Source organism: Triticum urartu, chromosome 7A, assembly GCF_056163025.1.
Source record: "Triticum urartu cultivar PI428250 chromosome 7A, HENAU_Tu73, whole genome shotgun sequence".
In the NCBI taxonomy this organism is placed as follows: domain Eukaryota; kingdom Viridiplantae; phylum Streptophyta; class Magnoliopsida; order Poales; family Poaceae; genus Triticum; species Triticum urartu.
The window spans coordinates 694,776,727-694,920,905 of record NC_141879.1 but is presented as its reverse complement, the minus strand read 5'-3'; positions in this window follow the sequence as shown (position 1 = coordinate 694,920,905).

Sequence of the window (144,179 nt, the reverse complement as noted above, 5' to 3'; positions counted from 1 at the left end):
TAGTCGAGCGATGTAGGTAGGTATCCATGCCACAGAGACAAACTGCACCTGTCCCCTCTCACGTTCCAGTAGGCCAGCCACTATATCTTTGACGTGGGCACACACAAAATCGATGGCACTCTTTATCGATCACGCGCGCACACACACACATCATCCCTCTCTTCGATTCTATGGACACCTCAAGCCGATGACACCTCCACTCTCTTCTCGTGGATCGCCCCCTCTATATATATGATATATCCAGGACTCTATTTCACACACATTGCATCTGTTACATTTTTTGATTGACCCCCCCCCCCCAAATAAAGTCTCACGAACCCACACACTATATCTCTCTACGTTTGTATCTCTCTCACACAACCCCACGTAGATGGTGTACGTATACAAGAAGAGAATAGGTGCACTGTGCACGTACTCACGCTTCGTGCCCAGCCACGCCCGCGCGGGTACACGCTGGAGCTCATTTCTATACAAAATGGCAGCCCACGTGCTAATTTGAACGCGTGTAGCGGTTGTTTACCTACGGAGGTTGTGTACCACGCGTGCACGAAACAAAGTTTGACTTGATGCGTTGGTGCGTTATTTTTAAATAAAGTTATATCGCTCAATGGCACGTACACATAATATAAAACGATTTTTATGGAGAGGGTACATTGCATTAGTCAAAAGGCGTAAGCGAGCTTTACCTTGTCCGGCAAGCTTCTCCTCGTTCTGCGAGTTGACGGGACACACCAAAAAGTAGTGCTAGTCCATACTCCCTCCTTTCCGGTTAATATGGCTTAATCTTTTTTGCGGGTAAATTAGAGATCTTTATTCATATATTAGCATTCTTAGGACGATCAGCCAAGACACTGGTCACTAGGAAGCGAGGTACCCCGCAAAAAGAAGAAGTAGGAAGCGAGGTGTTTCATCAAGCCAGCTCTCGGCCACATTCAAAGTGCAGCAAGCACGGTTTGCACAAAGATGTGCCGCAAGGTTTGCTGACCTGTTTACATGCCGAATAACAAAAAAGAGGAAATATTACCGAGTGCTCCTATTTGTAACAGGATATGAGCCAAAATTAAGCGAGAATTGTGGCAAGTGTTCCATGCAATCAACTTCCATTATCACATGGAGAACCTCGAAGAGAACCAAATGTGTTGAAGATTGCTTTATCACATTTTAAAAATATAATAAGAGTGCAGACGCTCCTCCATCCAGTTCCTAGTACTAGTATAGTACATACCTCTATAGACTAGTATAGTAGTAGTACTAGTGCTAGTAAACTTTGCGCTTGGCTGTTCGACTCTTCGGGAAGTGATGTCTACTACACAACCTTCTTCTTGTAGATGTTGTTGGGCCTCCAAGTGCAGAGGTTTGTAGGACAGTAGCAAATTTCCCTCAAGTGGATCACCTAAGGTTTATCAATCCGTGGGAGGCGTAGGATGAAGATGGTCTCTCTCAAACAACCCTGCAACCAAATAACAAAGAGTCTCTTGTGTCCCCAACACACCCAATACAATGGTAAATTGTAGGTGCACTAGTTCGGCGAAGAGATGGTGATACAACTGCAATATAGATGGTAGATATAGGTTTTTGTAATCTGAAAGTATAAAAACAGAAAGGTAACAAATGATAAAAGTGAGCACAAACGGTATTGCAATGCGTTGAAACACGGCCTAGGGTTCATACTTTCACTAGTGCAAGTTCTCTCAACAATAACAACATAATTGGATCATATAACTATCCCTCAACATGCAACAAAGAGTCACTCCAAAGTCATTAATAGTTGATAACAAACGAAGAGATTATTGTAGGGTACGAAACCACCTCAAAGTTATTCTTTCTGATCGATCTATTCAAGAGTCTGTAGTAAAATAACACAAAGCTATTATTTCCGTTCAATCTACCATAGAGTTCGTACTAGAATAACACATTAATAGCACCGGTTGCAGCATTGAGTAGATTTATCAGTAGCATCGGCCTACCCGCCACATGCACCCTCCTCGAGATATCCTTAGATGTAGGTGGCCCTTCCTGAGCACGAATCGTACTCGGTGCCGACTGGCTCGCACCCTTGTTATTCTTTCTTTTTTGTCCCTTCTTCTTCTGCTGTAATGGGATCGAGTTCTGCTCAGAGACAACCTTCTTGAGTGTGTTGGGGCTGATAATATTTCGCACCTCGACTATCTGAGGCTCGGTGAAGGCGGCAGCTGGAGGCGTCTCCTGAGAATTGAACGCCAGACAATGCCTGTTGCAATTGGGTTTCTCCACGGTACCAGCTAGATCGCGATCGTCTTTTGCAGGGTTGGGTTCTTGAGAAGGAGGCCCCAAGAATTCGTCACCGTACCCATGTTCGTTGAAGTACTTATTGACCCTGGTAAATGTATCGTCGTCATCGTCCGGATCCTGTGCCATATGCATGTCCGGATCGGCTATATGTTCGTCGTCGTCGTCCGGTAGCGTTGCGGCGGTCTTGCCATGGCTTGGCGCCAGCACGACTGGCGGTGTTGTCTGTGGGGTGGTGTCCCCCGCCCCCAAACGAATCTGGCTCTTCGACCAAAGCATGGACCAGCCTATGCAGGCACTGAGGGTTAGCACATCATCTTCGTCGGCCCCAGGGGGTCGATACGGAGGTAACAAGTCGTCGTAGCCCCACAGCACCCGAACCAGTTGAACCCTATACACGTTGGGTGGCATCGGATTACCGTGGAACAGGCGGTTGTCCGGTTGAACGATTCTGGCCTTAGCGGCATCGATCAAATCGCCGTTCACGAAGTGCAGGAGAGCATGGAACATCGGCGGCGCCCTGCGAAAACATGTAGGGTGTCAGGGATGCCCAGTCAAAGGCAAGGAGATGAAGTCATCGGCCGAGAGGCTTAGTTACTGTGATGGCATCGAGCTCGGCTAATGTTGAGGCACCGCCAACGGCAGGCGTGCAAGTAACGGAGGGGCCACTTGCTGCCGAGGTGCCGGCCGGTATATTCTTCCCACAACCGGGTGCATTAAGCTCCAATGCCGGCTGTCGGTGTCAAAACCGACGGATCTCGGGTAGGGGGTCCCGAACTGTGCGTCTAAGGCGGATGGTAACAGGAGGCAGGGGACACGATGTTTTACCCAGGTTCAGGCCCTCTTGATGGAGGTAAAACCCTACGTCCTGCTTGATTTATTCTTCATGATATGAGTATTACAAGAGTTGATCTACCACAAGATTGGAGAGGCTAAACCCTAGAAGCTAGCCTATGGTATGATTGTGTGTTGTCCTACGGACTAAAACCCTCCGGTTTATATAGACACTGGAGGGGGCTAGGGTTACACAAGGTCGGTTACAAAGGAGGAGATATACATATCCGTATTGCCTAGCCTGCCTTCCACGCCAAGTAGAGTCCCATACGGACACGGGACGAAGTCTTCAATCTTGTATCTTCATGGTCCATCAGTCCGACCAAAGGATATAGTCCGGCTATCCGGATACCCCCTAATCCAGGACTCCCTCAGTAACCCCCAAACTAGGCTTCAATGACTATGAGTCCGGCGCGCAGTGTTGTCTTCGGCATTGCAGGGCGGGTTCTTCTCCAAATTTCGAACGTCTGTTAAGCACTGTCCGGGCCCATAAATGTTGAACCTCTTGGCTTCCGTGCCCAATAAGGGCTATCTTCCACGCGTCGAATGAATGCGAGGCTCCAGGGCGTTTTTACATTCGCCCCCTAGCCAGATAAATAAATTGTCTATTAAAGGGATGGGGATTCTTAGATCCAATCCATACCATCCTCCCCCAGCGAGAATTCATCGGAGCGTGCTTCGGAAAGATCCACTCCAGCATGGCCGACCTCCGCAGCTCCTCCTCTCGCCCCCGTAGCCCTAAGCCCGGCGATTGGGAGAGGTGTTCAGTCCCACACAGTCGATTAGTCGAACTGCAAACTAAAGGATTTCTCCCTCCAGCATACATGGTGCCCGTCCGAGCCGGGCTCGCCATCTACAATGGCAGGGAGCAAGCGGAGAGCTTCCCCAGCCCCTCTACGGGGGAGCGGGTATGCCTTGTCCCTTATTTATTGAGGGGACTCGGATTTCCGATTCATCCGTTCCTCCGCGGGCTCCTGGATTTTTACGGCCTCCAACTGCATAATTTCACCCCTGCTTCTATTTTACACATTGCCGGATATGTTGCCCTCTGCGAGTTATTCCTGGGCTGCGAGGCTCATTTCGAGCTGTGGAAAAGGTTATTTTGCCTCGTCCTTCGCACATAGGAGGGGTCACTTTATCAAGTGGGCGGAGCCGAAATATGGCGCATCGCAGAAACCGGATACCTGTCCGGTACTCCGAAGAAGACGTCCGAAGACTGGCCTTCGGAATGGTTTTATATGGAGGACGTCCCCCTTCCGGACCCTGTTCGGTGGGGTCTTCCTGAGTTCATCAATGCTCCTCTGAAGAAATGTCGAAGTTTGCACCCACGGAGCCCCCAGGAGGAAGACAACGGGGAAGTCCTTTACCTGATGAACCGGATTAAAGCGCTGGCTCAATCAGGATTGATAGTAATTGAGGTTATGTCAATATGTATAATGCGGGGAGTGCAACCACTTCAATATCGAGGGCACCCCTTGTGGTGTTTTAACGGGGAAGATGACACCACCCGTTGCAGGCGTAAGGGTCCGAGCAATGCTGCCGCTTTGGCAAAAATTCTGTCTGAATTATTCAGAGGAGAGGAAGAGGAGTTCATCCGCATCAAGCCACGGGATGGATTCTCCATGTACAACCCGCCGAGCTAGGTGAGTTATATCTCCTTACTTCCATTCTTCCCGCATCCTTTGTCGTAGGTACTCACCTTGCCATTTTGCGGCAGGAACTGCGAAAAGCCATAAGGGAGGTTAGCAGCCCATCTCCACAGCCAGAGGACCCTGACCAGGCCCTCGGTCCCGGACTCAAAGAAGATCCGGACATATTCGTGGAGCTGATAGACCGACAGTTCTATCAATTAAGCTGCGATGATGCCATGGTGGCCATTACGGCCGACTATCCCGGACTGCTTCCTGCATCGCAAGTAAGAAAAACCCAAAAATGCCAACTCCAAAAACTAGGATCCCCATTTAGACACTTCACCTACCATATGCATATGGTGTTTTTACAGGGAAGGCATTCGGGACGCCATACCGAACCCGCAGCAACTCGCCAACAAGAAGCACCGAGGCCGGGCCGGCCAAAAAGGAAGGCGGTCAGGACGGAGACGCCGACGCAAAGGTATAACAGAAACCCCGCTCCGTGGTTGTCGTCTTTCTCGAAATGTAATGACACCCGTGTTTCTCTAACAGAAAAACGCTCGCCGGAATATGTCCGGCGATGTTGCTAATCACGCTTCCACCAGTCGGGCGCCAGGACCAGACATAGAGGCGGAAGCCGATATGGGGCGGGTGCCGGGTAATCCCCCTACAGAGGATGCAGATAGATTATCCGCCACAAATTCAGAAGTGGAAAGCGCCATGAATCATAGGCGCCGCCGGGCCGTACTCCGCGACGCTTGTTTCTCGCTAGAGGCATTTGACGCCTTCAATTCTGGAGAGGCGTACCTCCGTGCTGCTCAAGATGGTTTAGCCAGAGCCACGGATCAGTATGTAAAGGATGTACGGGTAAGTAAATCTAACGATTATATGTATCAGTAGCCCCTGAGACTTGAAACAGTTAGCAGAACTGATTTAAGGATCATTTTATTGTGCAGGTTCTTACAGAGAAGAATAGTCGACTGGCACAGGAGCTGGAGGAATGCAAGACCCAACTTCGGGCCGCTGTTGCCGCATTGAAGGAACCTAAAGAGGCACCTGCTGGTAACATTTCTTTCAAAGAATGACAGGTACCATGTAGCATGCGGCATAGCTGCAGATCTAATAATAGATGTTGCAGATGAATCCAGAGAGAATCCGGACGAGCAGCATGCTGTTCGGCAGCTAAAGGCTGGCGAACGTGTGCTGACTAAGGTTAGGCAGGAGAAAAACAATCTCCAAGACGCCAATACCAAGCTGAGCATGGAACTAAAAGATGTTCGAGCCCAGCTTGCGGACTCTGAGAAGGAGAATAAGCGGCTTTGACGCGGCATTTTCAGTAAGTGCTTGAACGAATCCTTTTGGAGGAGTTCGACAAAGAAGCCGGCTAATAGCGTTATGTCTGTAGGTATGCTGACGGGTCGCCCCGCAGAGGAAATGCCCGGGTCAGCGGGTGATCTTCTATCCGAGCTCTCACAACTGCATGAACAAGTTCGGCAGGTGATGCAAGGTGTTGCCCAGGCCTTGTGGCCATCCGTCTCCCTGCTAGAAGGCGTTGCAGAGCTTGCGGAGAAGCTCAAGGGAGCGCGGTGGTGCTTCCGATTATGGAAGATATCGGCCTGCCGTCAAGGTGCCAGGGAAGCCTGGGCCATGGTGAAGACGCGGTATACCAAGGCTGACCCAAATCACATGGCCGAGGTTGGACCTGTGGGGCCCGACGGAAAAGAGATCCCCGTTAGCTTAGTTTATGGGCATGTAGAATTAGCCGCAAAGTATTCCCAACAGGATTGTAGGCTAGACCGCCTGTTGGATGGTATAGAAGAGGAATTTAGTTAGTCTGCATGACTATGTAATGAAAGTGACATGTATAATGCCTTCTAGCCGGATTGTAGATCATTTGTCATGGCGGACCTTTTCGCTTCAACCTCGGGACCCGATAGTCCGGAGTGTATCCGAATACCCGCTCAGTTATATAAGAACCGGGGTATGCATGGAGACCAGGTGTAGGGGTCATTAGTGCTTGAACAAACAAGTGCCCAACTAGTTATGTTATATTACATGGGTAGTAAGAAACATCTTCCAGGGAGAATAGTTCCGTTAAGGGTTCCTTTCCCTGGGTACGCATGCCCTAAAATGCATGTCCGGGCTGTGATAGGAGACACAGGAAAAACATCTGGGGGCACATATGGAAAATAAATAAAAATCATCTTTTGTTCACCGACCGAATATTCCCTTAAGAATGCTAGCTTTCGGCTTCACCTAGTCTGAGGTACACATCCGGCTGACCCGGTAGTAACAATCGCAGAGGTGCTTCCCTTATGCCCTAGCCGAATTAACAGGAACGTAGGGCATAAATACAAGAGCCAGGCAACCCAGCTTGGCCAAAACTTAAGTCATATCGATGCATATAATGGAGAAAAAAGGTACATGCGGAAGTATAACACATGTGTGGGGCATGAGGCCCAGATAAATAATTAAGCTTCTGTGAAAGAAGCCGCCAGGTAATATGAGCGCGGCTAGCGCATTTATAATGTGCAACTGAGGCACAAGTTGGCCTTTGAAGGCCTAGAGAAAGAATTGAAGAAAGAAAGAAAAACAAGACAGGTAATGTATATGCAAAAAATGGGCAGAGGAAGGAGACGAACATAGAGTCCGGCTCTAGGCGTAGAATCTTCGGAGCCTGGCCGCGTTCCATGGGTTCGGCTCGAGTCGATTATTCGATGCATCCCGCAGACGGTACGCTCCACCGGTCAGAACTTGGTCAATAATGAAGGGACCTTCCCATTTGGGCTCGAGCTTGTTCTTTTTCTTATCCGGCAGGTGTAGGACTAGTTCGCCAACGTTATAAGTTTTGGGCCGTACTTCCCTGCTTTGGTATCTGCGAGCCTGTTGCTGATAAAATGCGGAACAGGCTTTTGCCACGTCGCGCTCCTCCTCTAGGGTGTCCAGACTGTCCTGTCAATCGAGCTCGGCTTCTCTTTCTTCGTACATGCGCACTCGAGGTGAGTCAAGAATTATGTCACAGGGCAAGACTGCCTCTGCGCCGTACACCATAAAGAAGGGTGTATATCCGGTACTGCGATTCGGCGTGGTTCGCAGCCCCCAGAGTACGGAGTCGAGCTCCTCTACCCAGTGCGTGTTAGACTCTGTTAAGGACCGCACTAACCTGGGTTTAATGCCGCTCATTATAAGACTGTTTGCTCGCTCAACTTGGCCATTGGTTTGTGGGTGATAGATTGAAGCATAATCGAGCTTGATGCCCATTTTGCTGCACCAGAGTTTTACCTCATTGGTCGTGAAGTTCGTGTCGTTGTCAGTGATGATGCTATGGGGGACGCCATAACATTGTACGACCCCAGATATAAAGTCTATCACTGGTCCGGATTCAGCTGTTTTAACAGGTTTGGCTTCTATCCATTTGGTGAATTTATCCACCATGACCAGTAAGTATTTTTTCTCGTCGGTTCCCCCTTTAAGGAGTCCAACCATGTCAAGCCCCCAGACCGCGAAGGGCCATGTAATGGGGATTGCTTGGAGGACGGTGGGTGGCATGTGGCTTTGGTTTGCAAAAAGCTGGCAACCGGCGCAGCGTTGGACCAAGTCCCGTGCGTCTGCCCGGGCCGTCGGCCAATAGAATCCTGTATGAAAGGCCTTGCTTACAAGAGCCTGGGCTGCGGCATGGTGGCCGCCGAGCCCGGCGTGAATTTCTGCCAAAAGGTTCCGCCCTTCCTCTTTTGAGATGCACCTTTGAAGGACTCCGGTAGTGCTTTTTTTGTACAGTTCTCCCTCATGGGCCCTGTAGGCCTTAGATCGCCGCACTATGCAGCGTGCCTCATTTTGGTCCTCCGGAAGTTCCTGCCTAGTTAGGTAGGCCAGGAATGGTTTTGTCCACGGGGCTATGATGGCCATTATTATGTGGGCTGAAGGTGTTATTTCGGTGGCAGATCCTCCGATTATGTCAGAGTGTTCGGTATCAAGGGTTGTGGCCAGGTCCGGACTAATATTGCCGGTGTATCCCTCCCATACCACGGATGGCTTAAACAACCTTTCTAAGAAGATGTTGGGGGGACCGCATCACGTTTTGCGCCAATGCGGGCGAGGATATCCGCCGCCTGATTGTTTTCCCGAGCCACATGGTGAAATTCGAGCCCTTCGAACCGAGCTGACATCTTTAGGACGGCGTTGCGATATGCCGCCATCTTCGGATCCTTGGCATCAAAGTATCCATTTATTTGGGATATTGCGAGGTTCGAGTCCCCACGCACCTCCATGCGCTGAATGCCCATGGAAACTGCCATCCGAAGACCATGTAACAGGGCTTCGTATTCGACTGCATTGTTGGAATCTGTATACAGTATCTGCAGTACGTATTGAACTGTATCTCCGGTTGGGGACGTCAGGACGACGCTAGCCCCCAGTCCAGCCAGCATTTTGGAGCCGTCGAAGTGCATAATCCAATTGGAGTACGCGCCATATTCTTTAGGGAGTTCGGATTCCGTCCATTCGGCGACAAAGTCGGCCAGTACTTGTGATTTAATGGCTCGTCGAGGTTTGTATGTTATGTCGAACGGGAGGAGCTCAATGGCCCATTTGGCAATCCGGCCTGTGGCGTCGTGGTTGTTTATGATATCATTGAGTGGCACCTCCGAGGCTACCATAATCGAACACTCTTGAAAGTAGTGTCGAATTTTCTGGGATGCCATGAATACCGCATAGGCTATCTTTTGATAATGTGGGTATCGTGATTTGCATGGAGTGAGGAAAGTGGACACATAATATACCAGCTTTTGAAGAGGGAATTTATGTCCATCCGCTTCTCGTTCGACGACGAGCACTGCGCTTACAACTTGATGAGTTACCGCAATGTACAACAGCATTGGTTCGCCGATGTTTGGCGCAGCCAGAATTGGGTTGGTTGCTAGTATGGCTTTTATTTCGTCCAATCCGGCTGTGGCAGCGTCCGTCCACTCGAAGTGTTCGGTGCGCCGAAGGAGGCGATAAAGCGGTAATGCCTTTTCTCCTAAGCGGGAGATAAAGCGGCTTAAAGCCGCCACACATCCAGTTAGTTTATGGATTTGTTTGAGGTCCGTTGGGGTAGCCAACTGTGACAGAGCTCGGATTTTGGCCGGTTTAGCTTCAATTCCTCTACTGGAGACAATGAAGCCAGGAGCTTTCCGGCTGGTACGCCGAAAACGCATTTTTCTGGATTGAGCTTGATGTCGTATGTTCGGAGGTTGTCAAATGTGAGCCTCAAGTCGTTTATTAGAGAGTTGACGTGTTTGGTTTTAACGACCACATCATCTACGTATGCCTCAACTGTTTTGTCGATTTGTTTCTCCAGACATGTCTGAATCATGCGTTGATATGTTGCACCTGCGTTTTTGAGCCCAAAGGGCATTGTGTTGAAATAGAATGGGCCGTATGGTGTGATGAATGCCGTTGCGGCTTGGTCGGACTCCGCCATCTTGATTTGGTGGTAACCGGAGTATGCATCGAGGAAACACAATGACTCGTGTTCTGCGGTAGCATCGATAATTTGATCAATGCGGGGGAGGGGGAAGGGATCCTTTGGGAAAGCTTTATTGAGGTCCTTGAAATCGACACAAAGGCGCCATGATTTATCCTTCTTTGGTACCATCACCAGGTTTGCTAGCCAGTCCGGGTGTTTTATTTCTCTAATGAATCCGGCCTCCAATAACTTGGCTAGTTCCTCTCCCATGGCCAGTCTCTTAGGTTTGGAGAAACGCCGAAGAGCCTGCTTGACCAGCTTGAATCTCTTTAGGATATTGAGGCTATGCTCGGCCAGCCTGCGTGGGATTCCTGGCATGTCTAAGGGATGCCAGGCGAATAAGTCCCAATTCTCGCGCAGGAACTCTCATAGTGCAGCGTCCACGGCGGGGTTTAACTGTGCCCCGATGGAGGCTGTTTTTGTAGGGTCCGTTGGGTGGACTTGGAATTTGACTATTTCATCCGCTGGTTTGAAAGAGGTGGACTTGGATCTCTTGTCAAGTATCACGTCGTACCTGTCCACTTTGGAACACAGCGTAGTTAATTCCTCGGCCGCAAAGGCTTCGGATAATGCCTCAAGGGCCAATGCGGCTGTTTTGTTTTCGGCGCGGAGTGCTGTGTCCAGATCACTAGCGAGAGTGATGATTCCTTTGGGCCCAGGCATTTTGAGCTTCATGTACCCTTAATGGGGTATGGCTTGGAAGATCGTGAACGCCTCCCGCCCTAAAAGGGCGTGGTATCCGCTACAGAACGGGGCCACTTGGAATGTAATTTCTTCGGACCTATAGTTCTCCAGTGTGCCGAATACCACATCTAGTGTGATTTTCCCAACACAGCGTGCTTCCCGGCTGGGGATGATTCCTCTGAAAGTTGTGCTGCTTCGCTCAATGCGGTTCCAGTCTGTTTCCATTTTTTGAAGAGTTTCCTCGTAGATGAGGTTTAATCCACTGCCGCTGTCCATGAGCACTTTGGTGAGTCGAAATCCATCCACGATTGGACTGAGGACCAGTGCCGCTGGTGCTCGGGCTGTTCGGAATTTAGGTTCGTCGCTGGCATTGAAGGTAATAGCCGTGTCGCTCCAAGGATTTATTGCTGCTACGTGGCAGATTTCGGCAATGCTGCGGAGTGGTCGCTTGCGCCTATTGTTTGATGCAAAGGTCTTAAAGACTGTTAATACCGTATTGTTATCACTGGGATGGTGCTCTATGGCATCTGGGATGAGAAGGTCTTCGCCGCTTTTGGCCACCTGCCGGAGTATCCAACATGCTCTAAGCCTGTGTGTTGGTATTGTATCTATTGTACTATGAATTTTGCAGGGTCCGTTGAGCCATCCCTCCAATACGGTTCCACGCCCTGTAGAGAGTTTTTGCTTCTTTGTAATTAACTCGGGTGTCTTATGATAGTGCACCCTTTTCCTTGGACTGGGTGTATATATGGAGCCGGATTATCCCAGAATTTTGTTTCGGTTTTCCAGGCACTTTCCATCGCACAGTACTTTCGTACTATGGATGCCAAGTCGGCGAAGCGTGATATGTCACGGCGACTTATGGCGTTAAGGATTCCCTTGTCCGTGCAGTTATTGCAGAAAAGTGAGACCGCGTCTTCCTCGCGGCAGTCCTTAACCTTGTTCATCACAAGGAGGAATCTGGCCCAATAATGATGTACTGTTTCATGGGGCTCTTGCCTGATGTGGGAAAGATCATTTATGTCTGGGTGGGTGGGTGGTTTTGAGTCCGAACCCCTACCCAATCTGAGGCCCAGGGGCCGAGGAGTTTCCGATCTTGGATGTTCGGGTTCTGGGGTGTTGCCCGATGAGTCTGGCCCGCTACCTGACTCTAGGTTCAGGGTTTGGGTGATGTCCTCCCATAAACGGGTATCCAGCCCGAAGAGCTCAGGAATCCGGACATAGTTAGGCCTCAAGACAGAGGAAGAATCGCCGCATTGTTCCTCCACCACCACAACATGATGGGTGACCGGTGGAGAGTAAATCTCCCTTTGATCGGGTTTAAGCCCAATCCGATCATAGTCCGTAGCGACTCCCAAGGCGGCGATGCGATCCAAGAGCTTGTTTAGGGAAGAGAGCTCCATTGGATCCATCTGCTCGGCGAATTCCGAGCCGACGTGGAGGCTGTTTTCGATGACCCGAGAAGTCATCGTCGGTGCAGCAGCCGAACAGGTGGTCATGACGAAACTGCCTAGCCGGATAGTTTGGCCGACAGCCAGGGCTCCCCCGGCGGTAATGTTGTTTTTAACAACGAGATGAGGCATCCTTCCTTACGGCGACGTCATAGAGGAACTCTCAATGAAAGCACCAATGTCGGTGTCAAAACCGGCGGATCTCGGTAGGGGGTCCCGAACTGTGCGTCTAAGGCGGATGGTAACAAGAGGCAGGGGACACGATGTTTTACCCAGGTTCGGGCCCTCTTGATGGAGGTAAAATCCTACGTCCTTCTTGATTTATTCTCCATGATATGAGTATTACAAGAGTTGATCTACCACGAGATCGGAGAGGCTAAACCCTAGAAGCTAGCCTATGGTATGATTGTGTGTTGTCCTACGGACTAAAACCCTCCGGTTTATATAGACACCGAAGGGGGCTAGGGTTACACAAGGTCGGTTACAAAGGAGGAGATATACATATCCGTATTGCCTAGCTTGCCTTCCACGCCAAGTAGTCCCATCCGGACACGGGACGAAGTCTTCAATCTTGTATCTTCATAGTCCATCAGTCCGGCCAAAGGATATAGTCCGGCTGTCCGGATACCCCCTAATCCAATACTCCCTCACTGGCACCGATGCCGGAGACACCAATGGCGCCACCGGCACGTTGTGCGAGTTGCTACCCATGAAGCTGGGAATCGGGGGCGGCCCCTGTTGGCCGCCCGCAATCCACGCCTGCAGCCCCTCAAGCAAGGTAGGCATAATGGCGGTGATCGTCGCTCCCAGTTGGTCTTGCAGTTTCTCTTCGACTATCTCCAGAATCCGTGCCACTAGTGCCTTGAGTTCTTGAACCTCGTGCTCCTGGCTTTCCGAGCTGGTCTTTCTCTCCTTTCGCCCAGCGATATAGTATTCCAACCATTTCATGGACAAGCCTTTGCCGGCCACACGACCAGCTAACGTCGGCTTACTGAGCTTATCCTTGTGTTTCATTACGTTCAACGCCTTATATAAAGTGGTGTCCCAAGGGGAGCTCTGAGACGACCCCGCGCTACTGCTTTCAGTTTCCTGCAGAAGGAATGTGAACCATTTAGAAAATTGGCTTCATTATTTAGAATGCAACCATATGGAGCTAATTACGCGGGGGTGTATTCCTTACCAGAACAAGCTCAAGCGCCTTGGTCTTCGGATCCGTGGTAAGCTCCTTGGTTACCGGGTCCACCTTGTACCGGGCCCTGACATAGTTCCTGGTCTGCTTGTCATGGTATTTATTGAAGAGGGGCGGTAGGCCTTGCTCGGCACGCTCCGCGTCCTCCTTATCCCATATAGGTTCCGCCACTCTGTAACCGCCGGGACCGAGTTTGTGGACCCCTAAGTTCAAGTCCCGCATTTATTTCCCCCATTGACTTGATTCCGCGGTTGCGTTGCTCTCGCACTTGATCTTGAACTCCAGGTAGTCAGCTTCGCTGATCGAAGGATTTTTCTCCTTGATCTTCTCATAACTATCACCTTTTTCAATCCTTCTCTTCACCGCGGCTCTCCAAGTAGCCAGGGCCGTGCTCATCTCCGTGAGGGCGGCACTGTTCACTTTATTCCCTGAGAGGTGTGTGTTTGCGAAGTCACCGGGGAACTTGTATCGTTTGTGCAGCTTCGTGAAGAGGAAGTTGCACAAATTCCCTCGGTCACGATGTCTTAGGTTCTCGGTGTTGAACGAGACGGTGCTCCGGAGAGTGCACCCGAGCTGTCCCGCGTACCCCTTGACTAATTCTGGGGGCGCCGTTGAATGCCCACTGGAGGACACTTTAGTAAATTCCTCCTTGACGGTGCCGAGCATGTTCGGGCGCCGGTCCTTTCGTTGCCTCTTCGGTTGGCTGCCATCTGTGGGTGCGCTACCATCATCAGTGGTGGAATCCTCGGCGGCACCATCAGTGGTGTCATCCCCAATGCCACTAGGGGTTGTGTAGTCGGGATAGGTGTCTTCCGCGGCGTCCTCATAGCGGTGAGGTTCTTCCTCCATCTGCTGGGACAACTCCTAGAATGCCTTTCCTGAACCGCCGGCCTCATCGTTGTGGGCCATGTTTCGCTCTAAATAGGAAAAAAATTGGTCAAAAATTTGGTTATTGTCAAGGAACAAGATCTCTAAGTTGACCAAATAACCTAATTCTCAAGGAATGTCTCCAAAAAGTTGGTTATTGTCAAGGAACAATTGAGAGATGTTTGTGATATTGCCTAGGTGTTTTGGGATGGAACCTGTTAGTGTGTTATTGCTAAGGTCCAAGTCCCTTCCTAACCCCCTTCTTCTTGTCTCCTCTCACTATCTCTCTCACACACATGGCAAGCAAGGGTGTCTGAGTGTGTGAAAAAATATTAAACTAATCGAAGGGCTGAAAATTGATCATCTGTTTCAGATTGCAGTTTTCTTTCTTGGGGCTTCGGTGTGCGGTACAAAACTGAATTTTGGAAATCTATAGAATGAACAAGCTAAGGGCTACAAATGCCCACAAGGCTTCAAGGGTGATGACATAATGGCTCAGTGTTATTTAAGGGTTGGTTTGTGAGGAATTATCATGGTCTCATCATTTAGGGTTAGTCGATACCGAGGCATCCTAAAAGCCAAGCTTTTATCATTTAGGGTTTGTCGACGCCGAGGCACCCTAAAAGCCTAAGCTTTCATCATTTAGGTTTTTATCGACACCGAGGCACCCTAAAAGCCAAGGTTTTATCATTTAGGGTTTGTGGACGCTGAGGCACCCTAAATGCTAAGTTAAGTTTTCATCATTTAGGGTTTATCGAAGCCGAGGCACCCTAGGTTGACTGATATATATGGGTATCTTCTAATAATATAACCTATCAAGTATGGCACAATAGTTAAAAAATAGTCAACAGTGACATGCAAGAGTGCTGACAGAAAAGGGAAGGAGAATTCTAAGTTGGGCCTAATCACTTGGCTCTATTGCCGCCTATGGCAGTTGCATATTAGTTGTGCAAATTTTTTTTTAAGAGCAGGCAGTAATGAATAATATTTAATGGGATACCTCAAAAAGCTAATCTAGTATCTCCATTTAATAGTTTTCAACTAGAAAGTGCACAAAGTGCAACAAACAGATTATTTCAACCTCCCAAACAATAATGATAACATTCTTTTCCTGAACTATAAACGACTCATGGTTTTGTCTGTCCACTGATACGTCCATTTTGCATCATGCTTTTATATCGATATTTATTGCATTATGGGCTGTTATTACACATTATGTCACAATACTTATGCCTATTCTCTCTTATTTTACAAGGTTTACATAAAGAGGGAGAATGCCGGCAGCTGGGATTCTGGGCTGGAAAAGGAGCAAATATTAGAGACCTATTCTGCACAGCTCCAAAAGTCCTAAAACTTCACGGAAGACGTTTTCAGAATATATAAAAAAAATATTGAGCGCAAGAAGTTCACCAGGGGGGCCACACCCTGCCCTAGTGGCCCTCCGATGGTCATCTTCTGCTATATGGTGTCTTTCGATGAGGAAAAAAATCATAAGCCATCTTCTCGGATGAAACTCCGCCGCCACGAGGCAGAACCTTGGCGGATCCAATCTAGGGCTCCGGCGGAGCTGTTCTGCCGGGGAAACTTCCCTCTGGGAGGGGGAAATCATCGCCATCGTTGATACATCTCCAACGTATCTATAATTTTTGATTACTCCATGCTATATTATCTACTGTTTTGAATGTTTATGGGCTTTATTATACACTTTTATATTACTTTTGGGACTAACCTATTGACCCAGAGCCCAGTGCCAGTTCCTGTTTTTCCCCTTGTTTTAGGGTTTCGAAGAAAAGGAAAATCAAACGGAGTCCAATTGACCTGAAACTTCACGGAACTCATTTTTGGAAGGAAAGAAGCCTAGAAGACTTGGAGTGCACGTCGGGGGCTCTACGAGGAGGCCACGAGGCATGGGGGCGCGCCCACCCCCCCATGGGCGCGCCCTCCACCCTCGTGAGCCCCTCATGGGCCCCCTGACATACTTCTTCCGCCTATATATCTCCATATACCCTAAAAACATCCGGGAGCACAATAGATCGGGAGTTCTGCCGCCAGAAGCCTCCGTAGCCACCGAAAGCCAATCTAGACCCATTCCGGCACCCTGCCGGAGGGGGCAATCCTTCTTCGGTGGCCATCTTCATCATCCCGGTGCTCTCCATGACGAGGAGGGAGTAGTTCTCCCTCGGGGCTGAGGGTATGTACCAATAGCTATGTGTTTGATCTCTCTCTCTCTCTCTCCCGTGTTCTTGATTTGGCACAATCTTGATGTATCGCGAGCTTTGCTATTATAGTTGGATCTTATGTTTCTCCTCCCCCTCTTCTCTCTTGTAATGGATTGAGTTTCCCCTTTGAAGTTATCTTATCGGATTGAGTCTTTAAAGATTTGAGAACACTTGATGTATGTCTTGCCGTGCATATCTGTGGTGACAATGGGATGCCACGTGATTCACTTGATGTATGTTTTGGTGATCAACTTGCGGGTTCCGCCCATGAACCTATGCATAGGGATTGACACATGTTTTCGTCATGATTCTCTGGTAGAAACTTTGGGGAACTCTTTGAGGTCCTTTGTGTTGGTTGAATAGATGAGTCTGAGATTGTGTGATGCATATCGTATAATCATACCCACGGATACTTGAGGTGGCATTGGAGTATCTAGGTGACATTAGGGTTTTGGTTGATTTGTGTCTTAAGGTGTTATTCTAGTACAAACTCTAGGGCTGTTTGTGACACTTATAGGAATAGCCCAACGGATTGATTGGAAAGAATAACTTTGAGGTGGTTTAGTACCCTTCCATAATCTCTTCGTTCGTTCTCCACTATTAGTGACTTTGGAGTGACTTTTTGTTGCATGTTGAGGGATAGTTATGTGATCCAATTATGATATTATTGTTGAGAGGACTTGCACTAGTGAAAGTATGAACCCTAGGCCTTATTTCCTATCATTGCAATATCATTTACGCTCACTTTTATCATTAGTTACCTTGCTGTTTTTATAATTTCAGATTACAAATACCTTTATCTACTATCCATATTGCACTTGTATCACCATCTCTTCGCTGAACTAGTGCACCTATACAATTTACCATTGTATTGGGTGTGTTGGGGACACAAGAGACTCTTTGTTATTTGGTTGCAGGGTTGCTTGAGAGAGACCATCTTCATCCTACGCCTCCTACGGATTGATAAACCTTAGGTCATCCACTTGAGGGAAATTTGCTACTGTCCTACAAACCTCTGCACTTGGAGGCCCAACAATGTCTACAAGAAGAAGGTTGTGTAGTAGACATCAATCGTCATCACCAATGCTCCTCTCATCGGGAGAGGGCAATCTCCATCAACATCTTCATTAGCACCATCTCCTCTCAAAACCCTAGTTCATCTCTTGTATCCAATTCTTGTCTCCAAGTCCGGGATTGGTACTAGTAGGTTGCTAGTAGTGTTAATTACTCCTTGTAGTTGATGCTAGTTGGTTTATTTCATGTAAGATCATATGTTCAGATCCTATATGCATATTAATACCCCTCTGATTATGAACATGAATATGCTTTTTGAGTAGTTACGTTTGTTCCCGAGGACATGGGAGAAGTCTTGCTATTAGTAGTTATGAAATTTGGTATTCGTTCGATATTTTGATGAGATGTATGTTGTCTAGCCTATAGTGGTGTTATGTGAATGTCGACTACATAACACTTCACCATTATTTGGGCCTAGAGGAAGGCATTGGGGGAATAAGTAGATGATGGGTTGCTAGAGTGACAGAAGCTTAAACCCTAGTTTATGCGTTGCTTCGTAAGGGGCTGATTTGGATCCATATGTTTCATGCTATGGTTAGGTTTACCTTAATACTTTTGTTGTAGTTGCGGATGCTTGCAATAGAGGTTAATCATAAGTGGGATGCTTGTCCAAGTAAGGACAGTACCCAAGCACCGGTCCACCCACATACCAAATTATCAAAGTACCGAACGCGAATCATATGAGCATGATGAAAACTAGCTTGACGATATTCCCATGTGTCCTCGGGAGCGCTTTTCTCTATATAAGAGTTTGTCCAGGCTTGTCCTTTGCTACAAAAAGGATTGGGCCACATTGTTGCACTTTATTTACTTTTGTTACTTGTTGCTCGTTACAAATTATCCTATCACAAAACTATCTGTTACCACTTATTTCAGTACTTGCAGAGAATACCTTGCTGGAAACCGCTTATCATCTCCTTCTGCTCCTCGTTGGGTTCGACACTCTTACTTATCGAAAGGACTACGATAGATCCCCTATACTTGTGGGTCATCAAGACTCTTTTCTGGCGCCGTTGCCGGGGAGTGAAGCGCCTTTGGTAGGTGGAATTTGGTAAGGAAAAATTTAGATAGTGTGCTGAAGTTTACTGTCACTTGTTACTATGGAAAGTAACCCTCTGAGGGGCTTGTTCGGGGTATCTTCACCCCGACCACTAGAGCAAAGAGTTGCTCCTCAACCTACTGAACCTACTGAAAGTGAAAATGTTCCCTTTGAAATTCCTTCGGGTTTGATAGAAAAACTTCTAGCTAATCCTTTTGCAGGAGACGGAACAACGCATCCTAATGAGCACCTAATATATGTGGATGAAGTTTGTGGATTATTTCAGCTTGCAGGTGTACCCGGAGATGTTGTTAAGAAGAAGGTCTTCCCTTTATCTTGGAAGGAAGATGCATTGACATGGTATAGGCTATGTGATGATATGGGATCATGGAACTACAAACGATTGAAATTGGAATTTCATCAGAAGTTTTATCCTTTGCATCTTGTTCATCGTGATCGCAATTATATATATAATTTTTGGTGTCGCGAAGGAGAAAGCATCGCTCAAGCTTGGGGGAGGCTTAAATCAATGTTATATTGATTCCCAATCATGAGCTCTCAAGAGAGATGATTATTCAAAATTTATATGCTCGGCTTTCTGATAACAATCGCACCATGCTCGATACTTCTTGTGCTGGCTCTTTTATGACGAAGACTATTGAATTGAAATGGGATTTATTGGAAAGAATTAAACGCACCTCTGAAGATTGGGACCTCGACGAAGGTAAGGAGTCAGGTATGACACCTAAGTTTGATTGTGTTAAATCTTTTATGGATACCAATGTTTTTTGTAAATTTAGCACTAAATATGGACTTGACTCTGAGATAGTAGCTTCCTTCTGCGAATCTTTTGCTACTTATGTTGATCTCCCCAAGGAGAAGTGGTTTAAAGATCATCCTCCGATAGAAGTAAAAGTAGCTGCACCTATTAAATTTCACGAGAAGACTAACACTTATAATGATCCTATTGTTCCTACTGCTTATGTTGAGAAACCACCTTTTCCTGTTAGGATAAAAGATCATGCTAAAGCTTCAACTGTGGTTCGTAAAAGCAATATTAGAACTTATACACCTCCGGAGCAAGTTAAAGTTGAACCTAATATTGCTATTGTTAAAGTTCTCTTGGCTGATAATATTGATAGGCATGTTATTTACTTCTGTGATGAAACAACTAGAATTGCTAAACCTTATGCTAAAGATGAACCTAGACATGTGGTAGGCATGCCTGTTATTTCTCTTAAAATAGGAGATCATTGTTATCATGGCTTATGTGATATGGGTGCTAGTGCTAGTGCAATACCTATTGATCTATACAGAGAAATTATGCATGATATTGCACCTGTTGAGTTAGAAGAAATTGATGTCACAATTAAACTTGCCAATAGAGATACTATTTCACCAATGGGAATTGTTAGAGATGTTGAAGTCTTGTGTGGGAAAACTAAATATCCGGATGATTTTCTTGTTCTTGGTTCCCCACAAGATAGCTTTTGTCCCATTATATTTGGTAGACCCTTCTTAAACACTGTTAATGCTACCATAGATTGCAAAAGGGATGTTGTTACTATTGGTTTAGATGATATGTCTCATGAATTTAATTTATCCAAATTTAGTAGACAACACCGTGAAGAAGAATTGCCTAATAAGGATGAAATTATTGGTCTTGCTTCTATTGCCGTACCTCCTAGTGATCCTTTGGAACAATATTGGCTAGACCATGAAAATGATATGTTTATGAATGAAAGAAGGGAAATAGATGAAGTATTCTTTAAACAGGAACCTATTCCGAAACACAATTTGCTTGTTGAAATCCTAGGGGATCCTCCTCCACCCAAGGGTGATACCGTGTTTGAGCTTAAACCGTTGCCTGATACTTTTAAATATGCTTATCTTGATGAGAAAAAGATATATCCTGTTATTATTAGCGCTAACCTTTCAGAGCATGAAGAAGAAAGATTGTTGAAAACTCTGAAGAAGCACCGTGTTGTTATTGGGTATACTCTTGATGATCTTAAGGGCATTAGCCCCACTCTATGTCAACATAAAATAAATTTGGAAGAAGATGCTAAACCACTTCGTGATCATCAAGGACGGCTGAATCCTAAAATGAAAGAAGTGGTCAGAAAGGAAATACTAAAGCTCCTTGAGGCAGGTATAATTTATCCCATTGTTGATAGTCAGTGGGTAAGTCCTGTCCACTGTGTCCCTAAGAAGGGAGGTATTACTATCGTTCCCAATGATAAAGATGAATTGATTCCTCAAAGAATTATTACAGGTTATAGGATGGTAATTGATTTCCGCAAATTAAATAAGGCCACTAAAAAAGATCATTGCCCCTTACCTTTTATCGATCAAATGCTGGAAAGATTATCCAAACATACACATTTTTGCTTTCTAGATGGTTATTCTGGTTTCTCTCAAATACCTGTGTCAACTAAGGATCAATCAAAGACTACTTTTACTTGCCCTTTTGGTACTTTTGCTTATAGAGTATGCCTTTTGGTTTATGTAATGCACCTGCTACCTTTCAAAGATGCATGATGGCTATATTCTCCGACTTTTGTGAAAAGATTTGTGAGGTTTTCATGGACGATTTCTCCATCTATGGATCTTCTTTTGATGATTGCTTGAGCAACCTTGATCGAGTTTTGTAGAGATGTGAAGAAACTAATCTTGTCTTGAATTGGGAAAAGTGCCACTTTATGGTTAATGAAGGTATTGTCTTGGGGCATAAAGTTTCTAAAAGAGGTATTGAAGTTGATAAAGCCAAGGTTGATGATATTGAAAAGATGCCATGTCCCAAGGACATCAAAGGTATAAGAAGTTTCCTTGGTCACGCCGGATTTTATAGGAGGTTCATTAAAGACTTCTCAAAAATTTCTCGGCCTCTGACTAATTTATTACAAAAAGATATACCATTTGTCTTTTATGATGATTGTGTAGAAGCATTTGAAATACTTAAGAAAGCATTGATCTCTGCACCTATTGTTCAGCCACCTAATTGGAATTTACCCTTTGAAATTATGTGTGATGCTAGTGATTATGCTGTAGGTGCTGTTCTAGGGAAAAGAATTGATAAGAAATTAAAAATTATTCAATATGCTAGTAAAACTCTAGATAATGCTCAATGAAATTATGCTACTACTGAAAAAAATTCTTAGTAGTTGTTTTTGCTTGTGATAAGTTCAGACCTTATATTGTTGATTCTAAACTAACTATTCACACTGATCATGCTGCTATTAAATATCTTATGGAAAAGAAAGATGCTAAACCTAGACTTATTAGATGGGTTCTCTTGCTACAAGAATTTGATTTGCATATTGTTGATAAAAAGGGAGCTGAGAACCCCGTTGCAGACAACTTGTCTAGGTTAGAAAATGTTCTTGATGACCCACTACCTATTGATGATAGCTTTCCTGATGAGCAATTAAATGTCATAAATGCTTCTCGTAATACTCCATGGTATGCTAATTATGCTAATTACATTGTTGCTAAATTCATACCACCTAGTTTCACATACCAGCAAAAGAAAAGGTTCTTCTATGATTTGAGACATTACTTTTGGGATGACCCACATCTTTATAAAGAAGGAGTATATGGTGTTATTAGACGTTGTGTACCTGAGCATGAACAGGAATAGATCCTACACAAGTGTCACTCCGAAGCTTATGGAGGACACCACGCTAGAGATAGAACTGCACATAAGGTATTGCAATCCGGTTTTTATTGGCCTACTCTCTTCAAGGATGCCCGTAAGTTTGTCTTATCTTGTGATGAATGTCAAAGAATTGGTAATATTAGTAGACGTCAAGAAATGCCTATGAACTATTCACTCGTTATTGAACCGTTTGATGCTTGGGGCTTTGATTATATGGGACCTTTTCCTGCCTCTAATGGTTATACACATATTTTAGTTGCTGTTGATTACGTTACTAAGTGGGTAGAAGCTATTCCAACTAGTAGTTCTGATCATAACACCTCTATTAAGATGCTTAAAGAAGTTATTTTTCTGAGGTTTGGAGTCCCTAGATATTTAATGACTGATGGTGGTTCACATTTTATTCATGGTGCTTTCCGTAAAACACTTACTAAGTATGATGTTAATCATAGAGTTGCATCTCCTTATCACCCACAGTCTAGTGATCAAGTAGAATTGAGTAATAGAGAGCTCAAATTAATTTTGCAAAAGACTGTCAATAGGTCTAGAAAGAATTAGTCCAAGAAACTTGATGATGCATTATGGGCCTATAGAACTGCATATAAAAATCCTATGGGTATGTCTCCGTATAAAATGGTTTATGGAAAAGCATGTCACTTACCTCTCGAACTAGAACATAAGGCATATTGGGCTATTAAAGAGCTCAATTATGATTTCAAACTTGCCAGTGAGAAGAGGTTATTTGATATTAGCTCACTTGATGAATGGAGAGCCCAAGCTTATGAAAATGCCAAGTTGTTTAAAGAAAAAGTTAAAAGATGGCATGATAAAAGGATACAAAAGCGTGAGTTTAATGTAGGTGATTATGTACTGCTATACAACTCTCGTTTAAGATTTTCTGCAGGAAAACTTCTCTCTAAATGGGAAGGCCCCTACGTTATCGAGGAGGTATATCATTCCGATGCCATAAAAATCAACAACTTCGAAGGCACAAATCCGAAGGTGGTGAACTTTCAAAGAATTGAACATTATATCTCAGGTAATCCTATAAATGTTGAATCCCATGTTATTGAAACCATAACACCGGAGGAATACATAAGGGACACTTTCCCGAACATTTCAGACTCCAAAAAGGAATAGGTATGTAGTACGGTAAGTAAACCGACTCCAAAAAAGTTTTTAAGGCATTATTTCTCCGTTTTGGAATGTTTAAAAAAATAGAAAAATAAGAAGAAGTCTGGGAGGGACACGAGGCCTCCACGAGGGTGGAGGGCGCGCCCCCTACCTTGGGCACCTCGTGCGCTCTCCGGACTCTGTTTTCTTGCACAATACGTATTTTGGTCGGTAAAAATTCATTACATAATCTCCCGAAGGTTTTGATTCCTGTATCACGCAAATATCCTCTCTTCTTGTTTCAAGCTGTTTTTCTGACAGATTATCATGACGTCTCCAAGTGCCCCCAAGGACAAGTTCTTCGAGAAGGTCATCAACCCTTACCTTGCGGAGGTGCAGAGACACCCTCAAACCATTGAGATGCGTGATGGGTTGTTGCACATCCGCGATGCTGAGGGACCGAAGGGGACCGGAAGTGTGGAGACGAGGCTCGAAGCAATGGAGCAACAAGTTTTCAAGTGCCAGGGGATGGTGGAACGTGGACTCAACTACAACCACATAATGATCGCGGAGTTTACCAACAAACACAAGCTGGATGCCGACAACATCGGGGAGACCATCTTCAAGCTTCACGAGAAAGTCGAGCACCTTCAAGCCCAAATCCATGACCTGCAAAACCAAAACTATGAGTATGAATATATATTCAAAAGGATGAGTTTGGCTGCAGATTTGAGGATCCTGGAGACTCGATCATCCTTCTAAGATGGTGAGCCTATGCCTTGGAAGATGGACGATAAGCCCGCATCATCAACAACACCTCCATCTTCTTCATCAGCAAAGGAGACATAATCACATGGGTATGGGCACTCCCCTTGGCAACTGCCAAGCTTGGGGGAGGTGCCCCGGTATCGTATCACCATCACTTTTATCTTTACCGTTTTTCTTAGTTCGATCCTTTTGGTAATATCTTGATCTAGTAGAATAAAGTCTATGGCATGATCTAGTTTTGAGCTTTGCTTTATGATCCCTCTATGTAATCGAGTCCGTGAGCTATATATAATAAAGATTAGTGTTGAGTCAAGGGCTTGATTATTTTTCCATGATCTTGAGTGAATAAAAGAAAAGAGAAAAGAATAAAAAGAAATAAAGAGTTCATATTGATCTTAGTGAGAGTAATGAGCTCACATAGAAAAGGTATGATGAATAAAAGTTGTTGAGAGTTGACAAACATAGTTTTGGTCATCGTTGCAGTTAATAGGAAGTAATAAAGAAAGAGAGGTCTTCACATATAAATATACTATCTTGGACATATTTCATGATTGTGAGCACTCATTAAAATATGACTTGCTAAAGAGTTGATGTTGGACAAGGAAGACAACGTAATGGGTTATGTTTTCTAACATCTGAGATAAATTATATTGTCATGGATCCTCCAACATGTTGAGCTTGCCTTTCCCCCTCATGCTAGCCAAATTCATCGCACCAAGTAGAGATACTGCTTGTGCTTCCAAACACCCTTAAGCCAGTTTTGCCATGAGAGTCCACCATACCTACCTATGTATTGAGTAAGATCCTCCAAGTAAGTTGTCATCGGTGCAAGCAATAAAAATTTCTCTCTAAATATGTATGACTTATTAGTGCGGGAGAAAATAAGCTTTATACGATCGTGTGATATGGAAGAAATAGAAGCGACAGACTGCATAATAAAGGTCCATATCACAAGTGGCAATATGAAGTGACGTTCTTTCGCATTAAGATTTTGTGCATCCAACCATAAAAGCGCATGACAACCTTTGCTTCCCTCTGCGAAGGGCCTATCTTTTACTTTTATCTCCTACCTTGCATAAGAGTCATGGTGATCTTCACCCTTCCTTTTTACATTTTATCCTTTGGCAAGCACAATATGTTGGAAAGATCCTGGTATATATGGCCAATTGGATGTGATTTTTCATGAACCACTATTGTTGACATTACCCTTGAGGTAAAACGTTGGGAGGCAAAACTATAAGCCCCTATCTTCCTCTGTGTCCGATTAAAACTCCATACCCATAAGTATTGCATGAGTGTCAGCAATTGTGAAAGACTATATGATAGTTGAGTATGTGGACTTGTTGAAAAGCTCTTATATTGACTCTTTCCTATGTTATGATAAATTGCAATTGCTCCAATGACTGCGATTATAGTTTGTTAGTTTTCAATGAAGTTTATGATTCATACTTGAAATTGTGATTGAATTATGACTCTAGCATAAGAAATCATATGACAAGAATTATATAAGTTGTTGTTCTAAGAATGATCATGATGCCCTCATGTCCGTATTTTACTTTTATCGACACCTGTATCTCTAAACATGTGGACATATTTTTCGTTATCGGCTTTCGCTTGAGGACAAGCGAGGTCTAAGCTTGGGGGAGTTGATACGTCCATTTTTCATCCTGCTTTTATATCGATATTTATTGCATTATGGGATGTTATTACACATTATGTCACAATACTAATGCCTATTCTCTCTTATTTTACAAGGTTTACATAAAGAGGGAGAATGCCGGCAGCTGGGATTCTGGGCTGGAAAAGGAGCAAATATTAGAGACCTATTCTGCACAACTCCAAAAGTCCTGAAACTTCACGGAAGATGTTTTCAGAATATATAAAAAAATACTGAGCGCAAGAAGTTCACCAGGGGGGCCACACCCTGCCCACGAGTGTGGGCGCGCGCCCTATCCCCCTGGGCGTGCCCCCTACCTCGTGGGCCCCCTGGTGGCCCTCCGATGGCCATCTTCTGCTATATGGTGTCTTTCGATGAGGAAAAAATCATAAGCCATCTTCTCGGACGAAACTTCGCCGCCACGAGGCGGAACCTTGGCAGATCCAATCTAGGGCTCCGGCAGAGCTGTTCTGCCGGGGAAACTTCCCTCCGGGAGGGGGAAATCATCGCCATCGTCATCACCAATGCTCCTCTCATCGGGAGAGGGCAATCTCCATCAACATCTTCATCAGCACCACCTCCTCTCAAAACCCTAGTTCATCTCTTGTATCCAATTCTTGTCTCCAAGTCCGGGATTGGTACTAGTAGGTTGCTAGTAGTGTTAATTACTCCTTATAGTTGATGCTAGTTGGTTTATTTGGTGGAAGATCATATGTTCAGATCCTATATGCATATTAATACCCCTCTGATTATGAACATGAATATTGTTTGTCAGTAGTTACGTTTGTTCCTGGGGACATGGGAGAAGTCTTGCTATTAGTAGTCATGTGAATTTGGTATTCGTTCGATATTTTGATGAGATGTATGTTGTCTAGCCTCTAGTGGTGTTATGTGAACGTCGACTACATAACACTTCACCATTATTTGGGCCTAGAGGAAGGCATTGGGGAGTAATAAGTAGATGATGGGTTGCTAGAGTGACATAAGCTTAAACCCTAGTTTATGCGTTGCTTCGTAAGGGGCTGATTTGGATCCATATGTTTCATGCTATGGTTAGGTTTACCTTAATACTTTTGTTGTAGTTGCGGATGCTTGCAATAGAGATTAATCATAAGTGGGATACTTGTCCAAGTAAGGACAGTACCCAAGCACCGGTCCACCCACGTACCAAATTATCAAAGTACCGAACGTGAATCATATGAGCGTGATGAAAACTAGCTTGACAATATTCCCACGTGTCCTCGGGAGCGCTTTTCTCTATATAAGAGTTTGTCCAGGCTTGTCCTTTGCTACAAAAAGGATTGGGCCACCTTGCTGCACTTTATTTACTTTTGTTACTTGTTGCTCGTTACAAATTATCCTATCACAAAACTATCTGTTACCACTTATTTCAGTACTTGCAGAGAATACCTTGCTGGAAACCGCTTATCATTTCCTTCTGCTCCTCATTGGGTTCGACACTCTTACTTATCGAAAGGACTATGATAGATCCCCTATACTTGTGGGTCATCATCCACACATGAATTCAGCATATGTGTTTAATGCAGCAAGAATAAAGGGACACCACATGTCAAAAATCTCGCAACCAAAATTTCACAATTGTCTACATGTCCAAACTGTATTTGTCCAAACTGTATTTGTCAGGCTTAACTAAGTTAACTGTTATCTGCACATCCTAATCTTTTTATCTAATTAACACAAAATAGACATCTCAACACTTGCATTTGCAAATATAACACCATGAGACACTTCAACTAGGTACTCAAATGCCCTTCCTCATCTACAACTAGTTGTCCGCCTCAATCGATATTGGATTTTCTCACATTTTTCTGATTCAAACTAGATTTCGATGGATGTTAGGTTATTCAGCATGTAATCTAATATAAATACAAAAATATCGGCTGATTCTACTATAATGCATTATTAGTCTCAAAACTTCCGGTTATATATGTTTGCAATATTAACAGGAGTACACTACTAGAGTTAACAAATTGGGCATCTTCTAGTTCAAACTATAAATGTTGATTAATTTTGTTTCGGTTGAGAATCGGGCACCTTCTAGGTCAAAAAAATTGCGCATGACCTTTGCTAATTTTCTTGACCTAGGAGTGCCCCATTCTCAACCAAAACGGAAATTAATCAATGTTTGAGGAGAAAGGGGTCATTTCACATCAGAAGTTGAGCAGGTTCAATAGTAGCAGCAACATTACAGTAGAAACAACAGTAGAAACAACTACAGAAAAAAGTAGCAGCAGCATCACAAGTTTGGGATCTACAGTAGCAGCAGCATCACAATATTGGGATCTTGCCACTGCCCAAAAATAGGTGCAGTAGGTAGGATTACATACATAAAATAGAGCACACTCTCTGTAATTCTCTAACCTTATAGCTGCTTCTCCTTGGTCTTCTGGATCTTCAAAACCTTCTTCACAATCTAGTCCTTAGATGAGGTATCTACAACAATTAAAACAAATATTGAGTAGGCCAAATAGCAGTAACAAGTAAATTATGACAACAATGAGTAACTGCAGCAAGACATAGCAGCACATATATAGCAACACATATATGAACTGCAGCAAGACACACACACACACACACTAGCACCCAGGATTATGAATTAACACCATAATTTGCACTGTAGTGATTTCATAAAAAAACACTGTTGTGATAATCGGTATAAGAGCTGTAGAATGGAAAGCAACCAAGAACAGATGCATGTCCAGGCCGCCACCAGAGCACATATGTTCATCTAACATGTAACAGAGAGAACAAATCCAATTTCACAGATCAACACATAATCACTAGACAAACACGAATCTAAACTGAATAATTAATAGGTTGCAAGAATATATAAAATCTAAACATTACACAATTCTGAACAGTACACTTCTCAAATTCATAGAAAATTGAGAGAGAGAGAGGGAGACAACAAGGATTCAGATTCAGAGAAGTGCAGCAGGAGGGAAGTGGAGAGGAGCAGCAGCAGCGGTTTTGAGGTTTGAGAGAAGAGCAGCAGCAAGATGTTGAGAGGAGGAGGAGGAGTAAAGCAAGAGGGAGGAGCAGCAACAAGGCGAGGGAAGAAACACGGCCAGCAGAGAGCGAGCGCGGCCATGGGCGGCAACACGCAAGTGCGTGTGTGTGCAGGCGCGGCCGACTGCAGCGACAACGCAGCGGCGAGGCAACGCAGGAGCTCGGCGACGGCGGATACTGCAACAGACCCGACGGGGGAAGGGGGAAATCGGTCGAGGGCCTCACCGAGGTGCTCGACGATGAGCTCGGGAGGTCGGGGGTGGCCGGGGCGGAGCGATGTGACGAGGTGGATGAGGGCGGCCGAGGTTGGGGAAGACAGCGATGGCGACGATACGGTGCAGCTCTGGTCGATTGAGAGCCCGTAGATGAAGAAGCAGTCGATGGCGATCCTCCTGGACGTCTCCGTGCGGCGCGGGGGGATTGCTGGCAGCGCAGTGGGTGGGGGCGGTGGCAGAGCAGCAGGTCAAGGGCTCAGGGGATTGGAGATTTCGGATCGACGGTGTTTTTTTATCTTTGCCTTTTCTAGGGGGGAGAGGGTTAGCAATGGCGCACCATATAGGGGTGCGCCATAAACACAGTGATAGCAATGGCGCACCTTCCCCCGGTGCGCCAATACTAACTTTTTTTAATTATTTTTAGTTGCATCTAATAATTTTTTAGAAAATGGCGATCAAATTTGAAAACATTTATGAATGTGAAAAAATATCTTGAAATTTGTTATTTGAAAATATTTATGAATATGAAAAAATATCATCAAATTTTTTATTTAAAAATATCATCAAATTTGTTATTTGAAAATATTTGAAAAAATATCATAAAAATTGGTATACCAATGGCGCACCTCCTAGGGGTGCGCCATAAGTACCTTGATAGCAATGGCACACCTTCCCCCGGTGCGCCATTACTAGCTTTTTTTATTTTATTTTTAGTTGCATCTAATAATTTTTTTAGAAAATGACGATCAAATTTGAAAACATTTATGAATGTGAAAAAAATCATCAAATTTTTTATTTGAAAATATTTATGAATATGAAAAAATATCATCAAATTTGTTATTTGAAAATATCATCAAATTTGTTATTTGAAAATATCATCAAATATCATCCAATTTGTTTTTTTGGATTATTAATTGCATTCATTTGTGAATTGGTAAAACATTTATGAATATGAAAAAATATCATCAAATTTGAAAAAAACATTCATGAATTCAAAACGTGCCCATGAAATTTAAAAATATTCATGAGTTCAAAAAATATTAACAAATTCAATACTTTTTGTGAGTTAGAAATACAATACCAAAATATACATAAATAAAAATTGGTATACCAGAATAAACATAAATAAATATTCATGAGGACTAGAACGGAAGAAATATCATTTCAATATGTCGAAATACAATCGAGAAATGAAGACTACAATTTAAATACAACCGATCTTAGTTAGCTATCTTTTCACAATCTTCTTGCCCTTCTTTTTCGCAAATGGAGATCTTCTGTTGAACGGACGTCCTTTAGGTAGGGTGGTCCTGCTTCTTCTTGTGGTGTATGGCACTCTTCAGTCAGAAAACCCCTGGCTATGCTTCCCTCTGGACGTGAACGTATCCTTTGATGACACCATTCATCCTTTCGAACGGCATCATGCTGTGCAGGAACGTCGGCCCGAGTTGGATGATATCCTCCACGATATGTGCCAGCAGATGCACCATAACATCGAAGAATGCGGGCGGGAAGTACATATCAAGCTTGCATAGTATCACCACGATCTCTTCCTGTAGCCTTCTGAGGTGCCTCATGCCAACCGACTTCCGAGAGATGACATCGAAAAAGTTGCATAGGCCAAATAGCATTTCACGGACGTGCGCGTCCATGATCCCACGGATTGCAACTCGAAGTATCTGCATCATCAGCACGTGACAGTCGTGAGACTTCATCCCGCTGAACTTCTACTTCGCTGAGTCTAGGTATCTGCTTATCTCCCCCGCGTAACCGTAAGGAAGTTTTACTCCTATGAGGCAGGTGAAAAACTGCTCGATCTCCTCCTGACTTAGAGTGAAGCATGCGGGAGGGTAGTCATTTCCGATCTTCTTGGCCTTTTTGCCTTTGCGACGACTTTCCGTGTCCTGCTTCGCCTCATCATCATCATCATTAGCGTGAAGCTCCTCCCTGATGCCCATTGATTTCAAGTCTGCCCTTGCTTTCGGCCCATCTTTGGTCCTCTCTGGCATGTTGAGCAGGGTACCAAGCAGACTCTCACACATGTTCTTCGTGATATGCATGACATCAAGGCTGTGAGGCACACGGAGGATCTTCCAGTATGAAAAGTCCCAGAAAACAGACCTTGTTTTCCATACCTTCAGCAGCGGCTCTGGCGCCTTTCGCTTCATTCCCGGCTCTGGCGCCTTTTGCTTCTTTCCCGGCAGTGGGCAATCTTTCCAATTTTTCAACAACTTGTCTATTTCCTCGTTGCTCCTCGTACGCCACATTCGATGTCCATGAGTCATTGATGCGAAGCCACCTTCGATGTCCCATGAACACGGTTTTCGAAGACCCGGGGTCTCTATCTAGCTGGCGATACATTGTGTCATCCATGCACCTTACGCATCCATAAAATCCATGGACCACCTGCCCCGCGACATATCCGTAACCGAGATAGTCGTGCACCGTCGTGAGAAGTGCGACTCTCATAGGGAAATATTCTTTCTCTGCGGCGTCCCACGTATTGGCTGGCATTTTCCACTGCGTGTCTAGCTCCTCTTTCAGGAGCCCTAGATACAGATTGATGTCGTTCCCTGGTAGTTTCGGCCCTTCAATTAGCATACTCATGTGAATGTACTTCCTATTCATGTACAACCAGGGGGAGGTTGTACATCCACACAAACACAGGCCAGGTGCTATCTGTGCTTCTCTGGCTACCAAACGGATTGACTCCATCGGTGCTCGCACCCAGCACGATGTTCCTTGGATCGTCCCAAATTCTGGGTGTTCGAAATTCAACGCTTGCCACTGGCTCGCATCCTTAGAGTGACTCAGCATCTTGTCTTTTTTATTTATCTCCGGATCATTTCCGTCATCTTCTCACTTCTTCTCCTCCCTATCCGCGTGCCAACGCAGGAGCTTTGCTAGCTTAGGGTCCGTGAAATACCGCTGCAGGGAGTGATCGGAAAGTACCACACCACTTTTTGAGGAGCTTTCTTCCTCTTCTTGTATCGAGTGACGCCACACACTGGACATATGGTAGACTCCGCGTGCTCGTCCCGATAAATGATAAAATTGTTCATGCACACATGGTATTTCACGTGCGATAAATCCAGAGGACACACGATTTTCTTCGCCTCCTCGAAACTGGTCGGGCACTTGTTCCCCTTGGGAAGACGTTCGTGCCAGAATGACATGTTCTCGTCGAAGCATGCGTCTGTCATTTTGTGTTTTACCTTCATCTCCAGAGCTATGAGCGTTACTTTCAGGCGGGTATCCTCGGCCCTGCATCCTTCATACAATGGAGTAACCGCATCTATCTCCAGTTGATCCATCTTGGCTTTCTCTCAGGCGGCAACTCTTGCGTTATCCGTCTTCTTGAGAAGAAGCTCTTGAATATGAGGGTCCTGCACCCAGCCCATCGATGGTCCATCATCATTTGCTCCGGCATCTTCATCTTCATGATCACGGCCTTCGTCTGCTCCGGCATCTTCCTCATCATCATGTCCGACATCTTCTACATGATGACTGTGTACTGCATCTACTTCGTGATCATTTCCTGGAGATTCTTCGTCTTCTCGCCCGCCCTTGCCGTGGTTGTCTTGCTGCCCTTCCTCATTTCTTGCCCGGCCCCCATGGACGACTTCATAATCATCTTCATCACCTTGCCACTGATAGCCATCCATGAAACCACGCAAGAGCAGGTGGTCCCACACCTGTACGGAATCCGGGTCCATAAGGCTCTTCAACTTGCATCTTCGACACGAACATCTTATCTCCGTGTCGTTCTTTTGAAGCATCTCGGTCTTCGCGGAGCTCAAAAACCTATTCACGATGCCTTCAGTCATCGTGCGGACCATGGTCGCCTGCGGGGTAGAGCAAAACGATATTTTAGAACCAAATTTTTTTTGGCATGACTTTGCCTAAAAATAGGACCAAAAAGAATGTATAGTGCCAAATTCTTGCCGAAACGGAAATGAATCAATATTCCAGCAAAATATTGGCAACTATCGCATTTCAAATACCGGTACCTGCAAACACAAACATATGCAACACCACAAACATACGTAGATCTAGGCCATAAAAAGTGCATGTGTACGTTGTTGGAGGGAGAAAAAAGTAGATCTACAACATAAAGAAATCTTTCCCCTTACTTACCTATCAAAAAAGGTAATTTAACCACTTAATTTGGGTGAATCTATGGTGTAAATGAGGTGACGAGGAGGAGGCAGCCGAGACAAGCTTGGAGGAGGACGTGGAGAGAATGAAGTGGGGAAAGTGAGTGTGGTAGGTGGCTGTCCAAAATATGTAGCTGCTCTCAGGTTACCAATGGCGCACCACCTAATAATGCGCCATTAGTAACCCTGGTTACTAATGGCGCACCTGTTACGTGGTGCGCCATTACTAGTTTTGCAAAAAAATTGTCAGTAGTGGCGCACCGTGGTTGTGGTGCGCCATTACTAGTTTGAACTAGTAATGGCACACTGTACCCTGGTGCGCCATTACTAGTTCTAAAAAAGTAAAAAAATTGTTAGTAGTGGCGCACAGAGTGTGTGGTGCGCCATTACTAGTTGAAACTAGTAATGGCGCACTGTGCGTTCGTGCCCCATTACTAGTTTTGGAAAAAAATTTGATAGTAATGGCGCACCGTGTGTCTGGTGCGCCATTAGTAATGAGGACACTAATGGCGCACCACATACATGGTGCACCATTAATGTCCATATTAGCTATAGCCCTTTTCCTAGTAGTGGATATCCCATTGTCAACACAGATAAGCACATGCAATACATACATCAAGTGTTCTCAAATCCTTAAAGACTCAATCCGACAAGATAACTTCAAAGGAAAAACTCGATCCATTACAAGAGAGTAGAGGGGGAGAAACATCATAAGATCCAACTATAAAAGCAAAGCTCGCGATACATCAAGATCGTACCACCTCAAGAATACGAGAGAGAGAGAGAGAGATCAAACACATAGCTACTGGTACATACCCTCAGCCCCGAGGGTGGACTACTCCCGCCTCGTCATGGAGAGCGCCGGGATGATGAAGATGGCCACTGGAGAGGGATTCCCCCCTCCGGCAGGGTGCCGGAACAGGTCTAGATTGGTTTTCGGTGGCTACGGAGGCTGATGGTGGCGGAACTCCTGATCTATTCTGCTCTCTGATGTTTTTAGGGTATATGGACATATATAGGCGAAAGAAGTCGGTCAGGGGAGCCACGAGGGGCCCATGAGGGTGGGGGCGTGCCCAGGGGGCAGGCGCGCCTCCCTGCCTCGTGGCCACCTCGAGGCTTCCCTGACGTCTACTCCAAGTCTCCTGGATTGCTTCCGTTCCAAAAATAAGTTCCGTGAAGTTTCAGGTCAATTGGACTCTGTTTCATTTTCCTTTTCTGCGATTCTCAAAAATAAGGAAAAAACAGAAACTGGCACTGGGCTCTAGGTTAATAGGCTAGTCCCAAAAATCATATAAAATAGCATATAAATGCATATAAAACATGCAAGGTTGATAATATAATAGCATGGAACAATAAAAAATTATAGATACATTCGAGTCGTATCAGGAAGTCGAACAATAATTGTACTACTATAGTGTATGCTTCTGGCAATCTGACACTGAATTAACTGTTGCAAGTCCACCGCCTGAGCGAGGGAGAGCTGCATTAGTCAAAAGTTTCTCCTTGTCCTGTGAGCCACCGCGCGCAAGCTTCTCCCGTCCTGCAAGCTTCTCCTCCTTCGGCAAGTTGGCAGGATACAACAAAGTAATGCTAGTCCATACTGCCTCCTCTCCGGTTATTATGGCTTAATTTCAAACGAGATATAAATACACTGCCTGTCACTGTATATTTGTAAAAATACGGTCAGTGGACTTCATAATACGCTCATTGCGCTCAATATATACATTTTCCGGTGTTTATATGGTCACTAGCTCACCCTGGCTGAGTATGTGTGTGCATGCATGTGTAGGTTGAGCACTTGAGCGTGACCATGTGTGTTCCGTCGTGTGCTCGTACATGCATGCATTAGGGCGTCCCGCGCGTTTTTGCGTCCATGTGTACGTGTGACTGTTGCATACACGTAGGGGGAGTACGTGTAGGGGCCACTAAAGGAGCAGTCAAATCATACAGTAAGTTAGTCGGAAGAAGCAACCATCATTTCACTCTTCAATGACACGTACACAATATAAAATGGTTGATATGGAGAGAAAAAGAAAACCAGCAGGAGCCTAAGCTACAATCCTGCTTGATTGGGTTGCTCTCTTCACAAGCATAGAAAGATGGTGGCCACACCGCTGGTCACATATCCGGCCTGATCCCGCAGCTGGGGGAAGGGAACAATATTCTGCATAGATGCGGTCGACATCGGCGAGGGAGAAAATCCACACTCGGTGCATCCAATCGGGGGTCACCACGGTATGGGCCGATGCCACGTCCTAACCACCCTTCTAGCTACAGCCTGACGTCCCAGGTAGTCCATCTTCCTTTTGGAGCCGGCTTGCTCCACTGCCGCAGCTCCCCACGTAGCTCCATCTCCATGTCGATCTTTCTCTACTTCTACCGGCTTCTACTTGTGATGAGTTTATGTCTCATGAACTAGTGCCAGTACTATTATTCTAATCACACTTCTTTAATATCTTTGCCATCAGGGATGCTCGACTCGATTTTAGTGGAACTACACAAAAGCATTGTATGATCCGAGGGTGCCAGCCATCTTTCCTTTGACAGGTTCTACCTGGCCAAGGAATTAAATCCTGATTAGGGTTTAGGGTTTAAGTCGTAGTGACCCCATCAGTAGTTTTTCTTTCGTACACGCTCTCACAACTTTTGTCTTTAGTTGTGAAGTAAATATTGGCTATGATCAGTGAATCATTGAGATGCATCAGCATGCGTGTTAGTTTTCCTTTGTATTTCATGGAATGTTGTAATGGGGCAACCTTGGAGTAGGAATGAAAATGGAGTGGGAAGTTTCTGTTTTTCCGGAGAAAAAAATGGAAACCGAGAGAAACCAACGTTTCATTTCGTTGGATCGCGCCATCGAGCAAAACCAACATTTAAATCACGTCTGTCGTGTTCGTGTCTCACCCTCCTCCACGGCTCGACCCCACATGGTCGCTCGGCATGCCACTCACCGCAAACAGAGTATACGATAACTTTCCCGCCTGCATGTCGACGGATCACGCCATGGAGTACTAGTACTACTTTAAGAGATTGACGAGTTGGGGGAGGACAGCTAGCTGTAGCACGGACTCCCAAGAATTTTTTACATGCATGTTGTGGCCTGCTATTGCGACCATTGAACGCAGAGTAGCCGCGTGCACCAGGAAGCGGCACGGGCGATGCTCTCTTGGCCGGCGCGCCTCTTCAATGCCGGTGCTAGTGAGAGGTCGCGTCCATTCTGGCCAGGCATGAATGCGGCACTGACCGTTTCAAGCGGGAAGCACGCACGTGTGATGAAGAGGGTTCGGGTTGGTCAGGAGAGGCCGTGGCAGCGGTCCGGACGCCCGCAAACAAGAGATGATGTACGTTAATATTGCCGCGTATATAATTAACAACATAAATAATGTGCCAGTTGGACAAATAAGATTGGAGATGGAGATGGAAATGGAATTTTACGTAAACACGGATATGCATGTCTATGTCTATGTGTGTGTGCGCGCGATGACTCTCGCGAGTTGGAAGCGGGGGCGTGTTTTTGATCGAGTTTTCTTTCTTGGTAAAATTGTTCGCCAGTTTTTGGTTCTTTTTTCCGGGAACACGCATATTCTATTTAAAACCACTGCTATGGAGATATTTTTTTACTCCATTATAGCCTCTTGTTTGATAGAGTTTCTCGTGTCTCGCTCTCTCACCCTCTCGATATCAAAACAAGATGACAGTGTCCACACTATCTCTCTCTTCACCGGTGGTAATAGATCCAGCCGAATCCCGTCCACTGCGGGAGGTGAGGAGGTGCAGTGTTGACGTTGTCGCCGTCGGCGATGGAGTAAGCCAATGCGCACCATCCTCTCGGAGCCGGTGCTGGCCCAGACGAAGGTCCTCCGCGCCCTTGTTCGCTGCCGTCGTGTGGGCAGATCCCGCCCGCCTGCCTAAGCGACATTTCGCCCACATGAGGTATAACTTCTTGTACTGATCCAGCTCCCCAGGTTGCTGCATGCAGGTTTTCTTCTATGCGACTAGTCCCCAGCTCCCCATGTATAGTAGCTAGGGTTCGTCGGCTGGTCCAACATCACCTACTATTATAGAGGAAATGCCACTCGAAAAGTTGTCCTGATTTATGCCTCGGTGGAGGTATACATGTTGTTTCGACAAAAAGTACATGGTGGTTGTGTGGTCATTGTCCATATGCTCCTATTGCTGCTGCTAATCTAATACTATCACTAGTTAAATGAAGAAATGTTTTTTTCTCGGGTATCCTGGTTTAGTTCCCATCAAGATAATCATGATGCTTCTATTTCTTGGTGTACTTTTCATAATTCTTATTGACAATTGAGATGTCGTTGTTAATCTTGTTGTTCCGCCTCAATTTTATATTTTTGGAAACAGCGATGCGTATCTCCATACCCGGGCATGTCTTCCTCAATTTTAGTGGAACTGCACAAAATTGGATGGCCATTGTTGTTCCGCCTCAGTGTCCTCTGCCACGTGGTTCTTCCTTCCTTGAGCTTGATTACTGAGAAGAAACAGACCACAATTAGGATTTGTCAAACTTCATAGGTGCCTCACCCAAACTTGATGCCAAATGGATGATGCATCACCACGATGACCTATCGACGCTCATGGTTGCGCCTCATGGTTGCGTCGGCTGGTGAAGCTGATCAATTTTCAATGAAAAAAGTTGTCTTTCATCAGTGCTCTTTGCTTGTTACCCACAAAGATGATATCCTTCGTCAGTTCACCTTGGTTGCCTTGGAGGCGCAGTCGTCTTTCACGTTGGTGCAATATTATCACACAATTGGGTATGAACCAAATGTTTCCTCGAAGAAGGATCGACGTTGGTACTAAGAGCATAAGTTTTGTATTGATTTCTAAGCCTTCTCACAACTTTGTCTCCAGCTCCCCTGTAATTTTATTTGTCTAGCTATTAACTTTGATTAAAAAAATGGTGTGGACTAAAAACCCGGATGGACGTAATATCCCTCCATTTTTATTTACTCCGCATATTAGATTTGACTGAAGTCAAACTTTGTAAAGTTTGACCAAGTTTAGGCCGAACACAACAAACCATAATTATTAGAGAGGGAAAATGGTACATACTCTCAAACATTTCCAATAATTGAAATTGAAATTCTTTATTTGTACACACTCTCACACGTTTCCGATAATTTGGCGCATGTGTGGTTGTTCACTGAAAGTGCGTTATATCGACTAGAGGGGGGTGAATAGGCGATTTTTATGAAATTCTTCACCGAGGAATTTGCCGGTGAGGAAATTCCTTAGCGAAGAACTACTAGCAGCGGAATAAGTACTCAAAAGTAAACATAACAGAATACAAGCATGGTCATCATGATGAAATGAAGACAGGCACAGAGTACAGGTAGCGTAAGCACATGATAACATAGGATGAAGACAAACAGACTGAAGAAATTGAACTGAGGAAATTGAGAAAGTCTTCAGTCAAAGTCTTCAAACACAGATATGAACAAGCACACAACACAGTTATGAGGAAATGAAAGGGTTGAGGAAATAGAACCAATAAGCTTGGTGAAGACAATGATTTGGTGGACCAGTTCCAACTGATGTCTCAGTTGTACGTCTGGTTGGAGTAGCTGAGTATTTAAACTCGAGGACACACAGTCCCGGACACCCAGTCCTGAAAATGCAGCTCAGAACACTAAGTCCTCACCGTATTCTCCTTGAAATAAGGTCACACAGACCTCGTCCAATCACTCGTGGTAAGTGTTCAGGTGACTTTCGAACCTTCACAAACTTGGTCACTCGGCGATCCACAATTCCTCTTGGATGCTCTAGACCATGACGCCTAACCATATGGAAGAAGCACAGTCTTCAAAGGTAACAAGCGTCGGATCCACGCAGGATCAATCTCTTCAGTGATGCTCAATCACTTGGGGTTCGTAGGTGTTTGGGTTTTGGTTTTTGGTTTTTCCTCACTTGATGATTTTCGCTCAAAGTCCTCGGAGGATGGGTTGCTCTCAAATGACAAGTGTCAGTTTCTCTCGGAGCAGCCAACCAGCTAGTGGTTGTAGGGGGCGGCTATTTATAGCCTAGGGAGTAGCCCGACATGATAAGACATAAATGCCCTTCAATGATATGTCCGTTAGGTGGATAGATATTTTGGGACAGCTGGCGCATAGCACAGCAACGTCGGAATTTTGAGTAGCAAAATCCTCAGGGCTATCATGTTCCTCACTGTGTAGGCAATCCGCACTGGCGAATTCCTAACTCCTCAGTCAGAACAAATTCCTCAGTGACCAGAAGAACTTCGTCTCTGTCACTGAAGAATATGACTGAACTGTATGAGATTTCCAATGGCTTCACTCGAAGGGATTGGTAGGTGTAGGATTTTGAGTTGAGCATCACATGGAAATTTTTCCTTAGGATTTCCTCGACCCCCTTTAACAGTACGGTGTTTCCTATGACTCAAGAAAGATAAAATGAAACTACAAAACAAAAGTCTTCACGCTTCATGTTCCTCGAATGAATACCAAGTCTTCACGGTCACACCAATTTCTTCACTTTCAAAATCTTCAGAAAGTCTTCAGAGATCCAAAGTCTTCAGTCGAAGAACTTCATTTTTAGGGGTCGACTTTCTCTGTAAATATCAAACTTCTCATAGACTTATAGACCTGTGTACACTCACGAACGCATTAGTCCCTTAACCTATAAGTCATCAATACACCAAAATCACTAAGGGGCACTAGATGCACTTACAATCTCCCTCTTTTTGGTGATTGACGACAATATAGGTTAAGATTTCAACGGGGATAAACATATGAAGTGTAAATACTGATATTGAGGAATTTGATTGCAAGATATAGAAGAACTCCCCCTGAAGATGTGCATACTGAGGAATTTGCTTTTGAAGCAATGCACGCTTGAAGAGTTGAATCATGGAGATCTCCCCCTATATCTTGTAATTCATACACGCATTTGACATATCACAATGAAGAATCTGAAATGCATGATGAAATATGGTGACTGATGTAATTCAGCATGCGTGCAATAATATTAACGAGGAAAAAGCATGCAGAAAAACATATCAAAAGTATCAGAGCACCATCGGGTTTAAGTTTACAACTCGATCCAATAAAGTCTCAGAAGAACGAGAGTTGTAACTTAACAAAAAAACGCCCATATAGAAAGACCCGCTTGAATACTAACACTTCAAATGACCAAAAGGATCGAATATGAGGACTAATGCCCCTGAAGAATATCAAGTTGATGAAGGAGCGCCAGCGTTGTTGGGGTCGTTTGTCATAGTAGGGCCTGCCGTAGTGTCGTCCAAGTCTTCATTTTCATCAGTGTCGCACGATGAAGAAAATGAGCTGGCCACCAGAGAAGGAACCTTGACCTTCTTGAATTTCTTTGGTGGAGGTGCAGACCAGTCAAAATCTTCTTTGAGACCCATTTTCTTCAAATCGTCTTCACCGTACAGATGTGACCGAAGACTTCATGGAGGTAGTAATGGTTTTTCTTCACTGCATTGTGTGTAGCAGTCATGTTGTGAAGAAATGAACCAAACTGACGCTTAACCCATTTACGATTTTGATCCACCTTCTGGTGAAGACTAAGCAGAAGTTCACGGTCAGTCATCACGCGCGGAGCAGTGGCTTGAGGAGTGGACTTGGGTGCATTGGCAGAGTCATGTGTGGCAGGGTCATCATTGGTGGAATAAGAAGCAGCTTTGCGAAATTGACCATCCAATGGACGAATATCTTCATCTATTACAGCTGGTGCCTTGCCCTTTCCATCAACTGAGGAATAGGTCTGCTTGAGGACTTCAATTGGGGGCAAGTAGCTGAGGTGATTCTGAAAATCAGCTTTGTAGTTGAGTAAAGACCTTGTCGTGAGGAATCTCATAATCCAAGGTGCATAAGGCTTCAGCTCAAACGGAGACAGTGCAACATTTGCCAGAGTCCTCATGAAAAAATCGTGATAATTGACAAGAATTCCATGAACGATGTTGAATACCAGATTCTTCATGATGCCAACAATTTCCTCATCAGATGAGTCGTGGCCTTTGATAGGACTCATTGTCCTCGTAAGAATACGATAGACAGTTCTGGGGACATAAAGCAATTCCTTCACGAGGAATTTGGTTCTTGGTGCCTGACCTGGCTTCAAAGGTTTCATCAGCACCTGCATGTAATGATTTGTAAGATCAGGTTCACTGTAGATGCAACGAGCTTCTTCAAGGGGAGGACTGAGTGGTAAGGCATGAAGCAATTCAGAGGCTAGTGCAGTGTAGTGAGTGTTTTCAGACATCAAGTCCAGCACCCATGAATTCACATCTTCAGAATCTCCTGTGATGTGCAGCGTTGCATAAAATTGAAGAATCAGTTCTTCATTCCAATCGCAGATGTCAGAGCAAAAGTTAAGCAGTCCAGCGTCGTGAAGAACACTGAGGACTGGTGTGAAGCACGACAGAGATTCCATATCCACGTGAGGAATGTGCTCATGGTAGAAGATTTTCTCTTTGTTGAACAACACCGAGGAATAGAAATTGGCTTGACTAGCAGTCCAGAAACGCCTCTTCCTAATGCGAGCAGAGTTATAGGGGTTGTAGTCTTCGAAGAATACATGCTCGCCGAAGAAATCATCAGCCTTGAACTTTTGCTTGCGTGAGAATGGATCCTTTGGCTTGGGCAGAGGAGTGTCAGTGAGTTGCATCACGAGCTCAGGAATCTCAATCGCAGGTTCTTCAGGCTGAGGAATTTCTGGTTCCTCTTCAGTGGCAGTCTGCGTCTTCAGTTGTTCAGCAGTAGCAGTTTCTTCAGCACTAGTGGCTGGAATTTCCTCATGTACAGAAGAAGTGATGTGAGTTTCTTCAGAGCCCATTTGAACAGTTTGTGCGGGGGACTGAGGAATTTGTTGTAGAGGGGTGAAGAGTGGAGAGTTGGGGTGCTGACTTTCCCAAAAGTCATCAGTCATCATTGGTGTGGAGCAGCCAACATCCACATCTTCATCTTCCAGTTCTTCAACGCCAGCCTCTTCAGCTGTGAACTGAGGCGTGGGCGAGGAGATGACAGGTGTTGAAGGGATCTCATCCACTTCAATTTCTTCATCCAACTGCTCAGATGAAGCAGCAGAAGGAGTTTCTTCATCAGATCCGCTGGGGATCACATATTCTTCATCAAAAGGAACAAGGTCCTTTGATGGCCTGGTTGAGATGGGAACAACATCAATGGGATTAGCAAATGAACTTGTCATAGGCTTCATCTTCTTTGGAGCTGAAGAATCTGAAGCAGTTGATGCTTTCTTTTTCTTCACTGCAGCACGCTCTGCAGCCTTGGTCTTCTTCACATCTGATGCAGATGGAAGGATTAGAGTTGAAGTAGGCGCAGGAGCAGCTGAGGTATCTGGTTGATTTTCTTCATTTTCTTCAGACGCACCACTAGTGGGTGCCCTGGCAATTTCTTCGGCGGCTGGAATGCAGTCATCAGCCCTGGAACTCACATTTTCTTCAGCAGCCTGATTGTCATCAGCGGTGCTGGCATGTTCTTCAGTAGGCTGAGCAGATGCTTCAGCCTGAGGAACTTCCTGTTGCGTTGGGGCTGCAACATTTGAGGTGAAGTTATCCGCAAGTTTCACAAAACGAACCTTGGCTCCAAGCCAATCAGTGCGATATGCGTCCAAGTCATCACTGAGTTTCTTGATCTTAGTTTGAATAGTGACAAGTTCTTCAGTTGTCATAGAGACAACGTTTTTCTTCAGATAGCGCTCTTTCTTGTACTGCGCTTTCTTGATCTGCCTGGCCTTCTCAAATTTCCACTTTTCTTCTTGAATGAAGTGGGTCAGCATGTGACTTTGGCTAGGAGTCAGCTTGAAATCAAGCATGGGAGTGTTGGGGTCCTTGTGCCAAACATCAATGTATTCAAGGATCAACTTGGGATCCAAAAGCAGTGGCACCTCTGTTCCCTTGGCTCTAGTGGCCCTGACTTGCCTATCTCTGATGATTTCTGCAAGTTCATCATCATCAGCTTTGTCTTCTTCAGACGATACTTGGAAAGCGACCTGCTTCTTCTGAGGACTTGGTCGAGGACCGCGTCCAGCAGTTGACTTTGTCTTCAGCAGTGAGGGGCCAGCTGAGGAACTAGCTGAGACACCTGAGGCAATGGAGATGCCTGCAGTCCTTTGGCACGAGGCGAGATGCACAGGCGCTGAGGATTTAGTCGGAGCTACCGAAGACTTTGGCGGAGGAGCTGAGGACTTTTGAGGAATAGGAGCAGCATGAGGAATTGGCCGTGAGGGCTTTGAGGATTCTGGCCGTGAGGGCATTGCAGAGGAACTTGGCCTTGAGGGCACTGTTCGTGAAGCACTTGGCTTGCATGCAGGCTTCTTTGACATAGCCTTCTTCGGCTTGACAGCAGAGGCCTCAGCAGAGGCAGCAGCAGCAGCAGTAGCAGAGTCTTCATTGAATTTCCTCACTACTTCTCTGGCTTGCTTAGCCAACTTGGCTTGGCGCTTGGCCAATTCATCAGGATAGTCCTCACCGCGCTTGAGGCTGGTGGGATCTGCTATTTGGCCAGATGCCAATGGAGGTCTTGGGCATGGAGGATTGAGTGCGACTTTCTTCATGTACTTGGGAGTGACATATCTGTACTCCCTCCACTCTCTAGCCCATCTTCTCTCTATCTTCTGAATGCGCACCTTGCGCTCATTCTTGGTTTCCTCAGTAGGTGTGCAGTACCCAGCATATATTTCATCAGGGATCTCAAACGATGTATTGACCTCAGGCCTCTTTCCTCCTTTCTATGGCTTCTTACCATCGGCCATTTTCTTCAGTTGAGGAATTTGAACAATCGAATTCTCTGAAGAAGTATGCAACTTTTCTTCGAGGATTGATGAGAACCTAGTGATTCAGCAGCTGCCATGAGTACCTGTGAACAGAGTATAGTTGCGAGGAATTTGGAGAGGTCATATGCGTTCTCAGAAGGTTTTTCAAAAAGAACAAGTTTGAGGAATTTGACCAGATGAGTCTTGAAGAATTTCACTAAGCGTTCTTTGTCTTAGGTTCCAGAGTTGTATAGATCGAAGATCCACACAATTGAGGAATCTTGAAGAAAAATGATGCTTAGAGAAACGAATCAAGAACAGATGACTTGTGAGGTGTTTAGTGTGTGAAGATATGAAGAAAAACACCTTTGAAGATTTTGTAGACAATCATTTGAATCAATGAGGGTAGTAAAAGTAACTTTTAATTACCCTGAATGAAGAACACGACGAACTGGAGTGAGGAGATGTGAAGTTTGTCTGTGCAGATCTTCCACGCCCTAACTTGGCAGAGGAAGACGGCTACGGCGGCGACGGAGTGAAGATTTCCGCAGTCGGCGCGAGTACGTCGGCGACGAGGTTGAGGCAGTGAAGCTCTTCCTCATTGGCGGCAATGAAGTAGCGGCGGCGCTAGGGTTTGAGAAGCTCGAGCTGGAGAGAGATCGAGCGGAGTAAAAGAAGTGAGGAGCGGAAAGAGGGGTATTTATAGCCACGGTGAAAAAACCGCTCACCCGAAGAAATTGGACGAACATGCCCCTGACCCTTCTCATTCGCATGACATGTGTCACCCACGTAGTGAGTAGTGGAGATCGTGTTAGATCGTGGGTGAGAGGATAAGTATATCGTGGGATGCGAAACGGTTTGAGCGGCAAAGCCGAAAATTTAGATAAAATAGGTTTTAAAGTTCCGTTCGCAATTTCTTCAGCTGACAAGGACACAGTGAAGATTTTGAACGAGTTTCAAATAGAACGCACATGAAGAATTTGTGAACAAATTGGGTTGAGTATAGCATAGAGGGGAAGGGTTCGATCACATTCACTTAGTAGAAAGACCAACTTGAAGAATTAGCAATAAGTGAATACTGTAGAGGACGTAAACTCATATATATATATCCAATGAAGAAAAACGATGGAAACAGTGAAGACAATGCAAAGTTGAAGAATATGAACAATTGAGGAATTTCAACTTTCGGTGGTGGCATGACCCACCATATAAGCATGATGATTTCAGACACCGCGTACAATTATCGTAGGGTTCTGAGAATCAAATTCTTCGTTAATTTCTTCACACTAAGAGTGTTATTCTTCATTGATTGAAGAAAAACATTTCTTCATGTGTTGCACATCTAAGACATCAATTTTGCATAAGTGTTAGGATGAGTGTCCTTTTCAAAGAACATTCGAAGATTCTCGGATATTTAGCTCACACCGCAACTTGCTAAATCTCTTCTCATTCAAGGGCTTTGTGAAGATATCGGCTAGCTGTTCTTCAGTCTTCACGTGCTCAATAGAAATGTCGCCCTTCAACACATGATCACGAAGAAAATGATGACGAATCTGAATGTGCTTTGTCTTCGAGTGCTGAACTGGGTTGTGAGCAATCTTGATGGCACTCTCATTGTCACAATAGAGATGCACATTCTTCATGTTGACGCTGTAGTCCTTGAGAGTTTGCTTCATCCATAGCAATTGAGCACAGCAAGAACCAGCGACAATGTACTCAGCTTCAGCAGTAGATAGTGATACGCAATTCTGTTTCTTCGAGGACCAACAGACCAATGATCGTCCAAGGAAATGACATGTACCAGATGTTGACTTGTGGTCCACACAATCACCAGCATAGTCAGAGTCAGAATATCCAGTGAGATCAAAAGCCGAGCCCTTAGGGTACCACAATCCAAGTGTAGGTGTGTGAGCTAGATATCGTAGAATATGCTTCACAGCCTTATGGTCTGATTCCTTCGGTGTAGCTTGAAATCGGGCACACATGCAAACACTAAGCATTATATCTGGCCTAGATGCACATAGGTACAATAAAGAGCCAATCATGGAGCGGTATACCTTATGATCAAAGTCGATACCATTTTCATCAGTGCACAGATGGCCATTTGTGGGCATAGGAATTTTGTCGCCTTTGCAATCTTGCATGCCGAATTTCCTCAGTACATCCTTGAGGTATTTCTCCTGAGATATGAATATGCCATTGCGTTGTTGACGAATTTGAAGACCTAAGAAGAATTTCAACTCTCCCATCATAGACATTTGATATTCTTCACTCATCATATAGGCAAATTCATTACTATAACGTTGGTCAGTACAGCCAAAGATAATATCATCAACATATATTTGGCACACAAACAATTCACCATCATAAGATTTAGTGAAAAGAGTAGGGTCGAGTGAACCGGGTTTGAAGCCTTTCTTCATGAGGAATTCCTTCAAGGTATCATACCACGCTCGTGGGGCCTGCTTGAGGCCATAGAGGGCCTTGTTGAGTCTGAAGACTTTGTCAGGATTCTTTGGATCTTCAAAACCTGGGGGTTGAGCAACATATACTTCTTCCTCAAGCTTACCATTGAGGAATGCACTTTTCACATCCATTTGATATAAAGTGATATCATGATGGTTAGCATAAGCAAATAATATGCGAATAGCCTCATGTCTAGCAACGGGTGCAAAAGTTTCATCGAAATCAATTCCTTCTACCTGTGTGTAGCCTTGAGCTACAAGCCGTGCCTTATTCCTCACCACAAGTCCATTTTCATCTTGCTTGTTGCGGTAGATCCATTTTGTGCCGATGATATTGTGCTTACGAAGATCTGGACGTTTGACCAGTTCCCAGACATTGTTGAGCTCGAACTGATGTAATTCTTCTTGCATGGCCTGAATCCACTCAGGCTCCAGAAATGCTTCATCTACCGTAGTGGGTTCTGTGATAGAGACAAAAGCATAGTGCCCACAAAAGTTAGATAAATGTGAAGCTTTTGAGCGTGTGAGAGGACCTGGCACTTTGATGTCATTGATGATCTTTTCAACTTGCACTTCTTTTGTAATGCGAGGATGAGCTAGTTGCCGTTGAAGAATTTGATCAACATTTTCTTCAGCACCATTTTCTTCAGTATTTTCTTCAGGTGCATTAGCTCGACGTTCTTCATGTTCTAGAATGAATTCTTCGGCAGTTTCTTCAGTAGGAATGGCATCCTCAGTAGCCTTGAACTTGATAGTTTCCTCAGGTATTGGTTCATCTATCACAGTAGGTAGGTGCTCTCTTTGAGAGCCATTAGTTTCATCGAACCGCACATCTACAGTTTCAACAACCTTGTGAAGAACGTTGTTGAAGACTCTGTAGGTGTGCGAGTCCTTTCCGTAACCAAGCATAAAACCTTCATGTGCTTTTGGTGCAAATTTTGAGTTGTGATGAGGATCTCTAATCCAACATTTAGCACCGAAGACTTTGAAATAACTTACATTGGTTTCTTATCAGTGAGGAGTTCATAGGCAGTCTTCTTGAAGAATTTGTGAAGATATACTCTATTGATAATGTGACACGCAGTGTCAATTGCCTCAATCCAGAATTGACGAGGCGTTTTGTATTCATCATGCATAGTGCGAGCCATCTCAGCAAGAGTCCTGTTCTTGTGCTCCACGACGATATTCTGCTGAGGAGTGTAAGGAGCAGATAACCCATGAGTAATACCAAGTTCATCAAGATAGTCATCGAGACTAGAATTCTTGAACTTAGTGCCATTGTCACTTCTGATGTGCTTGATCTTCACTCCAAAGTTGGTTGAAGCCCTCAAGGAAAATCGTTTGAAGACTTCCTGCACTTCATGTTTGTAAGTAACGATGTGTACCCATGTGTATCGAGAGTAATCATCAACAATAACAAAGCCATATTGAGATGCTTCATTTGAAATAGCAGAATAATGATTAGGACCGAAGAGATCCATGTGAAGCAATTCAAATGGACGAGTAGTGGTCATGATAGTCTTTGCTGGATGCTTGGCCTTGGTCATCTTTCCAGCTTCACAGGCTCCGCATTGGTGATCCTTGAGGAATTTGACATTCTCGATGCCAATGACATGCTTCTTCTTTGCGAGCGTGTGCAAATTCCTCATGCCTGCATGACCAAGTCGTCGATGCCAAAGCCAGCCTTCTGAAGCTTTTGCAAGTAAGCACACGGCTGGTTGTGGTCCTGTAGAGAAATCAACAATATACAAGTCTCCTCTCCTAAAGCCTTCGAAGACTTTGGAATTGTCAGCTTCCATAACCACAACACAACGGTACTTGCCAAAGACAACAACCATATCAAGATCACAAAGCATTGAGACAGACATAATAGATTCTTGTCACCAGTCATGTGATTTATACATCCACTATCGAGGACCCACTCAGTGGCTTTGGGTTGATCATCCTGCAGATGAATTAGTGCAGCTTACCAACTCATATACTTCATCAGTGAAGAATATGACATCAATTCATCAGATCAATTTCATCAAGAAAAAGAATAGATAAAGCAATATGAGGACGTGAGAAATGTAAGTTCATTTCTTCATGATTAGCCTGTGTCCTATCAGGCATACTCAGGTCTCCAGCAAATTCTTCAGACGATTACGTACGTCTGGAGACCTGACCCTGCAGAAGAGATTAGTTCTTTTTCTTCACCACCCACATCTGAAGGGGTGGCAAAGAGTTCATCATTCTGCGAGCTCCATACGAGAAGAATGGCATAGAAGCCAGTCCATTTCGTTTCACATAAGAATGGTTAGAGTAAGCATAAGAGTGTGCAGAGAAATTCTTCGAGGACTTATGGACATAATGATTTGAAGAATAATGCACATATCCATACTCCTTAGATCTTCCCTGTGAAACAGATGGGTTAGCACGATGATCTTCATATGAGGACTTTGATCCTTTTGAGGAATATGATCCATGTGAGGATTTTGGTCCGTATGAGGACTTGGATCCATATGAAGAATTTGATCCATATGAGGAATTTGATTTGGGGTTCCTATTCTTCACAGGTGGCGTCATGATGACATTCACCTGAAGATTTTCAAGGCATCTTTTGGGAACCCAGATTTTCTTCATAGGAGGATCGTTCCTACAGTTAGTGCCAACATATCTAGCAAATACTTCACCATTCTGATTTTTGAACAGTTTATAGTTGGAGTCAAATGACTCATCATCAGAATAAGGAGATTCACATGCAAATCCAGATAAGTTAGATGGATCAACTGGAGGTCCCTTTGCAGCAACCCATGTAGTTTTGGGGTACTGCTCAGGCTTCCAATATGTACCATCAGCATTGAGTTTCCTCTCAAACGCGATACCCTCTTTCCTAGGGTTCCTGTTGAGGATCTGTTTTTTAAGCACATCACAAAGAGTCTGATGCCCTTTGAGGCTTTTGTACATGCCTGTCATGTACAATTCCTTCAACCCTGCATCATCAGTGATACTAGAAATGTCCTTAGATGAGGAATTAGAGATAGCAGAAGCATGTGAAGAATTTAATACATTAGCAGCATTTGAACATTCAGGTGAAGAATTAGCAGATTCACGTTCAATGCACTTCAAGCATGGAGGAACAAATTCTTCCTAAGAAGCGCTGATTTGTTGAGCAAGTAATGAATCGCGCTCCTTCTGAAGATCTTCATAGCTCACTCTTAACTTTTCAAGATCTTGCTTTCTTTGAAGAAATTCATAAGAAAGCTTCTCATGATCAGATAAAAGAGTGTTATGTTGATCTTGAAGGGTGTCATACTTAGTATGAAGTCTCTGAAGATTTTCAGCCAAAGCTTTTGACTGATCCATTTCTTCACCCAACATATCATCGCTCTTATTTAGCATGGAGTAAAATTTTTCCAAAGCTCTTTGTTGTTTAGTGGCAAGGGAAGCAAGTTTGACATAGCTGGGTCCAAATTCATCACCAGATTCATCATCACTAGACTCGGATAGGTAGCATTCAGTTACCTCAGCATCTTTTGCCATAAGGCATGATGCAGAAGATGATGATTCTGGTTCGAATGTCATCACTTTGAGAGATTCCTTGAAGTCCTCAAACCAAGGATCATGATAGGTCTGATGACCTTCATAGACCTCAGAGAGACGGTCCCAGATGAGCTTCGCATGATCGAGATGCATGATATTCCTAAACTGATTTTGAGACAGACAGTGACATCCTTTACCATGAGGTTGAGAAGAGTGTACTTGCTAATGTCATCAGCTTCTGCCATCTTACACAGATCGGTCAGACCAATTTCAGTGACGGTCCACAGCTCGCTGTTCATCGCCATGAGGCGCTTCTTCATCATGGCCTTCCACTTGGGATACTCGTGACCGTCAAAGATGGGGCATGTCACTTTCTTCATACCTGCGATCGACATAACTAAAACTCCAGGCGGTTAAACCAAAATCACACAGAACAAGGGAGTACCTTGCTCTGATACCAATTGAAAGTGCGTTATATTGACTAGAGGGGGGGTGAATGGGCGATTTTTATGAAATTCTTCACTGAGGAATTTGCTGGTGACGAAATTTCTTAGCGAAGAACTACTAGCAGCGGAATAAGTACTCAAAAGTAAACATAACAGAATATAAGCATGGTCATCATTTTGAAATGAAGACAGGCACAGACTACAGGTAGCGTAAGCACAGGATAACACAGGATGAAGACAAACAGACTGAAGAAATTGAACTGAGAAAATTGAGAAAGTCTTCAGTCAAAGTCTTCAAACACAGATATGAACAAGCACACAACACAGTTATGAGGAAATGAAAGAGTTGAGGAAATAGAACTAGTAAGCTTGGTGAAGACAATGATTTGGTGGACCAGTTCCAACTGCTGTCTCAGTTGTACGTCTGGTTGGAGCGGCTGAGTATTTAAACTCGAGGACACACAGTCCCAGACACCCAGTCCTGAACACGCAGCTCAGGACACCAAGTCCTCACCGTATTCTCCTTGAACTAAAGTCACACAGACCTCGTCCAATCACTCGTGGTAAGTCTTCAGGTGACTTCCGAACCTTCACAAACTTGGTCACTCGGCGATCCACAATTCCTCTTGGATGCTCTAGACCATGACGCCTAACCATATGGAAGAAGCACAGTCTTCAAAGGTAACAAGCGTCGGATCCATGCAGGATCAATCTCTTCGGTGATGCTCAATCACTTGGGGTTCGTAGGTGTTTGGGTTTGGGTTTTTGGTTTTTCCTCACTTGATGATTTTCACTCAAAGTCCTTGGAGGATGGGTTGCTCTCAAATGAAAAGTGTTAGTTTCTCTCGGAGCAGCCAACCAACTAGTGGTTGTAGGGGGCGGCTATTTATAGCCTAGGGAGCAGCCCAACATGATAAGACATAAATGTCCTTCAATAATATTACCGTTAGGTGGATAGATATTTTGGGACAGCTGGCGCATAGCACAGCAACGGTCGGAATTTTGAGTAGCAAAATCCTCAGGGCTATCATGTTCCTCACTGTGTAGGCAATCCGCACTGGCGAATTCCTAACTCCTCAGTCAGAACAAATTCCTCAGTGACCAGAAGAACTTCGTCTCTGTCACTGAAGAATATGATTGAACTGTATGAGATTTCCAATGGCTTCACTCGAAGGGATTGGTAGGTGTAGGATTTTGAGTTGACCATCACATGGAAAATTTTCCTTAGTATTTCCTCGACCCCCTTTAATAGTACGGTGTTTCCTATGACTCAAGAAAGAGAAAATGAAACTACGAAAACAAAAGTCTTCACGCTCATGTTCCTCGAATGAATACCAAGTCTTCACGGTCACACCAATTTCTTCACTTTCAAAATCTTCAGAAAGTCTTCAGAGATCCAAAGTCTTCAGTCGAAGAACTTCATTTTTAGGTGTCGACTTTCTCTGTAAATATCAAACTCCTCATAGACTTATAGACCTGTGTACACTCACAAACGCATTAGTCCCTTAACCTATAAGTCTTCAATACACCAAAATCACTAAGGGGCACTAGATGCACTTACATTCACTTAAGGGAGGGTAGTGTACCGCACGTGAAGGACAGGAAGTGCGACCAGGACGCGTGGATCATTAGTTCATCAGAAGTACTCGCTCTGTACCTAAATATTTGTCTTTTAAGTGGTTTGGAATGGACTAACACATACAGATGTATATAGACTTTTTTTACAGTGTAGATTCACTCATTTTGCTCCATATGTAGTCATTTGTTGAAATCTTTAGAAAGACAAATATTTAGGAACAGAGGGAGTAGTAGTTTTCTTCACTGGTACGTTAAATAAAGAGTTTCGTTTTATACTTACACAATTTAAAATTATTGTTATGGAGAGAATAAGAAAACCAATCCACTATATATTAGTCGTATACACGAGTACTATATGGACGCAGCTTCATTGACTTTAGTGCACCCGCCTTTGGGTTTACTAGCAAAAGAGCCCGTGCATTGCAACGGGAGAGAAAACATAACACACGCTCTTAACCCAACAACCATCACTGAAGATCACAATACGTCAATCCCCTTTATTGTAGCGAGGCATCATATTTGTGCTGCCGGTTATCCTCCTTCTCACCCTCGCCGGCGATGGCCTCGGTGTTCACACAAACAAAATAAAAAGTTTTCGAATATGTTTAATCCTAAGGCGTCTCTCTCTTCCTCTCTCTCTCGCATTCTCTCACTCTCGCGATGAGAAAACTGTTGTTTCCCTGCGACATTTTTCAGAGGTATGCATGTGTAGTTATTGATGTTTTCTTTTCCCTATATGGTTATAGTGGGGTGTTTATTTGCAATTTGGATCGCCGCCGGTACGAAAGAAAAAGGATCGTGCGCAATAAATTATAAGTTTGCTTCTAAAACAGTATTTTAAAAATATTTAACAGGTAGAATTAACATCATATTCATATTCCATAGATTTTTCTAATCAAATTTCATATATAACATGTTAAAATCAGAGTTACCGTTTAAAAGAAACGTACTCCCTCTATAAAGAAATATAAGAGCATTTAGATTACTAAAGTAGTATTCTAAATGCTTTTATATTTCTTTACGGAGGGAGTATAATTTAGAAACTCATTTGTTTGACTTAACTATCTTCCAAAATAATATTTAAAAATACTTAACATGTAAAAATAATCTCATATTCATATTCTACGTATTTTCCTAATCAAATTTCATATATAATATGTTCAAATCGGAGTTACGGTTTAAAAGATATGAATAATTTAGAAAAGCATTTGTTTGACTTAAATATGATCCGAGAATGAATTACCTAAAAGATAAGGGAGGTTTTCAAAAAATGTAAAATAACGGTTCGGGTGTGACTTAAAACAGGACTGCGGGTTGAATTATCTGAAATAGAGAGACTTTTCTGAAAAATGACATGACAGACGAGAATAAACCCAATTTGCTTTATTATAGCAAATATGACCGTGCGTTGCAACGGGAGATTATGTAGGTGTGCTAGATATAAAAAAAGTCTAAATCAAATGTCAGGATGAGATAAGGACTTTTAAAGTATCATTTCACATACTATGTCTAAGTGATGTCATGATGAAATAAGGGACTTCTAAAAATTCATTTAAAAAACTAAACATGTGATGGTTTGATCACGATTTGATTTCCTAAGACGCCTGTCGGGGGACTGATCCACGAACACCTATGGGACCGGCGGGCCGAGTCCCTTTCGGTTCGGCGGGGGCGGAGGTCGTGCAAAGAGTAGATCGAGGCGAAACACACGAGCAGTTACCCAGGTTCGGGCCGCACGGATGCGTAAAACCCTACTCCTGCTTTGCGGTTTGTATTGAGTTCTTTCTCGGGAGCGCGGAGTGCTACAGTACGCACCAGCAGCTAACGAGACCGAGCGTCAGTGTTCTGTTTTCCCGAACCCCTCTCTACGTTGCGCATGGGCCTCCTTTTATATGCTCAAGGGGTCACCGACAGGTGGCAACGGAGACAAAGGGTAAAAATGAAAAAGGTGATGCGGTAGGTACAGCTACCTGCTACAGTGTATCATACCTAACCCTGACGGCAGGGGACAAGGGCCTTAAATGCCCGTCTGCGTCGCCTAAACAGTGTAAAAGGGACCGTCAGGGACGCCACCGCACGCCACGATGGCAATCTTGTCAGCGCCGCTTGCCACCGCTCACCGCTGGCTGCACAGCCGCCCGCCACGCATGCCTGGAAGGGTCCCAGAGCGACACGTTGGTGGATGTGCTGGAGCGCGGGCACAGAGTGGTGGCTTGCCGCGGCAAGCGCCTTGCCGCGGTCATTGTCTTGTCGCGTCCGGGAGCTTGTCGCTCACCGGGCCTTGTCGGGACGTGTGGCGCGCCGCGGCAAGTTCCTTGAGATGCCTTGGGTGGCCTTCCCGGCAAGCTCCTCTTGCCGGGGTCTTGAGGTGCCTTGGTTGGCCTTCCCGGCAAGCTCCTCTTGCCGGGGTCTTGACTTGGATACTTTGTTCTTGAATGGCTCCAAAGGAACCATGGAGGACCTTGGCGGTCACCCGGCAAGCCTTGCCGCGGGATGCTGCGACTGCCCGTGCACAAGTTCGGGATACTAGGGTACCCCTAATCTAGTACACCGACAGGAGCCCCCGGGCCTGGGCCATACACGGTGCCGAGCGCTGTTGGGCCAGGCCCAAAACAGGGCACGGGCACGCGCGGCCTAGGTTACGCCGTATCTCTCTCCGCATCCACCGCGCCCTCCCCGAATGGCACGTGTTGAATGCGGCGTCGTGGGAGAGATCGTGGGGGGTTTCTTTATTCGAAAATGCGGAAAGTCCGCCCCCTCCCTCTTTATAAGCAGAGGAAACAGGGGTAGTTCACCCATTTGCCAGTTGCTGCTTCAATCTCGGAAATCTCCGCTGCTCCCTTGTCTTCCCAAAGTCGAAAGAGAGCAGCGCTCCGCCCCCCATCGCCACCAGCACCACCAACGCCGTCGACCTCCTCCACCACTTCCGCCATGGCTCCAAAAGCCAACAAGGGGAAGGTTGTGAAGTCGACCGAGGCGCAGCGGCTTGCGGCGCTGCGAAAGGAGCGGGCGGTCTTCCCCCCCAAGCTCGGCGCGAGGGAGCTGAGGGAGAACTACTACCTCTTCTGGTCGACGGAGACGCGAGCGCATCCGCGCACGAAGGTACTTCCAGCCACCGCTTGGAAGACAGCTCCAAACGGATACCCTTTCTTTGCCTTGTTCTTCTACTGCGGGCTCTGCCCGCCTTTCTCTGAATTCTTCTGCGATATCATGAACACCTACGGGTTCCACCTCCTTGACTTCACCCCCAATGCCATTCTGACCATGGCAGTTTTCGCACATCTTTGCGAAAACTTTGTCGGAGTCCATCCCAATGTAGCCCTCTTTCGCCATTTCTTTATACCCCGAGTAGAGAGAGGAGAGCCTTTATCCGGCGGAATCGCTTGGATCTCAAGGGCCGGCAAGAAGGAAACTTATCTGGAGGGAGAGTTCCACGGCAAGTGGGAGGAATGGAGGGCAGACTGGTGCTGGATTGACGAGGAGAACCCGCAGCTGTTTACCACCCGGCGCCAAACCCCAGTAGCACGCGGCAGCGATTGGAGTGACGTGGCCCCGGAAGACGACAGGCTGAAGATTGCTGTCACCCGGATCCTGCGCCTCAGGCTTGCCGGGCTCACTGTAGGCGCTGTTGGCGCAGATTTCCTTCGCCGCCGTATCGCCCCTCTGCAGGAACGAGGAAGACCCGCCTGGGAGTTCAAGAATGCGGCGGATATCATGAGGCTGCGGCCGGGCCTCAACTTCAACTTCACTGTCCTGGAGCTCAATGCGATGATCCAGGAGCTGTTCAAGTACGACCCCCAACATCCCAAAGTTTTCAGGTTGCCGGGGGGTGTCGTTCCGCTGTGCAACAATTCCTCGCTCGACCGCATCCGGGCAATGATGCCGCAGTGCGACTCGCACGGGATTGTCCCAACTTGGCAAGAGCCTGCGGACGACGTCATGCAGCAATTCTTCGATGGCTTGGTAGAAGTGCCGATCCGTCCCGACGAGAAGGACAGCCTTACCCGCGACACCACCGATGAGGAGATGACACGCATCGCCACCAGGCTGGAAGAGGCGGCGGCAGCCGCAGCCATGGGCGAATTTGGATTCACCGTGGAGGAGGCAGATGCAGCAGAGGCGGGAAGCCGTGCCGAGCGAGAGGAGCGCGTCGGCGAGAAAGAACTTGCCGGGCATGGTGCCGGGTCGAGCGAGCCCGCCAAGGATACGAGCGGCTCGCTGGAGATCAACTTGTCTTCCACCTCATCTTCAGACAGCTCGCCGCAAGCAGAGCCTCCATCTCCACCAAGAAGGCGCCTCCGCAAGGCCGGGGAGGTAGCGGAGCGGCAGATGAGTCAACAGCCGCCGCGCCGCGCGACACGCTCTACCGCGGCAAGCACCGTTGCCGCGGGAGCATCTCACGCTGTAGCGGCAACTGGAGCGGGGTCCTCCCGGACCACCGCTTCTGCTCCTGCCGCTTCTCATGCCGCGACGACAGCTGGAGCGGGGTCGTCGCAGACCACCGCCACTGTTCCCGCCAAGCGGTCAAGGGAAGCCACTCCTCCGCCTCCTCGCGCCGGACGTGAGCCGGACTTCGACTTCTCCGCGTTCAGCTCCGACGAGGAAGAAGAAGAAGAGTAAGATCCTCTTGTTGTACTTGTAGTTCTTCAATTCTTGTTGTTTTGTCTTGTATCTCACTTGCTTTACTCTGAACTTATTCCTTTTCAGGACTCTGGCCCAGAGAGCAGCGAAGAGAGCCAAGGCCCCGGTGATTATCATCGAGGATGAACCCACGGCGACAGCGGGGGGTGCACCCGAGACAACCTTGCCGGACCCGGCAACTTTTCTCCAAAGCAGCCCCCAGCATAAGTATCTGGTTTGCTTTCCGCTGTGAGGCACGCATGGATACTCTGCCTTTGCTGATATCTGACTGCTGGTCTGTGTAGGAGCAGAGCAGCCCCACCGGGAGCCAAGGGAGAGTCCTCCGGCAAGGGAGAGCTTTCCGGTAAGGGAGAAGTCTCCGGCAAGGGAGAGTTCTCCGGCAAGGGACAGCACCAGCGGCCCCCCGACGGCGGAGACCACGACTGGAGAACCCGGTACAGGTAATCCTCTTGCTTCGAAACTTCCCTTGGGTTCTTCTTCTTTTGATCTTCTTCTTGTTGAATATTTGCTTGACTCTTCTCCCTTTTCCGGCCGTCAGACCCATCTGCTGCGGAGCAGATTGAGACCGAAGTTGCCGCCGACGAAGCAGCCGGTGCTGGCGATCCCGCCGGCCCAGAGGCCTCCAAGGCTGCCGCCGCAGCAACTGGCGAGGGGTCTGGCGATCGCACTGACGGCCCTGAGGCCGCAGGAGCGCCGGGCGCTACGTCGACCGCCGACCCGTCCGCCGCTGCCGCAGCGCCAGGCTCCGAAGAGCCCCAGCCAGGCGTCTACTTGAAGGCCGGCGAAGGCGTCTTCATCAACCTCCCCTGGGCGTCAAGCTCCAGGGTGCCGGTTGAAGGGGAGAGCTTCGACGGAAAAGTGCTCGCCTCTGCTGGGCTGACGCTGGTTGACGCGCCGAGCAGCAGCAGCAACGAGCCTGAGGAGGAGCGGCTGCTGCGGAAGCTGGTGTCGCTCTACCGCGCGCGGCAAGCCAAGCTGGAATCCCGCGAGGCGCTTGTCGCGAAGGTGGGGGCAGACATCGAGAAGCGTGCGGAGGAGCTCCGGGGTCTCCACCAGGAAGCTCTCCGGTCCCTGGCAGAGGAGCGAGAGCAACTTGCCGAAGCGCAGAAGGTCTTCTTCCTCGAGAAGGCCGAAGTCGAAGAGCAACAGCGGCTTGCCCCTGTGAAGCTATCCACGGAGGAGGGCGAGCTGGCGCAGCAGAAGGTCAATCTTGACGCCCACGAGGAGGATCTTGCCGTGCGCGAGGAAAAACTCGGCGGAGCCCTCAAGCAAGTAGAGGATGCTGCCGCCGCCGCCGAGGCCGCCAAGAAGGAGCTGGAGACGAAGGTGGCGCAGCTAGAGGCCGATCTCGCCGAGGAGGGCAAAGAGCTTAGCGCCGCCAAGGACTCCAATGCGGATCTTGAGTTGAAGCTGTCCACTTTGACCAAGATGCTGGACGGCGCCAAGGAACAGGAGGCGGCCTTGAAAGAAGAGATCAAGGCTGACAAGGCACTGCTGGAGAGTGTTGCCACCACCCAGAATGCTTTCAGGGAGACTGTGGAGCACTGGACGGAGAGTCTTGTAAATGCTGCCACAGACGTTGACAGGGAGTTGGTGCAGCTGGGGATGGAGGATCTCGGGTATCCCTCCGACGAGATCCTCCAACCCAGCGCCAAGCTCGTCTTGTTCTTCAAAGGCATGGCGACGGCCCTTCAGCGGCTCCGGGAGAAGATCCCAAAGCAGCTGGCCGACGAGTCGCGCAAGATCTGCGCGGGAGCTCTTCAGAAAGTGTTGGTGAAGGTGGCCTTCCGCAATCCGGGCCTCAACCTCACCAACGTCCTCAAGACCCTGCCGCCGGATGCTGATCTGGAGGCGCTCAAGACCCTTGTCGCACCCATTGTGGACAAGGTGAGCGGGATCAAGAGGATCGAAGGCGATCACGTAGACTAGGCCGCCCGTTTCTTCTTTTCTTGTCGCTGTCCGCCATGTTATGAAAACAGTCTGTTAGAGCCGCGACAAGCTATCTTGTAATACAGCTCTATTCTGGGTAATGATTGCAATGTTATTCCCTTTACTTGATTCCTCCCTTTGTATGTTTTTGCCCTACGCTTTTAGGGAACTTGTTGGTGCAGGCACCTTAGCCGCGAGCGCTGAGTGCGGAACGTCAGCAGCCTGCTGGCGGTGCCGTTACCGACAAGAAACCTTGTCGCAACTAGTCGCAGCTCACTTAAGTTGTTGAGCGGACTCGAAACAAAATAAGGGCGCAACTAGCTACGAGTTGGTTCCTCCGCGCACAGGTTTTCCATACAAAGTGCGGTCGTTCAAGGGAGATAACTAAAAAATTAAAAAAATCTGATTGCTCAAACTTTGGCAACTTAGCTTTTCTGTTGTTTGCTTCCCGGCAAGGCGAAACTTTCTTGAATGACGCCTGGTCCATACCATTCTTGAACGACGCCTGGTCCATTCCATTATCTTCTCCTTTCCCCCCCGGCAAACTTGTGGGCGAGGGAACCTTCCTTTCCTTGAGAAAAAAGAAAGAAGAGAAAATAAAGATATGGAGCCTTACGGCTCGTTATTGCTTACCGGGGAGTAGGTGCTGCACAAAGTGTCAGATAACACATGCAAAAAATAGAAAGCATGAAATTGACAAGATGTGCGAAGCACATGAGCTTTACTTATGCACGGGGTCTGCGCCCGGCTTTGTACAAAGGATTACATGCAACAGCGGCAAGACTTGTACAAAAGGTGGTTGCCGGAACAGGTTCCGGCAACCGCACCTTACGGGTAAAACTTACGAAGATGCTCAATATTTCAGGAGTTGCTCACCGGAATGGCATCTTCGGTCTCAAGGCGGACAGCGCCAGGCCTAGTGACTCGTTTCACCCGGTAAGGGCCTTCTCACTTTGGCGTCAACTTGTTGGAATTCTTGGCGGACTGAACATGCCGAAGAACAAGGTCGCCTTCCTCGAAACTTCTGGCATTAACTTTGCGGCTATGGTAGCGGCGCAAAGCTTGCTGGTAGCGAGCAGCTCGTACAGCAGCTTGAAGACGGTCTTCCTCAAGGAGCAGCGCGTCATCTTGTCGCAGCTGCTCTTGCTCAAGCTCATCATAAGCGAGCACTCGAGGTGACCCGTATACGAGTTCTGTGGGGAGAACTGCCTCTGCTCCATATACTAGAGCGAAAGGTGTCTGGCCAGTGGCTCGATTTAGCGTCGTCCTGATCAACCAAAGAGCCACCGGCAGCTCCTCGATCCAGTTTTTTCCGCACTTGTGCAGCCTGTCGAAAGTTCTGGTCTTGAGCCCTCGCAGCACTTCAGCATTTTCCCTCTCCGCTTGACCGTTGCTTCTCGGGTGAGCAAGAGAAGCGAAGCAGACCTTGGCGCTAAGATCTTGGACGTACTGCATGAAGGTGCGGCTCGTGAATTGCGTACCGTTGTCGGTGATTATCCTGTTAGGGATCCCGAAGCGGCAAACAATCGACCTGAAGAACTTGACTGCTGACTGTGCTGTCACCTTCCTCACTGGTTCCACTTCCGGCCACTTTGTGAACTTGTCGATTGCAACGTACAAGTACTCAAAGCCCCCGATTGCTCAGGGAAAGGGGCCGAGGATGTCGAGCCCCCAGACCGAAAATGGCCAGGATAAAGGGATTGTCTGGAGAGCTTGAGCTGGTTGGTGTATCTGCTTGGAATGGAACTGGCACGCTTCACACTTGGTTACTTGTGCAGTTGCATCCTGGAGGGCTGTCGGCCAAAAGAAACCTTGCCGGAATGCTTTGCTGACAAGTGCTCTTGCGCCAATGTGGTGTCCACATATGCCTCCATGTATCTCTGCCAACAGCTTTTGTCCGTCTTCCCTGTGAATACACTTCAATTTCACAACGTTGAGTCTTCTTCTGTACAGTGTCTTGTCGACAAACTGGTACATACTTGACTGCCGGGCTACTCTTTCCGCTTCTTCTTGCTCTTCGGGAAGTTCTCCTGTCTGAAGGAAACGGACAATCTGCTGCGCCCATGCTGGAGCTTGTGGCTCGACAACAAGGACTAAAGGCAAATCTGCTGCTGCGGGAACATCCGCTTCTACGGCGAGAACCTGCGGCTCTGCCGGAGCTTGACGTTCCCCGGCAAGCTTGCCGGAGCAAAACTTGTCGGGAGCTTCTGCTTCAACGGAACAAACCCTAGGGCTTGCCGGAGCAGACTGCTCCTCAGCGCCTTTGGCGTTGATCTTAGGGACCTTCTTGGCGGCGGCTTCGGGAAGCTCTGCCGGAAAATAGTCACCAGAAATCAACTTCCTCTTCTTGCTCTGTCCAGTTGATGGCGTTACGGACGGTTGAGTCAGCTTGAGCACAAAGATCCCTGGTTCCACAGGTAACTTAAGTGCGGCGCACTTTGACAGGCCATCGGCAATGGCGTTTTGAGCTCTTGGAACATGCTCCATCTGTAGGCCGTCAAAGTTCTCTTCTAGCTTTCTCACTTTGTCGACGTAGGCTTCCATCAACGGACTTTGATAGCTCTTGTTCACTTGGCGGACGACAAGCTGCGAGTCACCCCTGACAATGAGCTTCTTGATCCCAAGGTCTGCCGCGATCTTGAGACCGGCAAGCAAGCCTTCATACTCTGCAGTATTGTTTGTTGCTTGCTCCTTGGGAAAGTGCATCTGGACTACGTACTTGAGGTGCTCTCCGGTGGGTGCGATAAGAAGCACACCAGCGCCGGCGCCTTGCAGCGAAAAGGCACCGTCAAAGTACATCAGCCACTCTTTGCTTGCTTCGTCGATGGGGATGCTCGTTTCTGGAATTTCTTCATCTGGTGTTGGCATCCATTCTGCTATGAATTCTGCCAATGCTCTGCTTTGGATAGTTGAAGTACTCTCAAACTTGAGGCCAAAGCTTGACAGTTCCAGTGCCCACTCAACAATCCTGCCTGTCGCTTCTGGATTCTGTAGTATCCTCTTCAGCGGAAAGCGAGTGACAACTGTGATCTCATGTGCCTGGAAGTAATGGCGCAGCTTTCTCGAGGCCATGAGAAGGCCGAAAAGCAATTTCTGCACGCCAGAGTACCTTGACCTAGCCCCCTGCAGAAGGGAACTGACAAAGTAAACTGGGCGCTGCACCATTTTCTTCTGTATCTCCTCACGCGTCTGCGCAGATCCATCCTTGTCGGGACCAGAGCTTGTCGGGGAAGCCCCCTGCTTGTCGCTGGATGTGCCTGCCGTGGTTGCTGGCTCGTCATCTGCCTCCCTCACTGCTACTAACGCAGCACTAACCACTTGATTGGTTGCTGCTATATACAGCAGCAACTTCTCTTGTGGTTTAGGTGCGACAAGTATTGGAAGGGAGGACAGGTATCTCTTCAAGTCTTGCAGCGCAGCCTCCGCTTCCGGAGTCCATTTCACTGGACCTGCCTTTTTCAATAATTTGAAAAATGGCAGGGCGCGCTCATCAGACCTAGAGATAAACCTGCTGAGAGCAGCCACGCAACCGGCAAGTCTTTGTACATCCTTGACGCGCTTTGGTGCTTCAATCTATTCAATGGCCTTGATCTTGTCGGGATTGGCTTCAATTCCCCGCTGAGACACGAAGAATCCGAGAAGCTTGCCAGAGGGGACTCCAAACACACACTTCTCTGGGTTGAGCTTGAGGCTGATCTTGCGCAGATTTGCAAAGGTCCCGTCTAAATCTTGGATCAGAGTTGCCTTGTCCTTGATCTTGACCATTATGTCATCCATATAGGCTTCTACATTTCTGTGTATTTGTGGCTCAAGAGCGACATGGACTACTCTTGCAAATGTTGAACCAGCATTTTTTAAACTGAAAGGCATCCGTATGAAACAGTACGTGCCACATGGAGTAATAAATGCGGTCTTATCCTCATCCTCTTCTGCCATGAAGATCTGATGGTATCCTGAGTATGCGTCAAGAAATGAAAGCAAATCACATCCGGCTGTGGAGTCAAAAATCTGGTCAATGCGCGACAAAGGAAATGGGTCTTTGGGACAAGCTTCGTTAACATCGGTAAAATCGATACAAAGTCTCCATTTCCCGTTCGCCTTGCGCACGACTATAGGATTGGCCAACCACGTAGGATGGAGCACTCCTCTGACAAGGCCTGCTGCTTCCAACTTCTTGATCTCTTCTGCAATGAATTCTTGGCGCTCCACTGCTTGCTTCCTGACCTTCTGCTTGACGGGCCGCGCATGAGGACAAACGGCAAGGTGATGCTCAATTACTTTCCTGGGAACACCGGGGATGTCAGACGGTTGCCACGCAAAGACGTCGACATTCGCCTGCAGGAAAGCAATGAGCGCGCTTTCCTATTTAGGGTCGAGAGTGGCACTGATGGTGAAGGTACCACCAGTGCCGTCCTCCTTGGCGGACACCTTCTTCGTCTCTGGTGGAGCCGCCATTGTCTTCTTACACTTGCCGGTGGAGCTCGATGGTGCGTCCTCGACGGCGGCGCAGCACTCCGAAGAGGTGCGCTTGCCGGAGTGGGCACTAGAGCTTTTGCCGGACTCGGTCTTCTTCTTCCCCCCGGGAGCTTCAACGGCAAGTGCCTTATGGTCTGTTGCGGGTGCCGCTTCCCGGTAGATCTTGTCGGCGTAGATAAGAGCATCCTTCTTGTCGCCGGGGACAGAGATGACGCTTATCGAGCCAGGCATCTTCAGCATGTTGTATGCGTAGTGAGAGGCTGCCATGAACTTGGCGAGTGCTAGACGGCCAAGTATCCCATTGTAAGGCAATGGAATATCGGCAACGTCAAAAGTGACCCTCTCAGTCCTGAAGTTCAGCTCGCTGCCAAATGTTACTGGCAACGTGACCTTCCCCTTCGGCTTGCTCCTTCCCGGGTTAATTCCTTGGAATGTGCCGGTCTCTTCAAGCTCGCTGTCAGGGATCTGGAGTTTCTGGAGTACAGCGGAGGAGATCAGGTTCAAGCCGGCCCCGCCGTCAACTAACATCTTAGTGACCTTGAGGTTGCGGATAGTTGGTGAAACCAACATCGGCAAGCACCCGACCGCAGTTGTGCGGTCAGGGTGGTCCTCAATATCAAAGATGATAGGCGTGCTGGACCATTTCAGAAGCTTGCGTAACTCGACAGGTGGTTCTGCCGCATTGACTTCCCGCACCCACTGCTTGAGTTGGCGGTGCGAAGTATGCAGAGAAGCACCGCCGTCAACGCACAAGACCTCTGTGGCTTTCTGGAACTCCTGTTCGCTGGTCTCAACATCATCCATGTCTTCGTCGTCGTCGTCGTCTTCATCCTTGTCGCGGCCGCGGGGAGGTCTATCTCCTTGCCGCTGCTTGGCCTTGCCGCGGCGTCTTCCCCGGCCGGCGCGCTTCTTGCCAGATTCTCCAGCGCCTCCTTGGGCCCTCTCCTTGTCGCGTCGCTCGTATTCAGCCTTTTGCTGCTGGACAAGCTGCTCGACCTTCTTGCAGCTCTGGAGGTCGTGGCCCTTGGTGCGGTGGATCTTGCAGTACTACTTGTCGGTGCCGTCCTGCTTGTCGGCGACCGCCACAGCCTGGCAGTTGGTGCATGCGGCAATCTCCTTGCCGGAGCTACCAACTTTGGCTTTCTTGGCACCACCTTCGTTGCCGGACTGCTCAACGACTAGCACATCTTTGCCTTTCTTCTTCCTGTTCCGACGCCGGTTTTTCTTTGCCGGGGCAGCATCCTCACTGTCAGATCCTCCTGCTCCTATATTCTCTCCGGGGAGTTTCCTCCCTTCTTCAGCACGTGCACACTTGTCGGCCAGGGCATACAGCTCACTGACGTCTCTGATCTTGCACATCGCCATCTCCTCCCGCATCCTGCGGTTTCGCACGTTCTGATGGAACACGCTGATGACCACGGCAGGGTGGACATCTGGGATGTTGTGCTATACACGGCTGAATCTCTGAATGTACTTGCGCAGGGGCTCTCCTTCCTTCTGGGCGAGCAGATGAAGGTCACTCTCTTGGCCATGAGGTTTGTGGCCGCCTGTAAAGGCGCCGACAAACTGATGGCATAGGTCTGCCCAGGAGGATATGGAGTTGTCCGGCAAGTGCATGAGCCAGGACCTGACGTTGGGCTTGAGCACCAGCGGGAAGTAGTTGGCAAGGATCTTGTCGTCCCGCCCCCCGGCAGCATGCACCGCGATGGTGTAGATGCTGAGGAACTCCGACGGATGCGACTTGCCGTCGTACTTCTCTGGTACGTCTAGATTGAAATTCTTCATGCTGGGCCACTGGACTTGCCGCAGCTCACGAGTAAACGCAGGGCAACCTACCGCGTACGGCAAGTCGCCTGGTTCCCCTGGTGCATGCATGTCAACAGAGGGCCCAGCGCGCTGGTCTGATTGACGTCGCGCTTCTCTTCGGCGCTCGATGCGAGTACGAGCGTCTTCTTGCTGTCGTTCGTGAAGAACTTGGCGCTGATCGCGACGAGCTCGTGGATCTGATGACGCGGTGGAGTCACTGTCGAGGTGGATCCGGTGAGTCGGCGATCTTGGCCTTCGGGGCGGAGAGTGCACAGTGGTTGCACCCCCACCGGTCATGTCGCCACCGGCTCGTGCCTGGCTGACTTGCCGCGGCTGCGACGTGCTCGGCTGCCGCTGAGTGTCGCCGTTGGCGAAGCCGATGAGATTCTGAATGGTGGCCCTCCAGTCGTCGATCTTGTCTGCCATCGGAGGGTAGTCCAGGAGCAGTTGAGCTCGCGCCAAAGCTTCTGCTGTAGTGGCGGGTGGTGGTGACGAACGGTGCGAGGAGCGGGATATGCTCGGACTTCTAACTATGTTAGAAGGAGCAGTATCCCGTCCAGGCGACCGTGTCTCGCTCGCGCCAGCAGGTTGGCGTGCATGGTGGTCTTGAGCACTCCGAGATCCACCAGCTCGATCTTGGTCCAGCAAACGCATGGTACTGTGAGCACCGTGACGCTGCCGGTCCCGCGCCTCATGAGGTGGGCGCGGTGCATGTACGGACGCCGAGGTCTTGGAGTGCGCCCGGTTGTTGTGGGAGCCGGCTACGCCGCCGATGTGCAGCGCGGCCTTGTCCTTGGACCTGGCAGCACCGTGAGCTCCTTCGTCGACGCTCGTTCTTCCACCGACGTCTGCCCCATCAGCCGTTTGCTCCGGCGGTGGTGGGTTCGGCACGGACGGAGCAGCCACCTCCGAAGCCTTCTTCTTCGGCGGCATGTCGATGAAGATGATGAAGATCTAGCTCGCATGAACGCCGGATCTGGTTCACACAACCTCGACGCCCCCTACCTGGCGCGCCAAAGATGTCGGGGGACTGATCCACGAACACCTATGGGACCGGCGGGCCGAGTCCCTTTCGCTTCGGCGGGGGCGGAGGTCGTGCAAAGAGCAGATCGAGGCGAAACACATGAGCAGTTACCCAGGTTCGGGCCGCATGGATGCGTAAAACCCTACTCCTGCTTTGTGGTTTGTATTGAGTTCTTGCTCGGGAGCGCGGAGTGCTACAGTACGCACCAGCAGCTAACGAGACCGAGCGTCAGTGTTCTGTTTTCCCGAACCCCTCTCTACGTTGCGCATGGGCCTCCTTTTATATGCTCAAGGGGTCACCGACAGGTGGCAACGGAGACAAAGGGTAAAAATGAAAAAGGTGATGCGGTAGGTACAGCTACCTGCTACAGTGTATCATACCTAACCCTGACGGCAGGGGACAAGGGCCTTAAATGCCCGTCCCCGTCGCCTAAACAGTGTAAAAGGGACCGTCAGGGACGCCACCGCTCGCCACGATGGCAATCTTGTCACCGCCGCTTGCCACCGCTCACCGCTGGCTGCACAGCCGCCCGCCATGCACGCCTGGAAGGGTCCCAGAGCGACACGTTGGTGGATGTGCTGGAGCGCGGGCACAGAGTGGTGGCTTGCCGCGGCAAGCGCCTTGCCGCGGTCGTTGTCTTGTCGCGTCCGGGAGCTTGTCGCTCACCGGGCCTTGTCGGGACGTGTGGCGCGCCGCGGCAAGTTCCTTGAGATGCCTTGGGTGGCCTTCCCGGCAAGCTCCTCTTGCCAGGGTCTTGAGGTGCCTTGGTTGGCCTTCCCAGCAAGCTCCTCTTGCCGGGGTCTTGACTTGGATACTTTGTTCTTGAATGGCTCCAAAGGAACCACGGAGGACCTTGGCGGTCACCCGGCAAGCCTTGCCGCGGGATACTGCGACTGCCCGTGCACAAGTTTGGGATACTAGGGTACCCCTACTCTAGTACACCGACAGCGTCACAACGAAAAAAAATTGGCTGAGCAAACTGCATTGATAGACCCTGCTTGAGCTAGAGTGATGAATGATGTGCCTCGTCTTGACCTAGCGTAGGGGTGCTTACCATACCAGTAACGTGGTACCAGAATAAACATAGCTGTGTATGAAGGCAAAATAGACATTTATCATTTTTGCATAGCTTACAAGAACTAACCAATGGGAAGCTATGTCTATTTTTTTGGGTCTCAGCGTTGTATGAAACACGAAGACCATTTTTAAACCCGACGCAAAGGGACTAAATAAAATCATAAAACGACCTCCACAGATCCCCTAATAAAACTTCTATGCAAGTGACGGTTCGTTTTGTTAATCATTTATAGATATGTTTCAATTTTTGGGAACATTTTCTACAATTCATGTACATGTTTTTCTATTTCCAAAACATGTTTTAAATACTGGATTATTTTTAAAAAATTATAAGCATTTTTTATTTCATGAACATCTATTTGTGATTTGTGAATATTTTTATAATATGCGACCAATTATACGATTTTCAAAAACAAAATTGAATTCATAAACAGTTTACGATTATTAGTATATTTTTAAAGCTCACAAGTTTTTGAAATTTGGTTCTTTTAAAAATCCCGAATTAATTTAAAGAAGAAAAGTGAAAAAATAAAAATTAAAAATTAAAAAGCAAAACAGGGGGCGCCACCATCCGCACATGGGCCGGCCCGTTAGGGCGTGCGAGAGGAGGAGGCACGTACAGAGGAAAAAGGGTGGGAAGCAGGGATCGAACCTGGGTCGCCTGCGTGGTAGACCATTACCTTAGCCATCAGGTTGTTTCAATTCTTGTGTAACCAGAGTGTATTGCGCTTTTAGAAGCAAACCCGGCGGCGATGTTGAAATAAAACGAATCGTTTTACTTACGGATGGCGCAGTGGGTAATTTTCTGCCAACTTTGGGGGCAATTTAAATGACGTATGGACAGAAACCCAATTCTCTTTATTATTAGGTAAAGATGACATGTTGGCTCAAAATGTGGCTGGCCCACCTGTCATACAGCCAAAAGCAGGTGCAGTTAAGGCATCGGAGCTCAGTCCGTACTACAATATATATATAAGCTGGAGCATCAGCGCTTGTTCGCTATGGTTTGCACTCTCCACACTCTCGCCGCACTACATATATATATACACGCTGGAGGCTCAGCGTTCCTTTGCTAGGGTTTGCATATCTAAACAAGACTATGTTGTGCCCTCTGTCTCTCTCACACCCTCACAGCTGACGAAGGAGGCGTCCGGATCCCGTCGCACTGGGAAGGGGAGGAGGTGCAGCGTTCACTCTATCACCTTCGGCGAGGGAGGCAATCCACTGCCGGCTGCGCTTTTCTCTTTCACCCAACGCCTGTGCAGGAGGGCCACCGACCCCTTCTTCCGCGCTGCCGTACGTAGTGTGGGCTGATACGTCTCCTCATATCTACTTTTCCAAACACTTTTGCCCTTATTTTGGACTCTAACTTGTAGGATTTGAATGGAACTAACCCGGACTAACGCTGTTTTCAGCAGAATTGTCATGGTGTTATTTTTTGTGCAAAAATAAAAGTTCTCGGAATGACCTGAAAACCAACGGAGAATTATTTTGGAATATATAAGAAATACTAGAAGAAGAATCCACGTCAGGGGGGCCTCCACCTGTCCACAAGGGTGGGGGCGCGCCTGCCGCCCTAGGCACGCCCCCTGCCTCGTGGGCCCCCTGACGCTCCACCGACCTTAATTCCAACTCTATATATTCGTGTTCGGGGAGAAAAAACCCAGAGAAAATGATTCATCATGTTTTATGATACAGAGCCGCCGTCAAGCCCTAAACTCTCTCGGGAGGGCTGATCTGGAGTCCGTTCGGGGCTCCGGAGAGGGGAATCTGTCGCCATCGTCATCATCAACCTTCCTCCATCACCAATTTCATGATGCTCACCGTTGTGCGTGAGTAATTCCATCGTAGGCTTGCTGGACGCTGATGGGTTGGATGAGATTTATCATGTAATCGAGTTAGTTTTGTTAGGGTTTGATCCCTAATATCCACTATGTTCTGAGATTGATGTTGCTATGACTTTGCTATGCTTAATGTTTGTCACTAGGGCCCAAGTGCCAAGATTTCAGATCTGAGCCTATTATGTTTTCATCAATATATGAGAGTTCTTGATCCTATCTTGCAAGTTAATAGTCACCTACTATGTGTATGATCGGGCAACCCCGAAGTGACAATAATCGGGACCACTCCCGGTGATGACCGTAGTTTGAGGAGTTCATGTATTCACTATGTGTTAATGCTTTGGTCCGGTACTCTATTAAAAGGAGGCCTTAATATACCTTAGTTTCCAATAGGACCCCGCTGCCACGGGAGGGTAGGACAAAAAATGTCATGCAAGTTCTTTTCCATAAGCACGTATAACTATATTCGGAATACATGCCTACATTACATTGATGAACTGGAGCTAGTTCTGTGTCACCCTAGGTTATGACTGTTACATGATCGATCGCATCCGACATAATTCTCCATCACCGATCCAATGCCTACGAGCTTTCCATATGTTGTTCTTCGCTTATTTAATTACTTTTCCGTTGCTACTGTTACAATCACTATAAAACACCAAAAATATTACTTTTCCTATCGTTACTTTTGCTACCGTTACCACTACTATCATATTACTTTGCTACTAAATACTTTGCTGTAGATATTAAGTTGTCTAGGTGTGGTTGAATTGAAAACTCAGCTGCTAATACTTCAGAATATTCTTTGGCTCCCCTTGTGTCGAATCTATAAATTTGGGTTGAATACTCTACCCTCGAAAACTGTTGCGATCCCCTATACTTGTGGGTTATCAAGACTATTTTATGACGCCGTTGCCGGGGAGCATATCTCTATTCTTTGAGTCACTTCGGATTTATATATGCTTATCATTATGAAGAACTTGAAAGATCCAAGAACCAAGATTTATCCCTCAACTACGAGGGGAGGTAAGGAACTGCCATCTAGCTCTGTACTTGATTCACCTTCTGTTTTGAGTAAGCTTGTGACACCTCAACCTGCTTCTGCTATTAATTCTGATATGTCGCATGTTATTGATGATGCCACTTCTACTTTGCATGATACTTATGATGAAACTACTTCTATGCTTGATACTACTGTGCCACTAGGTGAATTTCTTGATGAACAACTTGCTAGGGCTAGAGAGAATGAAAGTATTGAAACTGATAATATTGATGAAAGTGATGATGAAGATTTTTCCCCTAGATATGAATTGCCTGTTGTTCCTGAGGGTTATGTTATGGATGAAGAGAAGTGATCTTAAGAAATTATTGGCTAAGCTGAAACAAAAATCTCTAAATGCTAGAATGAAATATGATCTTGCTTATGCTACTTCACCTATCTTTGTTACTGATAGGGATTATGATTTCTCTGTTGATCCTGAGTTAATTACTTTGGTTGAATCTGATCCTTTCTATGGCTATGAATCTGAAACTGTTGTGGCACATCTTACTAAATTAAATGATATAGCTACCCTGTTCACTAATGATGAGAAAACTCGCTACTATTATATCCTTAAGTTATTTCCGTTCTCATTAAAGGGTGATGCTAAGATATGGTTTAATTCTCTTGATCCTGGTTGTGTGCGTAGTCCCTAGGATATGATTTATTACTTCTCTGCTAAATATTTCCCCGCTCATAAGAAACAAGCTGCTTTAAGAGAAATATATAATTTTGTGCAAATTGAAGAAGAGAGTCTCCCACAAGCTTGGGGGAGGCTTCTCCAATTACTTAATGCTTTGCTTGATCATCCTCTCAAGAAAAATGAAATACTTGATATCTTTTATAATGGACTAACCGATGCTTCTAGAGATTATCTTGATAGTTGTGTTGGTTGTGTTTTCAGGGAAAGAACTGTTGATCAAGCTGAAATTCTATTGAATAATATGTTGACTAATGAAAATAATTGGACACTTCCTGAACCAACTCGTAAGCCAGCTCTGAAGAAAAGGGGTATTCTATTTCTCAGTCCTGAAGATATGCAAGAGGCAAAGAAATCTATGAAAGAAAAAGGTATTAAAGCTGAAGATATTAAGAATTAACCTCCTATTGAAGAAATACATGGTCTTAATTTGCCTCATGTTGAAGAAATACATGGTCTTGATAACCCGACACAGGTAGTAAAGGTAAATTCTCTCTATAGATTTGATAAAGCTGAAATCCCTCCTACTAAGTTTGCTAGCCAATGTTTGGATGAGTTTGATAACTTTATGGTTAAGCAAGAAGATTTTAATGCTTATGTTGGTAGACAATTGAAACATAATGCTTATATGATTGGACACTTGAGTGATTATATGGCTAATGTTAAAGGTGAACTTAAACTTATTAGTAAACATGCTTCTATGGTTACCACTCAAGTAGAACAAGTACTTAAAGCTCAGAATGATTTGCTCAATGAATTAAATAGTAAGAAAAATGATAATGCTGTTAGAGTTGTGACTAGAGGTGGTAAAATGACTCTGGAACCTTTGTATCCTGAGGGCCATCCTAAGATAATTGAGCAAGATTCTCAGAGAACTAATGTAGATGCACCTAGTCCTTCTAAGAGGAAGAAAAAGAAAAATGATAGGACTTTGCATGCTTCTAGTGAACCTGATGTTGACAAACTTGAGAATCCCAATGATATTTCTATTTCTGATGCTGAAACACAACCTGGTAATGAACATGAACCTAGTGATAATGTTAATGATGATGTTCATGTTGATGCTCAACCTAGTAATAATAATGATGTAGAGATTGAACCTGCTGTTGATCTTGATAACCCACAATCAAAGAATCAATGTTATGATAAGAAAGACTTCGTTGCTAGGAAGCAAGGTAAAGAAAGAGAACCATGGGTTCAGAAACCCATGCCCTTTCCTCCTAAACCATCCAAGAAAAAGGATAATGAGGATTTTGAGTGCTTTGCTGAAATGATTAGACCTATCTTTTTGCTTATGCGTTTGACTGATATGCTTAAAATGAATCCTTATGCTAAGTATGTGAAGGATATTGTTACAAATAAGAGAAAGATACCGGAAGCTGAAATTTTCAGCATGCTTGCTAATTATACTTTTAAGGGTGGAGTAACAAAGAAACCTGGAGATCCAGAAGTACCAACTATACCATGCTCCATTAAAAGAAACTATGTTAAAACTGCTTTATGTGATCTTGGAGTCAGTGTTAGTGTTATCCCTCTCTCTTTATATCGTAGACTTGATTTGAATAAGTTGACACTGTTGGGGAACGTTGCAGAAAACAAAAATTTTCCTACGGTTTCACCAAGATCCATCTATGAGTTCATCTAGCAACGAGTGATCGGATTGCATCTACATACCTTTGTAGATTGCGAGCGGAAACGTTCAAGAGAACGGGGATGAGGGAGTCGTACTCGACGTGATCCAAATCACCGGAGATCCTAGCGCCGAACGGATGGCACCTCCGCGTTCAACACACGTACGGTCAGCGTGACGTCTCCTCCTTCTTGATCCAGCAAGGGGGAAGGAGAGGTTGATGAAGATCCAGCAGCACGACGGCGTGGTGGTGGATGCAGGAGTCACCGCAGTAGGGTTTCGCCGTTCCACTGCAAGAGGGAGAGGTGTAGCAGGGGAGAGGGAGGCGCCAAGAGTCAAGGGTGCGGCTGCCCCTCCCCCCCTTTATATAGGCTCCCCAAGGGGGGGCGGCGGCCCTAGGAGATGGGATCTCCTAGGGGGGGGCGGCGGCCAAGGGTGGAGTGGCCCCCAAGGCAAGTGGGGCGCCCCCCCCCCCCACCCTAGGGTTTCCAACCCTAGGCGCAGGGGGTGGGCCAAGGGGGGCGCACCAGCCCATTATGGGCTGGTTCCCCTCCCCACTTCAGCCCATGGGGCCCTCTGGGATGGGTGGCCCCACCCGGTGGACCCCCGGGACCCATCCGGTGGTCTCGGTACAATACCGGTGACGCCCGAAACTCTCCCGATGGCCGAAATTGCACTATATATAATTCTTCACCTCCGGACCATTCCGAAACTCCTCATGACATCCGGGATCTCATCCGGGACTCCGAACAACTTTCGGGTTACTGCATATTCATATCTCTACAACCCTAGCGTCACCGAACCTTAAGTGTGTAGACCCTACGGGTTCGGGAGACATGTAGACATGACCGAGATGGCTCTCCGGTCAATAACCAACAGCGGGATCTAGATACCCATGTTGACTCCCACATGCTCCTCGATGATCTCATTGGATGAACCACGATGTCGAGGATTCAAGCAACCCCGTATACAATTCCCTTTGTCAATCGGTACGTTACTTGCCCGAGATTCGATCGTCGGTATCCCAATACCTCGTTCAATCTCGTTACTGGCAAGTCACTTTACTCGTACCGTAATGCATGATCCCGTGACTAGACACTTGGTCACTTTGAGCTCATTATGATGATGCATTACCGAGTGGGCCCAGAGATACCTCTCCGACATACGGAGTGACAAATCCCAGTCTTGATCTGTGTCAACCCAACAGATACTTTCGGAGATACCCGTAGTATACCTTTATAGTCACCCAGTTATGTTGTGACGTTTGGTACACCCAAAGCATTCCTACGGTATCCGGAAGTTACACGATCTCATGGTCTAAGGAAAGATACTTGACATTGGAAAAACTCTAGCAAACGAACTATACGATCTTGTGCTATGTTTAGGATTGGGTCTTGTCCATCACATCATTCTCCTAAGGATGTGATCTCGTTATCAATGACATCCAATGTCCATAGTCAGGAAACCATGACTATCTGTTGATCAACGAGCTAGTCAACTAGAGGCTTACTAGGGACATGTTGGTGTCTATTTATTCACACATGTATTACGATTTCCGAATAACACAATTATAGCATGAATAAAATACAATTATCATGAACAAGGAAATATAATAATAATCTTTTTATTATTGCCTCTAGGGCATATTTCCAACAGTCTTCCACTTGCACTAGAGTCAATAATCTAGTTACATTGTGATGAATCGAACACCCATGGAATTCTGGTGTTGATCATGTTTTGCTCTAGGGAGAGGTTTAGTCAGCGGATCTGCTACATTCAGGTCTGTATGTACTTTACAAATATCTATGTCTCCATCTTGAACATTTTCACGAATGGAGTTGAAGCGACACTTGATGTGCCTGGTCTTCTTGTGAAATCTGGGCTCCTTGGCAAGTGCAATAGCTCCAGTGTTGTCACAGAAGAGTTTGATCGGCCCTGACGCATTGGGTATGGCTCCTAGGTCGGTGATGAACTCCTTCACCCAAATTGCTTCATGCGCTGCCTCCGAGGCTGCCATGTACTCCGCTTAACATGTAGATCCCGCCACGACGCTCTGCTTGCAACTGCACCAGCTTACTGCCCCACCATTCAAAATATACACGTATCCGGTTTGTGACTTAGAGTCATCCAGATCTGTGTCGAAGCTAGCGTCGATGTAACCCTTTACGACGAGCTCTTCGTCACCTCCATAAATGAGAAACATTTCCTTAGTCCTTTTCAGGTACTTCAGGATATTCTTGACCGCTGTCCAGTGTTCCTTGCTGGGATTACTTTGGTACCTACCTACCAAACTTACGGCAAGGTTTACATGAGGTCTGGTACACAGCATGGCATACATAATAGAACCTATGGCTGAGGCATAGGGGATGACACTCATCTCTTCTATATCTTCTGCCGTGGTCGGACATTGAGCTGAGCTCAATTTCACACCTTGCAACACAGGCAAGAACCCCTTCTTAGACTGATCCATATTGAACTTCTTCAATATCTTATCAAGGTATGTGCTTTGTGAAAGACCTATGAGGCGTCTTGATCTATCTCTATAGATCTTGATGCCTAATATATAAGCAGCTTCTCCAAGGTCCTTCATTGAAAAACTCTTATTCAAGTAGGCCTTAATGTTGTCCAAAAGCTCTATATCATTTCCCATCAAAAGTATGTCATCTACATATAATATGATAAATGCTACAGAGCTCCCACTCACTTTCCTGTAAACGCAGGCTTCTCCATAAGTCTGCATAAACCCAAACGCTTTGATCATCTCATCAAAGCGAATGTTCCAACTCCGAGATGCTTGCACCAGCCCATAAATCGAGCGTTGGAGCTTGCACACCTTGTCAGCATTCTTAGGATCGACAAAACCTTCCGGCTGCATCATATACAATTCTTCCTTAAGGAAACCATTAAGGAATGCCGTTTTGACGTCCATTTGCCATATCTCATAATCATAGAATGCGGCAATTGCCAACATGATTCGGACGGACTTCAGCTTCGCTACCAGTGAGAAAGTCTCATCATAGTCAACCCCTTGAACTTGTCGATAACTCTTAGCGACAAGCCGAGCTTTATAGATGGTCACATTTCCATCCGCGTCTGTCTTCTTCTTAAAGATCCATTTATTTTCTATGGCTCGCCGCTCAACGGGCAAGTTAGTCAAAGTCCATACTTCGTTTTCATACATGGATCCTATCTCGGATTTCATGGCTTCCAGCCATTTGTCAGAATCCGGGCCCGCCATTGCTTCTTCATAGTTCGAAGGTTCACCGTTGTCTAACAACATGATTTCCAAGACAGGGTTGCCGTACCACTCTGGTGCGGAACGTGTCCTTGTGGACCTATGAAGTTCAGTAGCAACTTGATGTAAAGTTTCATGATCATCATCATTAACTTCCACTCTAGTCGGTGCAGGCACCTCAGGAACATTTTCTTGAGTTGTGCCATTTTCCGGTTCGAGAGGTAATATTTCATCAAGTTCTACATTCCTCCCACTTACTTCTTTCGAGAGAAACTCCTTCTCTAGAAAGGATCCATTCTTGGCAACAAAGATCTTGCCTTCGGATCTGAGGTAGAAGGTATACCCAATAGTTTCTTTAGGGTATCCTATGAAGACGCATTTTTCCGACTTGGGTTCGAGATTTTTAGGTTGAAGTTTCTTGACATAAGCATCGCATCCCCAAACTTTTAGAAACGACAGATTAGGTTTCTTCCCAAACCATAATTCATACGGTGTCGTCTCAACGGATTTCGACGGAGCCCTATTTAAAGTGAATGTGGCAGTCTCTAAAGCATAGCCCCAAAATGATAGCGGTAAATCGGTAAGAGACATCATAGATCGCACCATACCTAATAGAGTGCGATTACGACGTTCGGACACACCATTACGCTGAGGTGTTCTAGGCGGCGTGAGTTGTGAAACTATTCCACATTTTCTTAAGTGTGTGCCAAATTTGTGACTCAAGTATTCTCCCCCATGATCTGATCGCAAGAACTTGATTTTCCTGTCACGTTGATTCTCAACCTCACTCTGAAATTCCTTGAACCTTTCAAAGGTCTCAGACTTGTGTTTCATTAAATAGACATACACATATCTACTGAAGTCATCAGTGAGGGTGAGAACATAACAATAGCCACCGCGAGCTTCAACACTCATTGGACCACACACATCAGTATGTATGATTTCCAATAAGTTGGTTGCTCGCTCCATTGTTCTTGAGAACGGAGTCTTGGTCATTTTACCCATGAGGCATGGTTCGCACGTGTCAAATGATTCGTAATCAAGAGACTCTAAAAGTCCATCTGCATGGAGCTTCTTCATGCGTTTGACACCTATGTGACTAAGGCGGCAGTGCCACAAGTATGTGGGACTATCATTATCAATCTTACATATTTTGGTATTCACACTATGAATATGTGTAGCATTACGCTCGAGATTCATTAAGAATAAACCATTCACCATCGGAGCATGACCATAAAACATATCTCTCATATAAATAGAACAACCATTATTCTCGGATTTAAATGAGTAGCCATCTCGTATTAAACGAGATCCTGATACAATGTTCATGCTCAAACTTGGCACTAAATAACAATTATTGAGGTTCAAAACTAATCCCGTAGGTAAATGTAGAGGTAGCGTGCTGACGTCGATCACATCGACCTTGGAACCATTCCCGACGCGCATCGTCACCTCGTCCTTCGCCAGTCTCCACTTATTCTGCGACTCCTGCTTTGAGTTACAAATGTGAGCAACTGCACGGGTATCAAATACCCAGAAGCTACTACGAGTACTGGTAAGGTACACATCAATTACATGTATATCATATATACCTTTCGTGATGCCGGCCTTCTTGTCCGCTAAGTATTTGGGGCAGTTCCGCTTCCAGTGACCACTTCCCTTGCAATAAAACACTCAGTCTCGGGCTTGGGTCCATTCTTTGGCTTCTTCCCGGCAGCTTGCTTACCGAGCGCGGCAACTCCCTTGCCGTCCTGCTTGAAGTTCTTCTTACCCTTGCCTTTCTTGAACTTAGTGGTTTTATTCACCATCAACACTTGATGTTCCTTTTTGACTTCTACCTCTGCTGATTTCAGCATTGCAAATACTTCAGGAATGGTCTTTTCGATCCCCTGCATATTGAAGTTCATCACAAAGCTCTTGTAGCTCGGTGGAAGCGACTGAAGGATTCTGTCAATGACCGCGTCATCCGGGAGATTAACTCCCAGCTGAGTCAAGCGGTTATGTAACCCAGACATAGTGAGTATGTGCTCACTGACAGAACTGTTTTCCTCCATCTTACAGCTGAAGAACTTGCCGGAGACTTCATATCTCTCGACCCGGGCATGAGCTTGAAAAACCATTTTCAGCTCTTTGAACATCTCATATGCTCCGTGTCTCTCAAAACGCTTTTGGAGCCCCGGTTCTAAGCTGTAAAGCATGCCGCACTGAACGAGGGAGTAATCATCGGAACGTGTCTGCCAAGCGTTCATAACGTCTTGTTCTGCAGGGAGAACAGGTGCTTCACCTAGCGGTGCTTGTAGGACATAATCTTTCTTGGCAGCTATGAGGATGATCCTCAGGTTCCGGACACAGTCCGTATAGTTGCTGCCATCGTCTTTCAGCTTGGTTTTCTCTAGGAACGCGTTGAAGTTGAGGAAAACGTTGGCCATTTGATCTACAAGACATGTTGTAAAGGTTTTAGACTAAGTTCATGATAATTAAGTTCATCTAATCAAATTATTCAAAGAACTCCCACTCAGATAGACATCCCTCCAGTCATCTAAGTATAACATGATCCGAGTTAACTAGGCCGTGTCCGATCATCACGTGAGACGGACTAGTCAACGTCGGTGAACATCTTCATGTTGATCGTATCTTCTATACGACTCATGCTCGACCTTTCGGTCTTCTGTGTTCCGAGGCCATGTCTGTACATGCTAGGCTCGTCAAGTCAACCTAAGTGTTTGCATGTGTAAATCTGTCTTACACCCGTTGTATGTGAACGTTGGAATCTATCACACCCGATCATCACGTGGTGCTTCGAAACAACGAACTGTCGCAACGGTGCACAGTTAGGGGGAACACTTTCTTGAAATTATTATGAGGGATCATCTTATTTACTACTGTCGTTCTAAGTAAACAAGATGTAAAAACATGATAAACATCACATGCAATCAAATAATAATAGTGACATGATATGGCCAATATCACATAGCTCCTTTGATCTCCATCTTGGGGCTCCATGATCATCTTGTCACCGGCATGACACCATGATCTCCATCATCATGATCTCCATCATCGTGTCTCCATGAAGTTGCTCGCCAACTATTACTTCTACTACTATGGCTAACACGTTTAGCAAGAAAGTAAAGTAATTTACATGGCATTTCTCAATGACACACATGTCATACAAAAAATAAAGACAACTCCTATGGCTCCTGCCGGTTGTCATACTCATCGACATGCAAGTCGTGATTCCTATTACAAGAACATGATCTCATACATCACATATATATCATTCATCATTCATCACAACTTTGGCCATATCACATCACAGAACACTTGCTGCAAAAACAAGTTAGACGTCCTCTAATTATTGTTGCAAGTTTTACGTGGCTGCAATAGGGTTCTAGCAAGAATGTTTTCTTACCTACGTGAAAGCCACAACATGATTTGTCAACTTCTATTTACCCTTCATAAGGACCTTTTTCATTGAATCCGCTCCAACTAAAGTGGGAGAGACAGACACCCGCCAGCCACCTTATGCAACTAGTGCATGTTAGTCGGTGGAACCGGTCTCACGTAAGCGTACGTGTAAGGTTGGTCCGGGCCGCTTCATCCCACAATACCGCTGAAGCAAAATAAGACTAGTAGCGGCAAGAAAGTTGACAACATCTACGCCCACAACAAATTGTGTTCTACTCGTGCAAAGAGAACTACGCATAGACCTAGCTCATGATGCCACTGTTGGGGAACGTTGCAGAAAACAAAAATTTTCCTACGGTTTCACCAAGATCCATCTATGAGTTCATCTAGCAACGAGTGATCGGATTGCATCTACATACCTTTGTAGATCGCGAGCGGAAGCGTTCAAGAGAATGGGGATGAGGGAGTCGTACTCGACGTGATCCAAACCACCGGAGATCCTAGCGCCGAACGGACGGCACCTCCGCATTCAACACACGTACGGTCAGCGTGACGTCTCCTCCTTCTTGATCCAGCAAGGGGGGGAGAGGTTGATGAAGATCCAGCAGCACGACGGCGTGGTGGTGGATGCAGGAGTCACCGCAGCAGGGCTTCGCCGTTCTACTTCAAGAGGGAGAGGTGTAACAGGGGAGAGGGAGGCGCCAAGAGTCAAGGGTGCGGCTGCCCCTCCCTCCCCCCCTTTATATAGGCTCCCCAAGGGGGGGCACCGGCCCTAGGAGATGGGATCTCCTAGGGGGGGCAAGGGTGGAGTGGCCCCCAAGGCAAGTGGGGCGGCCCCCCACCCTAGGGTTTCCAACCCTAGGCGCAGGGGGTGGGCCAAGGGGGGCGCACCAGCCCATTATGGGCTGGTTACCCTCCCCACTTCAGCCCATGGGGCCCTCCGGGATGGGTGGCCCCACCCGGTGGACCCCCGGGACCCATCCGGTGGTCCCGGTACAATACCGGTGACCCCCGAAACTCTCCCGATGGCCGAAACTGCACTTCCTATATATAATTCTTCACCTCCGGACCATTCCGGAACTCCTCGTGACATCCGGGATCTCATACGGGACTCCGAACAACTTTCGGGTTACTGCATATTCATATCTCTACAACCCTAGCGTCACCGAACCTTAAGTGTGTAGACCCTACGGGTTCGGGAGACATGTAGACATGACCGAGATGGCTCTCCGGTCAATAACCAACAGCGGGATCTGGATACCCATGTTGACTCCCACATGCTCCTCGATGATCTCATCGGATGAACCACGATGTCGAGGATTCAAGCAACCCCGTATACAATTCCCTTTGTCAATCGGTATGTTACTTGCCCAAGATTCGATCGTCGGTATCCCAATACCTCGTTCAATCTCGTTACCGGCAAGTCACTTTACTCATACCGTAATGCATGATCCCGTGACTAGACACTTGGTCACTTTGAGCTCATTATGATGATGCATTACCGAGTGGCCCCAGAGATACCTGTCCGTCATACGGAGTGACAAATCCCAGTCTTGATCCATGTCAACCCAACAGATACTTTCGGAGATACCCTTAGTATACCTTTATAGTCACCCAGTTACGTTGTGACGTTTGGTACACCCAAAGCATTCCTACGGTATCCGGAAGTTACACGATCTCATGGTCTAAGGAAAAGATACTTGACATATGGAAAAACTCTAGCAAACGAACTATATGATCTTGTGCTATGTTTAGGATTGGGTCTTGTCCATCACATCATTCTCCTAATGATGTGATCTCGTTATCAATGACATCCAATGTCCATAGTCAGGAAACCATGACTATCTGTTGATCAACGAGCTAGTCAACTAGAGGCTTACTAGGGACATGTTGGTGTCTATGTATTCACACATGCATTACGATTTCCGGATAACACAATTATAGCATGAATAAAAGACAATTATCATGAACAAGGAAATATAATAATAATCCTTTTATTATTGCCTCTAGGGCATATTTCCGATAGACACCTACTGAAATATCTTTGCAAATGGCTGACAAATCAACTGCTATACCTGTTGGTATTTGTGAGGATGTGCCTGTTGTGGTTGCAAACGTTACTATCTTAACGGACTTTGTTATTCTTGATATTCCTGAGGACGATAGTATGTCTATTATTCTTGGAAGACACTTTTTGAATACTGCAGGGGCTGTTATTGATTGCACCAAAGGCAATGTCACTTTTCATGTTAATGGTAATGAGCATACGGTACACTTTCCGAGGAAACAACCTCAAGTTCATAGTATAAACTCTATTGGAAAAATTCCATCGATTATTTTTGGAGGTTTTGAATTTCCTCTACCTACTGTCAAGAAGAAATATGATATTCTTATTATTGGGGACGTGCATATCCACGTTGAGGTAACCTAGTGTTATTCGAAAATTCTCCGGTTCCATGTTATTCGGAATGAGTTTGTTAACAAGACTTGATCAACCTTGTGAGTGGATTCCTTTTGTTGAGCATGAGATGGACGAAGTTAGAAAACACAACTCTCTGTACCCTCTTTTTACTTTCTGTTATTTATATGAAATAAAGAAAAAATAGTATTTTCTGTCTATTTCCTGAATTATCCATGCAATAAAAAAATACCTTGAAAATAAAAGTTCTCCAAATGCCCTGAAATTTAAATATGATTTTTCTGGAATATTTGAGAATATCTGGCACTGAGAACACAGCAGGGGGAGCAAGCACCTGGCCACGAGGGTCCATGGCGCAACCACCCCCTGGGCGCGCCCCTGCCTCGTGGGCCCACGGTGGCTCCCCTCCACTTATTCCAGCCACCACACACTCCTTCCTCCCAAAAAATCACCAACCAGCTCAAACCCGAGTTCTAGCTCATCTTGCTGCCATTTTTGATATCCTTGCTCAAAGCTCCATTCACAAAAATGCTTTGGGGGATTGTTCTTTGGTATGTGACTCCTCCATTGGTCAAATTAGTTTTTGTTCTAGTGCTTTATTTATTGAAAATTTTTGCTGCTTAGGTGACCCTGTTCTTGAGCTTGCATGTCAAATTTATATGGTCGAAAGTAGTTTTAATGCATGATATATCCTCTAGGCACTTGTGGGAGTAGTTGCTATCAATTTTGTTAAGCTTGGTTCACTTTTATTTTGAAGTTACTAAAAATTTCAGATATTTTCAGAAAAAGATGAAGAGATTTTTGAGGGGCTCATCGAGTCGAAGCTCGAAGGATAAGCAGTGAGGATGATAAGAGGCCCAAATATAATCTCCCTTGCACCGCGGAAGTTCGGCCGTGTGAATGGCTTTGTGATAATTTCTTGAGAGCAGCCGGGATTTATGATGATTTTTATGAGTTGGCTTCGAATGCAGGCCTCACCGCCTTCCTGCACGACCAACGCGAACAGTATCTCTTACTCACCAATATCTTTGTGCAAAACTTTCATTTCCATGCTAGGAGCTCACCACCTTCGGTGGAATTTTATTTATATGATGCGCATAAGAAGATGTCACTTCATGACTTTTGTCGGATTTGTTTGATCCCTTTTGAGGGCAGTGTAGAGGAACCGCATCGTGATGATGTGGAAGGGTTTATTGATACAATTGTTGTAGGGGAAACGAGGAAAGTTTCCAATGCAAGAATCACTAGCATACATTTTCCTGTTTTACGTTACTTTGCAATATTTGCTAGTAGATGCTTAATTGGTCGCGGAAACTGTGGCAACCTTAGTGCCCCTGATATTGTTATTTTTTGCCATGCTTTGTTCCGTGATGACACATTTAGTATGAGCGCTATTGTTGCAAAGCAGTTGAACCTTAACCACACTAAGGGCCCCATCTTGGGAGGTATCTTTGCCTCGCGCCTCGCTGCACACTTTAACATACCTATTAGGCATTATGAGAAGGAAGAGAAGTTGTTGCCTCCTATTTTTCTAGACTATAAGAGTATGGTAGCACATGATTCTATCGTTAATAATAAGGAAAAGATGCTCAAGTACAAGCTGATTTTTGATAAAAAAACACCCTAAGACTTACTTTTCCAGCTCCTTCCTTGTTTGACTTAGCTGCATGCAAGTACCTTGTTCCGCCAGAGGCCATTCACGCCTACCGAATGTTGGGGAACGTTGCAGAAAACAAAAAAATTTCCTACGGTTTCACCAAGATCCATCTATGAGTTCATCTAGCAACGAGTGATCGGATGCATCTACATACCTTGTAGATCGCGAGCGGAAGCGTTCAAAGAACGGGGATGAGGGAGTCGTACTCGACATGATCCAAATCACCGGAGATCCTAGCGCCGAACGGACGGCACCTCCGCGTTCAACACACGTACGGTTAGCGTGACGTCTCCTCCTTCTTGATCCAGCAAGAGGGAAGGAGAGGTTGAGGAAGATCGCTCCAACAGCAGCACGACGGCGTGGTGATGATGGAGAAGCAGCACTCCGGCATGGCTTCGCTGAGCTCTACGGAGGAGGAGAGGTGTAGCAGGGGAGAGGGGGGGTGCCAAGACTCAAGGGTGCAGCTGCCCCTCCCTCCCCTCCCTTTATATAGGCCCCCAAGGGGGGCGCCGGCCCTGAAGATCCCATCTCCCAAGGGGGCGGCGGCCAGGGGGGTTGGAGTGCCCCCCAAGGCAAGTGGGCGCCCCCCCACCCTAGGGTTTCAACCCTAGGCGCAAGGGGTTGGGCCAAGGGGGCGCACCAGCCCACTAAGGGCTGGTTACCCCTCCCACTTCAGCCCATGGGGCCCTCCGGGATGGGTGGCCCCACCCGGTGGACCCCCGGGACCCTTCCGGTGGTCCCGATACAATACCGGTGACCCTGAAACTTGTCCCGATGGCCGAAATAGCACTTCCTATATATAATTCTTTACCTCCAGACCATTACGGAACTCCTCGTGATGTCCGGGATCTCATCCGAGACTCCGAACAACTTTCGGGTTATTGCATATTCATATCCCTACAACCCTAGCGTCACCGAACCTTAAGTGTGTAGACCCTACGGGTTCGGGAGACATGTAGACATGACCGAGATGGCTCTCCGGTCAATAACCAACAGCGGAATCTGGATACCCATGTTGGCTCCCACATGCTCCTCGATGATCTCATCGGATGAACCACGATGTCGAGGATTCAAGCAACCCTGTATACAATTCCCTTTGTCAATCGGTACGTTACTTGCCCGAGATTCGATCGTCGGTATCCCAATACCTCGTTTAATCTCGTTACCGGCAAGTCACTTTACTCGTACCGTAATGCATGATCCCGTGACCAGACACTTGGTCACTTTGAGCTCATTGTGATGATGCATTACCGAGTGGGCCCAGAGATACCTCTCCGTCATACGGAGTGACAAATCCCAGTCTTGATCCGTGTCAACCCAACAGAAACTTTCGGAGATACCCGTAGTATACCTTTCTAGTCACCCAGTTACGTTGTGACGTTTGGTACACCCAAAGCACTCCTACGGTATCCGGGAGTTACATGTTCTCATGGTCTAAGGAAAAGATACTTGACATTGGAAAAACTCTAGCAAACGAACTATACGATCTTGTGCTATGTTTAGGATTGGGTCTTGTCCATCACATCATTCTCCTAATGATGTGATCTCGTTATCAATGACATCCAATGTCCATAGTCAGGAAACCATGACTATCTGTTGATCAACGAGCTAGTCAACTAGAGGCTTACTAGGGACATGTTGGTGTCTATTTATTCACACATGTATTACGATTTCCGAATAACACAATTATAGCATGAATAAAATACAATTATCATGAACAAGGAAATATAATAATAATGCTTTCATTATTGCCTCTAGGGCATATTTCCAACAGTCTCCCACTTGCACTAGAGTCTATAATCTAGTTACATTGTGATGAATCGAACACCCATGGAATTCTGGTGTTGATCATGTTTTGCTGTAGGGAGAGGTTTAGTCAACGGATCTTCTACATTCAGGTCCGTATGTACTTTACAAATATCTATGTCTCCATCTTGAACATTTTCACGAATGGAGTTGAAGCGACGCTTGATGTGCCTGGTCTTCTTGTGAAACCTGGGCTCCTTGGCAAGTGCAATAGCTCCAGTGTTGTCACAGAAGAGTTTGATTGGCCCCGACGCATTGGGTATGACTCCTAGGTCGGTGATGAACTCCTTCACCCAAATTGCTTCATGTGTTGCCTCCGAGGCTGCCATGTACTCCGCTTCACATGTAGATCCCGTCACGACGCTCTGCTTGCAACTGCACCAGCTTACTGCCCCACCATTCAAAATATACACGTATCCGGTTTTTGACTTAGAGTCATCCAGATCTATGTCGAAGCTAGCGTCGACGTAACCCTTTACGACGAGCTCTTCGTCACCTCCATAAACGAGAAACATTTCCTTAGTCCATTTCAGGTACTTCAGGATATTCTTGACCGCTGTCCTGTGTTCCTTGTCGGGATTACTTTGGTACCTACCTACCAAACTTACGGCAAGGTTTACATCAGGTCTGGTACACAGCATGGCATACATAATAGAACCTATGGCTGAGGCATAGGGGATGACACTCATCTCTTCTATATCTTCTGCCGTGGTCGGACATTGAGCTGAGCTCAATTTCACACCTTGCAACACAGGCAAGAACCCCTTCTTAGACTGATCCATATTGAGCTTCTTCAATATCTTATCAAGGTATGTGCTTTGTGAAAGACCTATGAGGCGTCTTGATCTATCTCTATAGATCTTGATGCCTAATATATAAGCAGCTTCTCCAAGGTCCTTCATTGAAAAACTCTTATTCAAGTAGGCCTTAATGTTGTCCAAAAGCTCTATATCATTTCCCATCAAGAGTATGTCATCTACATATAATATGAGAAATGCTACAGAGCTCCCACTCACTTTCCCGTAAACGCAGGCTTCTCCATAAGTCTGCATAAACCCAAACGCTTTGATCATCTCATCAAAGCGAATGTTCCAACTCCGAGATGCTTGCACCAGCCCATAAATCGAGCGTTGGAGCTTGCACACCTTGTCAGCATTCTTAGGATCGACAAAACCTTCCGGCTGCATCATATACAATTCTTCCTTAAGGAAACCATTAAGGAATGCCGTTTTGACGTCCATTTGCCATATCTCATAATCATAGAATGCGGCAATTGCCAACATGATTCGGACGGACTTCAGCTTCTCTACCAGTGAGAAAGTCTCATCATAGTCAACCCCTTGAACTTGTCGATAACTCTTAGCGACAAGCCGAGCTTTATAGATGGTCACATTTCCATCCGCGTCTGTCTTCTTCTTAAAGATCCATTTATTTTCTATGGCTCGCCGCTCAACGGGCAAGTCAGTCAAAGTCCATACTTCGTTTTCATACATGGATCCTATCTCGGATTTCATGGCTTCCAGCCATTTGTCAGAATCCGGGCCCGCCATTGCTTCTTCATAGTTCGAAGGTTCACCGTTGTCTAACAACATGATTTCCAAGACAGGGTTGCCGTACCACTCTGGTGCGGAACGTGTCCTTGTGGACCTATGAAGTTCAGTAGCAACTTGATGTAAAGTTTCATGATCATCATCATTAACTTCCACTCTAGTCGGTGCAGGCACCTCAGGAACATTTTCTTGAGTTGTGCCATTTTCCGGTTCGAGAGGTAATATTTCATCAAGTTCTACATTCCTCCCACTTACTTCTTTCGAGAGAAACTCCTTCTCTAGAAAGGATCCATTCTTGGCAACAAAGATCTTGCCTTCGGATCTGAGGTAGAAGGTATACCCAATAGTTTCTTTAGGGTATCCTATGAAGACGCATTTTTCCGACTTGGGTTCGAGATTTTTAGGTTGAAGTTTCTTGACATAAGCATCGCATCCCCAAACTTTTAGAAACGACAGATTAGGTTTCTTCCCAAACCATAATTCATACGGTGTCGTCTCAACGGATTTCGACGGAGCCCTATTTAAAGTGAATGTGGCAGTCTCTAAAGCATAGCCCCAAAATGATAGCGGTAAATCGGTAAGAGACATCATAGATCGCACCATACCTAATAGAGTGCGATTACGACGTTCGGACACACCATTACGCTGAGGTGTTCTAGGCGGCGTGAGTTGTGAAACTATTCCACATTTTCTTAAGTGTGTGCCAAATTTGTGACTCAAGTATTCTCCCCCATGATCTGATCGCAAGAACTTGATTTTCCTGTCACGTTGATTCTCAACCTCACTCTGAAATTCCTTGAACCTTTCAAAGGTCTCAGACTTGTGTTTCATTAAATAGACATACACATATCTACTGAAGTCATCAGTGAGGGTGAGAACATAACAATAGCCACCGCGAGCTTCAACACTCATTGGACCACACACATCAGTATGTATGATTTCCAATAAGTTGGTTGCTCGCTCCATTGTTCTTGAGAACGGAGTCTTGGTCATTTTACCCATGAGGCATGGTTCGCACGTGTCAAATGATTCGTAATCAAGAGACTCTAAAAGTCCATCTGCATGGAGCTTCTTCATGCGTTTGACACCTATGTGACTAAGGCGGCAGTGCCACAAGTATGTGGGACTATCATTATCAATCTTACATATTTTGGTATTCACACTATGAATATGTGTAGCATTACGCTCGAGATTCATTAAGAATAAACCATTCACCATCGGAGCATGACCATAAAACATATCTCTCATATAAATAGAACAACCATTATTCTCGGATTTAAATGAGTAGCCATCTCGTATTAAACGAGATCCTGATACAATGTTCATGCTCAAACTTGGCACTAAATAACAATTATTGAGGTTCAAAACTAATCCCGTAGGTAAATGTAGAGGTAGCGTGCCGACGTCGATCACATCGACCTTGGAACCATTCCCGACGCGCATCGTCACCTCGTCCTTCGCCAGTCTCCGCTTATTCCGCGACTCCTGCTTTGAGTTACAAATGTGAGCAACTGCACCGGTATCAAATACCCAGGAGCTACTACGAGTACTAGTAAGGTACACATCAATTACATGTATATCATATATACCTTTCGTGATGCCGGCCTTCTTGTCCGCTAAGTATTTGGGGCAGTTCCGCTTCCAGTGACCACTTCCGTTGCAATAAAACACTCAGTCTCGGGCTTGGGTCCATTCTTTGGCTTCTTCCCGGCAGCTTGCTTACCGGGCGCGGCAACTCCCTTGCCGTCCTGCTTGAAGTTCTTCTTACCCTTGCCTTTCTTGAACTTAGTGGTTTTATTCACCATCAACACTTGATGTTCCTTTTTGACTTCTACCTCTGCTGATTACAGCATTGCAAATACTTCAGGAATGGTCTTTTCGATCCCCTGCATATTGAAGTTCATCACAAAGCTCTTGTAGCTCGGTGGAAGCGACTGAAGGATTCTGTCAATGACCGCGTCATCCGGGAGATTAGCTCCCAGCTGAGTCAAGCGGTTATGTAACCCAGACATAGTGAGTATGTGCTCACTGACAGAACTGTTTTCCTCCATCTTACAGCTGAAGAACTTGTCGGAGACTTCATATCTCGTGACCCGGGCATGAGCTTGAAAAACCATTTTCAGCTCTTCGAACATCTCATATGCTCCGTGTCTCTCAAAACGCTTTTGGAGCCCCGGTTCTAAGCTGTAAAGCATGCCGCACTGAACAATGGAATAATCATCGGAACGTGTCTGCCAAGCGTTCATAACGTCTTGTTATGCAGGGAGAACAGGTGCTTCACCTAGCGGTGCTTGTAGGACATAATCTTTCTTGGCAGCTATGAGGATGATCCTCAGGTTCCGGACCCAGTCCGTATAGTTGCTGCCATCGTCTTTCAGCTTGGTTTTCTCTAGGAACGCGTTGAAGTTGAGGAAAACGTTGGCCATTTGATCTACAAGACATGTTGTAAAGGTTTTAGACTAAGTTCATGATAATTAAGTTCATCTAATCAAATTATTCAAAGAACTCCCACTCAGATAGACATCCCTCCAGTCATCTAAGTATAACATGATCCGAGTTAACTAGGCCGTGTCCGATCATCACGTGAGACGGACTAGTCAACGTCGGTGAACATCTTCATGTTGATCGTATCTTCTATACGACTCATGCTCGACCTTTCGGTCTTCTGTGTTCCGAGGCCATGTCTGTACATGCTAGGCTCGTCAAGTCAACCTAAGTGTTTGCATGTGTAAATCTGTCTTACACCCGTTGTATGTGAACGTTGGAATCTATCACACCCGATCATCACGTGGTGCTTCGAAACAACGAACTGTCGCAACGGTGCACAGTTAGGGGGAACACTTTCTTGAAATTATTATGAGGGATCATCTTATTTACTACCATCGTTCTAAGTAAACAAGATGTAAAAACATGATAAACATCACATGTAATCAAATAATAATAGTGACATGATATGGCCAATATCACATAGCTCCTTTGATCTCCATCTTGGGGCTCCATGATCATCTTGTCACCGGCATGACACCATGATCTCCATCATCATGATCTCCATCATCGTGTCTCCATGAAGTTGCTCGCAAACTATTACTTCTACTACTAAGGCTAACACGTTTAGCAATAAAGTAAAGTAATTTACATGGCGTTTCTCAATGACACGCAGGTCATACAAAAATAAAGACAACTCCTATGGCTCCTGCCGGTTGTCATACTCATCGACATGCAAGTCGTGATTCCTATTACATTGACATGAACATCTCATACATCACATATATATCATTCAGCATTCATCACAACTTTCACTACAAGAAATCTGTTAATACATGACGGATTTCTCATGACAAATTCAAAAACTGTCATGGATGACCTAGTACAGCCCACAAGCCCACAAAAGCCCGCCCAAACCCAACCTTGTATATAAAACCTAAGCCTAAGACACTTCTTCCCCAATCTCTCTCCCCCTCCGCCGCCACCCCCTCGTCTTGTCACTCCTCCTAGATCGGCTCCTCTCCTCCTTGATCCCCACCTAGATTCGCTCCTCTCTCCCTTCTCTATCCCCACCTAGATTCGCTCCTCTCTCCCTTCTCCTCGATGCCCATTTATTTAGAGCAAGCAGATTGGATCGATGGTGACCGCATGAGCGTGCCGCCGCCGCATGGAATCGCCTTGCCGCTGCGTGGAGTCGCTTTGTCGCCGCCGCCCGTTGCCACTTGCCAGCAAGGTAACTTCGTCCCAACCACTGCTCACCTCCAGGTCCTCTCGTGCTGCTGCTTGTCGTGGTCGTCTTGTCCGCTGGGCGCTTGCTTCTTACTGACATACTACATGTGTGCTTACTGCTGCCGTAGTACATGCGTGCTTGTTGTTTCATAGTACATACGTGGTTGCTAGGTGATGGGTTGCGTGCTTGCGTGATTGATTTCCTTCATCTTGCAGGTGCACACACGCACCTAACATCCAGGGAAGTCCACCATCTGAACCACCACGACCATCCCTCTTGGCTGGCACAAGCAGCGCCATCGGCACTTCGGAAGTGAAGGCAAGCAGCCAAGAACTGTATAAAATCCTGAATTTGTGTAAGTGTATTCTTATTGATACAAATTTTTTATTTGTATTTGTCGTATATATGGTTTAAAAACACTAAAATAAAACATATCTTCCTAAAAGATATGTCTGCACAAGAAGACAAGTTGTGTGGTAGTTCACGTTCAGTCCCTAACAAAAAATTAGACCATGCCAGTGATGAATAAAGCATATTAGTGTTCTTCTCCTTTCTGTTGTTATAAATCTGGCATATCTCTATATTTTTTTATATTATTTACCACTTTACTCCCTGGCATAGTTGCAAACTAATAATTGACGTTGTGTATGTTCTTCACTGAGAAGTGGCTGTTTGATACAGTATACCAGTGGGCATTTTTATTTGCAGCAGAACTTGTCTAAGTTAGATGTACTCATCTTTGTTGCTATTAGGATCAAATATCAATGCTTACATTCGGTAAAAAAATCTCCTTCGGCTTTAGTGTATTGTTAAGGTTCTGATAAGTTCAGATATACTACCTCCATTTCAAAATATAATGCGTTTTTTGTAGGCTAAACTGAGGTAGTATTTCTTAGTTCTGACAATGCCTCGCTTAATACTGATCGGTAATCATGAATTTGTTTTCCTGCATATATCTGTACATGTTCCTATCTGAATTAATGCTGGACGTTTTTTGGTGTGTGCGTGTGACATTAAAGTCACATTTTCGCAATATATGTTGGTATATGGTCTTGTTTGAAACTTATGAAATTCGACATACCACAGCAAGCTTTAGAAGTAACTTCCTTCCATCTACAAAAGCTGAGAGGGAGGGGGAGAGGCACACAATTTTACCACCGAATAAGCTGCTCCCTGACCTGGAGGGGGAGGCACAAGTTCACCACTGAATAAGCTAATACACTCAACATGATTGAGGCTCTAAAATGAAATAATGAAAGTGTAGCAATCGGCAGCTTTGGAGATTTAGAGGCACACAAAGATAATGAGATAGTGTAATAATCTGCAGCTTCGAAAATTTTGATTTTTGTTTGCAGCAAATAACAATATTGGTGTTTTCATTGCACTTTGGCCTCCAATGAAATTCTTCTTTGTGTCAATAATAATTCTCTGTCAAAAGTTTTAGTTTAACAGTATACTAATTTTTGTCAGTTGCTTTGCCCAGGTCTATCTCATGGACACCCAAGTTGATATACAGTTTTCTCAACACCCAGATTTGTGGAGCCTGATGTTGGACAATTAGGATGGGACTGCAGACCTTTAGATTTTTGTGCTGAGATTTGTGTGCCCCTCGCTACATGTAAGCCATGTTTATGATGTTGATCTTTCTGCTATGGATTGTAGTTTGGTTCCACTACTAGCGCCTTGAAGACTAAGGGTGGTGTTGTCCTGGCTGTGAGAAACGTATCACCTCACCACTGCTGGTAATTTTGCATCTCCACTTATTGCTTTATTATCGTTCCAGTCGAATACAAATTCTTCAGCTGTATACTTAACTGTTGATGATCTCTTGTGGCTGCAAGAGAAATGTATGGGCAAAATGTCAACATTCTTAGATAGGTCAATTGCTGTGTCCTTCATAGCCTTTTGATTTTATTTTTACTATTTCTTTTTTTGTTCTAAGTTTCAACTATCAAGTCTCAACAAGATGTGGACATTGTTCTTCAGGGCATATATGCTTTCTTAATGCTCTAACAGGGTAGATTCTGTGGTTGCTTAACCTAATTTATGAAAATCAGTGGTACCCAAAGGCGCCATTCAATAAGTATTGAAAAGTTGATCCATTCCTACTCACTGCACTGGAAAACTATTGTACAACTGGACAACTGTAGATGTATGTAGCTGTTTGTCGCTGTTTGTCTTCTCAACGCATAACCATCCCTTCTTGTATCTTCATAACATATCATCAGGGAGCATTGGACATATGACAATTGAATGAATCTTGTGCACTACATTATGTATTGTCCCCCTTTGTGAGACAAGTGTTTTTCTGTTTCTTGTTTGGACGATATGCAAAGTACTTAGCATTTCATTGTTTACTCATAACTTGGTTGTGTTAATTAATACAGATCTACATGATACTTATATGTAGCAAATACTATGCTAGTGTAAGATCTAAGAATTTTGGACAACACGTGATCTATTTTTTAAATTTGTTGCACTTCTCTTACATCTATCTATTCATATCTACAAATATCTAACGGTCTTGTAAATATGCTAGGTATGATTGCATAGCGGGCTACTTGGCGCTGTCCATCACAATCTGCATGACGTGATAGATAGCGTCCATCAGGAGTGTCGACGGCAAGAACATGAATAACTACTTCAATAGTTTAAATGTATAGTTTGTGTGAACTGGATTGTACTATTTCTTAATTTTTTTGAGTGATATTTTGTTAAGCTATGTTGTAAAATTACCATTTTATGGAGGTTTTTGTAAACTACTATGTTGTAGATACCTCTCGATGGTTGAATGAAACTTTGGAAATACTTTTGTCTTGGGCCAAAGTTTGCATTATGATTTCTGTAATGCATTATGCTTAAAAATGTACTTGGTGAAAATTAGGCCGAATTAAATAGGCTAATGGGCTGAACTAAATTTAAATTTTTCTTAAATCGATGACGATTTCTATGACGAAAAATAGATGTCCACGTTGGCAGCCACGTCAATCCAGTTGCTTAATTGATGATCCTATGTGGCGTCGTTGCATGACGGTTTATTCCGTCACAATGATTTGGGCCTTGGGCGGGCCTCGAGCAGATCCATGACGGCCAAGATCCGTCATGGTTAGTACGATGTCAAATTATGACGCGATATACATGACATATTTCAAGTCTGTCATGGGTGGGCACCCATGACAGTTTTCTGTTGGTTTGTGACGGATGATGACCGTCATGTATTAACAGATTTCTTGTAGTGTTTGGCCATATCACATCACAGAACACTTGCTGCAAAAACAAGTTAGACGTCCTCTAATTGTTGTTGCAAGTTTTACGTGGCTGCAATAGGGTTCTAGCAAGAACGTTTTCTTACCTACGTGAAAGCCACAACGTGATTTGTCAACTTCGATTTACCCTTCATAAGGACCCTTTTCATCGAATCCTCTCCAACTAAAGTGGGAGAGACAGACACCCGCCTGCCACCTTATGCAACTAGTGCATGTTAGTCGGTGGAACCGGTCTCACGTAAGCGTACGTGTAAGGTTGGTCCGGGCCGCTTCATCCCACAATACCGCTGAAGCAAAATAAGACTAGTAGCGGCAAGAAAGTTGACAACATCTACGCCCACAACAAATTGTGTTCTACTCGTGCAAAGAGAACTACGCATAGACCTAGCTCATGATGCCACTGTTGGGGAACGTTGCAGAAAACAAAAAAATTTCCTACGGTTTCACCAAGATCCATCTATGAGTTCATCTAGCAATGAGTGATCGGATGCATCTACATACCTTGTAGATCGCGAGCGGAAGCGTTCAAAGAACGGGGATGAGGGAGTCGTACTCGACGTGATCCAAATCACCGGAGATCCTAGCGCCGAACGGACGGCACCTCCACGCTCAACATACGTACGGTTAGCGTGACGTCTCCTCCTTCTTGATCCAGCAAGAGGGAAGGAGAGGTTGAGGAAGATCGCTCCAACAGCAGCACGACGACGTGGTGATGATGGAGAAGCAGCACTCCGGCAGGGCTTCGCCGAGCTCTACGGAGGAGGAGGGGTGTAGCAGGGGAGAGGGGGGCGCCAAGACTCAAGGGTGCGGCTGCCCCTCCCTCCCCTCCCTTTATATAGGCCCCCAATGGGGGGCACCGGCCCTGGAGATCCCATCTCCCAAGGGGGCGGCGGCCAGGGGGGTTGGAGTGCCCCCCAAGGCAAGTGGGGCCCCCCCACCCTAGGGTTTCAACCCTAGGCGCAAGGGGTTGGGCCAAGGGGGCGCACCAGCCCAATAAGGGCTGGTTCCCCCTCCCACTTCAGCCCATGGGGCCCTCCGGGATGGGTGGCCCAACCCGGTGGACCCCCGGGACCCTTCCGGTGGTCCCGGTACAATACGTCCCGATGGCCGAAATAGCACTTCCTATATATAATTCTTTACCTCCGGACCATTCCAGAACTCCTCGTGACGTCCGGGGTCTCATCCGGGACTCCGAATAACTTTCGGGTTACTGCATATTCATATCCCTACAACCCTAGCGTCACCGAACCTTAAATGTGTAGACCCTACGGGTTCGGGAGACATGTAGACATGACCGAGATGGCTCTCCGTTCAATAACCAACAGCGGGATCTGGATACCCATGTTGGCTCCCACATGCTCCTCGATGATCTCATCGGATGAACCACGATTTCGAGGATTCAAGCAACCCCGTATACAATTCCCTTTGTCAATCGGTACGTTACTTGCCCGAGATTTGATCGTCGGTATCCCAATACCTCGTTCAATCTCGTTACCGGCAAGTCACTTTACTCATACCGTAATGCATGATCCCATGACCAGACACTTGGTCACTTTGAGCTCATTGTGATGATGCATTACCGAGTGGGCCCAGAGATACCTCTCCGTCATACGGAGTGACAAATCCCAGTCTTGATTCGTGTCAACCCAACAGACACTTTCGGAGATACCCGTAGTATACCTTTATAGTCACCCAGTTACGTTGTGACGTTTGGTACACGCAAAGCACTCCTACGGTATCCGGGAGTTACACGATCTCATGGTCTAAGGAAAAGATACTTGACATTGGAAAAACTCTTGCAAACGAACTATACGATCTTGTGCTATGTTTAGGATTGGGTCTTGTCCATCACATCATTCTCCTAATGATGTGATCTCGTTATCAATGACATCCAATGTCCATAGTCAGGAAACCATGACTATCTGTTGATCAACGAGCTAGTCAACTAGAGGCTTACTAGGGACATGTTGGTGTCTATTTATTCACACATGTATTACGATTTCCGGATAACACAATTATAGCATGAATAAAAGACAATTATCATCTACAAGGAAATATAATAATAATGCTTTTATTATTGCCTCTAGGGCATATTTCCAACACCGAAACCCCACACCAGCTACAGAGCCAGAGCCGGAACCACAATTTGATCCTCACCGGCAGTCTGTTTATCAGTGGAATCCGGAAGAGATCGCCAACCAGTGGCACCAGGGGGATCCTTCTCAGTACGACCCCAACTATAAATTTGGATATCCGCCAGGCCAGCAGTGGCCATAGACCAACTTAGGCCAAAAGCCTAAACCTGGGGGAGTACGTATTTCTCATCGACATTACATTCATGTTCACACACTCATGCTAGTTGTCGATGCTCATACTTTTTCATTGTATCATCCATGTTAGTTTATTTCCCTTTTCACGCTTTCTTCTTGTGTGTTTGATAAACCTTAAGAAAAAACCAAAAAAATATTAGTTGTAGCTTTTAGCTAGTTTACTTTCCGTGCCTGTAGTAGTAGTAATTAAAAGAAACCCCAAAAAGATTTCTCGTTCTTCTTTTGCTTGTTGGGAGCTTTCCCGTGTAAATAGTTTTATTTCTTTCTTGTTCTTTGGGGGTTGAGAGGAGAAGACCATGACTAAAATGTTGAGTGGCTCTCATATGCATTATTGTTGATCTAACAAAGAGCCCATATTACCTTGTCTTCTCTCTTGAATTGAATGCTTGCAGATTCCAGCTTAGTTCAATGCACGTGCACTATTATTATTATCCACACTATTCGGCCGTGCAAGTGAAAGACAATAATGATGATTATATGATGAACTTATTGAGATGAGAAAAGCTGGTATGAACTCGACCTCTCTTGTTTTTGTTTTCATCTTTTCTGATTCAGCCTATTATGAATAAACATATTTGCAATGACAATTAGAGATTATAGTTGCTTGTGCCATGCTTAATTAGCTAGGAGCTTATAATGGTTTACCTTGCATGCCAACATGCTATTAAAATGGTTGTGATGTGGTATGATAGGGTGGTATCTGACGGTGTTCTGGACTAGGCGGTACTCAACACGTCGTCTCCCGACCAGCTGGATCGGGCCGAGGACCCCCATGGCGATTCACTATTGGGCCAGTTCGGACAGCCCGTGCCGCATACAAGGAGGATTCCACAAGACTTGGCACCCAAGAGAAGAACTCCTCTAAATCCTAGGCCTAGGGTGCATATATAAACCGAGGCCAGGCTAGTCAATAGACAATCTCATATTCATTACTACAATCTCGTGGTAGATAGATGTACTCTGTACTACATCCCATATGAATACAATCAAAAGCAGGATGTAGGGTTTTACCTGCATCAAGAGGGCCCGAACCTCGGTAAAATCCGTGTCCATGTTACCATCGCTCCAAGACACCTAGCTTAGGACCTCTACTACGAGATACGCCGGATATTGAACCGACATTGGTGCTTTCATTGAGAGCCTGCTGGGCGATCGCCGTGGATCGATGTGATGATCAGGTGATATTTTTTCAGTTAGATCTGTTTCGCATAACATGCTTTGTTCTGCAAATTATTATCGTTGCGTCGGATTATTTTGTTTGCAGTACTATATCAAGATCACGGAGTTTTTAATCGGCCGTGGACTTGTCCGACGTGGGGTGATACGGATCCAAACCCCGCCGCCCTCATGTACTGCGGGAAATCGTGAGAAGCTCGCGCGTAGAGGCAGCAACCGGAGAAGGAACTACTTCGTGTGTCAGGGAAGAATCGGCGCATAACCGCAACTAGCGCCACACGGAGCCAGGATTAATCATGGACGAGCAGCGGCCGCTGGAGATTCATTTTCCTCTCTTTTAAATTCAGCACATGATTACTGCTTGTCTCCTACTCCTATTCCAATATTATATTATCCTCAAGGCATGCACAGACCAAAAGGAGTACTACTAATGCAGTTAGGTGTCAGTGTCAGTCTTGCAGCCTTGCTTTTTAGGTCCGATTGAGGAATAGTGCAGACTACCTTTGCACTGACGTTTGACGTTTGTTTGCGTCTTCGGATTTTCGTCCGCGGTCCGAGGAACGTCGCATCTACAGTTGAATCTGACCTATAAAATATATTATGCCATTGCCCGGTGCTATCTCTTCAAATTACTTTTAATGCATAATATTTTTTCTTGAGAATTATTGCTGTCGGATTGCAGCTTTATTCCACACGCTCGTCCAAGGTCGATTTTGCTTGGTGTACAGCTAGAAGTCTCAAGGTTGCTGCCGCTCCTGTTCTACCAAACATCGGGTGCTGTTGGATCAGTCCGGCCTAGTAGTAAACTAGACTGGTTTTCGTTTCTTCGGAACTCACAGGAGAAGATCAGTCACGCCTGCCAGCGAAATCTAGTTTTCCAAAACTAGTATTATTACTCTACATACACATTACTATTGCTTCACGAGAACATCCAGACCATATTTTTCCTTGACGAGAGTGCTTTGCTAGATTGCTCTAAAATATTTTTCTGGGGCTTTCACTGTGTCGCTTTTCGCAGGAAATTTTCAAGGGGTTACACGAGTGTACGGCATTTGCAGTCTATCTAGTCCCAACTGTGCTGCAAGTTCAAGCCATCCTCTTCGCCGACATCATCAAGCCGAGCTTGTCGGCCAAGCTATATTTCTAACTTTCTTCTTTGCTAAGTCAATTAAGTAGAAGAATTTCATATATATATATATATATATATATATATATATATATTATTAGTCCTGGCTTGCACTACTTATATGAGCACAGGAAAACTACTCTGCCTGGCATCGCCGTGCCGTTATTTCTGCCAGGCCTTCTATTTCTTTAATTATCTACTTCACTTAAGTTAATTAACTAGAGGATATTTTTTATTAAAAAACATATATATTATCATCTCTGGCCTTGCACTATTGTATCTGTACAGGCAATTAACTTACACCGTGCATTACCTGGTGCAACGACGCCCATTGAGGCCACAGAGAGTTCGGCTCGGCGCCATCACAGGGAGATTTGACTTTCTGTTTTCCTTTCTCCCTTTATATTCTTTAATTAAGCAGGTAATCGACTTTGACTGCGTCACGCGATCACTTCGGCAAGCCGATGATGTTATCCCAATCGGCATAAATCGGCTCGCGTAATCACCTTGTTGGTCGAATTGCCATACCAACATGTTCGGTTGCCCCGGGGACTTCGGCATCACTAAGAGAGCTCTACCTCATTGAGTGTTCGGCACACGGGCCATATTTCTTCTATTACTCACTTTGCATAAATTATAATTATGCAACTAATTTTTTATTATTACTATTATCTCCAGCTTGCACTATTTTCCGTGCACAGATAAATGATCCGGGTCCGGCAGCGCTGTCACCTCGGCGTACCGACATACCACGTCACTTTGGCTAGACAGGGGGCTTCATCGTCACTTCATTAACCCATGCTGGGGATTTCGGTGTCACTCTGTCGGCCTGCATTGGCCGTGCTATGTCACCACTTCGGAGTGCCGAGCTCTTCGCTCCGCCACCTCGGGACCGGCTTGGGGATGGAATCTTGTCCCGCATCAAGCTCGGACCGCGTCGTCAATACTGACCACATTAACCAGCTAAGTCGCTTTCATGCTAAAAAACTTTCAGTTTTAAATTTTGTTCGGTTCGACCAAGCATTATACTTTTTAGCAAAAAGTGGTATGTGAAAAACTTCATTGTCAAAACTTTGTTTGTGACACACAAATTCAAATACCCCGTTCACTTGGGGAACTAGTCAAAAGCTGGCGGTCGTAAACTGAAATTAACGACCTTCTCTGTGAGAAGGTCGTGGACGTTTACGACCAAAATATGCCTATTGTTTTATTTTGGTCACTAGCAACCTCCCCAGGCCACGTAGGCATCCAGCGTGGCAAGCTGATGTGGCACAAGATTTAGCCCGGTCCAATTCGGTTTTCTACATGGGCCTAGCCCAACAATTCGGCCCATTTATGATTTTTTTCCTAGATGTTTTTGGGCCTTTTCTATCACGGGCCTTTACCTTTCCACAGAGTTTGTTTCCTTTCTTTCTATTTTCTATTTGAGTCGAGGCCTTCTTATAGTACTTCTGAATAGCTTTTCAGCTCAGGTTATTTTGGGCCATGGCATCTTAATAGTACAAGTATATTTGGGCCATGGCCACTATCAGGTCCAGTAAGAACATTTTCTGGAGAACTTAATGTTCAAGTAAAATGTACACAACATTACAGGAAAATAACACATACAACAGAAGATAAAATTTCATTTCACTCCTACAGCTCACTACATCATAGACAGTGCATGGCAATCATTTAATTTTTTACTAGGCAGTAGCTGAGTACATCATTCAATTTCAAATAATCAATACTACTCTTGGAAGCAAAATAGGCCGCCACACGCCATGGTGCCCCAAGTAACCAGCAGCGCTGCTTGCCCCCTTGGCCCAGCTCCTTGCTGCCGACGATGGACGAGACTCGGATGCGGAGCTCCCTGCACATGACATATTGTGTCAATGCTTGCAGCAATAGAAGGAACTCACATACCATAGAACTTGCACAGTAGTGTATCAACACCCGAAAGATTGACTGAATTGAACTGTTATATAACCAAGTTAGAGCTGGCAGAAGTTGCAGGTACATAAACATCCATAGAGCTAACATGTTGTATTTCTGTAGAAAGAAGCATCAACTCACTATTCTACACAAAAAGCTAGCCCATACATGCACGGACACCAAAACGGCACATAGAATGAAGCACAGGGCTAGTACTTGCTACCCTGACATTTCAGGCATTCTAGTGTTTAGGAGATTTGACTTCCAGCAAAAAACTAAGTCGATAGACTTAGCACTTGTGACTTCAACTAACTTGACCAGTGCTAAGTTATTAATAGACTTACTTATGACTTCAACTAACTTGTGGACTAATTTTGCTCAAGTTTCTTAATAGACTTACAATGTTTAGCTTCCAGAAATTAAATCACAAAGTTTAGCTTACAGAAACAAAATTACAAGGTTTTCTATCTGCAATCAGTACAAACTTGATAGTGCTACAAGTGCTAATGATCCAACAGCGTCCCAGCTCGACACATCCTAGTACTGGATTTCCTCACACTTGATAGTGCTACAAGCAAGCAAGCAAACATGCAAATACAAGTAGTAGTACTGGTTGTCTAATGAATGGGATACATGATTCTCCTCAAATAAATTGACAAGGTTTTCTTCTTTTTTCTAGTTAATGACAACAAGTCATCAATCAAGCAAGCAACATCACATTGGTACAGCAGCTAGCATCGTTCAGCATATATGGGGTGTGAGCAGTCAACACCTACTAATTTTATTTTATTTGTTTGCATCGAGTCAGCACCTACTAGATGGGATGGAAATGCATCTTCTGTATTAGTTGTGGAGCATGCGTGTATTATTAACAACGAAATCGAGGGTTGACACTAGTGAAAGAGCAGATAGGAATATTTGCTTGCAAACAGACAACGTTGCTTGTGCGAGGCGAGGCGAGGTGAAGAGCAGCTCCTCGCTCTTGGCGCTGAGCTTGACGAGGGGAGGGGGCACCATGGAACCTGCGACAACCCGACCTGTGTAAATCATAAGGTCTTGATTAGATATAAACAGTAGTACTGAATGATAGATATAAACATTAGTATTGCCTGAGCTCAGTTTTTTTTGCAAGGATAAGCATGTCCTAAACCACCATTGTGAGATCGTTGAAGTAATATATGCCAGAATGTGAGAATGGATAAAACAGAACATGAATGTTCTCAAGTGCCATGAAGTGAGAAAGCAGATAGTCAGAATGACGAGGCATGTTAGCTGCCAAAACAGATTCAGACTAACTGCATGTCCAGACGGACGGGCCATTCCCAAGAATTTCAAGACACCAGCAGAGGTTAGTAGACAACAAACTTGGATGGTATCTATCCATACTAGTATAGAATGATACGAGGCCAGTAGAAACTGTTTGCTATCGACGAGCTCGCCAAGGTGCACAGTTGTTCAAAAAGGAAGCACATTTGACTAAAGTACCAGATTTCAGAGTTTGTAATAGCATCATGAACAGCAGCTATAAATTACTAAATGTTACCATACTGAATGCTATCTAGAAAGATAGATACGATGCAGGGGGTGTCCATTACCGATGATCTTGCCGAGGTGCATGGAGATGGAGTTGAGCTGGGCCTTGTTCTTGTAGAGGTGGTTGACCGCCTTCCTGGACTGCACCAGCTCCTTGGCCAGCGCCTTCAGGAACAAGCATCACCAGTAGAGGAAACCAAATCAGTAAATCAACCCAAATCGAGGCCCTTGACCTTGAGCTGCTTCTCCTTGGCGCCCTTCACCAGATCCGAGGTCACTGTTAAACACACGCACGCACAAACGCATCAGAAAAATTAACCTAAAACGAAGTAATACACGGAATTAGTTCAGGAAAATGGATACAAGCGGACGAATCATCCTAACTAACCAGAAACAAAACATTGTTTAGTCACTAGGCGTTAAAGTGATAGCTGTTAAACACTAACTTCCTTCATAAAAAAGAGCAATAATAACAACCATGAGGTACTTAACACTCAGCAAGGGTTGACAGATATATAATGGGTTCAACAACCAATTTGGCTCAGAAACTAAGAAAATCAGAAAGATTTTTTGCTCAGAATACGCTAACAAGCATTCATGAATCACACTAGTAAGTAAGAACATGAGTAAACTAGCGATTAGCAAATGAATCTCAACATCAGCAGAAGACTGAGATACAAATGCATCCGACTGCAAGGCAGACAGAACATGTCATCGTAAAGGAACATCATACAACACAGCTCATCTTACAGCAATGTGCACACAAATTGGGCTAAGCAACGCACTAAGAACAAGTCAAGTAAAATTGCATGCCACTCGATAACTAAGCAATCAGTTGCAATAACTGCTCTAAATATTTTCTCCCCTGCTGATCCATCCAATATCTACTCGGAATACACTAGGAAGCATCATTGCCATGATCCACGAATCACATCAGTAACTTAAGAGCTCAAGTAATATGATACCTAAAAACTAAGAACAGAACAGCCGGGAGCCTGGGACGTGAATCCCGGCCAAAATCCCGATCCCAAATCACGGCCAAAATTCGCAGAAACGATATGTCGACCAAGAGCAGTTCACCGCACAACCTTCCCGGCCAAAATCCCGACCCCAAATATGAACGTCTGCCACAGAGCGTACGGCGCCCGGGCGGAAGCGCGGGCCCTCCGTCCCGCCAATTAACTGCTGACTACGATCAGGGGATGGCGCTGCTGCGGGAGTCGGAGAGGGGAGAGGTGGGGTGCGTGCTTCTCACCTGCACCTGCGGGCGTGCAGAAGCGGGAGGAGCGGCGGATTCCGCGGCGAGGGAGTCGCCGAGCTCGCCGGAGAGGAGGAGCAAGGGGGCGGCGGTGACTGTGGCTGCGACGAACAACGGAACGGGAAGAAGAAATGCTCGTCGGCTCTGGTAGGTGAAGCACAAAAACCCTAGGCGGGGGAGGGGAGGGGCAAGAGGAGGCCGACGGCTCACCTGCGGGCGGCGAAGACGCGACCGACGCTGACGCGGACGCCGGCAGCGGGAAGGTTGGCCGACTTTCCCTCCCTCCCGCGAAGCGAAGCAAAGCAAAGCAGCACCGCCTCCTCCGCGGCTCCGCCTCGGCTATAAGCCAAACGCAACCAAAGGAGGAGCTAGGCGGGGCTGGGATCAGGATCGAGGTCGCGAGAGCATCGGTGGATCGGCGATGTGGGAGACGAGGGGAGGGATCGGGGTGGCGGCGGCGATGTGGGAGACGAGGGGTGGGTGGCGGATCTGGAGCGCTAGGTTTCCTGGGGTGAGAGGGTGAGGGAGTTTTCTTTTTTATTTTTTTATTTTTTTTGAGACAAAGAGGGCGGTGTGAGGAGAAAGGGCTGCCATCGGATCCGAGAGCATCCGACGGCGTTTGAGCACGATCCGCGTGACATGCCCATGGACCAATCAGAACCCAGTACACATTATGACCTTCTAAATTGGTCGTAATCGACTAAAAATAAGGTGTTGAACCATATTATTTTTCAAAAAAAGGTATTGAATCGTAAACAGTTTTATGATATGAGAAATTCAAAAAGAAACATTTTCATTGTGTCACCAAATGTGACATAGTTTTTAGGAAAACTAACAAACTTGGAATTGGAATAAGACAAATATCTTTTAAAAATTGTTATGAGAAATGAGTTTTTAGGGGGGGTCATTTTCTATTTTCGGTGTGCCAAAAATGTTTACAGCACCACTCCATTTTCCAAAACTATAAGACAACATTTTATGTACACTTGACCAAATCTTTAGGTGTAAAATGCTTTCGATCCACCTCTCATCAAAAAGACAAATTATGCTTCAAAAAAGAATCTACCTCAGTATTCTTTTGTTTTTCTTCTACTTTTTTACATGAAAAATTCAAATAAATGATCTCATATTGTGCACAATGGTGCATCTTGGAATGGCAAACAATGTTGCCTAAGAAAATTTTCATTTTCTTTCGACGAAAAAAACATTTTCCATTTTCTGAGTGGCCAAAATAAGGTTTTTTGTGAAGGACCTACCAAATAATTGTTGCAAAATTGTACCAAATCAATTTTCTAAAATACTAGGACATATTTGATGCACAATTGACCAAATGGTTGGGTGTAAAAAGTTTTGATCCACCTCTCGTGAAAAAGACAAACTCCCGCCGATTCAGTAGGAAGAGGGTCAAATTTGAACTGTAGCTACCTCGTAGTTTGCTCTTTTTTTTCCAAAAATCATTTCTAGGTACATAAGTATCTATTTAATCAGAGAAACACCAAAAAAATTCTAAGATTCAACCACTAGCTACGAACGGTCAAGCCCGCTGTTTTGACCGCATTTTGAAACAGGCATAAAAAATTCAAAAAAATCAAAAAATTGGAAAACCTTCGCATTGTGTCATTATATGTGGCCAAGTTACCAGGAAAAATAATAAACTTGTAATACGGAAATTATTTTTAAAAAGTGTTCTCAGAAATGAGCTATCATGCGTGAAGATTCCTGGCTTTCAAGCCAGATGATCAATCTTATGGCCACATTCATGGCATAGTTTGTTAAAATGATCTCATATTGTGCAAAAGGGTGCATCTTGGAATGGCAAACAATGTTGCCTAAGGAAGTTTTCATTTTCTGTGCACGGAAAATTCTTTTCCATTTTCCGAGTGCCCGAAATGAGTTTTTTTGTGAAGGACCTACCAAATAATTCTTGCAAAATTGGACCAAATCAATTTTCTAAAATACTAGGACATATTTAATGCACAATTGACCAAATGGTTGGGTGTCAAAAGTTTTGATCCACCTTTGGTGAAAAAGACAAATTTCTGCCGATTTAGTTGGAAGCGGGTCAAATTTGAACTGCAGCTGCCTCATAGTTTGCTCTTTATTTTTTCCAAAAATCATTTCTAGGTACATAAGTATCTATTTAATCAGATAAACACCAAAAGTTTTCCAAGATTCAACCACTAGGTAGGAACGGTCAAGCCCGCCGTTTTGACCGCATTTTGAAACGGGCATAAAAATTCAAAAAAAATTGGAAAACGTTCGCATTGTGTCATTATATGTGACCAAGTTTCCAGGAAAAATAACAAAATTGTAATACGGAAATTATTTTTAAAATGTGTTCTCAGAAATGAGCTGTCATGCGTGAAGATTCATGGCTTTCAAGCCAAATAATCAATCTTATGGCCACATTCATGGCATAGTTTGTTCAAATGATCTCATATTGTGCAAAAGGGTGCATCTTGGAATGGCAAACAATGTTGCCTAAGGAAGTTTTCATTTTTTGTGCACGGAAAATTCATTTTCCATTTTTCGAGTGCCCGAAATGAGTTTTTTTTGTGAAGGACCTACCATATATTTGTTGCAAAATTGGACCAAATCAATTTTTTAAAGTACTAGGGCATATTTAATGCACAATTGACAAAATGGTTGGGTGTCAAAAGTTTTGATCCACCTCTGGTGAAAAGGACAAATTTCCGCCGATTCAGCTGGAAGCGGGTCAAATTTGAACTGAAGCTGCCTCATAGTTTACTATTTATTTTTTCCAAAAATCATTTATAGTTACATAAGTACTTATTTAATCATAAATACATGGTTTGGTGGCGATACGTCGAGGTTTGGGCGGTGGCCGAGGCCCCCAGCTCTAGAGCGCGTAAACTCGCATGCCCGCCGCGTGGTCACCACGTGACCGTGGCGTTGTCATGTGTTCTAGGCAGCCTAGGCATGTCTAGTGGGTTGGGCACTCCCCAGGTAGGTGCTAGGAGGAAAATACAACATAATATTCTCACGAGGAGACCAATCGATGCTCAAATATGAAATAGCAGCCAAGTGTTTGATTAGCGGTACGAGAAATGTACATGGCTAATGGGCGTGAGTTTTGGCTGAGGATGATCTGTTGCTTAGAGGACCGTCTTCACAAATTTTCAGCTCAAAAGGAGGAGCCTAGGTGGTACTTGCTTTGCAAACTACCACACTGGACATAAATACGAATGTTGAAGCTCGGCTCAAAATAATGAATGGATTGAGCTGGCATTTGGTGGAGGATGATTATTTGGGCATAGGAAAGCACTGTAGAAAATGGATACTATTTGGACATGCCAAAGTGGTACTTCCTTCACAAACTATTGTTTTGAACAGAATAGGAAAATGAATATTTTTGAACTATTTTTGAACTAGAAGGAAGGTTTTTTACATATTTGACGAAGATATGACCCAAAGAATTTATGAGATTTTTTTGGGAATTTTGGGAATGACATAAATATAGGTTGCTTCACAACCTAGGGCAAAAACTGCCACATGGACATGACACATAGGCAAAACTGATGAGGTGGCGCCTAGTCATAGCAACCCACCACAATTTACAAGGTTATGACCATCTATATTGGTCATGATCAGCTAGAAATAAGGTAGCAGACCAGTGCTATCTGCTTTATGACCATTTCGTGTAAGGAAATTACGACATTTCTGACCAAAATGGTCGTTATAGTTTAGGGTTTGGAGCCCCCAGAACAGCTTTTGACCAATTGGTCTGAAATGGTCATAGATCTATGACCAGTTCTTCCAGGGTCACTGACAGAAGGTCACTAGTTGACATATTTCTTGTAGTGCTAGGGAGTAAAGGGAGCACCTCTGTGATCGTTACTGCCGGGTCATCCGGATGTGTACCTCAGACTGGGTGAAGCCGAAAGCTAGTGCTCTTATTGTTTTCAATCATGGTCGGCACACAACAGAACTCATGAATACAAAAAATCTATTGCACAAGTCTCATAGTAACAATGAGCAACCGAAGAAAGGTATCGGTGGAGCTACTATCTTCTTCAAAGATGCTTCTTACACTTCGTCGGTAATATAGCATAAGTTCCCTGAGCGCGCTTTGTCTGTTACAGCCTTATGGCCTGATTGCCTGGTTATCAGAAACACCGTCGATATTCTCGACAGGTGGAGCACATAACACTTTTCGGCCCTTGGACGAAGAGGGAGAAGCCGACGGTCGGTTAAGACGCGTTTAAAGTTTGGGTGAACATAGATATGATATAAGTACTTCGGTACATACACTCACTATAGATAAAATTCTTTTACCCAAGTCACTTGGGGGCTCTTAAATTAATATGAGCAGTTTTATAGTACATGTTTTCTTCTTAGTCGTTGCAAAATCTTTTTCTACCACTCCTTTATCGACTCGGGTGTATGATCAATAGCCGGGTGATACGTCCATTTTGCATCATGCTTTTATATCGATATTTATTGCATTATGGGATGTTATTACACATTATGTCACAATACTTATGCCTATTCTCTCTTATTTTACAAGGTTTACATAAAGAGGGAGAATGCCGGCACGTGGGATTCTGGGCTAGAAAAGGAGCAAATATTAGAGACTTATTCTGCCTAGCTCCAAAAGTCCTGAAACTTCACGGGAGACGTTTTCAGAATATATAAAAAATACTCAGCAGAAGAAGTTCACCAGGGGGGCCACACCCTGCCCACGAGGGTGGGGCCGCGCCCTACCCCCTGGGCGCGCCCCTACCTCGTGGGCCCCCTAGTGGCCCTCCGATGGCCATCTTCTGCTATATGGTATCTTTCGACAAGGAAAACATCATAAGCCATCTTCCCGAGCGAAACTCCGCCGCCACGAGGCGGAACCTTGGCGGATCCAATCTAGGGCTCCGACAGAGCTGTTCTGCCGGGGAAACTTCCCTCCGGGAGGGGGAAATCATCGTCATCGTCATCACCAATGCTCCTCTCATCGGGAGAGGGCAATCTCCATCAACATCTTCATCAGCACCATCTCCTCTCAAAACCCTAGTTCATCTCTTGTATCCAATTCTTGTCTCCAAGTCCTGGATTGGTACTAGTAGGTTGCTAGTAGTGTTAATTACTCCATGTAGTTGATGCTAGTTGATTTATTTGGTGGAAGATCATATGTTCAGATCCTATATGCATATTAATACACCTCTGATTATGAACATGAATAGGCTTTGTGAGTAGTTACGTTTGTACATGAGGACATGGGAGAAGTCTTGCTATTAGTAGTCATGTGAATTTGGTATTCGTTCGATATTTTGATGAGATGTATGTTGTCTAGCCTCTAGTGGTGTTATGTGAACGTCGACTACATAACACTTCACCATTATTTGGGCCTAGAGGAAGGCATTGGGAAGTAATAAGTAGATGATGGGTTGCTAGAGTGACAGAAGCTTAAACCCTAGTTTATGCGTCGCTTCGTAAGGGGCTGATTTGGATCCATATATTTCATGCTATGGTTAGCTTTACCTTAATACTTTTGTTGTAGTTGCGGATGCTTGCAATACAGGTTAATCATAGGTGGGATGGTTGTTCAAGTAAGAACAGCACCCAAGCACCGGTCCACCCACATACCAAATTATCAAAGTACCGAACGCGAATCATATGAGCGTGATGAAAACTAGCTTGACGATATTCCCATGTGTCCCCGGGAGCGCTTTTCTCCATATAAGAGTTTGTCCAGGCTTGTCCTTTGCTACAAAAAGGATTGGGCCACCTTGCTGCACTTTATTTACTTCTGTTACTTGTTGCTCATTACAAATTATCCTATCACAAAACTATCTGTTACCACTTATTTTAGTACTTGCAGAGAATACCTTGCTGGAAACCGCTTATGATTTCCTTCTGCTCCTCGTTGGGTTCAACACTCTTACTTATTGAAAGGACTATGATAGATCCCCTATACTTGTGGGTCATCAAGACTCTTTTCTGGCGCCGTTGCCGAGGAGTGAAGCGCCTTTGGTAGGTGGAATTTGGTAAGGAAAAATTTATATAGTGTGCTGAAATTTGCTGTCACTTGTTACTATGGAAACTAATCCTCTGAGGGGCTTGTTCGGGGTATCTTCACCCCGACCAGTAGAGCAAAGAGTTGCTCCTCAACCTACTGAACCTACTGAAAATGAAAATGTTCCCTTTGAAATTCCTTCGGGTATGATAGAAAAACTGCTAGCTAATCCTTTTGCAGGAGACGGAACAACGCATCCTGATGAGCACCTAATATATGTGGATGAAGTTTGTGGATTATTTCAGCTTGCAGGTGTACCCGGAGATGTTGTTAAGAAGAAGGTCTTCCCTTTATCTTTGAAGGAAGATGCATTGACATGGTATAGGCTATGTGATGATATGGGATCATGGAACTACAAACGATTGACATTGGAATTTCATCAGAAGTTTTATCCTATGCATCTTGTTCATCGTGATCGCAATTATATATATAATTTTTGGCCTCGTGAAGGAGAAAGCATCTCTCAAGCTTGGGGGAGGCTTAAATCAATGTTATATTCATGCCCCAATCATGCACTCTCAAGATAAACGATTATTCAAAATTTATATGCTCGGCTTTCTGATAACAATCGCACCATGCTTGATACTTCTTGTGCTGGCTCTTTTATGACGAAGACTATTGAATGCAAATGGGATTTATTGGAAAGAATTAAACGCAACTCTGAAGATTTGGACCTCGACGAAGGTAAGGATTCGGGTATGACACCTAAGTTTGATTGTGTTAAATCTTTTATGGATACCGATGTTTTTCGTAAATTTAGCACTAAATATGGACTTGACTCTGAGATAGTAGCTTCCTTCTGTGAATCTTTTGCTACTTATGTTGATCTCCCCAAGGAGAAGTGGTTTAAATATCATCCTCCCATAGAAGTAAAAGTAGCTGCACCTATTAAAGTTGAAGAAAAGACTGTCACTTATAATGATCCTATTGTTCCTACTGCTTATGTTGAGAAACCACCTTTTCCTGTTAGGATAAAAGATCATGCTAAAGCTTCAACTATGGTTCGTAAAAGCAATATTAGAACTTATACACCTCCTGAGCAAGTTAAAGTTGAACCTAATATTGCTATTGTTAATGATCTCTTGGCTGATAATATTGATGGGCATGTTATTTATTTCTGTGATGAAACAACTAGAATTGCTAAACCTCGTGCTAAAGATAAACCTAGACCTGTGGTAGGCATGCCTGTTATTTCTGTTAAAATAGGAGATCATTGTTATCATGGCTTATGTGATATGGGTGCTAGTGCAATACCTATTGGCCTATACAGAGAAATTATGCATGATATTGCACCTGTTGAGTTAGAAGAAATTGATGTCACAATTAAACTTGCCAATAGAGATACTATTTCACCAATGGGAATTGTTAGAGATGTTGAAGTCTTGTGTGGGAAAACAAAATATCCGGATGATTTTCTTGTTCTTGGTTCCCCACAAGATAGCTTTTGTCCCATTATATTTGGTAGACCCTTCTTAAAAACTGTTAATGCTACCATAGATTGCAAAAGGGATGTTGTTACTATCGGTTTAGATGATATGTCTCATGAATTTAATTTCTCTAAATTTAGTAGACAACACCGTGAAGAAGAATTGCCTAGTAAGGATGAAATTATTGGTCTTGCTTCTATTGCCGTACCTCCTAGTGATCCTTTAGAACAATATTTGCTAGACCATGAAAATGATATGTTTATGAATGAAAGAAGGGAAATAGATGAAGTATTCTTTAAATAGGAACCTATTCTTAAACAATATTTGCTAGACCATGAAAATGATATGTTTATGAATGAAAGAAGGGAAATAGATGAAGTATTCTTTAAATAGGAACCTATTCTTAAACACAATTTGCCTGTTGAAATCCTAGGGGATCTCCTCCACCCAAGGGTGATCCCGTGTTTGAGCTTAAACCGTTGCTTGATACTCTTAAATATGCTTATCTTGATGAGAAAAAGATATATCATGTTATTATTAGTGCTAACCTTTCAGAGCATGAAGAAAGATTATTGAAAACTCTGAAGAAGCACTGTGCTGCTATTGGGTATACTCTTGATGATCTAAAGGGCATTAGCCCCACTCTATGTCAACATAAAATAAATTTGGAAGAAGATGCTAAACCAATTCGCGATCATCAATGACGGCTGAATCCTAAAATGAAAGAAGTGGTAAGAAACGAAATACTAAAGCTCCTCGACGCAGGTATAATTTATCACGTTGCTAATAGTGAGTGTGTAAGTCTTGTCCATTGTGTCCCTAAGAAAGGAGGTATTACTGTCGTTCCTAATGATAAAGATGAATTGATTCCTCAAAGAATTATTATAGGTTATAGGATGGTAATTGATTTCCGCAAATTAAATAAGGCTACTAAAAAGGATCATTACCCCTTACCTTTTATCGATCAAATGCTAGAAAGATTATCCAAACATACACACTTTTGCTTTCTAGATGGTTATTCTAGTTTATCTCAAATACCTGTGTCAGCTAAGGATCAATCAAAGACTACTTTTACTTGCCCTTTTGGTACTTTTGCTTATAGACGTATGCCTTTTGATTTATGTAATGCACCTGCTACCTTTCAAAGATGCATGAGGGCTATATTCTCTGACTTTTGTGAAAAGATTTGTGAGGTTTTCATGGACGACTTCTCCGTCTATGGATCCTCTTTTGATGATTACTTGAGCAACCTTGATCGAGTTTTGCAGAGATGTGAAGAAACTAATCTTGTCTTGAATTGGGAAAAGTGCCACTTTATGGTTAATGAAGGTATTGTCTTGGGGCATAAAATTTCTGAAAGAGGTATTGAAGTTGATAAAGCCAAGGTTGATGCTATTGAAAAGATGTCATGTCCGAAGGACATCAAAGGTCTAAGAAGTTTCCTTGGTCACGCCAGATTTTATAGGAGGTTCATTAAGGACTTCTCAAAAATTTCTCGGCCTCTTACTATTTTATTACAAAAAGATATACCATTTGTCTTTGATGATGATTGTGTAGAAGCATTTGAAATACTTAAGAAAGCATTGATCTCTGCACCTATTGTTCAGCCACCTGTTGGAATTTATCCTTTGAAATTATGTGTGATGCTAGTGATTATGCTGTAGGTGTTGTTCTAGGGCAAAGAGTTGATAAGGAATTAAATGTTGTTCAATATGCTAGTAAAACTCTAGACAATGCTACTACTGAAAAAGAATTCTTAGTAGTTGTATTTGCTTTTGATAAGTTCAGACCTTATATATATTGTTGATTCTAAAGTAACTATTCACATTGATCATGCTACTATTGAATATCTTATGGAGAAGAAAGATGTTAAACCTAGACTTATTAGATGAGTTCTCTTGCTACAAGAATTTGATTTGCATATTGTTGATAGAAATGGAGCTGAGAACCCCGTTGCAGACAACTTGTCTAGGCTAGAAAATGTGCTTGATGACCCACTACCTATTGATGATAGCTTTCATGATGAGCAATTAAATGTCATAAATGCTTCTCATACTGCTCCATGGTATGTTGATTATGCTAATTACATTGTTGCTAAATTTATACCACCTAGTTTCACATACCAGCAAAAGAAAAAGTTCTTTTATGATTTGAGGCATTACTTTTGGGATAACCCACATCTTTATAAAGGAGTAGATGGTGTTATTAGACGTTGTGTACCTGAGCATTAACAGGAACAGATCCTACGCAAGTGTCACTCCGAAGCTTATGGAGGACACCATGCTGGAGATAGAACTGCACATAAGGTATTGCAATCTGGTTTTTATTGGCCTACTCTCTTCAAAGATGCCCGTATGTTTGTCTTATCTTGTGATGAATGTCAAAGAATTGGTAATATTAGTAGACGTCAAGAAATGCCTGTGAACTATTCACTTGTTATTGAACCATTTGATGTTTGGGGCTTTGATTATATGGGACCTTTTCCTGCCTCTAATGGTTATACACATATTTTAGTTGTTGTTGATTACGTTACTAAGTGGGCAGAAGCTATTCCATCTAGTAGGGCTGATCATAACACTTCTATTAAAATGCTTAAAGAAGTTATTTTTCCGAGGTTTGGAGTCCCTAGATATTTAATGACTGATGGTGGTTCACATTTTATTCATGGTGCTTTCCGTAAAATGCTTGCTAAGTATGATGTTAATCATAGAATTGCATCTCCTTATCACCCACAGTCTAGTGGTCAAGTAGAATTGAGTAATAGAGAGCTCAAATTAATTTTGCAAAAGACTGTCAATAGGTCTAGAAAGAATTGGTCCAAGAAACTTGATGATGCATTATGGGCCTATAGAACTGCATATAAAAATCCTATGGGCATGTCTCCGTATAAAATGGTTTATGGAAAAGCATGTCACTTACCTCTCGAACTAGAACACAAGGCATATTGGGTTATCAAAGAGCTCAACTATGATTTTAAACTTGTCGGTGAGAAGAGGTTATTTGATATTAGCTCACTTGATGAATGGAGAACCCAAGCCTACGAAAATGCCAAGTTGTTTAAAGAAAAAGTTAAAAGATGGCATGACAAAAGGATACAAAAGTGTGCGTTTAATGTAGGTGATTATGTATTGCTATACAACTCTTGTTTAAGGTTTTTTGCAAGAAAACTTCTCTCTAAAAGGGAAGGTCCTTACGTTATCGAGGAGGTCTATCGTTCTGCTGCCATAAAAATCAACAACTTTGAAGGCACAAATCTGAAGGTGGTGAACGGTCAAAGAATTAAACATTATATCTCAGGTAATCCTATAAATGTTGAATCCAATGTTATTGAAACCATAACCCCGGAGGAGTACATAAGGGACACTTTCCGGAACGTTTCAGACTCCGAAAAGGAATAGGTATGTGGTACGGTAAGTAAACCAACTCCAAAACAGTTTTTAAGGCAATATTTCTCTGTTTTGGAATATTTGGAAACATAGAAAAATAAGAAGCAGTCCGGGAAGGACACGAGGCCTCCACGAGGGTGGAGGGTGCGCCCTACCCCCTGGGCGCGCCCCCTATCTCGTGGGCACCTCGTGCGCTCTCCGGACTCCGTTTTCTTGCACGATACGTATTTTGGTCGGTAAAAATTCATTATATAATCTCCCGAAGGTTTTGGACCCTATATCATGCAATTATCCTCTATTCTTGTTTCGAGCTGTTTTTCTGACAAATCTAGATTATCATGACGTCTCCAAGTACCCCCAAGGACAAGTTCTTCGAGAAGGTCATCAACCCTTACCTCGCGGAGGTGCAGTGACACCCTCAAACCATTGAGATGCGTGATGGGTTGCTGCACATCCGCGATGCTGAGGGACCGAAGGGGACCGGAAGCGTGGAGACGAGGCTCGAAGCAATGGAGCAACAAGTTTTCAAGTGCCAGGGGATGGTGGAACGTGGACTCAACTCCAACCACATAATTATCGCGGAGTTCACCAACAAACACAAGCTGGATGCCGACAACATCGGGGAGACCATCTTCAAGCTTCACGAGAAGATCGAGCACCTTCAAGCTCAAATCTATGACCTGCAAAACCAAAACTATGAGTATGAATATAGATTCAAAAGGATGAGTTTGGCTGCAGATTTGAGGATCCAAGAGACTCGATCATCCTTCTATGATGGTGAGCCTATACCTTGGAAGATGGACGATAAGCCCGCATCATCAACAACACCTCCATCTTCTTCATCAGCAAAGGAGACATAATCACATGGGTATGGGCACTCCCCTTGGCAACTGCCAAGCTTGGGGGAGTGCCCCAGTATCGTATCACCATCACTTTTATCTTTACCATTTTTCTTAGTTCGATCCTTTTGGTAATATCTTGATCTAGTAGAATAAAGTCTTAGTATGATCCAGTTGTGAGTTTTGCTTTATGATCCCTCTATGTAATCGAGTCCGTGTGCTATATAATAAAGATAAGTGTTGAGTCAAGGGCTTGATTATTTTGCCATGATCTTGAGTGAATAAAAGAAAAGAGAAAAGAATAAAAAGAAATAAATATATTGATCTTATTGAGAGTAATGACTTCACATAGAAAGAGTATGATGAATAAAAGTTGTTGAGAGTTGACAAACATAGTTTTGGTCATCGTTGCAATTAATAGGAAGTAATAAAGAAAGAGAGGTCTTCACATATAAATATACTATCTTGGACATCTTTCATGATTGTGAGCACTCATTAAAATATGACATGCTAAAGAGTTGACGTTGGACAAGGAAGACAACGTAATGGGTTATGTTTTCTTACATCTGAGATAAATTATATTTTCATGGATCCTCCAACATGTTGAGCTTGCCTTTCCCCCTCATGCTAGCCAAATTCATCGCACCAAGTAGAGATAATACTTGTGCTTCCAAATACCCTTAAACCAGTTTTGCCATGAGAGTCCACCATACCTACCTATGGATTGAGTAAGATCCTCCAAGTAAGTTTTCATCGGTGCAAGCAATAAAAATTTCTCTCTAAATATGTATGACTTATTAGTGTGGGAGAAAATAAGCTTTATACGATCATGTGATATGGAAGAAATAAAAGCGACAGACTGCATTATAAAGGTCCATATCACAAGTGGCAATATAAAGTGACGTTCTTTCGCATTAAGATTTTGTGCATCCAACCATAAAAGCGCATGACAACCTATGCTTCCCTCTGCGAAGGGCCTATCTTTTACTTTTATCTCCTACCTCGCATAAGAGTCATGGTGATCTTCACCCTTCCTTTTTACATTTTATCCTTTGGCAAGCACAGTATGTTGGAAAGATCCTGGTATATATGGCTAATTGGATGTGAGTTTTCATGAACTATTATTGTTGACATTACCCTTGAGGTAAAATGTTGGGAGGCAAAACTGTTAGCCCCTATCTTTCTCTGTGTCCGATTAAAACTCCATACCCATAAGTATTGCGTGAGTGTCAGCAATTGTGAAAGACTATATGATAGTTGAGTATGTGGACTTGCTGAAAAGCTCTTATTGACTCTTTCCTATGTTATGATAAATTTCTATTGCTCCAATGACTAAGATTATAGTTTGTTAGCTTTCAATGAAGTTTATGATTCATATTTGAAATTGTGATTGAATTATTACTCTACCATAAGAAATCATATGACAATATCCATATATGTTGCTGCTCTAAGAATGATCATGATGCCCTCATGTCCGTATTTTATTTTATCGACACCTCTACCTCTAAACATGTGGACATATTTATCGTTATCGGCTTTCGCTTGAGGACAAGCGAGGTCTAAGCTTGGGGGAGTTGATACGTCCATTTTGCATCATGCTTTTATATCGATATTTATTGCATTATGGGCTGTTATTACAGATTATGTCACAATACTTATGCCTATTCTCTCTTATTTTACAAGGTTTACATAAAGAGGGAGAATGCCGGCAGCTGGGATTCTGGGCTGGAAAAGGAGCAGATATTAGAGACCTATTCTGCACAGCTACAAAAGTCCTGAAACTTCACGGAAGACGTTTTCAGAATATATAAAAAATACTCATCGGAAGAAGTTCACCAGGGGGGCCACACCCTGCCCACGAGGGTGGGGGCGCGCCCTACCCCCTAGGCACGCCCCCTACCTCGTGGGCCCCCTGGTGGCCCTCCGATGGCCATCTTATGCTATATGGTGTCTTTCGATGAGGAAAAAATCATAAGCCATCTTCCCGAGGGAAACTCCGCCGCCATGAGGCGGAACCTTGGCGGATCCAATCTAGGGCTCCGACAGAGCTGTTCTGCCGGGGAAACTTCCCTCCGGGAGGGGGAAATCATCGTCATCGTCATCACCAACGCTCCTCTCATTGGGAGAGGGCAATCTCCATCAACATCTTCATCAGCACCATCACCTCTCAAAACCCTAGTTCATCTCTTGTATCCAATTCTTGTCTCCAAGTCCGGGATTGGTACTAGTAGGTTGCTAGTAGTGTTAATCACTCCTTGTAGTTGATGCTAGTTGGTTTATTTGGTGGAAGATCATATGTTCAGATCCTATATGCATATTAATACACCTCTGATTATGAACATGAATATGCTTTGTGAGTAGTTACGTTTGTTCCTGAGGACATGGGAGAAGTCTTGCTATTAGTAGTCATGTGAATTTGGTATTCGTTCGATATTTTGATGAGATGTATGTTGTCTAGCCTCTAGTGGTGTTATGTGAACGTCGACTACATAACACTTCATCATTATTTGGGCCTAGAGGAAGGCATTGGGAAGTAATAAGTAGATGATGGGTTGCTAGAGTAACAGAAGCTTAAACCCTAGCTTATGCATTGCTTCGTAAGGGGCTGATTTGGATCCATATGTTTCATGCTATGGTGAGGTTTACCTTAATACTTTTGTTGTAGTTGCGGATGCTTGCAATAGAGGTTAATCATAAGTGGGATGCTTGTTCAAGTAAGAACAACACCCAAGCACCGGTCCACCCACATACAAAATTATCAATGTACCGAACGCGAATCATATGAGCGTGATGAAAACTAGCTTGACGATATTCCCATGTGTCCTCGGGAGCTCTTTTCTCTATATAAGAGTTTGTCCAGACTTGTCCTTTGCTACAAAAAGGATTGGGCCACCTTGCTGAACTTTATTTACTTTTGTTACTTGTTGCTCATTACAAATTATCCTATCACAAAACTATCTGTTACCACTTATTTCAGTACTTGCAGAGAATACCTTGCTAGAAACCGCTTATCATTTCCTTCTGCTCCTTGTTGGGTTCGACACTCTTACTTATCGAAAGGACTACGATAGATCCCCTATACTTGTGGGTCATCACCGGGTAGCCTGGTTTCTCTCTCAAACTGCTCGCGTTTAGTTCGCTAAACTGGCCTGAGAAACACTCCACCTTCGGGATAGGGAGGTTGAAGCCAAAGGCTGACCCACTTGAATTCTAGAGATCAGATTTGTCATGTCAAAGCACGACGGAAGAAGCAGGACATTCTCTTGGTTGAGGTGTTCGGCGTGAAACTCTTTTATAAAACTACAGTTCGGCATCTTTTCTGCCGAACCCCACCTCAGTATTGTCAAAACATACATGACAGTTGAGCTAGTTCTCGAGGAGGTACGATCCTAGGGTCAGCCATGTTGCCCAACCCAATTCTTGGGGGGCTACTGCATTGGCAATCCAATGCAGAAAATTTAAGTGCAATATAGTTTTCGAGGAGATTATGATCCTCAGGTTGGTCGGCCGCACCCAACCTGAGTCTCGAGGACTTCGCACACCGCTGTTTGTGTCCCGAAGTATTCTGCCGAGCTAGGAGTTGATCCTCAGGATGATTTTGCGAATCAACCTGAGTCTCAGGGGCTACTGGGATCAGCGGTCTTATGTCATCCTTCAGGTGCATCTCGGGTTTTAGACCGATACACACCTTGAGGGCTACTGGCTATATATCTCAGCAGAGAATAAATTGCACCAATCAAAAATATTGACAAAAAATCGGCCCACAGTCGGGGTAGTGCACCACCTCAGAAGCAGTCTGGCATAAAGCTCAGGCGCCAGTGGCTGGCTCCATAGAGGGCATTTCCAGCATTAAGCTCGGCTAAACTCCTTCAACTTTTTTGAACCCAAGTGATCTATGACACCTTGGATACAGTCTGGTGTTGGAGCTTGGACATAGTCCGACGTTGGGGCTCGGATACGGTCCGGCGCTGGAGCTCGGATGCAGCTCGGCTGTAATAATACTCTTCGGATACAGTCCGACGTTGGAGCTCGGATACATTTCGGCGTTGGAGCTCGGAAGCGGTCCGGTGTTGGTGCTCGGCTGCAAAGGATACCTCGAATGCAGTCCGGCGTTCGAGCTCGGACGCTGCCGCCAAGGAACAACTTCAAACCCGAGGTGTGGCATAAAAATAACAAGGCGTTGATAAAGGCCGGAAACTTAAAGGGGCTCCTTGGATACTAGGGATGGCAATTTTATCCACGGATCTGGATACCCATGGATACCCGACCCGGTTGGGCAAGGGTATGGAGCACATTTTCGCCCATGGGTCCATGGATATGGATACCCACGAACAGCCGGGTTGGGCATGGTTATAGTTTGTGCTCCATGGATATCCAATGGATACCTGTATGACATGTGGGGCCATATGCCAGTGATAGTAGAAAGAGCGAATCAATGGGAAATGGCGGGAAATATGCAACTTGTTCCATGAGCTATATGCTGGAGAATCAACCTCTGGTATGTCACACTTAAGGACTCATCGTATTACTTGTTTCCTACTTATGCATGTAGCTTATGTTGTCATTTGTGAGTGAATGATGATGAGTTAATTTGCTCTTTGGGAAGGCTTCATGCTGACTTTTCTATGCCCATGGATCTCCATGGGTATGTGGGTATCCAGTGGGTTTGGACATGGGCACAAGTTTTGCCCATGGATAATTTGGTGGATGGGCAGAGGGTAGGAAGATGGGTCATGGGTTGGATTTGGACCAGCTCCACCCGCCCCAAACCCGACCCATTGCCATCCCTATCGGATACCCGACGTGTAAACTCTTCGGATGCACTTCAGCGATCCTCAAGATCGAAGATGAGAAGATTTGTTGAACCAGTTTTCAAGATCGACGACCAAAGATCTACAGTTCGGAAGAATCGAGGAGTGTCCCTAACTTGAAGACCGGTTCAGGGGGCTACTGACGGTGCCCTGGACTAGGGGGGTACTCAACACATCGTCTCCCGACCAGCTGGATCGGGCCGAGGACCCCCATGGCGGTTCACTATTGGGCCAATTCGGACAGCCCGTGCCGCATACAAGGAGGATTCCACAGGACTTGGCGCCCAAGACAAGAACTCCTCTAAACCCTAGGCCTACGGTGCATATATAAACCGAGGCCAGGCTAGTCAATAGACAATCTCATATTCATTACTACAATCTCGTGGTAGATACATGTACTCTTTACTACACCGCATATGAATACAATCAGAAGCAGGATGTAGGGTTTTACCTCCATCAAGAGGGCCCGAACCTGGGTAAAATCCGTGTCCATGTTACCATCGCTCCAAGACACCTAGCTTAGGACCCCTACTACGAGATACGCCGAATATTGAACCGACAGTATCCTCTTTTAAACGATTCGAGTGGCTTGACTTGGCACATGTTCATGCATGTAGTTGAAACAAAATAAACATAGCCTCTACGATATTTATGTTCATGGTGCATTATATCTTACTCATGCTTGCATTCGGTGTTGATTAATTTTAATGCATGTTCATGACTGTTGTCGCTCTCTAGCCGGTCGCTTCCCAGTCTTTTGCTAGCCTTCACTTGTACAAAGCGGGAATACGGCTTGTGCATCCAATTCCATAAACCCCAAAGTTGTTCCATATGAGTCCACCATACCTACCTATATACGGTATCTACCTGCCATTCCAAGTAAATTTGTATGTGCCAAACTCTAAACCTTGAAATAATCATTCTGTTTTGTATGCTTGAATAGCTCATGTATCAACTAGGGTTGTCTGTGTCTTCCATGCTAGGCGGGTTATTCTCAAGAGGAGTGGACTCCGCTCCTCACTCATGAGAACATGGCTGGTCACCGGGATGCCCAGTCCCATGCTTTAAACAAATAAAATCAAAATAATTGCAAACAAAACTCCACCGGGACTCTTGTTAGTTGGAGGCACTCGTTGTTTCGAGCAAGCCATGGATTGATGCTTGTTGGTGGAGGGGGAGTATAAACTTTACCATTCTGTTTGGGAACCGCCTATAATGTGTGTAGCATGGAAGATATCGAGATCTCTTGGTTGTTATGTTGACAATGAAAGTATACCGCTCAAAATATTATTCATATCTATTTCAAAACTGAGCTCTGGCACCTCTACAAATCCCTGCTTCCCTCTGCGAAGGGCCTATCTATTTACTTTTATGTTGAGTCATCATCCTCTTATTAAAAAGCACCAGCCGGAGAGCACCTCTATCATTTGCATCCATTACTGTTAGTTTATAATGAGTATGACTTGACTGGATCTCTTTTACCATGAATTACAATGTCTACTCAGTCCTTGATCTTTAAAGGTGCTCTGCATTTATGTTTTGCGGCCTCAGAAAGGGCTAGCGAGATACCATCTTGTTATATCATATTATGATTGTTTTGAGAAAGTGTTGTCATCCGAGATTTATTATTATTGCTCGCTAGTTGATTATGCCATTGATATGAGTAAACATGAGACCTAAGTGTTATTCTGAATATGGTTAGTTCATAATCTTTGCCGAAAACTTGAATGCTGGCTTTACATATTTGCAACAACAAGAGCAAACCGAGTTTGTAAAAGTTTTTCTTTATCACTTTTAGTTTATCAACTGAATTGCTTGAGGACAAGCAAAGGTTTAAGCTTGGGGGAGTTGATACGTCTCCGTCGTATCTACTTTTCCAAACACTTTTGCCCTTGTTTTGGACTCTAGCTTGCATGATTTGAATGGAACTAACCCGGACTGACATTGTTTTCAGCAGAATTGCCATGGTGTTATTTTTTGTGTAGAAATAAAAGTTCTCGAAATGACCTGAAGATCAACGGAGAATTACTTTGGAATATATAAACAATACTGGAAGAAGAATCCACGTCAGGGGGGCCTCCACCTGTCCACGAGGGTGGGGGCGCGCCTCCCCCCTAGGCACGCCCCCTGCCTCATGGGCCCCCTGACGCCCCACCGACCTCAACTCCAACTCCATATATTCGTGTTCGGGGAGAAAAAAACCAAAGAAAACGATTCATCACGTTTTACAATACGGAGCCGCCGCCAAGCCCTAAACTCTCTCGGGAGGGCTGATCTGGAGTCCGTTCGGGGCTCTGGAGAGGGGAATTCGTCGCCATCGTCATCATCAACCTTCCTCCATCACCAATTTCATGATTCTCACCGTCGTGTGTGAGTAATTCCATCGTAGGCTTGCTAGACAGTGATGGGTTGGATGAGATTTATCATGTAATTGAGTTAGTTTTGTTAGGGTTTGATCCCTAGCATCCACTATGTTCTGAGATTGATGTTGCTATGACTTTGCTATGCTTAATGCTTGTCACTAGGGCCCGAGTGCCATTATTTCAGATCTGAACCTATTATGTTTTCCTCAATATATGAGAGTTCTTGATCCTATCTTGCAAGTCAATAGTCACCTACTATGTGTTATGATCCGGCAACCCCGAAGTGACAATAATCGGTACCACTCCCGGTGATGACCGTAGTTTGAGGAGTTCATGTATTCACTATGTGTTAATGCTTTGGTCTGGTACTCTATTAAAAGGAGGCCTTAATATCCCTTAGTTTCCAATAGGACCCCGCTGCCACGGGAGGGTAGGACAAAAGATGTCATGCAAGTTCTTTTCCATAAGCACGTATGACTATATTCGGAATACATGCCTACATTACATTGATGAACTGGAGCTAGTTCTGTGTCACCCTAGGTTATGACTGTTACATGATCGATCGCATCCGACATAATTCTCCATCACCGATCCAATGCCTACGAGCTTTCCATATATTGTTCTTCGCTTATTTACTTTTCCGTTGCTACTGTTACAATCACTAGAAAACACCAAAAATATTACTTTTCCTATCATTACTTTTGCTACCGTTACCACTACTATCATACTACTTTGCTACTAAATACTTTGCTGCAGATATTAAGTTATCCAGGTGTGGTTGAATTGAAAACTCAGCTGCTAATACTTGAGAATATTCTTTGGCTCCCCTTGTGTCGAAACTATAAATTTGGGTTGAATACTCTACCCTCGAGAACTGTTGCGATCCCCTATACTTGTGGGTTATCATGGGCAGATCCGACCTCCCGCCGCACGCCTTGCCACACCGTGACGACCCTAAGGTATAAGTTTCTTTCAAACCGTCATTGGTCTAGCTCCATGCAGATCTTTTTCGATTTTGTAGTTGAATCTAGGTCTTGGTTCAAAGATGAAAGAAGGGTGCAGTGGGGTGGAGCATGAATATAGGACGTGGTTCAATGAGGAAATGAGGGAGGGAAAGTAGTATAGACTAGCTATCCAGCCGCTTTGTTGGTCGAAAAGGGAAAAGGGGGTAACCCAGTACACACATCTGTAAGGAACCGAACTCTTTGTTGAAAATGGAAAGAAACTGGGGGGTCGGGTAGTTTGTGCAGGACTAGATTTGCTGCACTCACATAGGAAAAAGTTTTAAAGAGAACAAATATGGGACCAACGCAGATATGCTGCTTGGCTACATACTCTGCATCACCCATTTATACGTGTGGACGCACATGGTGCTGGCATGTCCCATGTCCCATCCACATGATCGTGCAGTGTGTTTTGAAATGTTGTACTACTTGTATTGGTACTGTTTTAAATAAATGTTGAATTGAAGCTATTGTATTGCTCCCTTTTCCCATTAAGTAGTGAACAAAAATGGTACCAACCCAGACATGATGCTTGTTGCTTTGTTACAACAAACTCTGCATCACCCCCTTTATAAGTAGATGGAAGCACATGGTGTTGTTGCGCCCACTCACCCCTGGAACTGTTTATACTTTTTCTTAATCTAATGCTGATGGTAAAATTAAGCAATAGCACTCTCAAAATTAACTACTGAACTATTTTAAGAGAATTTCTCGGTTAATATGAATCAATGCAACCGTTTTAGAAATGCTACTGTCCTATACTTTGTTTTCCATCAAGATAAGGTAGATGCTTCTTTTTGTGGCCGGATGTTTCATCCGCATTTATTGGCCAGTAATTGTTTCCTTTTTTTCCTCTGTTAAAACAGGGATATCTATTCAACTTGTTGCTATAGCAAACTTAAATGTCACACCGGCGAATTTGTTGATTTAAGTGCAACTGCACAAAACAAGATTGGGTTTCCTATTCATGTTGGCAGATTCGTATTTTATGTTTGTCGTCTCATGAAAGGTCAGTACATGCCTTCATCCACGTGATTGTGCAGTGTGCTTTGAGATGTTGTGCTACTTATATTGGTATTGTTTTAAATAAATGTTGAATTGAAGCTACTGTATTGCTGTCTTTTCCCATTAAGTAGTGAACAAAAATGGGACCAACCCAGACATGATGCTTGTTGCTTTGTTGCAACAAACTCTGCATCACCCCCTTTATAAGTGGATGGAAGCACATGTTGTTGTTGCGCCCACTCTCCCCTGGAACTGTTTATGCTTTTTGATAATCTAATGCCGCTGGTAAAATAAACCAATGCCACTCTCAGAATTAACTACCGAATCTTAGTTCAAAACTGCAACACTTGTTAGGGGTTGGTGGGATTACCATTTTTGAGGCCGCATGTTTCATCTTCCTTTATTGGCCAGTAATTGCTTCTTTTTTTGCCTCTGTTAAAACAGGGATATCTAGTCAACTTGTTGCTATTGCGACATTTTGCTTCGCTTAATTTTGGTGGAACTGCACAAAATGAGACCGGATTTCCATATATGTATTGTTCCGATAATGTGTCTGTTATTACATATCAATTACAATGTTTTACAAATGGTATATCCTGCTTTATAGTTCTTTCTACATGTTTAACCAAGGTATTGTTAAGATAATGTCTCTATTAAAATGAATTAGTCACATTGTTTTAGGAATGGTACTTTTCTGCTTTGTCGTTCTTTATACATGTTGAAACAAGGCATTGTTAAGATAATGCCTCAGTTAATATGAATGAATCACACTGATTGAGAATTGCTACTCTCCTGCTTTGTTTCCCATTAAGATACGGTAGATCTGTAGATGTTTTTCTTCTAGGAGTACAAGTCATCAACCGTTATTTCTAAGTAATTGTTTCCCTTATACCTATTGTTGCTTACAGGGATATCAATATTAAAGCTCGGTTTTATTCCGACTTTGATTTTAGTTGAACTGCACAAAAGGAGCCAATTTGTCTAAGGCAAACTGTTGCATTAGAGGGTCTAGTTGGTCTTACCACTTTGCAGAAAGAAGCAGTCACTGTTTGTGCTACATTACACAAGGAATGATCGAGAAACTTTCCAGAGTATTAGTAGACGCTGGTGACATGACTAGTCTGCAAAGAGCATAGGAAATTCTACAACATGTGGAGTGCACTGGGCAAACAAGTGCCCAAGCAAGTACCAAGAAGCCAGGACAGGACTCCAAGTCTGTCAATGTCATTCTAAGCAACAATGATGGGGCATATGTGTATGGTAATTTGTTTACCGTACTTTCAGTTTGTTAGTCCACCGATTGGTGGGTTGACACTGGGGCCAATATTCATGTGTGTGCTGATGTGTCTTTGTTTTCTGGAAGCATATAAATACGAAATCCACAGGGATGCTTGGCTTGATTTTAGTGGAACTGCACAAAATGTTTAGATGGTGCCTGTCCTCCATAATACTTCATCATGCACAATACATTGAATGGTTATCTAATCATTCATCATCACCTTGAGCCATCGGACTATCAGATGACAAACTGATGACAAACCCTGCCCATTCCACAATCATAAGCATTACATATTTTGAATGGGAAAGGCTTGTCAAAGTTGACATTAGTTTAATATATTGGAATTGGAAAACTTTGTCAATTTTTTCTCATTGATGTTAGCCAGAAGACATGCATTTGATATTTTTGAGTGGGACGCCCTTTGCTGTGAGCAACGTCGATCATTTTTTCCTATTCCTGTCTTTAGTTCAGAAGTAAATATTTACTCTACTGAGATGCATAGTCACATGAATGTTGACTTATGTAAGATATTTTAAGAGTTTGTTTTGAATATTGTCTATGTAATGCCAGGCCTTGTGTTTGATTGCAAAGTTGAGCTTGGAATGTTGTGGCATGTGGCATCATGAGCTTTTCATCGTGCCTCATGAGAATAATGCTTCGTTTTGTTTTGCATGTCGATCTAATGCCAGTGATTTGCTTGTCAAGAAGATCATCCTCTTCTGTTGTTTCCGTGCTTAAGAAGTTCATCGTCTTATGTTTCATTCATAGCCTATACGTCAAGTCGGGTAGGTTAGACGTGAAACCATATGATCTTCCGACCAACTCATCATCTTAGGCCATGATTGGATCGTCGTTTTCCAACCAAAACCACTTGTAAATTGACGCTTGTAAATAAAAGCAGATGGTCTCAGGCGAAGCGCTTGGTTGGTCGATTTCGACTAGTAAAATATACACTGGTCTCTCAAATTACACGCGTAACCCGCCGGTTTTACTTACAGACCTCGGGCCCTCAGTTTCATTACGCCTGTATTTTACGCGTTGTTTTTGATGATGAGTAAATTACACTTGTATCTTAATATAGGTGTGAAATAAACCAGAGCTCCCAAGCGCGGCCTGATACGTCTCCAACGTATCTATAATTTTTGATTGCTCCATGCTATTATATATATATATATAATGTTTTGGTGTTTATTGGGCTTATTTATGCACTTTGATATTATTTTTGGGACTAACCTATTAACCAGAGGCCCAGCCCAAATTGCTGTTTTTTTGCCTATTTCAGTGTTTCGCAGAAAAAGAATATCAAACGGAGTCTAAACAGAATGAAACCTTCGGGAGCGTGATTTTTGGAACAAATGTGATCTAGAGGACTTGGAGTGGACGTCGAGCAACCAACGAGGCGGCCACAAGGCAGGGGGGCGCGCCTACCCCCTGGTCGCACCCTCCACCCTCGTGGGCCTCTCGTTGCTCCACCGACCTACTTCTTCCTCCTATATATACCTACGTACTCCCGAAAACATCCAGGAGCACCACGAAAACCTAATTCCACCGTCGCAACCTTCTGTACCCAAGACATCCCATCTGGGGGCCTTTTCCGGAGCTCCGCCAGAGGGGGCAACGATCACGGAGGGCCTCTACATCAACTCCATAGCCTCTCTGGTGATGTGTGAGTAGTTGACCTCACATCTTCGGGTCCATAGTTATTAGCTAGATGGCTTCTTCTCTCTCTTTGGATCTCAATACAAAGTTCTCCTCGATCTTCTTAGAGATCTACTCGATGTAACTCTTTTTGCGGTGTGTTTTCCGAGATCCGATGAATTGTGGGTTTATGATCAAGATTATCTCTGAACAATATTTGAATCTCCTCTGAATTCTTTTATGTATGATTGGTTTATCTTTGAAAGTCTCTTCGAATTATCAATTTGGTTTGGCCTACTAGATTGATCTTTATTGCAATGGAAGAAGTGTCTAGCTTTGGGTCCAATATTGCTGTGCTCGATCCCAGTGACAGAAAGGGAAACGACACGTATTGTATTGTTGCCATCAAGGATAAAAAGATGGGGTTTATATCATATTGCATGAGTTTATCCCTCTACATCATGTCATCTTGCTTAAGGCGTTACTCTATTCTTATGAACTTAATACTCTAGATGCATGCTGGATAGCGGTCGATGTGTGGAGTAATAGTACTAGATGCAGGCAGGAGTCGGTCTACTTGTCACGGACGTGATGCCTATATGCATGATCATACCTAGATATTCTCATAATTATTCGCTTTTTTATCAATTGCTTGACAGTAATTTTTTCACCCACCGTAATACTTATGCTATCTTGAGAGAAGCCACTATTGAAACCTATGGCCCCGGGTCTATTTTCCATCATACAAGTTTCCAATCTATTTAACTTTGCAATCTTTACTTTCAATCTATATCATAAAAATACAAAAAATATTTATCTTACTATTATCATCTCTATCAGATCTCACTCTTGCAAGTGGCCAAGAAGGGATTGACAACCCCTTTATCGCGTTGGTTGCGAGGTTCTTATTTGTTTGTGTAGGAATGAGGTGACTCGCGCGTGGTCTCCTACTGGATTGATACCTTTGTTCTCAAAAACTAAGGGAAATACTTATGCTGCTTTACTGCATCACCCTTTCCTCTTCAAGGGAAAACCAACGCAGTGCTCAAGAGGTAGCAAGAAGGCTTCAAAGATGGATGTGTCCTCATTTAAGCAAAACGAGAAAGCCTTGGGAAAGAGTTTCATGAGGGGGGCCTGACGATCACCATCAAACTAGGCGTCTTTCCAGAACAGAGAGGAGGATCCGTCTCCCAAAGTGACATTTGTAATCCCACGAAATACGTTGCTGAGATGCAGAACATCGCGCCACCAGAAGGAGCCAACTGGGTCTGTAGCATGCGGAATCTTGTCTGCGTAGTAGACATCCCAGATCATGGTCACCCAGGGAACATCATCGTGGTTGTAAAATTTAAAGAGATGCTTCAAGAGGAAGGCCACATTCTGGGTTTTGATGTCAATGATCCCGAGGCCACCTTCGTCCTTTGGTCTGCAAACTAACTCCCAGGCTGCCAACGAATTATTCTTAACTCCATCCTCAGAGTTTTTGGCCCAAAGACAGTTCTGCGCAGTTTAATCGCTCTAGGGTGCAGCTTAATCGTGTGCATGGAATAGATTAGCATCGACGTCACGGCCAAGTTGACCAAAGTGAGTTTGGCCCCGGACGACATCAGAGACAAAGCAGTGGACATCTTCCTCTCCACACCATGCACAAGAGGCATGAGCTCCAACAGCGTCGGTCTGGTTGTGCCCATGGGAAGGCCAAGATACGTGAACGGGAGAGAACCAACCGAACAACCAAAAACATGCGCCAACTCCATCGCATATCGCTGATCAATGTTGATGGGGATCAACGTAGATTTATGAAGTTGATTTTCAATCCCACCGATGTAGCATAGTCTTCCAAAATGGTCTTCATGCGGGCAGCTTGATCCGGGCAGGCTGGCATCACCAAGATAGTGTCATCCGCGTATTTTACGACGGGATAATCACCACGACGATTGCATGGGATTGGCAGGTCAATTAGGCGTTGAGCAAAAGCATCATTAATAGCAGCTTGCAGTAGATCAGCAGCAAGGACAAAAATTAGTGGTGAAAGGGGGTCACCTTGCCTCACCCCACATTTACATTGAAATTTTCTACCAGGAACTCCATTAAGGAGAACAGAAGAAACACCAGAGCCAAAAATAGTTTTCATCCAGCCTAGCCACTTGTCATCGAACCCCGTGTGCCGCATGATCTCCAACATTGGTGCATGCTCAATTGTGTCAAGGGCCTTGGCAAAGTCAAGTTTAAGCAGCACAATCGGCCGTGTGGACGCCTGACACTGATGAATATATTCGAATGTCCACGCCAAACAGTCTTGGATGGTCCTCCATTTAAGAAAGCCATATTGATTCCTGTGGATGACACACCCACTTAGTTTCTTTTGTTGAGCTTTCATACATTTATAGCTCTAGTGCATCCGTTGCATGGCAATCCCTACTGCTTGCATTGACATCAATTGATGGGCATCTCCCTAGCCCATTGATTAGCCACGTCGATGTGAGACTTTCTCCTTTTTTTCCTCTCCACATAACCCCCTTCATTATATTCTATTCCACCCATAGTGCTATATCCATGGCTCACGCTCATGTATTACGTGAAAGTTGAAAAAAGTTTGAGATTACTAAAGTATGAAATAATTGCTTGGCTTGTCATCGGGGTTGTGCATGATGAGAGCATTCTTGTGTGACGAAAATGGAGCATGACCAAACTATATGATTTTGTAGGGATGAACTTTATTTGGCCATGTTATTTTGAGAAGACATGATTGCTTAGTTAGTATGCTTGAAGTATTATTATTTTTATTTCAATATTAAACTTTTATCCTGAATCTTTCGGATCTGAACATTCATGCCACAATAAAGAAAATTACATTGAGAAATATGTTAGGAAGCATTCCACATCAAAAATTCTGTTTTTATCATTTACCTACTCGAGGACGAGCAAGAATTAAGCTTGGGGATGCTTGATACGTCTCCTATGTATCTATAATTTTTGATTGCTCCATGCTATTATATATTATGTTTTGGATGTTTATTGGGATTATTTATGCACTTTTATATTATTTTTGACACTAACCTATTAACCGGAGGCCCAGCCCAAATTGTTGTTTTTTTTGCCTATTTCAGTGTTTCGCAGAAAAATAATATCAAACGGAGTCCAAATGGAATGAAACCTTCGGGAGCGTGATTTTTGGAACAAACGTGATCCAGAGGACTTGGAGTGGACGTCAAGCAACCAACGAGGCGGCCACGAGGGAGGGCGCGCGCCTACCCCCTGGGCATGCCCTCCACCCTCGTGGGCCCCTCGTTGCTCCACCGACCTACTTCTTCCTCCTATATATACCTACGTACCCCGAAAACATCTAGGAGAACCACGAAAAACTAATTCCACTGCCGAAACCTTCTGTACCCAAGAGATCCCATCTTGGGGCCTTTTCCGGAGCTCTGCCGGAGGGGAAAACGATCACGGAGGGCCTCTACATCAACTCCATGGCCTCTCCGGTGATGTGTGAGTAGTTTACCTCAGTCCTTCGGGTCCATAGTTATTAGCTAGATGGCTTCTTCTCTCTCTTTGGATCTCAATACAAAGTTCTCCTCGATCTTCTTGGAGATCTATTCGATGTAACTCTTTTTGTGGTGTGTTTCTCGAGATCCGATGAATTGTGGGTTCATGATCAAGATTATCTATGAACAATATTTGAATCTCCTATGAATTATTTTGTGTATGATTGGTTTATCTTTGCAAGTCTCTTCAAATTATCAGTTTGGTTTGGCCTACTAGATTGATCTTTATTGCAATGGGAGAAGTGCCTAGCTTTGGTTTCAATCTTGCGGTGCTCGATCCCAGTGACAGAAAGGGAAACGACACGTATTGTATTGTTGCCATTGAGGATAAAAAGATGGGGTTTATATCATATTGCATGAGTTTATCCCTCTACATCATGTCATCTTGCTTAAGGCGTTACTCTGTTCGTATGAACTTAATACTCTAGATGCATGCTGGATAGCGGTTGATGTGTGGAGTAATAGTAGTAGATGCAGGCAGGAGTCGGTCTACTTGTCACGGACGTGATGCCTATATACATGATCATACCTAGATATTCTCATAATTATTCGCTTTTCTATCAATTGCTTGACAGTAATTTGTTCACCCACCGTAATACTTATGCTATCTTGAGAGAAGCCACTAGTGAAACCTATGGCCCCGGGTCTATTTTCCATCATACAAGTTCTCAATCTATTTAATTTTGCAATCTTTACTTTCAATCTATATCATAAAATACAAAAAAATATTTATCTTATTATTATCATCTCTATCAGATCTCACTCTTGCAAGTGGCCAAGAAGGGATTGACAACCCCTTTATCGCGTTGGTTGCGACGTTCTTATTTGTTTGTGTAGGAACGAGGTGACTCGCGCGTGGTCTCCTACTGGATTGATACCTTGGTTCTCAAAAACCGAGGGAAATACTTACGCTGCTTTACTGCATCACCCTTTCCTCTACAAGGGAAAACCAACGCAGTGCTCAAGAGGTAGCACGGCCTTAACGTTTCATGCCGTCTCAGTCTCTCGAAGGTGCTCATAGGTGTCCGATGATCCTGGCTTCCTGAATGAGCAGCGGACACTGTATCAGACCATCCATAGGGCCCGCAAGGCCCTCCCGATCGTCCTTCGAGTTATTGCGCTCGTCGTGGCGCCGAGCATTGTTAATATGGTCAATGAACATGAAGCAGGAGATGACTTTATTTTGACTGGATGACAGTAGGTACCCACTAGGGCCATAGCCGTACGTACGCAAGTGCCTCCTTATTATGTACAACTATATTTTTTGCTTCCTCCTGGTTTCCTGACATCATGGTCCCACACCAGTGTCAATCTATGTAGTCAATATAAACGAGAGAATTGCACAAGGTGCGGCCGACAGCTGGGACCAAGCAGCTCGAGCAGTATTTGTGTTTTTGAGGCGTGAGCACTGCAGAGTTTTTCTTGGCGATGTTTTCGTTGTTGTTCAGAGGAGAGCAGGGTATTAATTGGGCGGGCTGTGGCCTGTCTAGCCCAGGACATATATCCAACCCAGATATTAATTTTTGTCAAGATAAAAATTGCTGGCCCAACTATACGTTTTTTTTTGAGAAATACTCACGCAAGGTCAACTTGTTAGTCTCCGCCCCGCTTGGCTACAAATCTTTCCTAGGAGGGATGCATTAGGCTTAACAAGAAAATGAGCTTTAAAAATAATAAATGGCATGCAATTATAAAAATTGGGCAATAACTATAAAAAAATTGCACCAAACACAAAATTAGTTTATAAAATATTATTTATGTATTTTGAAAATCTTAACTTTTTAATTGTTGCACACGCAATGTTTCGTTGGATTTTTATGTAATACAAATTTATATTTAATCTGACTAGAAATTTCGGGATAAAAATATTTCGGATCCCATCAAAATGTGGGAAATTTTATTGAATTCTGTCTTGAACGGTTGGTTGAAATTATTAATCGTTGTCTAGCTAGAAAATGGGTTGTACTTTTAACAAACTGTAAATCGGCTGTAGTAATTTTCATTAGAATCCAAAAATAGGTTGTACATTCTTACAAATCACAAATGGGCTATAAGTTCTCTGCCACAGACTTGTGGGCCTACTAAGTTGATGCGTCCCCTAAAAAAAGAAGTTGACGCGTATGCAAGGCTTTGTCAACTTCATATAGTCAACACACTGTTCTAGCAGCAGTGGCCGTTGGATGTCTATCCAATGGATGTCGTGTTCTTCTTCAATCTCGGATATTCTAGCTTCGGCCGCCCAAAAAATGATTCCTCCCCCTGACATCTGGGGCGCACCATTTCAGAGGCTGACTTGTGGGCCTACTAAGTTCACCTGTACCAAGGGCTTTGTCAACTTAGTCAATATAAACGATTCTAGCCGCAGTGACCGTACGATGTCCATCCAACGGCCGTAGTGCTTGTTCAACCTCTGGTCTTCTTGCTCCAGCCGCCCAAAGCAGCGCCGGTCGTGCCGCCTACTCCTGCCTCCCGTGGCCGGCTGTGCTGTCACAGAGGCCTCACCGCCCCCTAATACTCCCACCGCTAGCCAGACCATCCCTCCACTCACCCACACCCCTTGTTATTCTGCGGCGACGGCAGCCTCACACCGCAGCCGAACCAGTGAACCCTCGTACTCCTCTCCGCACGGGCTTCCACTGTCGCGTCTTCCTCGGCTCCGCGTCGTCCCCTTCCTAGGCCTCGCCGTCGTCCACCGCCTTAGTGCTCTCGGCGCGGCGTGGTCAATGTGGTTAACGACCAACTTCCACCGGAAGAGTACTATACGTGGAGAGGCTGACCATGGGTCCACGGTCGCAGCTGGGTCCACGGCCACAACCCAGTTTTTTTTTATTTGCCAAGTAAGTAGCTTTGTCATGCTTGTTGGGCTGCAAATCTTTCAAGACGAGGAAAGCTTCATTCGGCTGGCCGAGAAAATGGCCTATCAGTGGGTTGTGCATTTTTAAAACACATCAAACCGGCAATTAGTTTCAAATCTCTTTTTTTCATTTTGAGATTTTAAATTGCATTGATTTTTATGCGTGGACAATTTGTTGGATTTTATATTGATATACATTTATTTTTAAAATCAGTTTGAATGTGACTCGAAATTTCGGAATTAAAAACAGTTCAGACCGCACCGAAATATGCAAAATTTCGTATAATTTTTTAACCGTGGCCACAATATGGGCTGTAATGCTAACAAAAAAATATGGGCTCCAAAAAAAACCTTAAGAATTAGCAAATGGACTGTAAATTATTAGAAATAATGGCAGATAGGTTGTATGATGTTTTCCACAAATTTGAGGCTTCCCTAAAAAAAGGATGACGCACAAGCAGTGATTGTTGGATGTCCATCCAACGACCGTCGTGCTTCTTCAATCTCTGCTCTTCCTGCTCCAGCCGCTCAAACAAGCGCCGGCGGGACTGCCTGCTCCCTCCTCCCCGCGGCCGGCTGTGCTGCAGCGCAGGCCTCACCGCCCCACCGTACTCCCATCGTTGGCCTAGCCATCCCTCTACTCACCCACACATGTTGTTATTCTCCGGCGATGGCAGACGAACCAGTAAACCCTTGTACAGTCGTACTCCCCTCCGTGTGGGAAACAACTGCCAAGTCTTCCCTGGCTCCGTGTTGTTCCCTTCTTAGGCCTCACCGTCGTCCACCGCCCTGGTGCTCTCGGCGCGGCCTGGTCAACGTGGTCAACGACCGACATGCATCTGAAGTGGAGTGTACATGGAGAGGCTGACAGTTGGGTCCACGGCCGCACGCAAGGAAATGCCTCCTTATTACGCACAAAATAATGATTCCTCCACCTGACATCTGGGACCCACCGAAAGGGCCTCTGTATTTCGTGAAAAAAATGTTACCGCCGCTTACAGCTTGGACCCACCAACTATATCTTCGCATGCAAGGAAGTGCCTCCTTATTACGCACAAAAAAAATGAATACTCCCCCTGCAAGCTGGGACCCAGTATAGTGGCAGGCTGAATTGTGGGCCTACTAAGTTGACGGGGATGGAGGGTGTCGGTGTCAAAACCGGCGGATCTCGGGTAGGGGGTCCCGAACTGTGCGTCTAGGCTGGATGGTAACAGGAGGCAAGGAACACGATGTTTTACCCAGGTTCGGGCCCTCTTGATGGAGGTAAAACCCTACGTCCTGCTTGATTAATATTGATGATATGGGTAGTACAAGAGTAGATCTACCACGAGATCAAGGAGGCTAAACCCTAGAAGCTAGCCTATGGTATGATTGTCGTATGATGAGGTTGTCCTACGGACTAAAACCCTCTAGTTTATATAGACACCGGAGAGGGTTAGGGTTACACAAAGTCGGTTACAATGGTAGGAGATCTTGAATATCCACATCGCCAAGCTTGCCTTCCACGCCAAGGAAAGTCCCATCTGGACACGGGACGAAGTCTTCAATCTTGTATCTTCATAGTCCTGGAGTCCGGCTGAAGGTATAGTCCGGCTACCCGAACACCCCCTAATCCAGGACTCCCTCAGTAGCCCATGAACCAGGCTTCAATGACGACGAGTCTGGCGCGCAGATTGTCTTCGGCATTGCAAGGCGGGTTCCTCCTCCAAATTCTTCATAAAAGTTTGTGAACACCAAGAGTAGTGTCCGGCTCTGCAAAATAAGTTTCCACGTATTGCCACAGGGAGAATAATATTAACACAAATCTAATCCGCTGACGTATTCCGCAGCGTGACATCACACTACGGCCAAGCCTTTATTCGAATCGTTTTCACTTCTCCACCTCAGCGTGTTTTGTGAGGCGGTTTCCTTGGCACGTCTTGTCAAAGCAGAGATCGTGTCCCCTTTATTTATGGGATTCTTGTTAATACGGACGTGGGTAACCCAACCGCGCCATTTATCACGGCGCTTGGGAGGCAAGCGAGTTTTACTAGGCTGGTGGGGACGCACAGTCGCATCCACCCATATAAAGGGATAAGGATCCACCTTTTTACCTACGCCTTCTTCCTCCTTTGCCTATCCATCTTCTGCGCACCCGAGCTCCAGCGCCCAAGTCCGCACTTCCTACCTCAACCTTCTCCAACAATGTCCGGAGCGGGAGGCAAGTGGATGGTCTCCTCTGTCACGGAGGGCCATGTCAAAAAGCTAAGGAAGGCCGGATACTTGTCCAAAGACATCACGCACCGGCTTCCTGAGGAGGGGCAGCTTCTCCCCACCCGAAGGCCCCATGAGAGGGTAGTATTTCTTCCCCACTTCCTCCGCGGACTGGGTTTTCCTCTCCACCCATTTGTCCGCGGGCTCATGTTCTACTATGGCCTAGATTTCCACGATCTGGCCCCGAACTTCATCCTCAATATCTCGGCGTTTATCGACGTGTGCGAGGCTTTCCTCTGCATCCGCCCCCATTTCGGCCTCTGGCTCAAGACCTTCAACGTCAAGCCAAAGGTGGTGCGTGGCAACCAAGCAGAGTGCGGAGGTGCCATGGCGGGCAAAATAGCCAACGTCCTATGGCTCGAGGGCTCCTTTGTGGAGACCTTGAAGGGGTGGCAGTCAGGGTGGTTTTACATCACTGAGCCACGCGATCCGAAGTGGATCGCAGCCCCTGAATTCCGATCCAGACCCCCTATGCAGCTCACGTCCTGGAAGGAGACGGGCTTGTCGTGGGGCGACGAAGAAGAGGTGACTGGACTGCAAAAATGCATCCAGTCCCTGGTGAACAAGCAGCTCAAGCTTGTCAATGTAGTCCAGGTCATGCTCGTCCACCAGATCCTTCCGTGTCAAGAACGGGACTTCAATTTGTGGGAGTTCAACCCGGCGCAGCACCGAACTCTGAGCAGGCTCTTCGACATGACGTACGAAGATGTCTGGAAGGGGCTAACCAAAGGCGCCGAGGCTCCCGCATCTACCTTTGAAGACCGCGGATTCAGCTCGCAGCGTCCTGCTGGCGAGGTAAGATATTTTCATCTTTTACAAGATGTTAAGTTTTTTCATAGTTTGACTCTATGCGGGATCTAAACTCCCTCACCTTTGACAGGATTGGCAGGCGAAGTCCAGACTGATTAACTGTCCGGCTCCCTTGCCCGAAGACCCAGCCCCTGCTCTCCTAGTGAAGCTACTAGTTCCGGCACCTTATGTGGTGCCGGAGAAGAAGGCCAAGAAGAAGAAGTCCATGGGGACTCGAAAGAGTTCCCAGCATATGGTGGTGTCGGACTCGTCGTCCGACGAGTCCGAGACGCACTCCTCCCGTGAAGACGAGGAGGAGGAAGAAGAAACCTCTCCCCCTCCAGCAGGGGGAGGAAAGAAGAGGAAGGCCGCCCCAGTAGGGGAGGCTAAAGGGTCCAAGAAGAGGAAAACCCCTCCGCCGGACTACGCCCCCGGCGCTGACGAGGACGAAGAGGAGTGGCCGGACAGGGCCAAGCGTCCGGCGAAATCATAAGTGTTCGGATACCAGAGTACCTCATGATATTCCTTTTGTTGCACAGCTTTCCCTAATGTCGAATATAATCATGCAGCCCGCCCAAGGACGGGCTCGACGAGTCATCGAGCGGCTCCCTGGATTCATCGGACGTGAATTCAGTTCTGCCCGCTGCCTCCCCCTGTACTGCGGATGACGCCGAAGTGGCGTCGCGACAAGCTCCGGGGCAAGAGGAGGTGGTCCAGGAGGAGCCGTGAGGCGACCTCCCGGACTCTAGGAGTAAAGGGGACAAGACCCCCCAGGGCTCCAAGTCCGGCTTTAAGCCGGACACCGCGCCAGAATCATCAACGGTTCCGGACCGCGGCAGGCGGACTCCTGCCAAGAGGAGAAAGCCTATTGAGCCGGCATCCTCCGTCCAACCGGAGGCGTCGGACAATCTGCTGGAGGCGCTTAAGGGCGCCTCCATCGACGAGGAGCACCGTACCATCATGAGTACGGTGGTCCAGAAGGTTCGGTCCGCCAAAAGTGGACTGACTGAAGCTTGTGCTAGCCTTCTAACAGGCTTCGAGGTAAGTAAAAATATGTAAAAATATTACCGCATAGACAGTAGCCCCTGATACTCTGTTTGGCGTTCGAAAAGAAAAGCCGAATAGAGGATCTATTAAATATTGCAGGAGTCTAACTAAAAAGGAGTCGATATACATATGCAGGCTTCACTGCTGGCCACCGCCGCACTGACTGCGGAGGTGGGTGCCCTGAAGCAGGGCCTCGAGCGGACCGAGCAAGAGCTCGGCCTTGCCAAACGGCAGCTCGAGGAGAAAGAAGGTAAGAAATACCTTATAGAAAAAGTGCCTATAAGAAGACGCAATTGCAAAAAATGACAGGAGTACACTGCTTATTGTAGGGGCCACGACTGAGGTGGCGACCCTCAAGCAGGTGCTGTCCGAGGCCGAGAAGAAAGCGGCCACGGAGCGCACCAAGCGGGAGAAGTTTGAGGCGCAGGTCGGCGAGGTGCAGCGAGAGCTTCAGGCTCTCACGAAAAAACATGAGAGTTTGGAGCTAGACTCGAAGACGCGAGCGTCCGAGCTTGCTGCGGCCTTTAAAACTGCCCAATCTGCCAAGGCCGAAGCCCAGAAGGCCCTCCGGGAATTGGATGCGGTGAAAAAGATAGCGGGGGTAAGGCATTCTCTATGCAAAGCAGACATATAAAAGTAAACTACTTGTTACTTACCCGAATCCGGAGCTCTCCAGGGGCATTCGCAGATCTTCCCCGCAGCGTATCCGATGCCTCCGCATTCTACCGAGCCGAGAAAGGCAGCTCGACGGAGAAGGTGTTCTGGTCTCAGTACGCTAAGGCCGGACACCCTGTGCCCTTGAGCGACCAGCTGAAGCAGCTGGTCGAGCTCCACAAGGCGGCCGAACAGGCCCTGAAGGGCTTCATAGTTCGGCTGTGGCCTGGAGAGGCCCTGCCTGGGAGCTACTTCGGACTGGTGCGGCGGCTGGTGGACGCTTGTCCAAGGCTCGAGGTCATCAAGCGCTCCGTCTGCATCGAAGGTGCCCGTAGGGCCCTTGCCCGTGCAAAGGTGCACTGGGGTAAGCTGGACGGTGAGAAGCTTGTGAGGGACGGGCCGCCGCCGGGGAAGGAGCATCGCAAGCCCGAGAACTATTACAAGGATGTTCTGGCTGGTGCCCGCCTTATGACGGATGAATGTACCAAGGATGTAATTTTTGAATGAACTCGCTCGTGTTATCCTGTGCACTGAAAACTTGTTCATATGCGCTAAGCAATGCTTGTTGAATTTAAAATATTACTTTCTGTGCGGCCGTTTATCAAAAAATTGAGAGATGGCCAGTCATCGGCTTCTGCCCCCATGCCACTAGTGCTGGGGTGTTTGGGATAAACCTGAGCTCTCTTTTTCCCATGATTGGGTCCGTCGAGGGAGGCGATCAGCACAACGAACAAGGCAACCGGACTATAATGCTTGAACACTCTCACTTAGCCACAGAACTCTATAATTTTAAATTTCGGTGAAGCCCCTAGTATTCGGAAGACCGAGTTCGGGGCGCCATCCACGCCTTGGCTGGACAAAGCCGGTTCCTCGCTCGAAGCGGCATAAGTCTTTAAGGACTCGAAAAACCTCTCGAACAGCGACCGGTCTCTCGCTTCATCATGACAGTCGGTTTTAGCTTTCTCTACTGAGGTGCTCAGCCCAGCTCAACTGGGGCACAATCGCAGTAGTTCTCCTAGTGCTACCTTAGCCGATATAGCGGAACGTAAGGCACCAAAACATAGGAGCCGGGCAAACCCAACCATTGACCCAAATCATGATTCGGAGCCGATGCATATAGTGCTATAAGTTCGGGGTGCCGCACTTGTGAAAGTGTATGGACTTCTCACGCCATACAGATGGGTACTGAAGCCCCTGGCGTATTTTTCCGTACCACAGTGTACGGATGCGACATGTTATTAATAAACATATATAAAAAGAGGATAATGCAAAAAATAGACAAAAAGCTATGCATTATTTATAGAAAGGTTGCTATGAAAGCGGAACGATACAAATAGTGCGATAAGCAAAAGAAATTGGACTATTTAACATGTCCCGGCCAGGGGCAGGCCGCGGAGTTGTATTAAAAAACAGGTATACTGCTCGCAATAGAGACCACCTGGGAGTTCCATAATGCGGTGTGGCTTGTCTGCTTTCCTGGATCTTGCATCGTTTGTGCGACAGTTGAATTGCCGAACGGGTCATCCGAAGTATGGAGTCCTGAGAGTACGAGAAAAAAAGAAAAAAAAGGAATCCGGCAGCCCCTGGTGCGGTTTAAGCCGTATTTCGGGCGTGCCGTGATAGTGCCCCTTCCCCTGTGCCCATGGTATTTCAAGAGCGTAGTTATGTACGCGAAGCACTGGTTTCGCTATATCGCGAGGGCTAGGGTTGGGGCCGCATTGCTACGCTAGCTCAGAACGTGCCAGGCGGTCTTCTTGTAGGGTACTCCGGGCGCGCTTGACAGTGTCCGGCTTTTTGAAGGCCGAACTGGAGAACTGCCTAGAGAGGCTGCTTTGTACTTCTGCTGCGAGCGCTGCTGTGTGCTCCTCCGTTCGGAGGGAGCGTTCAGTGTTCCCATTGACCGTGATCACTCCTCTAGGGCCTGGCATCTTGAGCTTGAGGTATGCATAGTGCGGTACCGCGTTGAATTATGCGAATGCGGTTCGCCCGAGCAGTGCGTGATAGCCACTACGGAACGGGACTATGTCGAAGATTAACTCCTCGCTTCGGAAGTTATCCGGAGATCCGAAGACCACTTCCAATGTAACTGAGCATGTATAGTTGGCTTCTACACCTGGTATGACGCCTTTAAAGGTCGTTTTGGTGGGCTTGATCCTCGAGGGATCTATGCCCATTTATCGCACTGTATCCTGGTAAAGCAGGTTCAGGCTGCTGCCGCCGTCCATGAGGACTCTTGTGAGATGAAATCCGTCAATGATTGGGTCTAGAACCAGTGTGGCGAAGCCGCCGTGACGGATGCTAGTGGGGTGATCCCTTCGATCAAAGGTGATCGGGCAGGAGGACCATGGGTTGAACTTTGGGGCGACTGGCTCTGTCGCATATACGTCCCGTAACGCACGCTTCCGCTCCCTCTTGGGGATGTGGGTTGCGTATATCATGTTCACCGTCTGCACTTGTGGGGGAAATCCCTTCTGTCCACTGTTGTTCGGCGGCCTGGGCTCCTCCTCGTCGTCGCTATGCAGCCCCTTGTCTTTGTTTTCGGCTCTTAACTTGCCTGCCTGCTTGAACACCCAACAATCCCTGTTGGTGTGATTGGCTGGCTTTTCGGGGGTGCCATGTATCTGGCACAAGCGGTCGAGTATTCGGTCCAAACTGGATGGGCCCTGAGTATTCCTTTTAAATGGCTTTTTCCGTTGACCGGATTTGTAGCCTTGGAATCCGGCATTAACTGTCGTATCCTCGTTGTTGTCGCTGTTAACGCGGCGCTTTTGTTTGTTCCGACGCGACCTGTCACTTTTGTCCTTGGTATTCGAATTACCAGGGTTCTTGGTTAAGTTGTTGCTGTGAGCTAGCCAGCCGTCTTCTCCCGTGCAAAAGCGGGTCATGAGTGTCATGAGGGCTGCCATAGATTTCGGCTTTTCCTGTCCCAGGTGCCGGGCAAGCCACTCGTCACGGATATTATGCTTGAAGGCCGCTAAGGCCTCTGCATCCGGATAGTCGACTATCTGGTTTTTCTTTGTTAGGAACCGTGTCCAGAATTTCCTGGCCGATTCCTCTGGCTGCTGAATTATGTGGCTTAGGTCATCGGCGTCCGGTGGTCGCACATAAGTGCCCTGGAAGTTGTCAAGGAATGCGGCTTCCAGGTCCTCCCAAGAACCGATTGAGTCTGCTGGCAAGCTGTTGAGCCAATGTCGGGCCGGTCTCTTAAGTTTGAGTGGGAGGTATTTGATGGCGTGTAGATCATCACCGCGGGCCATGTGGATATGAAGGAGATAATCCTCGATCCATACCGCAGGATCTGTTGTGCCATCGTACGATTCAATGTTTACGGGTTTGAAGCCCTCAGGGATTTTATGATCCATTACTTCATCTGTGAAGCATAGTGGGTGTGCGGTGCCTCTGTATTGGGCTATATCACGACGCAGCTCGAAGGAGCTTTGTCTGTTGAGTTCGGCCCGGCCGGATTTATTGCATCCTGAGTGACGATCACCGTCACGTGCCGTGGGGCGCCTGCGCGATCCATAGATCGATCTTGTTTGCCTTGCCTTGTCCTCCAGTATGTCATGCAGGTCGGGCGCATTTTCCCATGCCTTAGTATGCTTGACGTGGCGTCGGGGCATGGCTTGAGTGGAGGGCCAAGAGGCCTCTCTGTCGCGGCCACGAGGTGGCCGGTCGGCCGTGTCATGCGCTGGTGATGTAGGTGCTTCCTCCTCTAGTCGGGGTAGCAACCTGCGCTTTGGATAACTCTTGGAGGGGCGTTTGAGTTCATACTCTTTGGCCGCAAGGACTTCAGTCCATCTGTCAGCTAGCAAATCCTGATCAGCTCTAAGCTGTTGCCGCTTTTTCTTGAGGCTGCTTGCCATGGCCATAAGCCTGCGTTTAAACCGCTCTTGTTCGGCGGGATCCTCTAGCACGACGAACTCATCGTCTTCGGAGGGAGGCGTATAATTATCGTCCTCAACCTCTTGGTCCGCCGCCCTCTCGTGAGGGCTGGCTTCTCTGTCCTCCTGTGCTAAATCTTGCTGGAGGGGGTGTTCTTCGGCGCTATCCGGAGTAGTATTATCTCCCGTGCCGGAATCACCGTTTTTGCTTTGGCGGGATTTAGAGCGACGCCGCTGACGCCGGCGCTTGGGCTGTTTCTTAGAGGTATCATCCCCCGCTGTTTCATCGCCATCTCCATCCTTTGGAGTGTCCACCATATATATGTCATATGACGAGGTGGCCTTCCAGCGCCCTACAGGTGCTGGTTCTTGTTCGTCTCCTGCATCGTCGTCCATGCCGTCGATGTCTTCGGAGTCGAAGTCAAGCATGTCGGTTAAGTCGTCGATAGTGGCTACGAAGTGGGTGGTGGGTGGGTTTTGAATTTCTTCATCGTTCGTATCCCAACCTTGCTGACCGTAGTCCGGCCAGGGCTCTCCTGATAAAGAGAGACTTTGGGGAATTCAGGATGTCGCCGAAGGGCGAGTTCTGAAAGATGTCCGCGGCAGTGAACTCCATTATCGGCGCCCAATCGGATTCGATCGGCAGGGGCGCGGGGGGCTTGGAGTTCGGAGAAGAATCTGGCTTCGCAGAGTCACGGGCCATGCGGGGTGCGGGGCTGGAGTTCGGCTCGATCGCCTCTGAGATCGCAGCCCCTGAGGCAGCGTCCAACCGCTAATCCTCGATCGGCGCAGTAGGCTCTGAATCAATGGTCAGAAGCGGTGCGTGTGCGGCCTCCAAAGCGCTGTTCGGCGGCAGAGCTATATCATGCCCATCGAGACAGTGCGGCGCGCTTGGCTGTGGCTCGAATCCGTCGAAGATCAAGTCCCCGTGGATGTCAGTCGTGTAGTTTAGGCTTCCAAACCTGACCTGATGGCCAGGGGCGTAGCTTTCGATCTGCTCAAGGTGGCCAAGCGAATTGGCCCGCAGTGCGAAGCCGCCGAAGACTAAGATCTGTCCGGGGAGAAAAGTCTCACCCTCGACTGCATCGTTGTTGATGATCGAAGGAGCCATCGGGCCTAAAAGCGACGACACAGAGGAACTCTCAATGAAAGCACCAATGTCGGTGTCAAAACCGGCGGATCTCGGGTAGGGGGTCCCGAACTGTGCGTCTAGGCTGGATGGTAACAGGAGGCAAGGAACACGATGTTTTACCCAGGTTCGGGCCCTCTTGATGGAGGTAAAACCCTACATCCTGCTTGATTAATATTGATGATATGGGTAGTACAAGAGTAGATCTACCACGAGATCAAGGAGGCTAAACCCTAGAAGCTAGCCTATGGTATGATTGTCATATGATGAGGTTGTCCTACGAACTAAACCCTCCGGTTTATATAGACACCGGAGAGGGTTAGGGTTACACAAAGTCGGTTACAATGGTAGGAGATCTTGAATATCCGCATCGCCAAGCTTGCCTTCCACGCCAAGGAAAGTCCCATCCGGACACAGGACGAAGTCTTCAATCTTGTTTCTTCATAGTCCTGGAGTCTGGCTGAAGGTATAGTCCGGCTACCCGAACACCCCCTAATCCAGGACTCCCTCAGAGGGCTTTGTCAACTTAGTCAATATGCACGATTCTAGCTCCATTGACCGTACGATGTCCATCCAACGGCCGTAGTGCTTCTTCGACCTCTGGTCTTCTTGCTCCAGCTGCCCAAACTAGCACCAGTCGTGCCTCGTGCTCCTGCCTCCCGTGGCCGGCTGCGATGCGGTGGAGGCCTCACTGCCCCCTACTACTCCCACCGCTGGCCAAGCCACCCTCTACTCACCCACACCCCCTATTATTCTGCAGCGACGACAGCCTCACACCGCAGGGAACCAGTGATCCCTCATACTCTTCTACGCGTGGGCATCCACTGCCGCGTCTTCCTCGGCTCCATGTCGTCTCATTCCTAGGCCTTGCCGTTGTCCACCGCCCTGGTGCTCTCAGCATGGCGTGGTCAACATGGTCAAGGAACGGCTTCCATTGGACGTGGACTGTATGTGGAGAGGCTGACAGCTGGGTCCACGGCCGCAGCAAGGAAGTGTCTCCTTATTACACGCAAAATAATTATTCCTCCACCAGACAGCGGGGACCCACCAGACGGACCATCGTATTTTGCGAAAAAAACGTTTCCCCTGACTGATGGGACCCACCAGCTATATCTTCGCACGCAAGGAAGTGTGTCCGGGCAAAAAAAACGATTCACCCCTTGACTGTTGGGACCCACCAGCTACATCTTCGCACGCAGGGAAGTGCCTGACAGTCGGGACCCACCAGGTCGAAGCATACGCGGCGTTATCATTCTGGTCGCCAACATGTACGTACATACTGGTCGATGTAGAGGCGCGCACGTGTCGTAGTAGAGGCGCGCACGTAGCATGTACACATACGTATAGCGGCCAGGGTGCAAGAAAGTAAATACGGCAACGTATGTACATACGGGCAGGGTCTCGAATGCCTACTCATGCGTATGTACGGCCAGGGCTCGTGTACATGGCTAGGTCGGAACAGAGAAACAGCGTCGTCGTCGTGTTTATGGGGAGCCAACCGGCTGGGTCGGAACAGAATGTGTCGTCTTGTTCATCGGGAGGGCTTG